The sequence below is a fragment of the Cricetulus griseus genome, chromosome 4 (assembly GCF_003668045.3).
Source record: "Cricetulus griseus strain 17A/GY chromosome 4, alternate assembly CriGri-PICRH-1.0, whole genome shotgun sequence".
Taxonomy (NCBI): domain Eukaryota; kingdom Metazoa; phylum Chordata; class Mammalia; order Rodentia; family Cricetidae; genus Cricetulus; species Cricetulus griseus.
In genome coordinates, this window is record NC_048597.1 from 51,683,786 (window position 1) to 51,820,917 (window position 137,132).

A 137,132-nucleotide genomic window follows, 5' to 3' on the forward strand; every position below is an offset into this window, starting at 1 on the left:
AGATCACCCTCACTGCATTTGCATCCTGTCTATCCTCAAAGAGTGTGCTCCCTGCAGTCACATCGGATGGTATGCTCCACTCACCACAGCTAGTGTAGCTCAATGAGCACTGTGAAAGAAAGCATCAAGGGATGGAGGGAAGAAGGCTCCAGTCTTCCCCACAGCTGCTATCTGAAGCCAGTTTGACACCTTGGGACCATGCATATGGAATTTAGGAGGAGCCATGGACAAGCAGTCAGCCATGCTAGACAGTGAATCTCTTTGTACTTATAGGCTCAAGCAGATCCTTGACTGAGCCTATAGTTTTTACAGTTGACTTCTGACCCACTTAGACCTCCTCATTGCCTTGACATGGAATACCCTTGGGAGTTCTGTACTCCAGCATGCAGACCCTTAATTGTGGGGAACTGGGTGTCTGTGGGTCTACCCTTGGCCAAAGGAGCCTAGAATAGTCAGGTAGCTGCTTCCCACTTTGTCTCGAGGTGGCAGTTCTTAAAGACCTTACAGGGCTCCCAGCAGGTCCCGGGGGATGGAGTAACCACTGTCTTTACTAGCCATCAATTTGGCAAGTCTTTTTGTAATAGATCTCATTTCTCTCTTTACTCTCTATCCACTCAACTTTCTTAATTTTCACTCAGGTCTTTGTCTCTAGCATTACTTCATAGAAAACCCAAAATAAGACAGCAGGAGTTAGAGTATGTTAGAGGCACACGGTTTTCCTTTTAAAGTAGGGGAAGTTTATAGAGGGGGAAAAAAGAAAATGATAGCAGCTATGGTGCATGAGTGTGGCTACATGGCTAAAATACTGAATTAATGTTGCTAAGAAACAAAAGTTTTTCTGACTAAAAAAAAGAAATCACAATTGAAGTTGCTATCTATCTATCCTCTTTTTCAGTGTTATTGAAGGTACTATAGTCAGTTTAACTAAAAGACTGATTGAGAAGTATGACAGGGGTCGGAGATCTACGGGCATTTCTAGGAAAGAAAGCAATGGAGATCATACAAAGGGAAGAGGTGAGAACTGGAAGAGTGTCAAAACTGCCCTTACTTTGTCAGGTCCAGGCTGTGCTTGCACTGGCAGGCTGAAGGGACCCGACAGGCCCATCTCCCAAGCATTGTTCCGTCTGGTACCCTGTAAGGCATACACCTTCTGGCCAGAAGACTTAGCAGGAGAAAAAGGGCAGGTTCTTCCAACTGGGGACGCAGTATCCCTGTGAGCATCCTTTTCTAAGAGCGTAGCCCTGGTAATTTTAAGAAAATCAACTTACAGATTTTTACTTCTTTGTATATTCTTTCTAAAAATTTACCTATGCTGAGAGGATTTGGGCCTTTCCACTATTTAAAAAGAAACAACATCTCACCCAATCTGAATCTTATTGGGGTGGGGATATTCTGGAGACTTCTTGCTGGGACCTCTTGCCAGCCCTAGAACCTGACTGGTCCCTGGCTGCAGGATTTCAGGCACCAAGAGTCACATCTGGCTGTAACACCCCATCCTCTGCCTGATGGAACACAGATGCACATGCCACTCTTTTGGCTTTCTGATTTCATTTTCTCTGAGAAGGTGACAATGATCAAAGAAGGTGTGTTTTGGGGACAGGACAGTGTGGTTACGGTGACTGTTGAGTTTAAATGGCTGGAGAGTGCAGCGCTTGTTAAAGACTTAGTAGGGTGCTTAGCTCAAGCTGGCTGTTTGCTCCTTCCTAAAATGAAGCAAGTGCCCACTCTCCCATTACCCTTTCCTTTCCTTTTCCCTTCTTGTGGATTTTTCCTGAAAACTGAACCAGACAGTTGCCTTTTATTTCATATTCAGGACACAATATCAACATAATATTATAAATATGATCTTGAACAAAAGGTCATGGTTTCCAGATTTCGATAAAAAGGGAAACTTAATTCTGTTCATAAAACTAAAGAGAAATTTCATGACTTAAGTGAAAAGTGGAATTTCCCTTGCACTACTACATGATTTTAAAATGTATGGGCATGATTATTTACTTTTAATAATTTGGTTGAGATATCATTAAAATATACTAAAAAGCAGCTAGACATGGTGGCATATGCTTTTAATCCCAGCACTTGGGAGGCAGAGGCAGGCAGATCTTTGAGCTTGAGGCTAGCCTGGTCTACGGAGTGAGTTCTGGGACAGCCAGGGCTACACAGAGAAAACCTGTCTTGAAAAACAAAAGCAAAAACAAACAAACAAAACCCAAACAACAATAGCAACACAGAGAGTAAAAAGCTACAAATATTTAAAATATACAGTTGGATATACACACAAGCCATCACCAATGGAGATAGTGAACACCTGTTATCACCCCTAGTGTCTCCATGGGTTCTGAAATTGCTCCCCCTCCCCCACTCCGTCTTCTTCCTTTGTTGAATTGTTTGCACATTTAGAACTGTGTATCAATATAATTACACAGAATGTTCTTTTTGTCTGCTGTCCTAGTACAGTATTTTAAGCATAGCTAATGAGGACAGATGTAGCCAGTTTGAGAGTAGGAAGGAATTTGCCCACCGGAAGGCTCTGAAGGAGGGTGGGGTTCATTCTGCTGACGACCCTCAGGTGGCATCTCTCCTGAACCTCCGCCTTATTTTCCTTGGGGATTAGTTGAGTGGCTCCTCAGATGCCCTGTTGGTTCTCTAAAGGTACCCCAACCTAAGCTGCAGGAGTTCCCTTCACAGAGCAGTTTTGGGATGGAGTGTGTCTTAGGAGTGAGGAACTGACACCTCTCAGGGTGGAGGGACCGATTGGAAAGACGGGGCAACTAAATGTCTCCTGCTAGAATTTCTTTACTGTGTCCAGGAAACAGCAATGGGAGCGGACTAACCGTGGTTAGTCCAGGCTGATCAGTGAAGGCAGTTGGGCACAAGGAGCTTGGAAGAAAAATCACTCTGACAAAGCACCCATTGTTCTAGTTCATTTTTGTTTGTATTTCCCCCTGAAAGCTGCATTTTCATCTACTGAGCCCGGTGGCCAGTGAAGTCCCTTACTGTGTGACTGTGGCTGGAGCATGGAAGACCTTTGAAAGTTCGGGAAATGGGTTTGGGGAGCCAGGCATGCTTCCCTTCCTGCGGGAAATCCAGCAAAAGTAGGAAGGCAGCAGTAGAGGCCACTTGCTGGAACTCACCAGAGAAGATTTCAAAATGTACTGTCAGGTCTCTACCAAAGGTTGGGAAGCCCTGGTCTGTGGAAACCTGCCGCTGCAGTCGGGGCAGCAACAAGGACTTCCCCAGTAGTGGTCTTTCTGTTCTGCTTGGAAGGGTGAAGCTTTCCCTAACATTCAAACACCAGTTCATCAAGCCTCCCTGCCTGTTTACTCCCAGGAATTACTGTCTGCTTCTTAAAATGATGGTGCATGGCTAAGATTATATATATGTTTTTTTTTAAAATACTACTTTTACATGGTCACAAAAGGGATGCTTAAGCTTAGTGGGGGGGAATGTAGAATATTTTTAACAATCAGGCTTTGTGCCTTTGATGTCATTGGTGTTTAGCTGCAAGCCATTTCACATCTTTTTTTTCTACGTGGCAGCATGGGAAATAGAAGGGCTAACCCTGCGTTCCAGGCCTGGTTCTTTTTGTGTAACTCTGAAGAACTCTCCTCTGCCCGGGTTTCCTCGTTGGAATATGTTGAGCAAACACTTCCGTGGAACTAACATCTGATGATTTAAACCATTCTCAGGGACATGTGCATTCTAGTTTTTGCCATGACTTGGAGGCAGAGCCTCCTGTGCCACAGGCTTGCTTTGCAGTATTGCTAGTATTGTACTTCTGTTCTGCCCACCTTAGCTTTTCAAATACTGGGATTAAAGGCACAAGCCACCACATCTCACTACATTCTGTTCTATTTATTTCCCAATTTTCATTTGAGACCATGTAGCCAAGCTGGCCTGGAACTCACTGTTTAGACCAGGCTGGCCTCACAGAGATCTGTCTGTCTCTGTCTCTAGAGTGCTGGGATTAAAGGCACCATCATATTTGGTGTATTTTTCTTTCTTTTTTTTTTTAACTTTTTATTGATTCGTTGTGAATTTTACATTCTGTATCCAGATCCCACTTATCTCCCCATCCTCTTGTGTCTGCCCTCTGCCCTTGAAACCTCTCCCCAAAACAAAGCAAAATTTTAAAAAACAGCCAAAACCCCAAAGCCAAAACCAAAACAAAACAAATTCTTAAGGGTTCCCCAGGGATGGTGTCCAGAGAACCTACTTTCTTCTACTCGTTCTCCTAATCTTCTTTAGGATTTGCAGTCTTACATATGGTGTGTTTAGAATGTCTCTGCAAATGAAGAAATGAGGAAGAAGGCTAATGCTATATATAGTCCCACAACTCAGGGCCTGGTTCAACTTAACTCTAGGCCCCGCAACTGTGCATCCTTCAGGGAGGAAATGCTAAACTAAACCTGTGACTTTGCTTTTATTTTATTTTTCTTTCTATTCTGAGGCATAGCCTCCTTATATAGCCCAGGCTGGCCTCAAACTCAAGATCTTCCTGGCTCAGCTTCCCCAATTCCCACAATTACAGGGTTGTTACCATGCCCAGTTGGTTTTGTCCTTTTCTTTTTGAATGGATTTCCCTGCACTCAAGCAACTGTCTCTCTCCCCTCTCTCTTTCTCTCCCACCCCCCTCTGTGTGTGTTTGTGTGTGTGTTTCTTTCTGTGCTTGTAGTAATTTTATTTGCTTACCTAATAGTCTTCAAATATCAGCTCAGGTCCAATTTTCTCCAGATACTTTCTCTGAATGTTTCTGTCTTACTTTCACCAACCTGAACCTCAAATGGTCTTCTTTATCATGTTCCTTGCAGCCTAATGCTATTCTAGTCCACTAGACACATCTTCTATTAGTCTGGTTATTATCTGACCACTCTACTTAGCAAAGTTTGGCACATTTAGATACTGTGTTAGTCATGGAACCAGAACACACACACACACACACACACACACACACACACACACACACACACACACGTACGTGCTCGGGGGAGGGGCACAGAGTGGGTGGGGGAGAGGAAAGAGATACCCACTTTAAGAAATGGATTTATTAACCACAGCACTTGGGCGGCAGAGGCAGGTAGATCTCTGTGAGTTTGAGGCCAACTTGGTCTACACAGTGAATTTTAGGCCAGCCAGGGATATCCTAAGTTTCTACATTATAAGGTTTGGTGAGCTCAAAGTCTACAAGGTAGGCTACCAGCCTGGCGGCCCTGAGAAGAAGCCAATGGTCTTAAGGCAGTCAGTAAGCAGAATCCTTTTTCCTACGGGAGGGGAGTCCTTCCTCTTAAGATCTTTAACTAGGCCTATCTTCAGTTATGCCCGTCCACATTATGGAGGATAATCCACTCAAGTGTTTGACGATATAAAGGCTAATCTCAGCTTTAAAATACTTTCCATCTGGAGAATGATTTGAATAACTAACTGTGTGCTGTGGTCCAGCCAAGATGTCATACCTAGCCTATGCTTTGCTGTCCTTTGACCCTTGTTGCTGCTTTGCTGTTAATTTCTGCTAAAGAGCCCAACCCATCTTTGCATATTAACTGCTTCCTGTTAGTACATATTTTCTAAACCTTTAGCTGTCACTGTACAAACAGGCACCGGTGAACCTAGCATCAAAGCTTTGTGTAACTGTTCTGTCTTCTGATCATCAGTGAATCTGTTCCTTAAAACAGTTGTAATCATAAAGTGGTGAGAGGGCCTCATACTTTCATTGTATCGAACTAGAAGGAAGCTTATCCTGGAAACATTAATGTATGTGAACATTTGGAGTCCTGTTCGTAGATAGATGATAAAGCCAATTTTTAAAGAAAGGATATAACATTCTATTTACAAAAGGACACTGTTATTGTTTTAAAAGCATGTGCATATCATAAAGACTGCAAGTATATATAACCAGAGTGGTAGCCTGTGGCTTCAATTTTTTTTTCCTAGAATCTCTTTATATGGAATGTAGAAAAATATTCTAAAAGATGTAAGTCAACATTTGGAGTCCTGTTCGTAGATAGATGATAAAGTCAATTTTAAAAGAAAGGATATAAAATTCTATTTACAAAAGGACACTTATTGTTTTAAAAGCATTTGCATAACATAAAGACTGCAAGTATATATAACCAGAGTGGTAGCCTGTGGCTTCTAATTTTTTTTTCCTAGAATCTCTTTATATATAATGTAGAAAAATATTCTAAAAGATGTAATTCAGGTGTGGTGTTGCAAAACTGAAATTCCAGCGTTCTAAAGGTGGAGACGGGAGGATCATGAGTTTGAGACCAGCCTGGGCTATAGTGAAACCCTGTCTCAAAACACGAAACAAAACCACCAAAATTCAAAATTTCTTTCATCTCTCTCCCTTCTCAGAAAACTCGTTGTTCTCCGTCTGAGAGGCACTTGTAATTATTTACAATTTGATGCTTGCCCTTCCAAGCAAATTCCACCCCATTGCTTTATTAACATATTCATCATCCTAAAACTTATTTTTGCTTAACAAAAATGTCCCCAAACTCTACACGAACGTCTCCTTTATTATTTTTTAAATTAACAGAAGATTTATTTGTGCAAGAACAGTCATTGCCAAAGTTAATAGAAAAGGTTAACTATTCGATCCAATTTTCCTTCCCACACTGTTTTGAAAACGTGTCAGAAGATAGGCCCAATTCCCAGCCCAGCTCCTAGAAATGAATTCCTGGAAGTGGGTCTGAAATTAGGAGAGACAGCTGTTGATCTTGCGTAGGTCCAACGAATCAAGGCAGGATTTAACATGTGCTATGGGGTCGTTGTACTGATGCAGATATTCGCGTTTAAGTCGGCCCTGATGTTCTAGCTCTCGACCTGAGCCTTTTGGACCTCGGGGTGAAAATCTGGGCTGGGTCGAGGGTGCTGGAGAGAGTGGACAGGCTTATACTTGGAACCCGGCATCTTGGCTCAACGCGTCCTTCGCTACCTTAGGGTATTAATAAATCCAGAGTCATAATTTAGGGGCCAGAAACTAATAATTTCCGTTAGAATCACTTGCGTGAAGAGCATGCAGAGCCGCGGCCGAACAGACTAGAGCTACAACGGACGAGCCCACGCTACCCTAGGCGATGGGTACCACCATCAGGCCGTCTTACAGCGAGGGGCCGAACCCTACAGGGCGCATGCCCGGCTCGCCCTTCCTACCCCCCCACCTCCACCCCGCATTGTTAGACACGCCGCGCAGAGAGGTTAGCAAGCCGCTCCTTCCGCCCGCACTTCCCAGCGGTCTGGGCTCGGTGACAGCCCCTCTTTCCGCCCGGTGCTGATGGTGGGGAGTGAGCGGCTCCGCCGGAAGCTGCTCTGCGTCAGCCACTCTCCAACCCCGGAGCCCCGCTTCCGGCTCCGCCCCTGTTCGTCCCGGGCTCGCACTGCGGACACGAGGCTTCAGCGTCTGCTACCCCTCCTCCTCGAGCCGCAGGGTCTCCACGGACCCCCAGTCCCAGCAGGTACAGCTAGATTTCCGGTACCAGTCTCCTCCTGTGGACCTGGTACCCGCTCAACCCGGGACTCTCACCTCCAGAGTGATGCTAGGCCCTCAAATTGACCACCAAGACTTTCCATAGTGCGTCGCCGCCGCCTCCCCTCCCCTCCCCCTTTTTTCCTATTCCTCCTTCCACCCAGACCAGGAAAACAAAGGCTAGCCCAGAAGTGGACTTCAGTTTTGATTGTATAGTTTGATTGCTATGGTACCTGCAGAAGTTTAGAGTGGGTTAAGGAATAATGACTTCTTAAGGCTAGGACCGGGGCAGTGTGGATGCATGTCCCCGGGTGAAAAGGAATTTCAAAGAGAAAAGATGCTGGGCTGCTCCCGCCATGGGCTCCTCACACACTGGGGTACAGCCATAGACAACTGCAGAAAGGGAGCCTTGAGCATGGGGAGGGAAAGGTGTGGGCGTTAGCCCTCACTTCTCAGAGGTTAACAAAGCTTGGGCTTCGAAAACCTGGGCCAAGACCGTATCTCGGAGAGCAGTTACAATCTGCATATTCCCCCCCCCCACCTCCGGAGATGGGAAATAGTTCCAGAGCGAATGCCTGTTTATTATGGCAACACAAAATTCCAGGGAGTACAGAGCTCTAGTTCCTAGGCTTTGTTTATACATGAGAAAATATTTAGATACGGTGATTAGGAGCTGGCTATTGCAATACTCAGTCTGTCTTTATCCCTTCCTGCTTCTCCAGGTCTTTGCCGGCCTGCACCCTAGTCCTGAGCAGTGTGACTTGATGGAGGACTGTGGAAGTACCTGGACTTGAACTAACCCTAAAATAGCATCTAGGTAAGTGAAGGGGAAGAAGGGTTGAAGATAGGGGTGAGCTAGTCCCTTTGTCCCTAAGATTATTTGCCCCTGTACGTGGCGTAGATGGATAGACGGAGTGGGCAGACATTGGAGCACTTTGAATCTGAGTATCACAGGGAATGGGTGCAGTGGGGAACTGGCCTAAGGCAGAGTAGGGTCTGAAGAAATGCATACACAAGGAAGCCAGTGCTTTAGCAAGGATTTAATTTATGGTGGGAGTATCATTTGTGATCCGGATAGAAGTTTTACCATATAGAAGACAAACAGGGGCTGGAGAGATGGCTCAGCAGTTAAGAGCACTGGCTGCTCTTCCAGAGGACTCAGGTTTAATTCCCAGCATCCACATGGCAGCTCACAGTCCTTTAAGTCCAGTTGTAGGGGATCCAACATGCTCACAGACACACATGCAGACAAAAAGCCAGAGCACATAAAATAAAAATACATCATTTAAAAAAATTTAAATATTGCTGGTAAAGAATATGGGCACAGTATTCTAGCTTAATTGCAGAACTGGTTGTTGATGAATAATAATCCCAAAGTTGTGCTCTCTATGCACTTTATGGAAACTCATTCATTCATTCCTCATAACACATCTGGGAGGTGGTTGCTTTTTTTTTTTTATTGTTATCATTTTACATGAGCCATCAAGAAGTTGCCCCAGGTCAATGCCAGGGATGAGGGCATGTAATGCAATATGAAGCATTCTGGCAGGGATCTGCATGTTTTGGTTGTGAGCTTCCGTTTCCTCATCTGTGAATAAGTGTCACTGTCTACATAAAGGAGAGATGCACTTCCAATTCACATGTTACCTAAGGGAGAAAACCACAGGCCTGGGTTGGCTTGTGGGACTTAATGGTATACCACTATCTGAGAGTCCAAGACACGGTTAGAGACAAGGCTTGGGAGTCAGTTGTGTGCTAGAGTCCCAGCCCTGCCGTTGTTAGCTCTGTGGCCTGATTCAGTTCTCTTAATATTTATGAGACGCTTGATTTACTCATGCTCAAAATGCACCTAGTAGCAAATCTCTCATAGAACAGTTAATGATGATTAAATGGGATGTACTTAATACAGTGCTCAGGGGAAAAATGCTCAGTAAAATACAGATTTTTGTTTGTTTGTTTTTTTCTGATTCATCCTTCTCTGTCCTCCTGCAGGTGTCTTAGTTGTCCCCCAAGACCGCCTGTAGCAAGCTCAGCATGGGTGGGGGGCTGATGGAGAGGTATGTGGCCGCCATGGTGCTGAGTGCGGCTGGAGATGCCTTGGGGTACTTCAATGGGAAGTGGGAGTTCCTTCGGGATGGGGAGAAGATACACCAACAGTTGGCCAAGATGGGAGACTTGGAAGCCGTAGACGTGGCACAGTGGCGAGTCAGTGATGACACGGTGATGCACCTGGCTACAGCAGAGGCACTCGTGGAAGCTGACAAATTCCAGAACTTGACTCAACTGTATTCCCTATTAGCTAAACATTACCAGAACTGCATGGGAGACATGGATGGCCGGGCCCCAGGTGAGTGCAGCTGGGGGGAGGACAGAGAAACAGGCCCAAGGAAGGCACTGAGAAGGTTGATGGGGACTGGGGGTGGTGATGAGCCTATCATCCACACTCAGGAGGACTTTAATTTCAGTCAGCCTAGGCTCCATAGTGAGATTCTGTTTCAGAGATCCAAACGGTAAAAACAGTTGTGGGGCATTTAAATAGCAAACAATAGTGTAGATTTGAATTCTTGTCACTTATTTGTGGTGACACATTCAGGGGTTTGTAAATTCTGCAGATGAATAGTTACTAATATGGAAAGGTTTTATCCATGAAATAGAAAAACAAGTAGGTTTCATGTTTTATGAAAATAACTTGGCTGAAGTATAAAAGTGCCAGGCGTGGTGGCGCATACCTGTCATCCCAGCACTTGGGAGGCGGAAGCAGGGAGGTCAGGAGTGTGGGGTGATGGTGGAAGTGCTGGAGATATGGCCCAGCAGGTAAGAACACTAGCTGAGCAAGCATGACCTGAGCACCCACATAAAAAAAAATCACATGTGTAACCCCTGTGCAAAAGGAGACAGACAGGAGGATCACTTGCTGGTCTAGCTCTAGACCCTGCACCAAGGGCCTTAGAAAGAGCTAGGACACTTGCACATGGACATGTGTGTGTTCCAACACCACAGACACAGAACAATCGCTTATCTCCACTGAGAGGTCTCGAAGCATAAGTATGTTCATAATTCTACCTAAGTTATAGAAGTAAACATCGTTTGTTATTTTCCTTCCATGTGTATTTTCTACATTTTGTTATGAACATTTACAAAGAAAACTTTTTCTTTTTTTGAAAATTGTCTTTCTAATTTAAAAAAAAAAAAAAAAAGGAGACTCTCTTTTGGTTCCAGTTCTGCTCACAGTGGCTCTCACCTACTTTGGGAACTTTGTGTGGCCCCCTAGGGACCACCAGGGTTAGGTCACTTTTTCCCTGACCAACCTCTTTTCCTGTAAGAGTCTGTCAAGGGAACTGTCATCACAAATGTTATAGACTAGGGATCTTAAAAAATAGACATACTATTTGATCCCAGCACTTAGGAGGCAGCGACAGGTGGATCTCTGTGATTTCGAGGCCAACCTCAAAATCCAGGACAGCTAGGATTGCTGTATAAGGAAGCTTTGTTTTGAAAAACCAAAACAACAACAACAAAAACCAAACATTTTGTGATTCTGGCTACTAGAAGCTTAAGCCACACAGCGTTAAGTTTGGTTTGTTTTTGAAGCTTCTTTTCTTGGCTTGCAGATGGACACCATCTCTGGTTCTCATGTGGTCTTTCTCTGTGCATTGCATTCCTTGTGTCTGTGTCTTTGTATGCTTCTTGTTAGATTGGATTATCTTCACTCTAACGGCTCTTTAGCTTAAAAACCTTTGAAAGACCCTATCTCCAAATTAAGCCACTGGGCATTACGGTTTCAACAAATGAACACAATTCCACTATAACTCCTGATTGAAGAATTTGGCACCATCAAATTCAGGACCCCTCTAATCCCAAGGACTATATTTAAAAGTCCATCTCTGTTCATCCTTCCTTAGCATCTGCTATTCACTCAGTTTGACACGTGGTTTTATTTGCCTACTCGTGTCAGCTGTGGATATTGTGTGTGAACTGCCCAGTAAGGCAGCAGTGATACTGCACTCCAGAGCATGCTGCTGCTGTGTCTCGGCTCCTGTAGCAATGCTTTCCACTCCAAAAGGTCAATGGGACAAGTCTCCTACCTCTGTCATGTAGGAGACAGCCATAGTCTGTTGTTCCTGATCTAAGCCCAGTGTTTCTTCTGGAACTTTGTCTTTCTGATAGTCAGGAACCCCAATAGGAACCCAAATAGGCTCTTATTATACTCACTTGATGGTCACTGACTAGCTGGTTCTGTGATCTTAAGTTCCCCAAGTTTCGAGTCTGATCTTATTCACACACACACACACACACACACACACACACACAACAAAAAACAATAATACATGGTAGTAGAGCATGCCTGTGGTTCTAGTACATGGGAGGTAGAAGCAGGGGAATTTCTGTGAGTTTACGGTCAGCCTAGGTTACATAGAGAGTTCCAGGCCAGCCTGGTTTATTTAGAAAGCCTAACTTTCAAAAATAAATAAAAGCAAGTATAGTATAGCTACCTTTTGAGGTGCTGTGAGTTCTCAATGACTGGAGAGGTCCTGAGGCTTACTCTGTGTGTATGCTGCTTATTAATTCATAATGTCACACTTAGGGTAATATATAAAGAAGGCCATCTCTTGGTCTGGAGGTTTGAAGTTGAGGGGCCATCCCCATCATATGTTCATGACTTTCCTTTGGTTTCAGAGAAACTTGGGAGTCTGTTTAGTTTTATTCTCACCGGGTCTTTTGTTTTGGTGGCTCTGACCCTTAACTCTACCTGACTCACCGTAGGTGGTGCTTGTATGCAGAATGCCATGAGGCTGGAGCCCAATAAGGCCGACGGCTGGAAGATTCCTTTCAACAGCCGCGAGGGTGGCTGCGGGGCCGCTATGCGAGCCATGTGCATCGGGTTGAGGTTCCCTCACCCCAGCCAGCTGGACACGCTGATCCAAGTGAGCATTGAGAGTGGCCGGATGACCCACCACCACCCCACAGGCTACCTTGGAAGCCTTGCGTCAGCTCTTTTTACAGCGTATGCTGTGAATGGCAAACCGCCACGGCAGTGGGGAAAAGGACTGATGGAGGTGCTACCAGAAGCCAAGAAGTACATTGTCCAGTCAGACTACTTTGTGAAGGAAAATCTTCAGCACTGGTGAGTGTCTATGTATGCACATGCACCATACATGTACCTCGGGTTCAGAGGTCACAGCTGCCATCACAGTTCTCACAACCCTGTCCCCTCCAGAGCACCTGCTAAGGATTCCAAGTTCCTACCCATCATGGTTGCCTGAAGCAGTATGGTATATAGGCACCTGTAGGCATTTCCTAAGTGTGGGTCCTATTCTGGATTCCAGCTTTCTATAATATTTTTATGACCAGCCTATGCAGAGATGCACTTTTCTTGGTAATTTCCTATTTCCCTGAGATTTGTTTTTCCAGTATTGCTTTGAAGCAATATTTCAGAACCCTTGGTTAGAATGCCCAAGAGATAGGCTTCTCCAGGAGCTAAGTGGCAAGGACACTTCTTCCCCCTTCGATGACTTACTTCACATTATCTTTCTTAGAAGAAAAAGGCTCAGGTGCTCTTATTGAAGTTGCCTATGGTCTTGATGCCCTAGTGTTTCCCCTTGAAAGACAATAAGATGTTGCTCTGGACACAGAAAGACAAATATTTATTTCTTGTCTTATATCCTGGCACGTATCTTCCTTATTGAGCAACTGCGTCCATACCTGGTTTCTGTGGGTGGTTAGTAAAAAAATGTATGAATGGCTTGTAGAGTTAGCTTTGTTTTTTTTTCCCTGTGAGTTTATGACACTAGTATGAGGAGTTGAAGTCATTCTGGACTTTTCTCTATTTAAGTATCTACTTGATATTTTTCCATATGGCTTTTGCCATTAGTTTTCTAAATTGATTTTCCCTCCACAGGTCCTTCTTCGAGAAAGAATGGGAAAAGTACCTGGAACTTCGAGGAATTTCGGATGGCAAGTCAGCTCCTGTCTTCCCGGAGTCCTTCGGTGTGAAGGAACGTGATCAGCTCTATATCTCCCTGAGCTACTCTGGCTGGGGTGGCAGTAGTGGACACGATGCCCCCATGATTGCCTATGATGCCCTCCTTGGTGCAGGGGATTCCTGGAAGGAACTTGCACACAGAGCCTTTTTCCACGGTGGAGACAGCGATTCCACAGCGGCCATTGCTGGCTGCTGGTGGGGAGTTCTGCACGGTTTTAAAGGAGTGAATCCTTCTAACTATGAGAAGCTGGAGTACAGACAGCGGCTGGAAGAGGCAGCACGGGCTCTGTATTCTCTTGGGTCAAAAGAAGACACTGTATTTGGCCCCTAGGGAGAGAGTGGGGTTTTTTTGTTTTGTTTTGTTTCTTTGTTTCTTCTGATGGTTCCTTTCTCCATAGCTGTGATTCTGCTCAGTCTATTCAACTTTTTCAGAGTCAAGAATCCTAATCTCGTGCTCAAAGAGTTTTGAAATGTCAAGTTCCTTGGGCGCGTTTAGCTCTGCCTTCCCACACTCTCTTCCTGTGTTCCCACACTAACCTGCGCTCTCCCTATGTTCATCTCTGTGTTTGAGAATCTTTTTATTTTAGTTGCTGGCATCAGCTCTTCCTGTTCCAGAAACATGTTGTATTTGAGCCTCTGTTTTTTATCATGGAATTGTTCCAGGTGCTTTGTCTGAGTTTTCTTTGATTGGGTCCCCCACCTACCCCAAGTAGACTGGCGAAAAGGTTTGAGTGCAAGGAGTTTATTTGGGAGGCAATTCCAGGAAGTAGAACAGGGAAGTGAGACCAGGGAGGGAGCCACACAGGGTGTATGAATGAGCTGGAATCCCCGTGGCCATTTGAGGTGCATTCTATCTGGGTCCTCTGCCCAAGACAGTCTTTAGCATTGTCCTGGTGAAAAGCCAGGCCAGTTTTGAATGTATATCCACTGACTTTCACCTGATTGGTTAAGGCCCATCCCTAAGCATGCTGTTAACTCCCTGGGACTTCTCAACTTGCTTGTAGTGGCAAGTTATAAGGCCTGAGAACAGAGGGGCACAGTGGGGATCTTAAGAGCATCACTGTCTTAGTGTCGTTGCTATGAAGAGACACCACCAAGATCACAGCAACTCTTAACAAAGGAAAGCATTTAATTGGGGCTCTATTACAGTTTCAGAGGTGTAGTCCAATACATTATGGCAGGAAGCCATGGTGCTAGAGAGGTTACTGAGAGTTCTACATCTGGATCTGCGGGCAGCAAGAAGAGAAATACTGGGCCTGGCTTGAGCTTTTGAAACCTCAAAGCACTCTCCACCCCACCCCAGGAATATGCTTCCTCCAACAAGGCCAAATCCTTTTAGTCTTTTCAAATAGTGCCATGCCCTGGCAACTAAGCATTCAAATACAAGAGCTTTTGGGGGCTGTTCTTATTTAAACCCTCTGCAATCTTCTGGCTGTTCTACACCCATATGCACTAAGGTACATTACCTCCTCCTTTGTCCATCTTTCCCTCTTTTTTGACAGGGTCTCTGTCTCTTACTCCTCAAGTGACTGAAGATGATTTACCTGCCTTAACCTCTTGTGTATTGGGATTACAAGCATTCAACATCATGCCCCGTTTATTTGGTGTTGGGGACCAAACCCAGACCTTTTGTGCACGCTTGGTAAACATTCTGTGAACTGAGCTACAACCCCAGCCCTGTACTTTTATCATCTGCTCCTCCTCCCACACTTCTCCCTCTTTTTGAGGCCTTAATATGTGTCCTGACTGGTCTCAAGCTCACAGAGATCTGCCTCCAGAGCAACATGTAAAAGGTGTGTGCCACCAAGTCCACTCCTAAATCTACCATTTTGACATTGTGGCACTGACTTTCTCAGCTGGATTCCTGCAGTCCTCAAGCTGTGCCAACTCAGTATGTGCTATGCTGCTGTTAGCTGTTCTCAGCACTTGCCTTACCATGATCCCTAACACATTGTGTTATCGTCTGTTTGCTTGTCCCCCTTTATCACACAGACAAAAAAACACAGTGCCCAGGTACAAAGCAGGCACTTAATCAGTATGGTGAACATTGCCAAGGGGTAGCCTCCCATCCCCCACAACTCTCCAAGTTACTTTTACAAATAGCAAGCTGCATTGAACTGCTAGTTATCTTCCAATGAGTCTGTTGCCTCCTTTTATCTTTTTTTGGGGGTGGGGGCAGTGGAGGCTGTCCTGGAACTAGCTCTTGCAGACCAGGCTGGTCTCGAACTCACAGACATCTGCCTGCCTCTGCCTCCTGAGTGCCGGGATTAAAGGTGTGCACCACCACCGCCATCTCCCTGTTTGATTTGACGCACAACCCTAATTCATAGCTCTGTTCATACATTGAATCTGTTGGGAGGTGGCTGGGCACAGGTCCAGCCACCACAAGGTCACTTCATTCTTCCAGGAGGCGACCTCACCTGGCTCACTGTCGAGAGTGAGAACAGCAATCTGTTTCCCTCCCTTCTCAGTACAACCACAAAATTCTGACTCCTGCAATTTCTGCTTCAGTTTCCTGATGTTAACTGGGTTTGTGCAAGAGAGGTCTCATCATACTGGTTTGTGGCTTTCCAAATGTAGGGGAGGGAGGAAATGCAGGAGATTTATGGGTGTCTTGCTGAGATCTGGGGTAGGGCTTTAACCACTGAGACAAGAGAAGACCCTTGACATCCTGTTCTCACTTCATCACAGGCACACTGGGAAATTCCAGAATTTCAGAGGCCTTTTCTCAAACCTCCTCTTCAAACACTACTCCGAACTGGTGACCTTGGAATGGAGGGAGAGGATGGATGAAAACAAAAGAAAAAGATGATCAATTAGATGCATAATGTCTGAGCACTTCAGTGAAAGTGTGGCCCCGGCAGGAGCCTGTCGTTTTTATCCATTGGGCATGTGTGCCGAAACCAGGACAGACCTGTGCAGCAGTCCAGGACAGATGGCTCTCTGGATGTGCTTCATTTGCTTTCTTTACTGCCTCAGGGTGCTAGGGGAATGGTTTCATCTATGACCTGTAAAATTTACATTTGTTCACCAGTCTCCAAGCACAGTCACCATCGCCCCTCATTCTCTGTCTCACTGGGACAAGAAAACAAGCACCTTTCCTTTGTTGGCAGCTATGGAGCTGCTGCTGCAGGGTAGGACCGGAGCCTATCAAACCAGTGCATCCAGATAAGGAGTAGTGGGCAGCCTTGCCATTATCACTATCATCATTTAATCTTTAGGGCTTAGGAGGGACTCTAAGGAATAGGTCAATTTTTCCATATGGGAAAGGGAAAGCAAGAGGAAGGACAACGTGTCGCTCTGTGTTAAAGGGTTCAGAGCAACCAAACAAGTGACACAGTGGGTTGGAAGATTGTTGTCTATGCAAGGTCACAGCTAGGATGAGAGCAAGCTGGGTCTTATGCCCAGATTTAACTACAAGAAATGGGTGAAATACTCAAGTATTTCCCTACTCCTTCACCACCTGACAGCTTTAACAGCAGATCTGAGGTAGTTGTTTCCCCATACCCTCAGCCAATCCCCAGAAGGCACCAGCTGCTTGCCCTCAAATCCTGTGCTGATGCCATCTACGTAGAGTTAGCATCAGATCCACAGGTTGAGGGCTCCAACCCACAAGATTTTCCACTGCAGATTCCCTTCACAAGCCCCGGACTGACCTGTGTGTCTCATGACTGTAAGTCAGACTCCCCACAACTTCCTTCTTCTTTCTGATTAAGTGCTGGGGCAGCTTGTACCACTCATACCTTGTTTCGCCAGTTCGTTATAAAGGCTACAAATGGACAGCAGATAGAGGAGATGCACAGGGCACGTGAGCAGAACCCTTTTATTTCTCCCATCAGTGAGGTTGTGGACTGACGTTTATTAAGAGAGAACACTGCTTCCACTCACAGCATTCCCCAGCACACCCTTCGCTTTGTTGGTCAATGCTAGCAGCCCACTACAGGGGCTGACTGTGTTGTCTTCATATAGGTATTCGAGCTGAAAGACATTTATTGAAGTTCAAGTTGGGCATGGTCCATGCCTGTAAGCCCAGCATTCTTGAGGCAGAGGCAAGAAGATGGCCATAATTTTGAGGCTAGCCTGGGCTACATAGTTAATATAAGATCAGCCTGGTCTACATAATGAGTTCCAGGCAAACCTTGGCTACACACTCTCAAAACACCTCTGCTCACCCCACAAGCACTATTTAACTAAAAAAATTCAAGCTCGTATTAGTACAATTGATGAGTGGAAGGAAGTGGCGTAGTCGAGAGGGTGAAACCAATAAAGGTGATTGTTAACATTCCTCGAGGAAAACAAAATCTCCAACAGGATGACTTCTGCCAGAGATAGCCCAGTGCAGGTGGCATTTGAGGTTAAGGTGGGCTTTCTGGGTCCCCTAGCCTTGAATACAGGAGACCTGAGAAGATGGCCCTTTTCTCTTGCTTCAGGGACATGGTACCTGCTGTGCAGTTGGAACTAAGAAGGCATACTTAGTACAGAAGACTGCCTTTGAGAGCCCACTCTGCTCCCAGGCATGTCCTCTGGGCCTCACATCACTAGGACTAACGGAAGGTAGAGTGATGCTCCCGCCTTGTGGGCTGCAGGGTGGTGATGTAATACCCATAATAGTAGCCATATTTAATGGATGAAAATGTAGTCACTGGTGTCAGCTTTTCAGCTTCAAACCTTTCCCGGCTACTTGGTGTGGACTTGGGAAAGTTATTTAACCTGATTCTGCCTTGATTTCCACGTACGTAGAGCGAGATAGTAACATCACCTGCCTTGCGGCTTGTATGTTTTGCAAGCACAAATATCTGGCATATGACAAGCATTCAAAGGAAGAGTAGCAATGTGAAACGATGTTATCCAAATGTTAGTGACATCTCAAGTGCATCTTGTGTCTTCTTTCTTCCAGCCCGAGATGAAATGGGAAATACAGGGAGATCCCTGAAAGTACCACTTCATACCAGTTTCTTCCACCACTTGGGAAACGTTTTCACTCTATCTAAGGAACCCACATGTCTTTGTTTCCTGAAGTGTCTCTTGGTTCTGCCTTGCAGTACTGCAGCCCCAAAGATAAGCCTGCCAAGACTCACAATTTTCAGCTTGAGAACAAGCATTAGCCATTTTAGCACCAAGCTTGCATTTCAAAGCTACAAATGGTTCTCTGCACAGTTGGAGCCTTGGAGTCACTTGTGTGCCCAGCATCTTTCTATTCTGAGAAACTCCTCCCCTCCCCTGTGACCTTTTGTCTGGACAAATGTAGTCTCCATCTGTTTGTTCTGGGAAAGTAGGAGTATTGCTTAAAAAATGAAAATTGTGAGTGGGAATGCAACTCAGCTTTACAGCCTTTGTCTAAGATAAGCAGGGCTAGGGTTCACTTGTCAACACTGCCCTGGCTAAAAATGAAACAAACAACCAGCCAGAAGAGGGTCTAAAACCATGTGTCATAGTACAAAAGGCATATGGTGCTCTCTTTCTCTATAAGACTTGAGATTGTGTGAAGCAGTTTCTCTGTGTCTTCACTGTGTTCCTGTTACTAACTTGCCTTAGACCAAGACCGAACTCCCTCTCCTCTTCCCAAGTTGTAGGAATCAGACTATAGACCCATAGAGCAGGGAAACCACAAGCCTCAGATGCAATTTTAGCCAGTTCCCCAAGACTCAGGAATGTTGTCCCAGTATGTGTCCCACTTGCACAACAGCTCAGGGACCCAGAGATCAGCTAGCCTTGAGTTTTATACCCAAGAAACACATGATTCCGTGGGCTAAAACACTGAAGATCTTCTGCTTCTGGGAAAGAGGAGGCAGAAAGGCTGGACCAGGGCCCAGATTCATCTGGCCAGTTCTCTACTTTTCCAGATGCTGTGTTCCCTGCATGGCCTGCAATTGCTCTTGAGAACCACCAGCAAGAAAGGCAAACTGGGTCAGTTGGAGATGGCTCAACTGTCTCTGGCTGTCTCACTTATTGTGCCTTGTTTGGAAGTGGGAGTGAGTGCATCTATACACATGCTCACATGTAGGACATACAGGGCATCAGGAGTGGAGACTCCAATGTCATACCCTCAGCTCAAATTGGAGAAGAACTTGGGGGGAGGGGGGAATTAGGCTCCTGAGAGTTGTAGGAGGGGTGCATTTGGGGTTGGGCCCCAAAATTGTATGACATGGTCTAAGCACCCTGGAAACAAGAATGAGGAATCTCTAAGATATATTTGTGAGCTTAAAAAGTGATGCTTGGAAGGTCTGTGGGCCTGGAGAGATGGCTTAGTGGGTACAGACACTTGTCGCCAAGCCCGATGGCATGAGTTTGATCCTTGGGTCTCACAAGGTGGATGGAGAGAATTGAGTCCTTCAAGGGGTCCTCTGATGACACACTTGTTCAGTGTCATTGCACACCACATGCACATCCATGCACTGTGTGTGTGCATGCACATTCGAGTAAGTGCTTGCATGTGTGCGCGCACACACGCGCACACACACACACATACTCGGTGTGTGTAATAGGTTAGAACTGTATTGCTCCAAAAGGCAGGGGTGAGAGTTGAGACAGAATGTCTCCAGAGGACTTCTAAAAAAAAAAATGTGGTGACCATGTGGTCTTCTGTGTACTCTGGGAACTGGAAGTAGGGGAATAACCATGGGTAGAGACTCAGTTTTCACCCTACATTTCCATACATTGCAAAATTTAAATTTTATTTACTGTATGTGCGTGTGTGTGTGTGTGTGTGTGTGTGTGTGTGTGTGTGTGTGTGTGTGTGAGTGTGTGTTTGTAGTAGAAGTCTAAGTCTTCTGATTTCCACTAGCTCTATCTTTTAAGACGGAGTCTCTCACTGAACCGGGTACTCACCAATTGACTAGGCTGCCCAGGATATTTCCAGGGCAGAGCCTGTGTTCTGGTACCCACCTACCTTGCCCCAAAACCTTATTCTGCATCACTCTGTATAAGTTTCTCAATGCTCCCTGACAGAGCTGTAAAGCACACTCGTCAACTACACTCCCCTCACAGAGCTACAGTTCAGGAAGGACAAAGCTTGCCTGCTGTTAGGTCTCTTCACAGGTGTGTGTGTGTGTGTGTGTGTGTGTGTGTGTACATGAAAGTCAGAAGACAACCTGCAGGAGTCCGTTCTCACAACACATAGGTCCCAGGTCTAACTCAGGTCAGGCTCGAGGCTGAGTGACTTTCCTCACTGCACTATCCCCCTGGCCCACTCTAACCATTTACTTTCTGTTTCCCATCTCTTAGTGTAAGTTGTTTGCTCCTCTGCCTTGTGACAGTGTGTTTCCATTGCAGGAATGCTGGCCTGTCAGGAGCCTTGCTCTGCCCTAGCCTGCAAAGAAATCACTCCCTGTGGTCTCCACTACCCCTTGAAGCAAGGGTGCCACACAATCTGACAGATTCCTGGCTCCAGGTGCTTCATTATCCTCCTTTCCTACTGTTGCTTCTTTACCCATGAACTCGGGCAGCAGGATGTCTTTTTAGAGGTTGGACTTTACATTCTAAGCCCTAGAGGCTATGGAAGGCAGCGCTCGGCACAGCCATATTGGCTCTCCTTTCACACTGTCCTCGCGCGCTGTTGACTGCACACAGGCTGAGGCCCTGGGAATCTAAAAGTGAAAGATGTTTCCAGCCTCCAACTGCTCAGTCTTCCCAGGGTCAAACATGTCCACAGAAATTCCATTACAGTGAGAGTTTTGTAACCACAGGGAGATGAAAGGCTGCCCTGGTCATCACTGACATTTCATAATGGGAAATGGGAGAGGCGTGGAGAGTCATTTCCTGATCTTGTTTGGCACAGAGAGGAAGAACAGTGTGTTTCAATGTCCCCTGGTTTTAAAAAAAAAAGTGTAGGAAGGGTGTTCATTTTCATTGAGAAGAAGAAACTGAAAACTCTAGAGGTTAAACAACTAGGAAGAGTTGTCTATCTATCTATTTATTTATTTTATAAGCCATGGAGCCAGTTATGATTACTAAGTTCCAAGTGGGTGTTGCATGTTTGGTGGGAGGCTGGACTATGTGATATTTAGGACTCTCCTTCAGACTGGCTCCAAGACTCCAGCCCAGCGATGCCTCCTGGTCTCTGGCAGAGATGCTTCTGGTGGTGGGGACTGCTTTTCTGGCTCAGCTTTGGAAGCTCAGGTAAGACAAGGGCTGGGGCCTTGGGTGGAATCTTATTTCTTAAACTGGTGTCTTACACAGCACTGACCTTGGAAGGTCCCCTAAAAGTTCTTCATCTCTCCAGGGGTGATTTTAAAAGAAGGGGAAAAAACCCTACTATCATAATGGGAATGGTGGTAAGATCAGTGCCTTCGCCGGTTACCAAAACTGAACTTCCCCTGATCTCCTGACTCATGCTTCTAGAACCCGAATTAGACCCCCCTTTCACCTTGTACAAGCCAAGGTGTTTGTAACAAAATAAACTTTGGTTTACTCTCAAACACATATTTTCATCCTACAAATAGCCACTGTTTCAAGATGCAGTTAATTTTAAATTTGCCAAACGAACCTTGGAAAACTTTAAGAACAATTTTGTCAGTGAGATTATTAGAGGTTCTAATCCTACCAACCCAACTCAGGCTTAGGTCAGTCATGTTCGTTGGTGAGATCATGATAGGTAGTCCCTGTTAACCACAGGTGCCTGGTAGAGTCACTTCCCTCAGATGCCATTTGCATCTTATCTTTCCCCTGGTGAGAATCAGAGCATGCTTCCCACTTTCTTAATATAGTAAACACCACACAGACACACACATGCACACATAGCGGCACACATATGCAAGCAATCACTCATGCACACACATACACTCACACTCAAGCACACACACATACCTGCACGCATTCACACGTGCACACATGCACACAAATACACACTCTCACGCATATACACACAACACACACCAACACACACACACACACACACACACACACACACACACACACACACACACACACACACGGGAGCAGCACTCTCAGAAGGGTCTCCTCCCTCCACCTCCCAACAACAGACTGTTTTTCTGTCCTCCCTTAAAGGTTTCTCATCTCTCAGCTTCTGAACTTTCACCTGGAGTTGCCCGGACTTTGGGACTGTTTGTTTCTAGCCTTCATCTCTTGCAAGGGATCATTCCCTTGCTCCCTCACAGCAATCTGCTGTCCTGCTTAGCACTCCTTTCCTGCTCCACGTACAACTCTATTCTCTCCTTGCAGCCTGGGTGCATTTTCACGGTGCAGCCGAGCTCGCTGCTGCTTGGGTTTTTTTTTTGTTTTTTTTTTTTTTCTCCCTCATTTGTTTGTTTCCACAAGGGGAGGGTTTGGGGCTCCAGTCTCTTGCATACTCTTAGCCCAGTGCTCTGTATACAGGGCATGCTCAGTGAGTGGTACTGCATTGCTGCCCACTGGACAGTAAGGCAAGGAACAGAGGGGGCAGGCGCTGAGTCAGCAGACAACGTTTTCGATTTCCCAGCTACTTCTCTACCTTTCCACCTTAACTAAGTTACTGCTGTCAGCAATGACAGTGTTTATTGGATTAGTGTTTCCTGTTTTTAAAGATCCAGCGGTTTGGTGGCTAAGTGGAGATAGAAAAGGAAAAAGAGCATAGTTGTTTGAAGACCACCCACAGGAAGGAGAGGAGAGGAAAAGGGGATCAAAGGAGACACAGAGGTCCATGCAAAGGAAAGGAAGAGAGAGGGGTACCAGCGTGTCTGTTGACCAAGGTGATCCCTCTGTCACTCACCTTGCTGTCTTGGCTGGGCACCTGCACAATTAATTCTTCATGGCTATCCAGGTCATGGCTTCAGGTGTTTTCTTCCAGCATTTTTACTAATTACATGAATTGATTGTGTATGTGTGTGTACACACGTGTGCTGTACATCACAGTGATCAAGTTGAAGTCAGAGGACAACTTGGACATCAGTGGACCTTGTTTCACTTCCCCAACCATATGGATACCTTGGATCCAGTGCAGGTCATCAGGCTGGGTGACAAGCAACCTTTAGCACTGAGCCATCATGGTCCCTGAGTGTTTTTTGAAGTCACCCTAACCGGAATCAGACAGCATTCCTGGTGTTCTCTCAGCTCCACATTTCCTAGTCACAGGCCTCATGATCCGGCTTCCCATACGGTTTCATGCTTATTTTTACTTTTCCGGCAACACATTTGAGTTTATTTTAGACCAGCTGTGGCTGGTATCTTCTCCATGAATCCCAGCCTGGAGTTTCAGTTGCTTAGGAGGAAGCAGCTGGGTGTGGGCCTCGTTTCCATTTCCTGACATTTATGTAGGCTGGCTAAATGATCCTAGCCCTGAAAGAGCACTTCATCCTCCCCACCCCCCTAAAGGGTCCCTAGGGTGGCCCACATTAGTTACTGCTGACAAAGTGACCCACAGACCAGTTAAGAGCACAGCTGTGTTCTCTGGGGAGGCTAGAGGCTTAGTTAGGGAGCCAGAAAACTCAGGGGCTATCAGTGTTGAGCCGGGGCAGAGGCAGCTAACGAGAAGCAGTCAGTATGGCCTGTGATACCCACCCCTCAATAGCCAGCTGAAAGTGATGTCCTCTCTTGCATGTCTGGCAGGAGCCCACCTTCCATTCAGCTATGGTGGGAATCTCCACCCTTCTCCAGTTCTGCAGTATCCTCAGAGCAATGTGATAGAGGGAGCTCACTACTTGGAACACGGGAGTCTTCTGCAAGCTCCATACTTGGACAGCCAATATTTAAGTCTATATCTTCCTTCCTATTGCTTACGAATCCCTCGCCAACTGGTATGTCACAAAAATGAAGACAACCAAATAAAATGAAAGCCACAATTTTTAAGATTTAAAATGTGATAAGGTATGAAATTATAGTCTAATTATAAATACATAGCCCTAAAGATATGGTGTGATCCTGTAACATTTTATGTGTGTAAAATATTTTTATTTATGTCAAATATATATTTATGTATGTGCAATCCTTCCTGTGGATATAGCTCATGGTAGAGCTCTTGCCTAGCATGTGAGAGATCCTTGGTTTAATCTAGGCCAAATTATTTATTCCCCTTAACCCAAAAGCAAGATTTGGTGATCTTGAGAAAATGGCCCTTTCATATCTTCTAAGGAGACAGGATGCTTTCATGTGTAGTAAGGGCATCTAAGATGATGATGAAAGATTTCCATTTTCAGTTTTGTCAACTATCAAATCCTCACTCCACATGCTGGCCTAGTTTGTCCAACCTTATCCAAGTCCTTGATTCCCACGGCTGAGGCCCTGAACCTCCATCTGCTGTCCTTGCCTTGACATGTACTTTAGCACCATCAATCTGCCAAGCTCTCCTCTTCTCTTGGGCAAGCGACTTTGAGCATCAGGCTCCCATTCTCTCACTGTCAGTCTTTATTCTGGGTCCACATCAATGCAGTGTCACACGAATGCGGACTTGGCCATTTCCCACCAGAGTGTACTCTCAATGAGGGCAAAACACGTCTTCCTTTTCACATCATTTCTTCATGGCATAGCGAGACAAACAGCAAGGTTCCCAGAGCCTTCTTGAGATCCACTAACCCTGAGAACTAGCTGGTGGTGAGCTTTGGATGAAAGGCATCTACCAATTGGAACTGAGTACAACTCCTTATGTTGGCTAAGGAGAAGCTCCAGGGGACTTTAGGGGACAATGACCGGAACAGTCATGAAGCACAGTTTTGACCTGAGACAATCCACTAACTAAAGTCAAGGGGGATGAAGTCTGTGTGTGTGTGTGTGTGTGTGTGTGTGTGTGTGTGTGGTGGACTATGTAGATGAAGGCGATTGGAACTCGGTTGGCAGGAGCTTCAATTCTGTGTGCCTGACCAAGAAGTTCTATGTAAACTTTCATAAACTTTCATCTATGAGGATGAAAGAGGTAGTGTGTCCTCCCCCCAGCCAAGGAGTTATTCCACTTGACTTCCATCCTTGTCACCTGCCAAATCTGTCATCTGTGAGTTTTCCAAGCTACCTTTAACAAGGCTTAGAACTCTTGTTTTCCCAAGAGTGAAGGTGACCAGCACAATACTATTCAAGAACCTCTCACAGCCTTGGAGGAATCCTGTTGACAGAGAATGGACCTGGGTATAGACATGTCCCCATCCCTCTGAATGAGAGGCTGCCACTGTCTCTGGCTGGATGGTTGGATGGTTGACTTCCAGGTCATTTTGCCTTCATAAAGCCCTTGGTGTGCCGGGAACTCCCGGGTCTGCTTAAAAGGGAATTTTTGGCCCCCAAAGCCTGACAGCATTGTCAGAGTTAATTGTCCCAGAGAAAAACTACCCCAGAACCAGAGAACTTAGAGGTCCAGTTCTCCATTCACAGGGAATTTGGGCTCCATTACCTGGAACATTCCTTACCACTGTCCATTTCTTTTTACAGAAGATTGTTCTGGAATGGCTTCTACTTTCCTCTTATCAGCCACTTCTCTTTTCCCCGAAGAGTCTTGTGTTCTGAGTTGCTTGACATATTCTCTGAGGCCTAGTGCTTTTAAGTTTGAAGACTAGATTCCCCCCACCTTTGGTTAAATTCTAGGTATTTTCCATCACAAAACCAACACTAAACAAATATATAAATGTATGCAATCTATTCCTGCTCATATTTAGTTTTTCTCTGAAGGTAGAAAAACGATAACAAAATGCGCACAGAAGTTACCTCTGGGGAGAGGGTGTATGGAGAGAAAGGTTTAAGATTTTAAATTTTGTTTTTTAGGGATGCATATGGATTTTCTATATTGATAGATCATATACTACCTCCAGCATCCCCTTTGCACTGTTTTGAGTCATTAATTTTTTAGGTAATAGGTGCTGCTGGAGGGATGGTTCAGTTGTTACAGGTACTTGCTGCTCTCTCAAAGGACCAGGTTTGAGTTCTCAGCACCTACATGGTGCCTCACAACTGCCTATAGCTCCAGTTCCAGAGAACCTAGCAATCTTTTCTAGACTCTTTGGGCTCCAGACATGTGTGTAAGAAATACATGTAAGTACTCCCACATACGCATAAAATAAAAAACAAATGAATCTTTTAAAAAAGTAATAGAGACTCAGAACAGAAAGTTAGAGAATACATAAAATTTATATAAAACTACAATTAAGTAGTTGGGAAAATACTGCCTATAGCCAACCACACAGACACAAGTATTTAATCTTTCTGATTTTCTGATGCTTCTTTCTGTTTACTTTTTCCTCTTTTAAATGCAAATGTAAGAAAATTATAAAATAGCAAGGATATAAGATTCATTTAAAAACATGACAGTCAGCCGGGCATTGGTGGCACACGCCTTTAATCCCAGCACTTGGGAGGCAGAGGCAGGTGGATCTCTGTGAGTTCGAGGCCAGCCTGGTCTCCAGAGAGAGTGCCAGGATAGGCTCCAAAGATACACAGAGAAACCCTGTCTCGAAAAACCAAAAAAAAAAAAAAAAAAAAAAAAGACAGTCTTTTACCAAATTTCTAACCATCCAAACAAATGAAGAAGTCTGAACTTTTTTATTTCAGCGCCTCCTTGATTTTACATTACAGGTTATTTTTTTTTGAAACATGCTTATGTTTATTAAAATCCTGTTTATACCAGGTGGAACTATATTGATACACAAAGCCATACATCAGAATTATTTTATGTACAGTTAAACTGATGTGCTCCTGGCACAATCTTTTTGATGATATGATCCAAAATCATTTAATTTCAAAAATGTAAACAAAGAAATAGTATTCATTGTCTTATGTTTTTTAAGCCTTGCTTTATATCCTTTTAGCATGGTACTGTGTTGTAGAAGGACATGATTTTCACACAAGTACATAGCATCACACATTACCCTAGACCTCTTTTTCCTTTTACTGTTAATGTCTTTTTTTTCCCTTTTTTTAATTTGAATTACAAACAAGATTGAATTACATGACAATCCCAGTTCCCTTCTCCCTCTCTTCCTCCCCTACCCCCCAACTAAAATCCTACCTATCACATATCCTTTCTTTAATCAACACCTGATTCAACCTTTCTGCTCCCTCATGACCTCTGCCTCCTTCCTTTTCTTCCCTTCTCATACACTACAGGTTATTAAATGACAACTAACACAGGATTTCTTCATTTGTCTCCCCTGAAGTGCAGCTGGGTCATCCCCAGACTTCTTTTTCTGTCATGTACATTGCTGCAATGTCAAATGTTTAAGACTGATCTCTGAAAATGGAACCACTGAGTCCCGATTCAGTGCCTCTGTCTTTACCACCAGCTTGTTCTCCAAAGGAGTTGATTCATGTTAAAGCTCCACCTGCACTAAGTCAAATCTCATTTCTTTTCTCACTAATATTCTGGATTATTGTATTATTTAGTTATTGTCAAATTGAGGCCTATTGTAGATTTCTTTAATTCTTGCACATCACTCTGAAAATTTTTGATTTGAGAAACCAACCTTTTTTAGTTCGAATAATTACCTTTATAAATATTTTTCTCTCGTTGTCTCACTGAGGTTTTTTTTTTGTGTGTGTGTTTTTTGAGACAGGGTTTCATTATGATCCCTGGTTGGCATGGAACTTGCTATGTATGTAGACTAGGCTAGCCTTGAACTTGCTTTGATTCTCCTGCTTTTGTCTCCTAAGTCTATGTGCCAACACTGGGGTGCCATCCCCTTCCTTCAAAGAACCATGACTAGGTAAGTATTAGAGCCTCTCCCTTTAGTTTCATGCTTATTTTCTGGTGCTGTTACATATTGAACCCAGGCTTTCACGTGTGTGTGTGTGTGTGTGTGTGTGTGTGTGTGTGTGTGTGTGTGTATGTGTGTGTGTGTGTATGTGTGTGTTCGCTGGCACATGCTAAACACACATTTTACCTCTAAACACACATAGCTCCTACACATTTGCATTTTAAAAGTTTCTAATACTTCTGTGCTAGATATGCAATATTGATTCCTTTTTTATTTTCATGATTACTGTTATTTTCAAATGAGATAAACTTAAAAAATCTTGCTAGATACGTTAAAATAAATATACTGCAAATACAAAGGGTAAAAAAAAATGAAGATAGAAATGTTACAAAATAAAAATAGGCCCAATGACAAGAATGGGTATAGAAAAAAACCTAATTGGAAAATTGAAACTGAAAATATAAAGGGAAAATAAAAATAGGCACAATGATAAGAATGTGTATAGAAAAAAACCAATTGGAAATTGAAACAAGAAAGGAACAAAGCTCACATCATGGCCAGATGGAGGTTAGTCCAAGGAATAAGGGATTTTTAAATTGTAATTGCGTTCTTCTTATTATTGTTACTGCATCTGTGATGTGTGGGGGGCTTTGTGTGTGGACAATCCATGGAACTGGCCTTCTCATTCTACTTTTAACTTTGGATTCAGAAATTGAACTCAGATCATCAGACTTATGCAGCAGATGCCTTTACCTGCTAAGTCATCTGACTAGCCCTAAAGAGACTGAGGTTTTAAACAATAGACAATGTAGTAATATAATTCACATGCAAGCAAACTAAAAGAAAAAAATATGCACACCTCAAAAAAAATGGAAAAGTCTGAACAATAAATAATGCACTTGGTGGAGAATGTCTACCAGACTCTGGCAGTCAGAACTGAGTCTTTTTCTCTTTCTTTCAATGTGGTCTGTCCTTGATGTTTCGTTTAAGAAATGACCAGGTGGGTGGGGAGCATTGAATCATGGGTCACTCACTGAGCCATGTCTTATACTCTTAAGTGACTGGCACTTTATAAGAATTAAAAAAAAAATTATGTGTGTGTGTATATGTGTGGGGGGGTATATGCACATGAGTTCAGGTGCCCACAGAGGCCAGGAGAGGGCATCAAACTTCATGGAGCTGGAAGTATAGATGTTGGTGAATCAGCCAATGTGGGTACTGGGAACCAAAAGCCAAGTTCTCCAGAAAGGCAATAAATTCTCTTAACCTCTGAGCTATCTCTCCAGTCCATGATCAACAGTTTTACCATTTTTAAACACTGTCAAATTCTATAATTTATTCCACTTTATTGTCTTGTTTCATTAGCAAGGCCTAGGACATCCAGTGTAATATTTAACAAAGGCGGTAGCATAGACGGCCTTCTATATTTTTTGGGAGGGGCAGGGTCTCTCTGTGTAATTCGAGCTGGTTTATAAGCTCGAATAAGAATTGAAGATTTTCCTGCCTCAGTCTCCTGAGTACCAGGACTATAGACACATGCCACCACACCTACAAGAACAGATTGGTTCTCAGTTTTAAGTGAATCCACATCTGTTGAGATGAGCATATTATGTTTACATTAATATTACCAATTTTATAAAAATATGTTACTATTACAAACCCTTTACTCCTTGAATTAAACCCTGGTTGGCCAAGGGGTGCGCATGCATGTGTATTTGTAGGTTTTGGGTGTTTTGCTTTGTTTGTTTGTTTGTTTGACAGGGTTTCTCTGTGTTATTGTCCTAGCTGTCCTGGAACTCACTTTGTAGATCAGACTAACCTTGAACTCACAGAGTCTGCCTGCCTTTGGTTCTCAAGTGCTTGATTAAAAATGTGCTCCACCACTGCCCAGCAAACATGGTATATTTTTGTGCCCTTTGTTCTTGTTATCCTTGATGCATTTTGATTTGCTGATATTTTATCTAGATTTGGTAATTTGATTATTCTCATAAAATGAGCTAGTATTCTATCTCCTGTTTTTTTGTTCTCTGGAATAATAGGTGAAATTGAGTATTTCAGGGATGGTAAAAGTCCTCTGTAAATCTGTCTGGCTTGTAGGGTTTTATGATGAATCATTTGAAAACTACCATTTCAATTCCTTTGTACTATAGTTTTAAAAGTGCTCTGTTTTTTTTTTTTTTCTTTCTTGACTAAGTTTTGGTTAGCTATACTTTTCTAAGAAAGTATCCATTTTTAGAAAAATCAATAGCTTCAGTTTCTGGCTGGGTATAAATATATTCTTTTATGTTTTGAAAAAAAATCAGTTGTGTGTGTACTGATTTTCCTTTTCTGTTCTTGGTATTGTTTACCTGTGACTTCCTCCTTTTTTATTCCTCCATCTTATCAAAAGTACATCTGGTTTATGTTCTTTTTAGAGAACCAGATCTTGGAGTGTATTGTGTGTGGAAGGTGCTAGCCTAAGCAGCAAGGTGAGCAGAAAGGATAACAAACCCTGCCTTTCTTGAAAATCTATTCTAGCCAGTGGTGGTCCACACACCTTTAATCCCAGCACTAGGGAGGCAGAGTGCTGGGATTCCAGAACTCAGGTGGATCTCTGAGTTCAAGACCAGCTTGGTTTATGGAGTGAGTTCCGGGATAGCCATGGATGCAGAGAAACCCTGTCTTGAAAAAAAGAAAACAAAGTGGAAAACCCCCAAATCTATTCTAATGCAAGGAGATAATCAATAAACAAGACCAACAAAAAGTTCAGAGTAGATTTGAAAATGATGGTTTCTGCACAAGAAAAAAGATCAGGGTAAGAAAGATTGAGGGGACTGAGGGAAGACACAGAGGAGGAGAGAAAATGGCATCTGACAGATAGGCTTGATGGGGCTGAGGGAATTAACCATGCACATGCTTAGCAGAACATTCCAGAAATAAAGGACAGTCAAATAATGACAAGGATTTTATCAAATCTTCACAGGATCTTTTTATATTAGCTTGTATATGTTTCCATTTGTCAACATCAATGGTTCCTTGTTCAGGACTAGAATGCACAGTCATTTGCTCAAAGTCACAGAGCAGTTGCTTTAAATACTTTTGCTTCCCTGGATGTTAACAGACATCTCAATAATTGTATAAAATGCTTTGCCTCTGACGATGGAGAAGAACCCGTGCTATTTCACTCTCTCACTTAGGGTCATGACTGCTTGGGTGAGAAGACCGAACTCCTATCCTCTGCTTCTATTTAAGGAAAAAAATTTCTTACCTTCTCCTAGGGTTGAGCCCCACACATTGGGTGCCAGTTGTAGGGATCTCTGTGACCTTCACTGGCAGCTGAGAGACAAGCCATGTGAGATAAGAAGACAGATCAGCACAACACTACTTTGTAGCCAGCGAGTCTGACCCCTGAGTGGCTTATTTTAGGCTTATTTAAACACAGTGCAATCTGGGAAAACTATTCTTGTGATGATTAACTGAATCCCACATGCACAACAAAGCACACTGAATCTCTTTGAGGAACAAAATGAGCTAAATACAGATCAGATGTGACTACTGAAACTCTTTATAAAGTCCATGCAACACTTTCCATAAAGATACATTCTATAGATTAACTAAGAAAAACAAGCTTATGAGAGTGGGCCTGGAGGAGGGTTTGGTACCAGAACACCTCTAGCCACACAGATAACACAAAGGTCACCAGGCTGGAAAGCATGTCTGCTCCAGTCTTTCGGGAGAAAAACAGGTTTTGCATTCATCCCCTTGAGGAACAACCCTGTGCAGCTAACATTGCACGTTCCCTTAGTGGAATGGCTCTCAACCTTCCCAATGTTGCAATCCTTTAACAGTTCCTCATGTTGTGGTGACCCGCAACCATAAAATTATTTTCACTGCTACTTCATAACTGTAATTTTGCTATTGTTATGAATCACAATGCAAATATCTGTGTTTTCTGATGGTCTTAGGTGATCCCTGTGAAAGGGTCATTAGATCCCACCAAAGGGGTTGTGACCCACAAGTTGAGAATCACTGCCTTAGTGAGTGTCCATGAACACAAAAACCTCTGTGCCGTCTACAGGGAAGGGCTCTTAAGAGGCTGGACAATATTCTTGAGAGTCCCATAGTCCATTCTGAGGACACCAGCTTCTATTAAGAATGAAATATCGAAGGCTTCTGCATAGAGGAGCTGTGCTATGATTAGACCAAAGGGACACACCGTGTAGACAGGAAAAACAGTGACAAGCTATGGCAGTAATCTTGAGAAACGGCCATGGCTCAGCCAAAAGTAGTAACTAGGTAGGGAGGGATGGTTGAATCCTGAATATGCAATTCTGATGATAAAGTCAACAGCATTTGTTTACCATCCATATGTGCGGAATGAAGTGAGTCCAAGCCATTTGTCCTCAGAAGCTGCAGTGACTGAGTTGCTGAGGGTGTTGCTCATACCTCATGCATTCTATTTCTTTAATTTCAACTGTTACCTTCCTGTTTCTTTTGCTATATCTGGGGTAACTGGTAGTATTTTTTTCCTAAAGGATTGACTTACTGAAACAAGCTTTGAATTCACAGAGGTCTGCCTGCCTCTACCTCCCAAATTCTGGGGCTAAAGATGTGTACCACCACGATTGCCTTAAAATAGAAGTTTTCAAAGATGAATAATGTGAAGAAGCTCTTTGATTGGTTAAAGTGGGCTTAAAGCCCCTCGTCAGAGGTGAGTGGGTTGCTTCTGGTTGGTCTGGCCTGAGTTTTGTTTCCAGCTCTCCACTTGCTGCACTGAGTTTCTATTTGCTAACTTGGGAACTCAAGCTGCCTTGGTATAATGGCCTCCCAGTATGTCACGCTGACACTGCAGGCGCTGCATTAACCACTATGCACAGATTTTAACATGTTTTGTTTCACCACCATTCAGTTTTTATAGTCTTCATTTTCTATTGTGATTATTCTTTAATGGGAGCATTACTTTAGTGTGTTTTTATATTCCCCATACATTTTAAAATAAACTGTGTCATTGATCTCCAATTTTGGTATTTATTTAGATAATGTTGTGAGTGATATTGATCCTTTGGCGATTTCAGGGCCTAGCTGCATTAGTCAGTTTTCGTATTTCTACAACAGAATACCTGATGCAGCTAACTTTAAAAGAAGTGAGCATTATTTAGCTCAAGCTTACTTAGTTTTGGAAGTGAAAGTCCAAGACCAAGCAGCCCCACTGGGTTGGCTTCTTCTTTGAATGGAATGCTATGATGGAAGCATATATGGGAGAAAAATGTTGGGCCAGGCATGTAAAGAGTTAAACAAAGAGTCTAAGGTCCTACCACCCCCTTTAAGGCATACCTCCGTGAGCCAAGGACCTCACTGGGCCTCACTTTATTCAGTGCCACAGAACAAACATAGGCCTTGCATAAGTGTTCCCCCACTAAGCTACCTTCCCAGTCTTTGCTTCTTGAGATAGGCTTTCATTATTTAGCCAGGTTGACTTGCATTTGCTATGCAGCACAGTCTGTCCCCAAGATCCAAATCCTTCTGCCTGCTTCCCAAGTGGCAGAATTACTATGTGTCACACACTTGGGTAGGCTCCACTTTTTTTTTTTTCCAACTTTTTTATTTGAATCAGAAACAGGATTGTTTTACATGACAATCCCATTTCTCTTCTCCCACCCATCCTCCCCTACCCCCCCCCAACTAAAACCTTATCTGTCACATATCTTTTCTGCTCCCCCTGGATGGTGAGGCCTTCCATAGGGTGTCATCAGAGTCTTTTGTTTCCTTTGGGGTAGGGCCTAGGCCCACCCCCCGTGTGTCTTGGCTCAGGGAGTATTCCTCTATATGGACTGGGCTCCCAAAGTCCACACCTATGCTAGGGATAAAAAAATATGGAACACTTCACAAATTTGCGTGTCATCCTTGTGCAGGGGCCATGCTAATCTTCTCTGTATCGTTCCAATTTTAGTATATGTGCTGCCGAAGCGAGCACAGGCTCCACTTCTTAAAGGGCCACTATACCTCTCAAGACCACCAACTTGGGGACACAAAAGGTTTTGTGGGGGGCCACAATTATACCCCGGCCATAACACCTACTAAAGAACATACTCTGTTTCTTTGGAAGGATTTAGCTCTTCCAAATGTGGTGACACACATCTCTAGTCCCAGTATTCAGGAAGCTGAGGCAAGAAGCTCAGGAATTTGAGGCCAATGTGGAATCCTGTACGAAGACCCTGTCTTAAAAAACTATTAGGGTTAGTGCTCTAACTCAGTGGTAGAGTACTTGCCTAACATTACCCTAGGATCAATCTCCAGTGCCGCTAAAAACGAAACGAGGAGGGGGAGGGAAAGCAAGTGCTCAAGAAAGAAAATTAATGCCAAAGGCTAGAAAAGGCAGGTGAAGTAGAATGGACAGACATTGTTCCCATCTGCTGTGGGAGCTGGAATTGTAGACTGAGGAGGTTGCTGCGCTTAGAAAGGGCTTGATCCCTGGAGCACCAAGGAATTGGCTACATCAGAGGCTGGGCTCATACTCAGCAATGTGGTGATGCTTGTGTGGGGATTCTCTATGGCTAGATTCCCAAGATCCACAAACAATAGTTCCACACCCCAGGGCTCCTAGATCCCACACTCATGCTGTGTGTGTGTGTGTGTGTGTGTGTGTGTGTGTGTGTGTGTGTGTGTCCCAGCTACTACTGATAGCATGTGACCATGGCAGAATCTAAGGGTGCTGTCATCATTAGGGAACAGGTCTCCATAAAAACAAGTCTGTGATTTTTGTTCCATAGCAGTCACTCTAGGGAGCTGTCGCAGTGCTGTGTGTTGGGTGAGAATGCATCTTGCTCTACTCCAGTCTGTTCCTGTGAGAAGTGCTGGGATCCAGGAACCACAACACCTCATCACAGAGGTAGACATGAGGACTGGCTGTTCAAACGATATGAGCCGTATGTTCCCCTCGGGAAAGGAAGAGTTTTATGTTACTTTTTTTTTTTTTTTTTTTTTTGGTTTGATGCTGTAAAAAATCCCTTTTGTGACTTTAGCTAAAAACATCCAGTACATTGAAGTATATTGTGTCTAAAGAGAATACTGTAAAGTTCCATAAATAGGTGTGGTTTGTGAAGGCTCTTTACAGTGTCAAACAGGGCAGGTTCCTTCTGGGGATCACAGGGACCCTGCTTTCCTTGGTTTCTTCGCATCATCTTTCCTCTGCTTCTGCCAAATTTTCTCCCTTCATAAGGCCACCAACCAAACTGTATTAAGGCCTCATTGTGATTTAATTATCATTGTAAAAGTCTCCTTGCTAAACATGGTCACATTCTGAGGCATGTGCTATTAGGACTTCAGTTTATGATTTGGAGGGAGGGATTTGTACCAGCTACTGTTCTCATCACTGTGAGAGCATAACTGACAGAGGCAAGTTAAGAGAAGAAGGGTTTGACTTTCTGAGGGTTTGAAAAGGATGCAGTGTTTTATGACGGGAAGGCACAGCAGTGGGGCATGAGGTACCGGCCACACTGTGGCTCTGGTCACACCTCGTCCACAGTCAGGAACACTGTGTTCATCGCCAGAGCGATGAACACTGGCGCTCATCTGACTTCCCCTGTATCTCCTCATTATTTGGTCTGGGATCCTGGTTTGTGGGATAGTGCTACCCACATCCAGGGTGGCGCTTCCCTCCTCGGCTGATCCCCTCTGAAGACACCTTAGAGTCGCAGCCAGAGCGTGTGCTTGCTAGGAAATTCTAAATCCAGTCAAGTTGACAAGATTAACCTCACGGACCACTTCACTCAGTCCCACAGCAGTCGTTTCACCATGGCCTTTATTGTGCTCTATTTCAACAACATTCATACTCTTCTCTGGTGTTTCACTCCAAGGCATGCAGCTTAGGCACAGATTTTTGCTTACAGAATTGGTGCAATTTTGACAAATAGGTGACTCATCATGGGGCTAGCTGACTCTCAGCACATCCTGTGCCCACAGATGCCATTTCTTTCTTCCTTCGAGGACATAGCCGTCCTTTTAAAAAGAGATGGCCACACTCTGAATGTTCTTTTGCTTTGTTGCTTCCAGGGAATGTACCTCCTACCACCCAGCCAAAGTGCACTGACTTCCAGAATGCCAGCTTCCTCCGAGGCACCAACCTCAGAGTCCAGTTTCTCTTCTTTACCCCTTCGGACCCTAGCTGTGGGCAGCTGGTAGAAGAGAGCAGTGACATCCAAAACTCTGAGTTCAACGTCAGTCTGGGAACTAAACTAATTATTCATGGATTCAGGTGAGAGCTAAGTAACCAATAAGACCTTCTCCACTAAGAAGGAAAGAGACCATAATGGCGTAATGGCGTGGGAAGGTTGTGCGGCACATGAGGAGGCATGAATTTACAGCCAGTCACATGTTCGTCATTCATGTCCTTGATGCTCTGTCATCTTTGCACACTTTGCACACATTGTGTTCCTCATCCTTGCTAGCACACCAGTAAGCCTCTGCCCGGTCTTTATGGCCCTGGAAAAGCCATTCCAGTTTCCATATCTGGATTAAAGAGGAAGGTGTAGGAATCATCTCCATGGTTCTTGGGCAAAAACCTGCGCTGTTCTCCCCAAAGTGTGGTTGTGCAGCATGATTCATCTTGGAAAATGAGGTCACAGGTTTTACGCAGTCACTTGAGGATAACAACATGGTACTTTTTGCCCACGGTTTTATTTCCTCTTTTTTCTTCTTCTTCTTCACTTTTTTCCATGATTTTATTACTGGAGAAACTTTTGTTTATGGTATTATTTCCATCATACCCAGGGGTTAGCTTTTCACAGGAGCTTGACAGTTTTGCAGTTTCTGGTACCCTACTGTCCAATTCAATCACAACCCTTCCTTCAAACATCTCCCTACCCCACCACAAAGCCCACTGACAAGACAAAAATCAGAGGAAGTTTCTGAGAAGAAATGGAAAAAGAGACTGCAGGGCATATAGAGTTGGGGTACCCATTGAACGGGTGCTCCCCACTTCTTCACATCGGCCTCTCTCTGCTCCAGGGGCCCAGCTACATCTACCCTTAATTGTCACTCTCCATTCTTTTTCTAAAGTCATTTCTTTAGCAAGTCTAATATTCAGCCACTATCCCAGGCAGAATATATCCCTCCAGCCCAGGGGTGGCTGATGGAACCAGAGCAGTCATCAGGCAGTTCTGCTCTTGCACCTCAGGGAACCTCACTTTCCAGAGCCCATGCCCCATCTGTACTCCTGTCTCCTTCTGAGCATGCTCGCAGTGTCCCACAACTGGAGCTGGGATGTCTTTCCACACTGTTAGGAGAGCTTTCTGAAAATTTCCTAACAGTATCTTTCTAGAAAAGTCTTAAACTATAGGTTCTAGACAGTCAGGGACTTGTCTTTATATCTTGGGAATCATCCAGCATACCCTTAGACCCACAGGTCTATAAGCGTGTTGTGAATGACCAGAAGGGTACATGGAGGAATGAAAGCCTCCCCATTTTAAAAGCCTATCATTTAAAATGAGAATTCGTTTATGTCTCTCTTGGGGTCCTCCTTGTTACCTAGCTTCTCAGAGGTTATGGATTGTAATCCTTTGCTTTATATCTAATATCCACTTATGAGTGAGTACATACCACATTTGTCTTTCTGGGTCTGGGTTACCTCACTCAGGATGGTTTTCTTTTTTTCCTAGTTCCATCCATTTGCCTGCAAATATCAAGATGTCATTTTTTTTAACCACTGAGTAATGCTCCATTGTGTAAATGTATCACATTTTCTCTACCCATTTTTCAGGTGAGGGGCATCTAGGTTGTTTCCAGGTTCTGCCTATTATGAATAATGCTGCCATGAACATAGTTGAGCAATTGTGCTTGTGTTATAAATGTGCAACCTCTGAGTATATATGCCTAGGAGTGGTATTATTGCTGGGTCTTGAGGTAGTTTGATTCCCAGTTTTCTGAGAAACCACCAGACTGATTTCCAAAGAGAGACACACATGGATCACCCTGGGACTGGGAAATAGACAAGATCTGAGTAAATTGGGAGTGTGGTGGAGAGTGGGGAGAGTATAAGGGAGGGGAGAAGGGGAGGAGAGGAGGGGCAGGAAAACATGAGGGAATAGGATGGCTGAGTTGGGGAAAGGACAGAGAAGGAGAGCAAGGAAAGGATATCTTGATAGAGGGAGCTGTTATGGGATTAGTGAGAAACCTGGCAATAGGGAAATTCCCAGTCATCCACAAGGATGACCCAGCTAAGACTCTAAGCAGTAGTGGAGAGGGTGCCTGAACTGGCCTTCCCCTGTAATCAGATTGATGACTACCTTAATTGTCATCATAGAATCTTTATCCAATAACTGATGGAAGCAGATGAAGAGATCCACAGCCAAGCACTGGGCTGAGCTCCTGGAGTCCAATGGAAGAGAGGGAGGAGCAATTATATGAGCAAAAGGGTCAAGACCATTTTGGGGAAACCTACAGAAACAGCTGACCTGAGCTAGTGGGAGCTCACTGACTCCAGACTGATAGCTGGGGAACCTGCATAGGACCAAACTAGGTCCCCTAAATGTGAGTGACAGTTGTGTGGCTTGGACAGTTTATGGGGCCACTGACAATGGGACCAGGATTTATTCCTAATGCATGAACTGGCTTTTTGGAGCCCACTCCCTATGGAGGGATACCTTGTGCAGACTAGATACAGGTGGGAGTGCCTTGATCTGTCTCAAGGGGATGTGACAGACTTTGTTGCCTCCCCATGGGAGGCCTGAACCTCTCTGAGGAGTGGATGGGAGGGTGGGGGAAAGGTCGAGGGGTGGGGGGAGGGGGAGATTGTTTTAAAATAAATAAAATAATTTATAAAAGAAGATTGTTTTAAAAAATAAAAGGAGAATTCAACTGCCAATTTTAACTTCAAGGTACAGAGCCATCTTTCAAATAGCACAGAGACAGAGCAGTGTAAGCAGTCTGCAGAGCTTTGCACAAAGGGGCAGACTGAAGATGGCTGGAATCTGTCCTGTCCCTACATTCTTCAAGGGACAAGAGGTGCTTTCAGATAATTTACACGAAGGTTCCACATATACTGGAGTGATGTTGCCCCTCTACTCAAGGCATTGTGTGGCTGGCTGTCCTTAGTCTTGACTTCTCTAGTCTGGGGACCAATTGGGGTTTTAACCAATGGCTATCAATCAATTTGGCAAGTAACATTCCTCTGCATTTTGACTCATGTCTAGGGCTTTAGGAACAAAGCCTTCTTGGATTGACAAGTTTATTAGAGCTCTCTTGCGGGCAACAGATGCCAATGTGATTGCAGTGGACTGGGTTTACGGCTCTACAGGCAACTACCTCTTTGCTGTGGAGAATGTGGTCAAGTTGAGCCTGGAGATCTCCCGATTCCTCAGCAAACTTTTGGTAGGTAGGGAAAGGTTCAGGTTAGTTTTGTACAGAGAAAGAAAGATTCCCCTTGAGATCAGGAGCAGAGCCATCCAGGGATCTAGTGGGTTTTCATGTTAAATCTGGGGCTGGATTCTCAGGGTTCCGACAGGCAGGGCACCTAACCTCCCCAAGTTCCCCGGGCTTCTGTAAAATATACCATTGCACAACAAATAGTGAATGCCAGCAGGGCAAAATTTAGTAGTTCTTCCCAAGAAATGACATACTTGGTCATTATATACTTAGAAGTGAGGAACTGGGGTGGGGTGCAGAGCCCCATAAAAGGGAACAGTAATTGATGGATGGGAGGCCTTCCCTTGTTCTGAAGCATGTGTGTAGGTGTGTGGTACCCAAGGCCTTTGGTTTTGGGAGCCTTGGGAAAGCCACTGCAACCCAAGTAGAACCCACTGTCTACCATTGCCCATTCCAGGAGCTGGGTGTGTCTGAATCCTCAATCCACATCATTGGTGTTAGTCTGGGGGCTCATGTTGGAGGCATGGTGGGACATTTCTACAAAGGCCAGTTGGGACGGATCACAGGTAAAAAGAAAAAATCCCCTCTACCTCTCCTTTCAGCCATTAGAGACAGAGAGAGATTGCTTCGGAGACTCTTCTGAAGTGAGCAGAGGGGATGTTGAGCCCATATTCTTATAATCAAGTCATTATTGCCACTAAAATGGATCTATTGTTTGCATAAAATAGTGTCATTATTTCATGATCTCCAATATCACTATAAGAGCACATGTATTTATTTCTGAACCTCAGTGCTTATACCTATAAAATGGGTTGTAATAAGCCATAATTGGGATTCTGTGTGGAAATCACCCTCAGACAGTGTTTACCTGCAAAGACAGAGGAGTTTATAATTCAGTCATCATTCTCAGTCAGTAAGGATGGGGGATGTTCAGTAAATACCCTACCTTCTTGGTCCTTCAATTGGACAACTTTGAATCAGGTGCCATAGACCTTCCAGAAAGGCCCTGTGGGATGGAACCAGTTGTCACTGGTTTTGCCAAATTGATGGTAGTGTTATGTTCATTTTAGAGCAGGGCCATTGAGAGGGGACCACAACAGACCACCACAGATAACAGGGTTTCCTGAGTAAAGTGGTCCTGGGCTGCTTCTTCCAACCCCAGAAGGACTGCTGCAGAAGGCAAAGTTGTGTTTCTGGGAGTTGAGAGAAAAAAGAATCATAAGAGTAGTCTGTCTTTATAGGTCTAGATCCTGCCGGACCAGAGTACACCAGAGCCAGCCTGGAGGAACGCTTGGATGCTGGCGATGCCCTCTTTGTGGAAGCCATCCACACAGACACTGACTGTGAGCTGGGGTGATGTGCCTGGGATGAGGGAGAGCACATGGGCAGGGACAAGAGTACTCACACCTAGTGGTGTGGCCCTGGCCGGAGAGCCCCTGCTCCTGGCAGAGCATCTGTTTAACGGCGAGGAATGTATCAGGATGATTTTAAAGGTCTCGTCCAGTTCTGACATCATTCTTTGGCTATCATTGTCATTGTCGTTGTAACCATAGAGATGAGTAGTTTTATTTTAAGCTACCAGTGGGCAGGAAGACGCTTACTCATGAACCAAAATTGTTTGTGTGGTTGAATTGATTCAAACTCACTGATTCAACACCAGACCCTGCTTTGATGGGCATCGCTGACTGGATGACATCTGGGAAAATCACGCTGCTTTTTTAGGCTCTATGTGTCTGGCCCCTAAGGACGGGGGCATTCCACTCCCCAGACAGGCCAGTCAGGATTTCCCTTTTCCCCAGAGGACAAGCCCAGTCTTAAGTCAAGAGGGAGAATCCCCCTTCCAATTTCAGACACACAGGAAAGCTCACCTCAATACTCAGTCCAACTTGTCTTTCTGACCGCCTGGGAAAGGAGGGAAACAACCATCCTCGTTTCTACTAGAAATAAAATATCCTCATGGGATGCACTGTGCTCAGAGTTATTGCCATGAACAAGAAAAGCAACTGCTATTCTAGACCAAAAGAGCTTATGACTCAAGGAAGAGAGATGTGTGTGTCTCATCCCCTTAGGTCAAAAGCCTGCTAGTGTTCAAACACACAAGGCATGAAGAAGCCCATAACAGTGATATTGTTCAACCCCTTCCCCTCACAGATCTATACCATGATCCCACAAACCTGGCTATGCTAGGCTAATTTATTTGCTCATGATGAAGGTAAGTCCTTTACTTAAGAGAAGTCACATTCTTGGTTAACAGAGGATGAGGGAGGAGAAATGAGGAGTTGGTGCTTAAAACATGGTTTCAGTTTGGGATAGTGACGTTTAGAATACATGTCAGTACCGGGAGGTGATGACTTCTCAATATAAATTTAAACAATCAGTAAAGGCACTGAGTTGTCTACTTAAAAAAAAATAAGATGCCAACATTTGCTATGTGTATCTTACCATAATAAAAAATAAACCACTGCTTTCATATAAAAAAACCAAAATTTAAAAATGAAGTAGCGGGCGGTATTGGTGGCACACGCCTTTAATCCCAGCACTTGGGAGGCAGAGGCAGGCAGATCTCTGTGAGTTTGAGGCCAGCCTGATCTCCAGAGCGAGTGCCAGGAAAGGCTCCAAAGCTACACAGAGAAACCCTGTCTCAAAAAACCACAAAACAAAACAACAACAACAACAAAAAGAATCCAGATGTCTTTTGGGGCTGGAGAGATGGCTCAGAGGTTAAGAGCACTGACTGCTCTTCCAGAGGTCCTGAGTTCAATTCCCAGCAACCACATGGTGGCTCACAACCATCTGTTATGAGATCTGGTGCCCTCTTCTGGTGTGCAGATATACATGGAAGCAGAATGTTGTATACATAATAAATAAATAAATAAATAAATAAATAAATAAAATTTAAAAAAGAAAATGAAGTAGAACTCTTCTATTCCCAAACTTACTAAATGTGTTTCATGTTAGATTCATAGTTCCCTGGCTTAGGCCTCTTTGGCCTTTTGAACATGAAGTCTCTTCTGTATGGAACTAAAAATAATAATTCTGCTTATTCAGTCAATATTTACTGATCTAAGTAGCCAACCCTGAGATTACAACAATGAGCAAGGACATGCAGTTAGGCATCTGTTCATTTATTCAGTCAATAACTATTTAATAGTCACTCTTTGTGAACCAGGTATTGTGGTAGGTGTCAAGGACTCAGAAGAAAAACACCAAAAAAAGGGCAGGAAAATACCTGAAAGCTTCATTCGAGGAAACAGATCAGATTACAGACTGTCCTATCACATGCATGTGGTCATTACTTGTAGTGTAGAAGAGGGTGTTGACAGAGGGTAACTTCTGAGAGGGTCTGCTTCAACAGCACGTTTGAGCAGCATCTGTACAGTAGGCAAGGCTCAGCGGGAGAGAATCAACCAGCCTTGGGAAGAGCTAGGAGAAGGTGGAAAGATGGAGGAAGTAAGGGTTGGATGTGGACTGGTGCTTGACTTGTTCTAGAAACAGAAAAGAGAATCACGGGGTTCAAATGTGATGGGAAGGGAAGGTTTATCCTATGATTTTATTGGGCATATTTGGGTACCCTATAAACCAACTATAGTGTGCTTCCTCTCAGCGTGGTTTGACTTGTGAAGTTACACAGCCCATTGGAGTGAGGAGGACACTGACTCCGAACTACCCTGATTCGGGACCAGGAAAGTATGCTCTGAAGCTTGAAGATAACAGGGTTCTGCTCCTTTCAGATTTGGGTATCCGGATTCCTGTGGGACATGTGGACTACTTTGTCAATGGAGGTCAAGACCAGCCTGGATGTCCTACGTTTTTTCACGCAGGTCAGCAAGCCAGGGAGAGTTAGTATTTAGAGGCTCCACAAACTGAAATCCACCATCCCTTCAACCTGATCAGCCAGTGCGGGCCACATGGGGTCTTTCTGATGGTGCCCTCTATGTCCTGCAGTGTCTTAGTACACACTGGTTATATTTGGAGCCCATGAATTCTGGAGAGTTGCCTCTGATACTAGAAGCTGGCCTCATGTTTGTGATGTCATCCCATTTTATGTTAGGCCCTGCCACGATCTAATATCAATCAGGCCAATAACCCCAATCCTCCCCTGATCTGTGGGAAGGCCCACAGGAGCTATGCTCTCCAGAATGGAGCTCCGGCAGAAGCAATCCATCAGACCAGAACTGCATGGCTGAAGGGTCACTTTGCCCAACACTGTACAGTTATTGCTCTTTCCTTTTTTTTCTTTTTTGTTCTTTGTTTTGTTACAGGGTCCTCTGAACTCACAAAGATTTACCTGCCTCTGCCTCCTTCGTGCTGGGATTAGAGGAGTGCACTGCTATACCCAGCCTCCAAAATTTTCTTAAAGATTAATTTTCTAACATATTCTCTCCTAAATATATTCTTCTGGAATTCTCTTTTTAAAAATATTTATCATGTATTTTATTTTAAATTATCAGTGTATTTAATTAACAAATATATTTAATATCTGTTTTAAATAATACTAAATCTGTCAAAAACACCAAAGATTGTTCAGCTTTATATTTTTCTTATCATTAAAATCAATAAATTGGCATTTTGTTGGGAAATATTAAATGCTGATTTCTGTATGTTTGTAATAGTCTCGTATTTCACCAAATTCTTAATATTTTAAGGGATTTTTTTGTTTGCTTTTTTAGGCAATATTTCATGCTATAGCCCAAGCTGACCTCAAATTCCCAGCTGTCCTCCTGCCTCAGCCTCCTACTCCATTATACCTGGCTCTATTTTAAGGACTCTTTTGACAGTTTTATCAAATAATTTTTTTTTTTACCAGATTCACTAGTTTTTCAAAAACATGCTTCTTGGAAAACTTTAATACATTTCAGCATTTCTGATCAAGAGGGGCGGTTTGGTTTCAGTGTTTTAGAAGCTCTTAGTGTCATTTTAGTTAGCTACTTTTCATTTCGTTATAACGCAGTTTGAGAAGGGGGCTGCTATGCTGTCTCAGTTCCCTGGTGGATGGATGCTAAAAGGAACTTGGCAGTAGAAAAACATCCAAACCATAGGAGAAAGGAATGTGAACCCAGTTTATCCTTAATTGTCAGTCCAAGAGAGAGTTCTGAGGTGTAGAGGGAGCCAAATGACCCCAGGATCCTATAGCTGTGGCTTATTCCTTACTTATTAGCTCCATCCTCATGTGGATTGTGGTACACTTGTGTGTGTGTTGCATGCATAAGTGTTGTTGCAACTTTTAAATAGTAAATAACCCGGGGCTGGAGAGATATCTCAGTGGTTAAGAGTTAAGTGGTTGCTCTTCCAGAGGATCAGGGTTTAATTCCCAGTACTCACAATGCAGCTCACAACTGTCTAACTCCAAGATCTGACACCTTCACACAGACATGCATGCAGGCAAAACACCAATGCATATAAAATAGAAATAAATAAATAATAGTAAACAATTACAATAAAATCAAGTTGGGGTAATTGGAATACTTGGAAAGTTCTTTAGATCAGTTACTGGGCCAGTTGAGTTACAGCACTATAATTCAAAAGACTGACTCTAGACCAGGGGTTCTTAACATGTGGGTTGTGACTCTCTTAGGAGTTGAACAACCCTTTCATGGGGGTGAATATGGTCAATATGAAGAAGCCGCACTATTTCATGGGGGTCATTTAAGACCACCAGAAATATCAGATGTTTACATTATGATTCATAGCAGTAGCAAAACTCAAGCTATGAAGTAAGCAACAAAAATAATTGTGTGGTTGGGGTCACCACAACATGAGGAACTGTATTAAAGGCTCACAGCATCAGGAAGGCTGGGAACCACTGCTCTAGACTATCTCTTCACTGGGTGGGAAAACTGTTTTGTGGGTGTTGATGAGGAAGATAGACAAGCAGAGACAACCATCTCAGCTGTAGAGGTGGTACCCCCAGCTCTATGCGCACCTACTTTTCTAGAGTTTTCCTGGTCACATAAGACTCAATCTCAGATCAAATCAATTGTCTTGGCAGACTAAGCTTCTCAAGACAATGAAAAGTGAAAGAGAGATTGAGGTAACCATGTTTGTTAATGTTTCTAAAGTGTGGCTCAGGGGACAGCCCATCTATTCATAGGCTTCTGTGCTATAAAATCCAGTAGAGTTATAGTAAGTGACAGTGAGGGAGTTTCCACTGGTCTGGACTGAAACCTTGATGTGGTTTTTCGTCTCCTCTCAGGTTACAGTTACCTGATCTGTGATCACATGAGGGCTGTGCATCTCTACATCAGTGCTCTGGAGAACACCTGCCCACTGATGGCCTTTCCCTGTGCCAGCTACAAGGCTTTCCTGGCTGGAGATTGTCTGGATTGCTTTAACCCATTCCTGCTCTCCTGTCCAAGGATTGGTGAGACCTCGTTCCCTTGCCTTCCCTTGGCAGTGTCTGGGAGTTCAAGGACTAACCATTTGCCACCTCTTTTGGTTTTTAAATAGTTTAAAAATAAAAAAAAAACTATTTAATTTTTTTCTTGCATTTCACATATGAGTACTGTATTGACATCATTTCCATCCATTCCTTTCCCCACTCCGATGCCTCCTGCTTCCTCTCCTTCTCAAGTTCAAACCCTCTTATTCTATAATTCTTCTTCTTCTCTCTCTCTCTCTCTCTCTCTCTCTCTCTCTCTCACACACACACACACACACACACACACACACACACACACACACACACACACATCCATCTAGTGCTACTCTTATGTATAACATGTTTAGGACTGACCACTCGGGATTGAATAACCTATCAAGTTCATCCTTGAAGAATAATTCAACCTTTCTCAGCCATTGATTTCCTGTAATTCTTTATCCAGGGTTGGGCCTTGTGAGATTTCCCCTATCATGTTGGCATGTTGACAGGTGCTGTGATTGTGCGCTCCCTGTTTAGATGACCACACTGTCAGAGCATTGCTGACCTATGGCCAAGAGTCTGTCCATCTGGGAAGAAAACTAACCCATGAGGTGCTCAGCCCACTCTCACCTGGAAGATGGCAATTGGTGTTTGCTGTCCCCCATTGTCTTGTATGTGCTCCCTGATGTCATGCTTGCCCTGTGTGTGTGCCTGGTAGGAATTCTCCAGAACTTCACACAGGTCGTCTTTAGAAGTGCGAGATTGTGGTGGTGGCCACACGACATCTGGAATGGGGGGCAGTGACTCATTGCTGGACAGCTCAAGTATGTTTCTGCATGATCAAGGCCAGTCTGGCGAAAAGACTCTAAGGAGGCGGAGGGATCAGGCCCCTACCCACCTGTGGAGACCACTGCATTTCATATCCTAGGGGGAAAACGCTAGGAAAAAAATAGCTCTTTCCTGTTTCCAGTTTCCCACTCCCCACCATCCCTGGCTGCCACTCATAACACAGCAGCTTGTCACTGCTCATATGGTGACATGGTACCAGCTTGGCAAAATGTGAAAGGCAGATAGTGCCCCATAACAACACACACCAGCACTGTCTTCCTCCACAGACAAATAAATGTATGGCCTCCCTTCTGAGGTGGGCAAGAGGTTTAACAGCTGCCTCCCACTGTCTGTCCAGATTTTCTCTCTGCTTTCCTTTATACTGAACCTCACAGATGCTGGCCACATACCCTTCAAGTGTGTTATCCAAGGTTCTTCACCCTGCGGGTCCTTGTCCTAACTTGACCTCATCTCTGAGAACATTCTATCCAACTGCTGTCTTCCAGTCTTCAAAGCAACAGGCTAGAGATGCTGTTAAAGCAACTATGGCATGAATCGGTTTGCAAGTTAGACATAAAACACTTCGTTTCTTACAATTATCCACCAAGAATGAGTTAAAAGAGGGCAGTGAGATGGCTCAGCAACCAGGCTCTTGCCCTCAAACCTGAAAGCCTGAATTCCGGCCCCAGGATCCACATGATGGAATGAGAGAATTGGCTGTTATCTCACCTCCACGTGTGTTTTGTGGCATACAAGTGTCCCCTGGGTCCCCCCTCGACACCCCCCAAAAACAAACAAACAAACAAGCAAGTAAATTTGAAAAGAAAACAAATGAGTGTGTGGAACAACCTGAAGAATGCACTTCCTGTTGACGTTGGTGTTTACAGCCCACTGGACTTCACGTGTCTCTTGGGACTTAACGTATGTACAGTTGAGTATCTACAGAAGACAGGATGCATAAGTGAATCCACACCTGACTGGAGACTCTGGGTCCTAGAAATGGCCCTCTCAGAACTATGTCACCTTTGCTTCTTTATTTCCAGGACTGGTAGAACAAGGTGGTGTCAAGATTGAGCCGCTCCCCAAGGAAGTGAGAGTGTATCTCCTGACTACAGCCAGGGCCCCGTACTGTGGTGAGTAGGGAGGGGAAGGTACAGCTGTGCTAGTAGGAGATTGAGGATGTCCAGGCTCCCACATGGGTTGCATCTGACCCAGTATTGGAGTCCAGAGAGGAGGTAATGGGTTTGGGAGGAGACAACCTGGGAGGCCATCTCAGGCAGAACCAGAACTGTGAGAATGAAGCCAAACAGTGTCATTACAGTGAGGACTCAAGAGCATCTCTCTGATTACATATTCCCCCTCCTTCCTCTCCCCATTGAAATTTGTGCCAAGCTAATTATGATAGTGCACACCTTTAGTCCTAGCACTCAGAAGGCAGCAGCAGGCAAACCTGAGTTTGAGGGCAGCCTGGTCAACTGAGTGAATTCAAGGACAGCCAGGGTTACACAGAGGAACCCCATCTCCAAATGAAAGAAAGGAAGGGATGGAGAAAGAAAGGAAGAAAGGAAGGAAGAGGTTTGGCTCCTACCTAGGGGTACCCCTGGTTTGGATACCTGACTCATCCATCCTATATGCTTCTTTCTCCCTCCTGGTACCCACACCACATACCTCTCACCCCAGCAGCACCCCCCTGGGTCAGAACCCCTGAGAAATTCATGCCCCCTGCCCCCTTCTAAACACAATCCATCTGTTCACAGATACTACTCACTGCGTTTCTTTGAAGCTAAGATGCCAATGATTATAAAAGATGCAAAATTAAAACAATAGTCTTGAAATCCATGAAATACATTAGACACTTAGCCAGTGCTCTTCCCCTGTTATCTATAGCTTCACTGGGGTGACTGGTTTGTGTTCAATGTCTTGGGGCCCTTCTGTCTGCTCCATGACATGCATGGGACAAAAAAAAAATGCTAGCTTGGATGATAAATTATACGGTCACCTTAATTTGAGCTGATTTTCTCATTAGCTTGTATGGCATTATTGGAGAGATCTTAGTGGCTGCAGCCTTCCATTTCCTGGAAAGGCCCCGTGCCTTGTGATTTGGGGCTCAAGGCTCAGACTCTGTACCCACACAGACGTGGCTTTGAATCTCAGCTTCTCTGCTCTCCAGTTGAGTAATTAGGAGCAAGTCACTTCACCTTTCTGAAACCCAATATCCTGCTGTGGGAAATGGAAACAATAATAGTCCTTATATGCAAGAATCAATTGTGAGGATAAAATAGGGTAGAGGAAGTCAGTGGCACGGTGACTCAGAGTGGGGTACCTAATCATTCCCTTCCCTTAGCCAGCGAGTTTAAGACCTAGCAGGGGATGTTTTTGAGCTTTGTGGATATAGCTGTGTCTGAGGAACTAAGTGGTCTCAGCCAGTGGTGAGATTTTCATGATGAGAGTTTCTGAGAGACAGAACCTGAAGCACACAACCAGGCAAGGAAATCAGGATTCAGCATCAGGTCTTCTGACCCTTTTCCATGTCACTTCACGCCACCATACTCGACAAGCCCCTTTCTCCCTCCAAACCCTGCTGCATCTCAGAAAGCCCGCCAAATGATGACCCCTCCCCCAGAGATGCTCAAGACCACTCCCACAGGGTATTTAAACTGTCCCCCAGAAACCAGACTCCTGGTTTTCTGGTCTCCCTTTCCCATCTCTTCTCTGGGGGGGGGGTGCTGAAAGGCCATCTGGAGCACTGTATCCATTAAACGTGGGCCTTTTCTAGTGGCCCGGGCAGTGCTTCTGAAGCCAGATGTCCTGGCTTCTCGTTCTAGTCAGGGCAAGCTGGCAGCAACTTAAACAGGCTCCTCTGCGTCTGTGTAGCTAAGAATACACTGGGTAGGGAAGCCCGGGGAAGCTTGGAGGTTCTGGGCTTTTTAAAAATACCTGCTGAGGCAGTCACAGAGCTGTGCATTTCTGGTTTCCTGTTTGTTACAAATCCCTCTCCCTTATACCCCCAGGAACACACTCCTATCCGTTCAAACACCACAGAGGGACATAGGAAACCAACACCTGCTTGCTCCCAAACGCTGCGCCTTTCTTTCTAAGGAAAGATGCAGATACCATCCTTTCTCTAGGCCAAGTCTGTCCTGTTTAACTAGGCTTCAATGGAGTCAGGGGCCAGCTCTATCTCCCTAGACACTTGCAGGGCATCATGGTGCTGGGCTCCCACACTCAGGTCTCCTCTTAGCCTGCTTCCGCCTCAGCAGTGCTTTTCAGGATGGTTGCCACCCCCTTCCCTTGATTTCTGCCAAGCATGTGCCAGCAAGGGCTAATTGTCTACCAGATAATGATTTTAAAAACTTCATCAAGTCTTCACCATTGTCAAGTAAAGTAACCGAGAGACAAAGAGGTCCAGTGATTTAGACAAGATGTCACAGCCAGTCAGCATCAGGGCCTGGCCTTAGGTTCCTGCAATCTGACCACCCACTCAGGGCTCAGCCTACCACTATCTGAGTCATCTTCCTGTGCCGTTTTTTTGTTTCACTGCCAGTTCCGATTCACCCAGCAACAGACCTGGCTCTCCTTGGATTTCTAGGGCAGCATAGAGAAAAGAGAAACAGAAGCTTTAGAAAATGTCCTGGCAAACATAGAAAGAGATGACAAGCACCATATGTTAAACTCAACCCCAGGAATTGCATTCCTGAAGTTTCCCTAAATCGGCTAACTTTTTCTATGTCACAGTCACCCACTCCTATTCAGAAACCTTACCCATCCCATAACAGTTCACACCCCACAGTAATCAACTGGCAGATAGAAGCCGTGTGACACTGAATGTTCTTCCCCTTGGAGGGGACAGGATTGCAGGTTCTTTTGTCTCAAGAGTTCTTAGTATGTTGGCACTTGTCAGTGAGTCTGTTACTAAGCCAGCTGGGCTCAGATGGACCACAGCTCTTCTCTAACTTAAGCCTCAGTAGCTGTACCCATTGGTTACTTGCCCAACAGTCAGATGAAAAAGTACAGGTAGGGGAAGGGTGAAGGATTCCATCTCTGACTATGTTCCCATTATGAAAGGAGCTAGGGCAAACAATGGAGACCAAAGTAACTGCAAAATGCTACCAGCTACTTCTACCCCTTAATAAAAAGAAAGAATGTGTTAGCAACATTGTAATCTCTTATCAGACAGCAGGTCTTTATTACTTTGTGTCACCATGAGCCAAGACATTCACCTAGTCTATGTTGATGATACCCACCTTGAGAATCCTAGCATCTGTACTGCTCAAAGGAGGGTCAAAGTAACAGCCACATTCACTGTATATGGAGAGCAGGAAGGGCACTGCTTTTTGATAAATGAGTTGTTTATTTACATACCCTTGTCTGTTTGTGCTGTTATAATAAAATACCCACGACTGGGAGATTTACAGAGAACAGAAAGTCTACTTTCTCAGTCTTCTGGAGACTAGGAAGGCCAAGGTCAAGATGTCGGCATCTGGTGTCGGAGGACTGTTCTCTTTGCTTTCGGGATGGCATCTTGTTGCTGTCACTGGGTCTTTGCATAATAGAGGGCAGAAGGGCCAAAAGGTCCCTAGCTATGTCCTTTTGTCCCTTTTATGATATATTCAGGAAGGCTCTGGGGCTCTCGTTGAACCTGATTGGCTAACAGCACATCAGCAAGATCTGGGATCTTGCTGTCCCACGCCCCATCCCCCACCCCACCCCCTCAGCAGTGGGGTTTCTGGCAAGGGCTGCCACACCCCATTTTTTGCATGGGTGCTGGGGGGCCGCAAATGAAGGCCCTTATGCTTTCACATCAAACACTTGGCCATCTCCCCAGGGATGAAGTTTAAATATGACTTTAGGAGGGGCTACAGACATTCAAACAATAGCTATATGTGATGATTCCTCTTTGCTAGCCTCAAGATTACGTTACTGCCATTAAGATGGGTTGGTGGGTAAATGTGGCTATTGCCCAGCTGGATGACCTAAGTTTATTCCCCAAGGTCCAGATGGAGGAAGAGGAGACACAATTACTGCAAGTTGTCACCTGATCTCAACTGTACCACTTGGCACGAGTGCGTGCGCGCGCATGCACGCGCGCGCACGCACACACACACACAGAGAAAGTAAATTCAAATGCAATTTCTATAAACATTGTGTCACTGCAAAAGGGTCACCAAAAGGGAGGAGTGAACCACTCTTGCATGACAAGCAAAAACTAACGCTTTCTGAATGTTCCCTAGGCAAGGACACTGTCCTCAGGACTTTGTATACACTGATCCACTCAGTTCTCACTCCAGCCTGTGGGATAACTACTTACACTTTAGGAAGTTTGCACTTGAGGAAGTGGAGGATCCAAGATAACTGTTATGACAAAAAGCTTTTCCCCAGTCTCTGGCGTCCATATACCTAAAGAGTCTGGGATGCTATGGTGGAGGTTCCATCCAAGCCCCTTTCTCCCTCCAAACCCTGCTGCATCTCAGAAAGCCCGCCAAATGATGACCCCTCCCCCAGAGATGCTCAAGACCACTCCCACAGGGTATTTAAACTGTCCCCCAGAAACCAGACTCCTGGTTTTCTGGTCTCCCTTTCCCATCTCTTCTCTGGGGGGGGGGTGCTGAAAGGCCATCTGGAGCACTGTATCCATTAAACGTGGGCCTTTTCTAATTCGGTTTGATTTCGTCTGATTTGTATTGCTACATTGATGGAGAGGCTTATTGGGCTCTAGAAACTTTTCAATAACTAGTAACCTGTGCCTCCCAAAATGCCTTGGAGGTAGAGCATCCCAGCCATGCCGCTGCTCTGTGGAGCTTTTCCCTCTGGCACCTGTGCTGTCTGCCAAACCTTTGCTGTACTTTGGTTTCCTAGTGCATCACAGCCTCGTGGAGTTTTATTTGAAGGAGAAGAGAAAAAAGGATACCAGCATCGAGGTCACCTTTCTTAGCAACAATATTACTTCCTCAGTCACGATCACCATGTACGTAAGTGTCCCATGTGGCTAAGTCGCTCTTTCATGTGTATATGCTCCAAGTCAGGCACAGTGTGATTGTTGAAGGCTGGGACTAGCCCACCAAGCTGGCTACAGTGCCCACTATAGACCACAGATACCAGCTGTAGGTTTGGGATCAGTACCACAGATTAGCACAGTGTATTCAGATGCTAACAAGCAAGACTAGTGGACAGCACCAAAGGTGATTAGAATGTAGTAATCCAGTTCTGGGTAGGAAACCATGCTCAGGGATCCAGGCAGAATTGTATTAGGGATATTAACAGGAAGTAGAGCCTCAGTCACAACCCCTGCAGGGGTGACCAGGGCCCAAGAAGTCACTCCATGGAGGAGGAGTTGGACTGGGTCAGTTGCCTGAAGGAACCCAAGGCAGAAGGCCAGTTAAAGTACAAGATTAGAGTCAGAGGGGGTGGTTCCAGTGAATGGAACCAAAGCCAATCATTTCCATTCCACTGGGGGCAGATTTGGCTCTGGGGAGCTGGTGGGACTAGAGATGAAAGAGCTATAAATTCAGGGTGCTACAAGCCTGGCGGTGGATGGGAAGTTGGAAACAAGGCTTTAAAAAGCAATCCGATTAAGTTACTCACAAGCCAGTAGCAAACTGTCTATCACATACCACTGGTTCTGTCAGGTTCCAGTCAGGAAACCAGAGCTGATGCAGAAGAGACCCCAAAAATGATGTGACAGAGTAAGCTAATTATAATTGCACTGGGAAAGCCGAGGGAGATGGAGGCAGGGAAAGCAGGGGAGAGATTGCCACAGTATGGGGCAAATCGGCAAAGTCAGAGGATTGACTCCAAAGAACCTGATCATAGTGGAGGCTGCTGGGCAGGAACCAGAACCTCACAGGAAGTGTCACCATTCCACAAACCCTGCCCAACCCAAAGGCCCTTGGAGGCCTGTGCCCGATTCCCTGGTCAGCCCCTGCCAGACTCTGCTGACAAAGTAGCTGCAAACAAAGGCTTGCAGAGTAAACCGAATGCAAGTGGGGAAAAGACCAGTGCACACTCCTTTAAACATTCCATGGTCCAGCTATGAGAGCACACAGACAGCGCCTAAGTGGGTCCCAGGGTGTGATAAGAGGAACAAAGGATTTGCAGGAGTGAGTTGGACAATGGGTTAGTGAGAAATGGTCACATAGGTGTGCCTGGAAGAGAAAGCCAAGGTGTGGGATGTGGAACAAGAGAAGGCTGGGGAGACAAATCAGGCTTGGCAGAACAAATCAGAGATAATGGTTTCTGCCCCGAGAGGAGAGCCCTCAGGGATTTTACACAGAAGAGTCACCGAGTTGGCATTGGGGAACATTGTCAGGCTGCCCTGCTCAGCTGTGCTATGAGAGAAGACAAGTTCCACCAGGAAGAGATCATTTCTCCTGAGCTCCCAGACACTCTGCCACTGGACACTGTTCTATCTGCAAATTCTGGCCCATGAATCTGCAGACACTCACAGCAGTTTGCAGATTGTGGTGAGATCAGCAAACTGAGGGCTTTCCACTGCATCTGTTGGAAGTTACATTGCTTCCAGGACTTTCCTTTGTCTCTAGCGGGATCATGTCACCAAAGACGCATGACTCTTGAAATGCACCGAATGCATTTGCTTTAACCTTCACTTACTTATTTTTTAATCAAAATCTCAGAAATTAGAAGGATGCATTCCTGGAAGAATCATGTTCTTTCCCTACTTTCTATCGCGTTGTAAAACCCCAAGATTTCCTTTTAATTGGAGAATTTACCCAGGCCAAGCCACCCACACAAAGCAGCTTTCCTATTCCTTATGATTTCTAAGGCCTTTGATAGAAGCACTTTCTTTCTTTCTTTCTTTCTTTCTTTCTTTCTTTCTTTCTTTCTTTCTTCCTTCCTTCCTTCCTTCCTTCCTTCCTTCCTTCCTTCCTTTCTTTTTATGCAAACAGCATGAGGCTTTTTTATAGTTGTTTAACGAGCTAACCCCATGTTAGCTCGGGCCTTCCATCCATCTACCATGGCGGATGGCTAGGAAAGACAGCTTGAAGCATCTGCATAGAGATCTTGTAGGGCAGCGTAAGGGGAGTGTCTAGGGGTACACACTGGCTCAGGATTGGTGTGCCTCCAGGCTTGGAGGGTTTGCCCTATGTTGATTGGTCAACTGGTTGTTATGGCCCATAGGCCCTCCCAGGGTGGTTGCTATGTTCTGTGCATCATTGCTGTGCACTTGTCCGTAAAGCAGACCCAGAGCCGTAAAGCATAGCGCCACCAGCTAACTTCTGATTGGTGATAGAAGCAGTTTCTTAAAGGGAGCAATCAGTCCTGTTTTCCTGACATATTATAAAATGCTCTGATCAGGGGTGGCTTTTACATACTTAAACAAAATCTTCCTGCAAAACAAGAACACAAACTGTCTGGTTCTGGATGTGAAAAGTACACCAAGAAAACAACATTGCTCAGTAAAACAGGAAAGAAAAAGGAAACTGGGCTAGTGAAGCAGGACCCAACTTACTATGACGTGGAGATGTCCCCTGACCCACCCCCTCTTTCTCAGAGTCCCCCACTGAGTAGGAGGCCAAGAGGGAAGGGCACACAGTCCACTGCCCAGGCCCCAGGCCCCCGGCAACCAGATCTTCCCACAGCACAACTGAATGCAGCACCTTTCTTTGAGAAGAGGCTGTTTCAGGAATCTTGAACTTGAGTGACCTCAATGGGCAGCAAAGGAATCACATGTGAAGTCCCTTAAATAAAAATCTATTGATTTTCCAATAAGAAAAAACAAAAAAAACCCCAAAAAACAAAAAAAAAAAACCCAAAAAACAAATAAGTATTTCCTGGGTCGTGCTCAAAATTGATAGTCTATCGGTAAAGGAGCCAGTGGGGTTACACAAAAAGCTGTGTCTCCATCTTCAAGGTGCCAGGTCTGCCAACAGAGCCCCTTGGATCAAAGGTGAAGTGAAGTGCAGAGGCATGGTGCCTCATCCCCTGTCCCCCTTCCCCTTTTCAGACCTAAACAGCAACTTGAAGGGCGAGGAGTCATTGGCCACCCTAACCCACCGTGCCAGATAAACCTAGTGAAGCTCAAGTTCCAAGTTCCTAGCCGGGTTTGGAAAAAAGACAGGACTACCATTATTGGGACTTTCTGTACTGCCCCTCTGCCGGTCAATGACAGGTGAGTCACAGATCCCTCAGCCAATCCCCCTCAGCCATCCCCACATCATCATCACCAAGTACAGTTCTGGACCTTAAGGGTGTTGTTTGAAGAAGCTCAACCTCACTCTAGTGGTAGCCATCTTAGAAGAGGGATTGACTGGGCAGTTTTCCTGAACCTTCTGTAGGGTCACATTGAGTTGAGAGTTTTAGGAAGGAAGCCAGAAAAGCTGATCTTTAATTCTCCTGCCTACTTTAATACATGAAACTTTTGCGTCTGTTTCATGCATTTGGTTTGGCTTAAGATTTTTATCATAGCACTAATCATGGTGTATTTCTCCTTCCTTAGCCTCTGCTTCAAATGTGTCATTGGCAACACTATTGGGTGTGGGATCTAGACTCCGAGAATAGGCATTTCAATGGTTAGCCCTTATGATTAGCATACAGAGGACAGAACTAGTCTTTATTGTAGGAAAGAAAGCCATGCAACTTCTAGCTTTTTCTTCTGATAACCAAGAACCTGCCTCCTGTTGCTCTTCACATACAGCAAGAAGACAGTCTGCATACCTGAGCCAGTGAGTCTGCAAGCAAGCATGCCTGTTTTTCAGGACCTGAAAATAGCCTGTGCATAGCCCAAGCCTACGCAGGAGGCAGTGGCCTGGATTTTTCTGAGGGCAGTGTGGCAAGAGATACGTTCATGGGCACTTTAGTCCACTCCATTCCTACTAAGGGGAAGGTCAAATTCTTGGTGGTTTTCCCCACAAGTAGTGACTGTTGAGGGGACAGATGACTCATTTTACAGAACTTGATCTCCATTACCAACTTACAAAGTTTTACATAGATACATTTCAGCTTCCCTGTTTCTAAACAACTGCCATTGTCTCATATCCTTAAGTATTTATACTTAGGATTTAATGGAAAACATATGCAGAAAAATAAACTATCATTGTGAATCATTGTGTTGAAATGTAATTCTACTACTACTATTACACACACACACAAACACACAATTATTTACAAGGCCGCCTGAGATACTTATTGATGTGTGCGTACACACACATACACATACATACATACATACACACACAATTATTTACAGGGTCACTGAGATACTCATTGGTATGCATACATACACACACACACACACACACACACACACACACTTATTTACAGGGTCACTGAGATACTCATTGGTGTACATGCAGTGTACATGCATACACACAGTTTAATTAAGCAAATAAATGCTTTTAAAAATTAAGAAATGAAAGCCGGGCGGTGGTGGCCCACGCCTTTAATCCCAGCACTCAGGAGGCAGAGGCAGGCAAATCTCCGTGAGTTCGAGACCAGCCTGGTCTACAAGAGCTAGTTCCAGGACAGCCTCCAAAGCCACAGAGAAACCCTTTCTCGAAAAACCAAAAAAAAAAAAAAAAAAATTAAGAAATGATTTACAGAGGATCTGTAGTTCATCTTGGGAGAAAAATGATCATTTTTGTAATGGACAGCCTATCACAGAGATGTATAACATGTCAAGCTCCTAGGGGAAAGTGACTGTTGCTGTAGCATTTGGACACAATACTTAGCCATAGGTGGAGGAAAATAGTTGAACATCTAGGCTCAGGGCACATCACAGAAGAAGGGGCAAAAAGAATGTAAGAGTTGGAGGAAGGGAGTGAATGCTGTGTGACAATTTCCTCTGAATTGAAAGTTTCCCTCTAGGAGGGAGGAAAGAGGTTCAAGAGAACCAGGAAGGAAACACGTACCACCAGCCCTGGAAAAGATGAAACTTAGAAGATTTACAAGACCCCTCTTCAAAATTATGTAACAAGGAAGGACATTGGCATAAAGAGACTATGACCTGTTGAGCTGTCTGCAGGTTCTGGGAGCTGCCGGATTGCAGCCTTTGTGCATCTTCATCTCTAGGTGATGCAGCTGCCTTTGAGTTGTTCATGCTACTGTGATTAACCTCCCACTCGTGGTCCTGTGACAGCCTCAGTGAACTCATTGGTTAGCCAGGTTAGACTTCTGTGGAATTGTTACTATGGTCAGTGGCTGTTTCCCAATCTGTGGTGAGTAGATGTTTGTATGGCTCCTCCCACGACACCAGAACACCCCACACAGCCTCTTTGTGACAAAGCCTTTAATATAGAGACCTTTTGAAGGAAGTTGTCCAAACCACACTACTATGAAATATTCCTCTTGTATCATCTTATGTGATGACATATTTTAATATTACTTGTCCAAGGCACCTTATAAAAGAAATCTTTTAAGTTGGATCTCACAGTTGCAGAGGGTTAGTCCACTGTCATAGCTGGGAGCATGGCAGCAGGTGGACAGGCAATGCACTGGAGCAGTAGCTCAGAGCTTACATCTTTATCTACAAGTAGGAGGCAGAGAGAGCTAACTTGGAATGGAGTGGGCTTTTGAAACCTCAAAGCCCATTGCTAGTGACGCACCTCCAACAAGGCCACACCTCCTAACCCTTCCCAAACAGTTCCACCAACTGTGGACCAAGTGCTCAAATATATGAGCCTATGGGGGCCATTCTCATTCAAACCACTACATTAGTATCTTGATTTTCTGTCACATTATGAAAATGTACTTCTAAAGCCATATTCTTTCGATAAGGAAATCTTTAGCAGTCTTGGGCAGAGTAGAAAATGAATTCTGGCAATAACCAGACTGAACTTGGAAGTGGAAACATTCCCAGTGGAGGAAGCAATTAAAAAAAAAATCATGGATCAGGCATGCTGGTATTCACCTTTTATCCTAACCCTTAGGAGGTTGAAGCGGTGGATCTCTGTGAGCTCCAGGCCATCCAGTGACACAAAGCAAGACCTTATCTCAAAAACAAAACAAAACATCATTCAACAGCTTCCAAGGTGGATGAAATATTCTAGAAAATATTTCTGCATGTTTTGGATCCTTTACCCATAAAAACTGAAAGACATAAATGTATTGTATAGGCTGCTATTTTTAATATCTGTTACATAACATATAAAGAAATACAGATTTGATACCTGAGAGTGTTTCTCTTTTAAGAAGCAATCTACAGATTCAATGCAATCCCCATAAAAATCCCAACACAATTCTTCACTGACCTTAAAATTCTCAACTTTATATGGAGAAACAAAAGACCCAGGATAGCCAAAACAGCCCTGTACAATAGAGGAACTTCTGGAGGCATCACCATTCCTGACTTCAAGCTCTATTACAGAGCTATAGTCCTGAAAACAGCTTGGTATTGGCACAAAAATAGAACAATGGAATAGAGTTGAAAACCCTGATATTAACCCACACACCTACGAACACCTGATTTTTGACAAACAATCCAAATATATACGCTGGAAAAAAAGAGAACATCTTCAACAAATGGTGCTGGCATAACTGGATGCCAACATGTAGAAGACTACAGATAGACCCAAGCCTATTGCCATGCACAAAACTTAAGTCAAAATGGATCAAAGACCTCAACATAAACCCAGCCACCTACTATAAGATAGAGTGGGAAATACCCTTGAATTAATTGGTACAGGAGACTGCTTCCTGAATATAACACCAGTAGCACAGACACTGAGATCAACAATTAATAAATGGGACCTCCTGAAACCGAGAAGCTTCTGTAAGGCAAAGGACATAGCAAGACAAAATGGCAGCCCACAGACTGGGAAAAGATATTTACCAACCCCACATCTGACAGAGGGCTGATCTCCAAAATACACAAAGAACTCAAGAGGCTAGTCTCCAAAACACCAAACAATCCAATTAAAAAGTGGGGTACAGAACTAAATAGACAATTCTCAATAGAGGAATCTAAAATGGCTGAAAGACACATAAGAAAGTGTTCAACATCCTTAGCCATCAGGGAAATGCAAATCAAAACAACTCTGAGATTCCATCTTACTCCTGTCAGAATGGCTAAAATCAAAACACCAATGACAATTTGTGCTGGAGAGGATGTGGAGAAAGGGGAACACTTCTCCACTGCTGGTGGGAGTGCCAACTTGTACAGCCACTTTGGAAATCAGTATGGCGACTCCTCAAGAAAATGGGAATCGGTCTACCACAAGATGCAGCAATTCTACTCTTAGGCATATACCCAAAAGAAGCACATTCATATAACAAAGACATCTGTTCAACGATGTTTATAGCAGCACTATTTGTAATAGCCAGAAACTGGAAGCAGCCTAGATGCCCCTCAACTGAAGAATGGAAGGAGAAAATGTGGTACATTTACACAATGGAGTACTACTCAGCAGAAAAAAACAATGGAATCTTGAAATTTGCAGGAAAATGGATGGAACTCGAAGAAACCATTCTGAGCGAGGTAACCCAATCACAAAAAGACAAACATGATATGTACTTCACTCATATGTGGATTTTAGACATAGAGTAAGGGATTACCAGCCTACAATCCACACTGCCAGAGAAGCTAGTAAACAAGGAGGACCCTAAAAGAGACAAACTTTGTCCCCTGGAGAAGGGGAAAGGGTCAAGATCTCCTGAGCAAATTGAGAGCATGGGAAGGGGGGGGGACTATGAGAATGAGAAGAGAAGAAGAGGAAAGATGCAGAGGGCATGAGGGAGCAGAAAGGTTGAGTCGGGGAAGAATAAAGAAAGGACATGTGATAGGTTTTAGTTGGGGGGATGGTAGGGGAGGAGGGGAGGGAGAAGGGAACTGGGATTGTCATGTAATTCAATCATGTTTGTAACTCAAATAAACAAAAAAGAAAAAAAGAAGGAAATCTATAGTCTATGGGAAAGGAGATAACAGATGTCAAATTCTCAGCCCTGCAATGGTTTCTTCCAGCTGACTAAGGCTTGGAAGATGAGACAGCTCTTGGGGAAAGAAGTGGGTTTTCATCGAGTCATTACCTCCCAAATTTTGACCCTCCCCACCAACTCCCTACCCCATCCCCCTCTGCTACCCAGGGAGGGTGAAGCCTACTGACATCCTCATTCAGGGGGTTCTGGATCAGTCCCATGCAGGCCTCCCAGACATTAGCCTGGGGTCCATGGATACTTCTCTTTTTAAACTTAGCTTTATAAAAAAACCTCAAATAAATACGCTTGGAAGACAATTGCTGACTTTTGGTTCATTGTGTAACAAAGGCAGGAAGAATGATGCAAACCATAGGGTGTGCTTACATCATCTGGGCCAGGTCATACAGGGTGCAGAAGGCAGGGCTTCAGCCTTCTGAGCTATGACAATGCAAGCCACAGGATAGTGAGTGACACAACATCCACGCATGAGCTTCATTCTCTGTCTGCCATAGCCTGTAGGAAAATGTCACATGGGAAGAACCCACACATTCTCCGATAAGCAAGTTTGCAGTTTCCTTCCTTTTTAAAGCCACCAAGCCACTCTTCTACACTCTTTTGTAACACCCAGCATCTTGTGGATCTCCCTGGAAGTGCCCTCAACTGGCTTGGGCTTCAACAAGCTGAGGTTCCTGTGGTTATGATTTGGAAAGGTTGGGCATCCTAGGAGACACTACTGAGCCATACATCTTCCTTAGTTTTGCCTTATGCTTGTTACTTTTCTTCCAAGTATGGATAAATCATATTTTACTTCTGTGATTAAAAAAATTATATCAGATGCTGCTGCGACTGCTATGGTTAAGCTTTCACTGTCTCTGGGGGGGGGGTGTCCTGTGATTCTTCACCAATGTCCTCTTGTTTTAGAATGTCGTTAAATGTACCCACGTGTTATTGTGTGCCTCATCAGAAATGTTAGATCATTGCCTTAAATGGGAAACTGGTTTTCCTTATCATAGACTAATCCTAGCAATAAATACAATGAGAACATAGTAATGTTTGAAATTCCAAGTAGATGCTGTGGCCTCCTGGCCCCTGAGCTGCAGGTCCTCTTTTTTCCTGACTAAAAACAAATGTGAGCAACTTATAAAAGAAGTTTTCCAAACTCATGCACAGGGCTAGCAAGATGGCTTGGTGGGTAAAGGCACTTGACACCAAGCCTAATGCCCCAAGTTCAAGCCCCAGGACCCACACAGTGGAAGGAAAGATTTGACTCCTCCAAGTTTTCCTCTGACCTTCACACATGTGCTGTGATGATTACACATGCACACACACACACACACACACACACACACACACACACACACACACACACACACACACAATCAGTGGACTGGAAGACATGTAAAGCTTCCTTATTATGAGATTTTTGCACCATTCAGTAGTAGATCTGGGTGCTTCCTAAAAGCATCCTGTTCAGGCACATAGCCTTCTCTTTAGGAAACCTGGCTTTATTTTAAGCTGGGATGTCTGTGGAGGTGGGAAGAGGGGCGCAGGCAGGGCTGGGAACCCCTCCATACCCACATTACTCACAAAGCTCTGTCTGAGATATTTATGATTGTGGCTTAATTCAACTCAAAAGTTAGATTCATCACTAAGCCAACACGCCTGACAGAAGATGAAAGCAACTTGATCCCAGAACAGGAACACAAAAGAACGAAGCACATTGCTTTATTGTGGTCCAGACATCATCTGAGTTTGTCTCGTGTCTTACTCTGTTCTGTCCTCTCATCACACCTGTGAGACACATGCAGTGATTACACCAGTTCTCACAATCAATGAAGAACATTCAAGATGGCAGAGATGGTATGCAGAGGAGCCAGGACTCAAATGCCAGCAGTCTGGTCCCAGCACAGGACATTAACCAGAACTGTGATTAGTCTCTATTTATAAAGCACTCTAAAGCCACAGCCTAGTAAATTCCTCTCAAAGGCCCACAGTGGAACCCCCAAGACTGACTAAAGAACTTTTGAAGTCTGGGTGAAATTAAAATATGGATTCATCATTTTAAAAAGTTATTAAAATTTCAAAATAGTAACAGGAAACAGAACCACAGGTCACAGTGTCCAGGTGAGCCACTCTCACATGGGAATCTCAGCCAAGCTGGTGTAGACAGCTGACGGAGAACACAGACAGATCTTCAGTTGATGAATCCTTTTTGGAGAATAAGGCTGGTCCATCAATACTGTGAGAATAGAGATGGGAGCAGGAAGACACAGGAGTGAGGAGTCATGAGCATGGCTGGGGATTATTGCAATCAGAGAGACCACTGGGCACACAGCCCTCGCTGGAGTCCTATGAGGAGATGTGCTTCAGTGACTTTCAGTGACTCACAGACTGTGCCTCTGCTATAAATCCCTCCTTGAAAAAAAAAAAGCAATGCTTTGCCTTATTGTAACATCAATAGCTAGCACACTAGGATAGTATAGTCACACTACTTATTAGAAAATGAAGAAATAGTCCCATGAAATATTTTCTCTTCTATGACTTAATTTAATATTAGCATTGGCTTTTCTTTGTAGTTTTTTTTCCTAACTAATTCAGTCTCTTCGATTGTTAGAGATCTGTTCTGATTTTCTTTTTCTCTTGAGTCAGTTTCTGCAGTTCAGACATTTCTAGGAATCTGTCCATTTGACCTGTAACCTAACTTGTTGATGTACAATTATTCATAATATTCTCTGATACATTTTATTTCTATGAGGTCAGTAGGAATGTCTTTTATTTTTTATTTTGGAAACTAAGTCTCACATTTTTGTTCGTAAGTCCTGCTAAAGATTATCAACTTTACTGATTTTTTTTTTAAAAAACAGCTGGTTTTCCATTCTCCATTTTGTTAATTATCACTAATTGTTATTTTCTCCCTTGACTGGACATTTTCCAATATTACTTAGTTTTTTTTTTTCAGTAGAAAAAGCCAAGCATGTGGCTTTGCTTTTGTGATTTTGCTTCTGCATTGCCAGTCTTTCTGAGATCACTGACTTTGTGTTGACTACCTCCCTCAAAACAGACAGGTTCATGGGGTTACACAGTTCCTGAAGAAACGTTGGATATTATAGTGAGGCATTGTTCTGCTACCCATGCTTTGGTTATCTTCATGCCTAACTGCACATTTCAGAAGACTAATATATTTCCCTAGCATTAAGTCCCCATAAAATCTGAAGTACAGAATATACTCACCTTCTCATTTAGATCAAAGACCTCAGAGGTTATTTTCTGGATACCCTGATTGTGAATTTCTAGGGGGACCTCTATAAAAATCATATTGCACAGATCAGAAGACATTTTCATGGGCCCTTTCTCTGAGAACTGACATGACAGACCCCATCCTTAGCCTCGATCGAATAGGCTAGCAGTAGACACCTGACTTAAACTGGACCAGATAGACTTTACTCTTGACCATTTGAAGTTGCAACTAAGAGACAGCCCATCCTTCTATGGATGGAATCTTATGCTCAATGAAAGCAGCCTATTTCCCCATGAGAATGGAGAAACAGGGAAGGCTAGTCTGTAAGGAAAGAGAAACACATTGCCTATCTCCTGAGAGAAACAGAAAAGGGAGATAGTAACTGTCTCCCTGATGACTTTCTGTTTCTCTGATTCAGTCCTATTTTGAAACCTAGCAGTAGTCTTGACATCAATTCCATAAGGTCACCCTGTACTCTTACAAATAAATTTCCCTTTGCCCCATCAATACCATTGTCAATGAAAATGAAACTCCCATTATACATATTAAGTGATGGGTAGGGCTCTAATCACACTACCTAGATTATCTTCCATAAACCTCCCAATAATTCCATGAGTTACCTTATTTTGCATGTGAAAACACTAAGGGAACCAGGGAAATAATATAATTCACCCACTCTAGTACATCCAGTTGTTGTGAAATATTATTTTAAAATGTGTTACATTCATTTATGCTATAGAATATTTGTTTGATGATGCAACGATGTGTTGCATTCTTTTATGCTGAATTTGTTTAACTCTGTGAAGCTCTGTTACTTTGCCTGCCTAAAACACCCAATTGGTCTAAAAAAGAGCTGCATGGGCAATAGCTGGGCAGGAGAAAGAAACAGATGGGTTTGGCGAGCAGAGAATAAATATGAGGAGAAATCTAGGGAGTGGGAGTGAGGGGTGGGAAAAAAGAGGAGAAGGGGACACCTGAGGCCAGCCACTGAATCACACAGCCAGCCATGGAGTAAAGAGGAAAGAAAGATATATAGAATAAAGGAAGGTAAAAAGTCCAAAGGCAAGAATGTAGTTAAAGTGAAACAGGATAATTTAAGTTACAAAAGCCAAGCTAAGGCCAGGCATTAATAAGAATAAATCTCCATGTGTTTATTAGGGGGAGCTGAGTGGTGTGTCTCCAAAAGTTAAAACAAAACAAAACAAAACAAAACCCTACATCTAGTGGTGGGTAAAGTCATGATTCATACCAGTGCCAGTTGACCTCAGAATCTTGGCTCTATTCACCAAGTTACATGGCTCCTGCTTAGTGGTTCTAGTATTTAAGACCAAAATGGCTATGTACATAGAGCTCTACTCAATTGAGTGCCATTCTGCCTGATCAAAAATTATCTGCCATATTCCCCAGTGTGCCAAAACTGACAGTCTCCTAAAATATCCTATGGTCAGTTTCAGCTCCATGCCTCTTAGCCTAAGCTTTCAGTCCTCTTTTGGGTTCCACCAGTCATTTGGAGTCCACCTCTAGTTCCATGTTGTCCGGGAAACCTGATGCCGCATGTCATTTGAGTCGGTGTCTACAGTACATTACAATGGTACTCAGTAACTATTGCATTAACTATTGCATTATGTCAGGCTTGTATGATAGCTAAGACTTAGTTTCTTGAAAGTGGGGGCTTTCCTTTCTCTTTCTTTATGCCCTCCACCCACAGTATAACTCATTGGATTATACAAGGAAAGCTCAATGGAATTAAAGACAGCAAGCCTAAAGGTTCAGAAAAGATGAGAGGAGTAGTTGCTATCTTTTCATAGGTGTCTAGAATGGTTTTCATTTATGGATCTTGTTTGAGGATTTGCCAGTGTTACAGTTTAACATTTCAAATCTCCAGAGGAAGAAATAAAATTATAAATCTTCCCTACCTACTGAATCCTCACCTAGCCCTAGATCTCCTTACTCTGGCTTTCTAAAAGTGACATACTGCTTACCCAGCTCATAATACTCCTGCTCTCACCCTTGGACATACTTCTGACCATGGGATGACCATTGCAGCCCCTTACCTCCACCTCAAGACAGACAGTCTTCTTTTGCTTTGTGAAGAGTTTGGGAGTGATAAGAAAACACAGTCCTTGCATTTGATGTCTCCTCTGATTCTCAGCATGCGTACACCCCCCCCACACACACACAGAGTTTATGAAGCATAACAGCTTGCCTCGTGTGTCCAGCTGGTACCCTGACAACAGTCCATTTCATGCAAAGCCAAATCAGCATCGTGGCCCAGCTGTTTGTCCTCTCCTATGATAACAGCCACCATGATAATTCAGCTGTTCAGTCATCTTTGACTCAGAACATAACAGCACTAAGATAAAAGCCATTTCTCTCCCTCTGCCCTGCCCCAGGACCTGATTCCCAGTCACACAATGGCTTTTGATTTCTTCAAGTCTGGAATCTGTTCCTTCCTGTCTTGGATCTCCTGGAGACCTGGATTTAGGTACCAACGTCTGTACTGATCTCTTTTCTTCCAGCCCTTCTAACAACAGTCCATTTTGTTTGATAACTGTGTCCAAAACCACTTGAAACCCATTCTTCTGCTCCACAAATTTCATGGAATTCTCCTGATATCTTTAGAGGGCCCTGGACTTCAGAACATTCCCTGGATAAGTCATTGTATCGTTTCTCTTGATTCTCATTCATCTTTTCCTGAAAGCAATTCTTAGTCCCTGCTATATTGAGAGGTGGAAGGAAAATTAGGTAAATCTCCTGGAAAGGGCAACCCAGTCTGTGAATTCCCTCACTCTGCAGCATCAGGGTCAAAGTGGCTCAGCTATGAATGCCCCCTCTTTCTTGTGATTCTAACTTGAAAACTCCCACAGAGTTCACTTCAGTCCCCTGGTTGAGAATCCGATGTCAAACCACCCCAAGCATGGGTTCACCCCCTTATTTGTCTGTTTTTTTGAAACAGAGACTTGTGTAGCTCAGGCTGGCTTGGAGCTCCTGAACTTCCTGCCTCCTCTCCTGATGATCATTCTCTGTGACTCTCAAAGTTCAACAGAGAACCTGCCAGCTGCCATGTTTCTTATCTGGAAAGTACAGAGAAATGGCTAAAAGCAGAGATGAGTGATCACAAACCCAGAAGGTTTATTCACTCATCTAGCAAGTCCTTATTGTGTCCCTACTGTGTATTTGTTAATCCTCTTGATAAAAACTGTAGTGTATTGGGTTTGAATGCTCACAATGTGTCAGGTACAGTTTTAAATGCTTTCAGCTCTAGGCATAGATCTATTAAATTCTCACAATTATTTAGTGCAAAACATGTTTTGTTTTTGTTTTGACAGTTGTAGCTATTTTGCTTGTTCTGTTATTCTTCTACATTTTAGCAAGCTGAGATGTCCCTCAGCAAGATAACTAGATAACAATATAGAGCCTGGTGAGAGCTAATATCTGGGCCTATATTCTTAACCACACTTCCCTGTTGATAGAGCATCCTAACTCAATGCTTGCTCGTTTTACCCCATATATATTTGGGGGAGGCATACCATGGAATATATGCAGAAGCCAAAGGACAGCTTCACGCAGTTGGTTTTCTTCTTCTATCATGTGTGTTCCAGGAGCTGAACTCAGGGTCTGCCAGGTTTGGCAGCAAATGTAACACTGAGTCATATCATAGGCCCTTCTTGTTTTTGACAAGCTTGACTTAATAGACATTTTGCTGGTAATATCAAGTGTCATCTCCCATATGGTGAGAATGTAAGTATCTATAACACAGGAAGGCCTCTTCCCTCTGAAACAGTGGTTCTCCACCATCCTAATGCTGAGATCCTTTAATATAGTCCCTCATGCTGTGGTGACCCCCCCAACATAAAATTATTCCGTTGCTACTTCATAACTGTAATTTTGTTACTGTTATGACTCATAATGTAAACATCTGGTATGCAGGACACTGTGATAGGCAAGTGCTATGGGAGGGGGCGGTCACAACCCTCAGGTTGAGAACCACTGCTCTGGAAGCTCACACACTGGTAGCAGAGCACGAGCCAGAGCTACCCATACCAGTGCTGGTGGTTTATAATTTATGTCAGCTGTTTCAGCACAGATTGTGGGAGAGGTGCTCAGATCGCCATAGGAGGGCTGCTTTAGTGGAACAGCCCTCTGGCATTGCATCAGAAGTCTACAGTCCCAAGTCCAGTGCAGCAGTGGCTCCTGGCCATAGTCCCAGGAAGCTGAGAGAGGATTGCTAAGAGGTTGAGTCCAGCCTGGGCTACAGAATGAGACTGTGTGTCAAAGGACTAAATAGAAGATAAAGAGGAAGAGGAGGAGGAGGAGGAGGAGGAGGAGGAGGAGGAGGAGGAGGACGCCATTACTGCCAGTTCACTTATCTTTCTGTCCTCACAGGCCCATCTCAAGCCTAAGAATCCCCAGGTACCTTTATAGATTCCAGGCCCAGTAACCCCCATCAAGAATTCTGTCTTTACCGGTCTCCTACAGGGCCTATTATCAGTAATTTTTTAGCATATACATACAAGTACATTTATAAAAATATTTTTATATACTCATCTTAAGAACCAACTATATACACAAAAAGTCAGGTATAAAACTCACATACCACCAGCCTGCCTTAACAATAGAGCCCCACAGTGCTCTTTTTCTGTCTCTCAGTTTACTTTAACATGTGGTCAGAGTGAAGACCCTGGATCTAAGTGATTCCTGCAAAGATTGAAATATTGTGGGTGGGGGAGTGGGGAACACAATAAACTCTGACCACAGAGGTTTCCATGACCCCGTCCTGAATCCTGAAGTCTCCATGGTTAACAGCATCCCTGATATCTGGACCCCAAACAGAGACCCAGGCCAAAGACCTTATCAAACATGTATGCTAAGTTACACTGAAGTTGTGCTTACTAGGTTAGATAAAATGACACCCTGTAAATGTGAGTTTTTAAGTGCATTTTTTGCAGCCAAGACAAATGTTAAAATAATTGAGGAACTGTGTTGGGGGAACAGGAAAAATATAAGTGGTTAAGTGAAGAGAAATTGGATTGTGAGGAAGGAAATTCATGGAAAGGGGAAGAAACTGAAAAGGGTAAAGGTTAAAAGCAACTAATATTTTTCTCTTCGGCACTTGACAGAAGATATGTAAAGATGAAGCCTCACTGGGCAGGAGGTGGGGAAAATCAGGCCTGATTGATTCATCAAGCCTTCAAGAAACCACAAAGAAAAAGCTCCTTCCTCACTGCTCTTAAAGAGCCAGAGAAAGAATTGGGCATGGTGGCACATGCCTTTAATCCCAGCACTCAGGAGGCAGAGGCAGGTTGATCCCTGTGAGTTCGAGACAGAGTGAGTGCCAAGAAAACTAGATCTACATAGTGAGACCCTGACCCAAAAAAAAGAAAGAAAGAAAGAAAGAAAGAAAGAAAGAAAGAAAGAAAGAAAGGAAAAGAAAACTCAAAAAACCAACTTAAAAAAAAAATGAGCAAGAGAAAGGGCCCTAACTTGGATAGAAGAGAGAAGCTGAGAAAACTGGAAATGGAATGAGAAATTCAGAAATACCAAGTGTTCACCTTACCCCCTTGAAAGGGATGTGTAAGCCATTCCAATAACAGCAACAGAGTTGAATAAACACCTAACATTTGCCAACCAAGCACCAAGCCTGAGACCTGGGATAGGCCCCAACCACAGCAATGATGAGAAACCTCCTAGCTTTCAAGGGCCTGAGAGGAAACCTGGAGAGAAATGAGCTGAGAGAGGTGGTCCAGGGGCCCCACAGAGAATGATGCCATAGTAGGTGGGTGGCAGGGTTAGGGTTCGAAAGGAGAGATATTGAGTGGTAAATAGGATTCAGGCAGTGAGTCAGTACACAGCTGCTTGCTTCAGGCCTTGGAGCAAAGCTTCAGTTTCTAGGCTGTGTAAATCAGATTTGGGGAGTGAATATGTCCTGGGCTTCCCCGTCCGAAGTGCTCATGTGACAATAGCAAGGGTACACTGTGTAGAAGAGGCGCTTTGGGGGAAGGATCACGTTGGAGGAGTATACCAGAAGTGAAGTAAAGTCTCATGGTCTCTAGGTAACTTCCTGCGGGGGAAGACAGCTCTCTCTGGATACAGTGACACCTGGAAGAGAAACTGCCAACATCCTCGCTCACCCTGCTCGCCCTGGGGTTTTGTATCAGCATCTGCAAGCCAGTGTCAAGAACACAGAGATGATAATAACTTCTTAAGATGAGCTAGGGCCTTTTATTTTTTTTATCATCAAATGTACATGAAAGAGAAAGAGACATAATACATATACAATCTTATCTCAGAAAAACAATCCTATCTCAGAAAAAAAAAATTAGAAACAACACCAGAACTGTATGGGACACCTAAGTTCTATTAAGTATAAGACTGAAACCCCAAAGAGGGAGGGGAGAGAAAACAGAACTCCTAATGTCTAATAGGGCAAGAGAGGACACAGGATGGTGTTGAGGTGAGATGGAACTCTTTGCTGGGCTGGTGACATCAGCTGTGAGACTCAGATGACAAGTCGCTAGCAGAGAGAAGGCAAGAGTGAAGGCATTTAGACAAGAGCACAACTACAAAGGCCCTAAATACAGGTTAGTGTGGCTGGAACACCAGGAATGGGGATAGACATGTCCTGGAGTGTGGATGCGGGGACAGACAGGGAAGACTAAAGAGTAGAAATTGCCTGGAGAGCCATTTGTTTCCCCATAGTCTCGGCCTGCTCTTGATCAACAAAAGTGTGGTGGTTCGAATAGGTATGGCCCCCATAGACTCATATATTTGAATGTTTGGCCCATAGAGAGTGACACTATTAGGAGGCATGGCCTTATTGGAGTATTTGTAGCCTTGTTGGAGAAAGTGTGTCACTGTGGGGGTAGGCTTTTAGGTCTCATATGCTCAAGCCATGCACACTGTCTCCTTGGGCTGCCTGGATCAAGATGTAGAACTCTTAGCTCCTCCAGCACCATGTCTGCTTGCATGCTACCATGTCCCACCATGATGACAATGGACTGAACATCTGAAACTGTAAGCCACCCCAATTAAATGTTGTCCTTTATAAGAGTTGCAGTGGTCATGGTGTCTCCTCATAGCAGTAGAAACCGTTACTATGACAAAAGCCGAAGCTGATTATTAACTGGGTCAGTGTGACAAGGTCTAATCACTGAATGGCAGTGAATGCTCCCAGTTCAGAGCAAAGGAAAGAAAACAGGATGTTTCTTCCTGAAGATGACAGCACCCAGTGATCAAAATCAAACTGAATCACTGAACTGCAGCTAGACAGACAGAGGCCCTTGTGAGTCACAGGGCCCCTCAGTGACTAAACCTTATGCCAATGTCATTCAGTAAGAGGTTCAGATTTTATTCAAGTGGAACAGAGAATCATTTGAAATTTTGAGCTGGAGAATGATGAGCTCTTACACATATTTATTTATTTTCCTTATGGTTGTTAGTTCCAAATCGGGTCCCCAAAATGGCAGTGCTGGTGACAATGTCCTAAACAGAAGGATTTTGGCTGGGTAAACAGAGGATTGTTACTGGGTAAACAGAGCCTAAAATTTGGTTTCTGTTTACCAGAAAATTGGATCTCACAAGGCATGTTTTGTTTACCAGGAATCTCCTTTAGTGCCTCAATCCGCCCTCAAAGGCCAACTACCTTTAATAAGATCAACAGTCATTCATGTTTTAAAGAATTAGGAATATAGAGAACTTTCATCCAAAAGAAAAAAGCATTATAAAAAGCTACTAATAGCCAGATACTTTGGTGTGTGCCTGTGATAGCCACACTCAGGGCAGAGACAGGAAGGCTGCTTGTTGAAAACACTGTGACACCCTATTTTTGTTTTTTTTACCTGCTTAAGTTAAAAAAAAAGCAGCACCCCTTAGACTAGTGTTGAAATATCAAAAATATTTTCCTTTAGATAAGTGTAAAAGGAAGATTCCTCTGCCATCCACTCTTTCCCTGTACTGAAGGTCCTACCAAACACACAGGTCTACCATCCATGCTGTCCCTGTAACGAAGGTCCTATCTAACACACAGGTCTACTTCCATCCATGCTGTCCCTGTAATGAAGATCCTACCCAACACACAGGTCTACCATCCATGCTGTACCTGTACTGAAGGTCCTACCTAACACACAGATCTACCATCCACACTGTCCCTGTAATGAAGGTCCTACCTAACCCACAGGTACCAGAAAGGGAAGAGAGAGAAGAAGGAGAGGTATGGGTCAGGAATGAAGAAATAAAACTGTCACTATTTTATCTTTGAAAAATGCTGCAGAACATATAGACTAATGATGAGAATTAATATATGTATTTATCATAATCAATGGGTGGAAGTTGAAGTTACAAAAATTAGTTGTAGTATGTAAGCAGCAATGGACAATCAGAAAGTAAAAATATTTAATGATGGTATTTTATAATCAGTCAAATTCACCAAATAACTATAAAATTATGCAAGGACATCTACTTCAAAAAAATATGGTTGTGAAAAAACAAAGGAGACTAACATAAATGAAATGCTAATCCATGTTCACAAGTTTAAAAATCCAGGTTGTAAAGATAGTGTCTTTTACAGGACTACCAGCCTACAAGCCACACCTCCAGAGAAACTAGGAAACAAGGAGGAGCCTAAGAGAGAAATACATGGTCCCCCAAAGAAGGGGAAAGGGACAAGAACTCCTGAGCAAATTGAGAGCATGTGGGGAGAAGGGAGGGAGGTAGGAAAAAGAAAAGGGGAGAAGAGGAGGGGGGAGGAGAACAAGACGGATCAGGAAGACTGAATCACAGGAGAAATAGAGGAGAGCAAGAAAAGAGATACCTTAATAGAGGGAGCCAGTATAAGTTTAAAGAGAAATCTGGCACTAGGGAAATGTTCAGAGATCCACAAAGATGACCCCAACTAAGAATCTAGGCAGGAGTGGAGAGGCTGCCTTTGATGCCCTTCTCCAATAATGAGACTGATGACTACCTATTTGCCATCCTAGAGCCTTCACCCAGTAGCTGATCTAGAAGGAGAAGCAGACACTCACAGCTAAGCACTGAGCCATACTCCTGGAATCCAGTTGTTGAGAGGGAGGGGGGATGAGCAAAGCAGTCAAAACCATGCTGGAGAAACCTACAGAAACAGCTGACCTCACCTAGAAGAGCACATGGACTCCAGTCATAAAGCTGGGGAACCAGCATTGGACTGAACCAAGCCCTAGGAATATGGGTGCTAGTTAGGAGACCAGGTCAGTCTATGGGACCTCTAACAGTGGAGCCAGTGTTTATCTCTAGTGCACAAATGGATTTTGGGAGCCCATTCCCTATGGAGGGATACTATTGCAGCCCAGATACACGGAGGAGGGCCTAGGCCCTTCTCCAAATGATGTGACAGACTTTAATGATCCCCCATGGAAGACCTCACTATCCTTGGAGGTGGGTGGGGGGTGAGTTGGGGGGCCAGTGGGGGGCATGGGCAGATGGGAGGGAGAGGGAAGGGGGGTTGATATGTAAAGTAAGATTGTTTCTAAAAAAATATTTAAAAAGGAAAAAATAAAACTTTCACTTTACAATAAAAAAGAGAAAAAGATAATTCTTTTTCACACTTGATTTGTTTGTGCTTCAAAATTGACATGCTGGTTGTAAAGTTTATGTAGATGTGTAAAAGGAAAGATGTATAATAACCAAGACTTGAGGAACAAGTCTAGATTGTCAGAGAGCAAAAACACTGCAATAATGACAACAAGGTGGCATTATTAATGGATACAAATACAGAACAAAGAGAGCCAGGATGGAGTACAGGGCTAGAACAAAAAACAAATAGAGCAATGACACAGTCAAGAAGAGCCTCGGGTACAGGGACACTTGACTATGACAAAGGTTGTGATGAATGCCAACCATTCAGTAACTAATGCCTAGGCAATTCGACACCCAAATGGACCCTTGCTTCATGCCATACTCCAAAACCAAATACAGGCTGTCCTTGGCCTCATCATAAACAGTAAAACATCTAGGAGGCTGAGATGGAGACCATCTTCAGGGGAACACAAGATCATTAACTGTGACACAGAAAGCTCTAGTCCCAGGAAAAGGGCAAAACTGATACTACAGTGAACTCAAACCTCTGTCCATCAAAAGACATCATTTAGAGGAAAAAGATTGTACTGGGGGAAATGTGTAAAAGCCAGCATGGTATTTGAACCTCATTATTTAAAATATTTCTATAAATCAGTAAGAAAAAGAGAAACAAGCAAACAGAGAAATAGCCAAGAGACTAGATAGACTAGCCACTTCATAACAGAAAACACCCACACAGGGATGGGGTAGGGTGGGGCTGGAGAGATGACTCTGTGGTTAAGAGCACCTGGTACACAAACATGAAAAATGGAGTTTGGATCCCAGCAGCCATGTAATGAGCCAAGTGTCCTGGCACTTTAGCCCCAGATTTGAGGAAGATGGTGGTGGGGAGATAGTTGGAGTTTGCTAGCCTCCAGTCTAGCCAAGTAAAGGGGGGATAGAAAAGGTATTCAACCTTAGTATTCATCAGGAAAATGGAAACTGTAACCATAATGAAATGATGCTATTATTCATACCCCAAAGGCAAAGATTAGAAAAAAAATCATGACAACTACTGGAGAGGGACTCTCAAACATTGCTGAAAGGAATGCAAGTTGGTGCAACCACTTAAGAAAAGGATTTGGATAATCCACTGTAGTTGAACATGGATATGCTGGAAGCTTTGTTCTTTGAGGTAGGTACCACTCCTAGGTATACGAAATGCAAACGTATCCATACTGAAGCATCTGTTCAAGGATGTCAACAGGAAAACTATTTTAATCACTCCAAGCTGGAAACCATCTAAGTGCATACCAACAGAAGAATGCATGAGTGCATCATGGTATATTCCCACACTAGAGAGCTACATGTCAATCAGAGTCAACCACTGGAGATAGGGCGAACTTCCCCAGCTGATTAGTCCTCAGCTGTTTGAGTTTTCTAGTCTCGCCCCAGACAGTTGACTGAGTAGGCCTATGTGATGAGTCCTGCTCCAAGTCCGTGCTGAAAGCAGTAACACGTGAGACAGCATGGAGCTGTGTGAGCATAACCATCTCAGCTCATCCCCACTGCGTGAGCAAAACAAATGACTGTAACAATTTTAAACCACTGTATTAAAGATAGGTTTTACACAGCATTAAGTAACCAGAACATACATTGAACTTTTGAAGGAAAAACAACGTAGAATATACTCAGCAAAGCATAGTGCTATACACCCGTAATTCTAGCATTCAGGAAGGGGTGGCAGGAGGATTGCCAATTCAAGGCTAGCCTCAGGTACAGCAGTAAGCTATTGTCTCAATCAAAATAAATAACCAGATAAAAAGAGAACAGAATAGATTCAACTTGTAAGTCACTTTTAAATGATTAAGGAAGGAAAACAAATTGGTTAAGCTTATAAAACTTCTTCTAAGAGCTATCATTTAATACTGGATTCCTAAATAGGACATAATTGTTTGTATTTTAAACTTAAAAATTGAAAATATTATGATTTAAAATTTTCTTTGTCTTTCTTTTCTTTCTTCTTCTTCTTTTTGTTTTTGTTTTTGTTTTTCAAGACAGGGTTTCTCTGTGGCTTTGGAGGCTGTCCTGGAACTCTCTCTTGTAGGCCAGGCTGGTCTCGAACTCACAGAGATCTGCCTGCCTCTGTCTCCCAAGTGCTGGGACTAAAGGCATGTGCCACCACTGCCCGGCAGGATTTAAAATTTTCTATGTCAATAGAAACTTATTTGGGGACAAAAAATAATCATTGGATCATTTCAGACAATTGAAAGCCACAACATCGGGAAAGGCGTGGAGTGATTTAGTGAATGCACCCTCAAGGCCGTGCCACGTCATAGGTGCTCTATCCAGTCAGCTCACTGGATCCTCACAACAACGCAGTGAGGTGAGTTCATAGCCCCACTTGACAGACCAGGCTCAGAGGCCATGTAACTAGTCAAGGTCCCACAACCCATAAAAGATGGAGTCAGGCCTGATGCCTCTGGACCCTCCTCCTGGGAGGAAGGTTTATGAAGGTACGTTTCTCCATGTCATCCTTGGGGCAGTTGTGGTGCTGGCATGGCATGCCCATGCCCCATCTTGCCCTAGATCTTTCTGATGGATGAGAGGAGGGGTGTGAGTCTAAGGGGCCATCCAGGGTGCATGGAAGAGAGCCATCTAGCCACAGAGACAATGGCTCTGTAATCCTCAAAGCTCAGGGGTGTGGGTTGGAGCCAAAGGGGCCTGTGCTCTGGACATAACCCGAGACGAGTTCTGGAGAGGAGTTCTGGAAGCTGTGGGGAGAAACAGAAGAAGAAGGAAATTAGCACCTAACTCCAGAGGGCTTGCCCAGTATCACAGGATCTTTGCTGGGTTTTCTATTTCCCCTGTGGATCATGCCCAATGCCTAGCCATTGGCAGTTGTGCCTTTCAGTTCTTTTGCTCTGGAATATGGGGCAGGGTCCACTTCTGAAGTTATCTAGCACTCTGCTTCCCACTCTGCTCATGGATGATAAGAAAGACAACCCCAGCCCTGCACTGAAATTCAACAAGCCTTCTAAGACCCTGCCTTTCACTTCTGCAAAGGGGTGGGAAGGTGAGGCCTGTAGCACAGCACTGGAAGAAAGACCTGAGAACTGTGCAGGGAGGGACTGCTGCCCTGGACCGGACCCACACAGGGGCCCTCTGCCAGCAGATCAGCCATGTGCAGACTCCAGAGTCTGACAACCTAAGAGCAAAATGTCTACCCAGGAGCTGTTTACTTGACTGGCAGCCATTGGCTTTCCCTCTGAGGGAAGAGTCTGAAGGCAATGTGACAGCTCTGTCTCTGTCAGAACACACACTCACACTTACGCTCACACAGATATACATACATACATACATACATACATACATACACACACACACACACACTCTCTCTCTCTCTCTCTCTCTCTCTCTCTCTCTCACACACACACACACACACACACACATGCTCACACACAGGCTCACACAGATACTCTCTCTCACACACACACACAGTAGTGGGTGGGAGAGTAGGCAGCATGAGGTAGAGCACACTCAGTTCTGAAGCTCGGGCTAGACATGGTTTCTCTCAGCCTCCTCCCAGGCTGCTCCTCGGTTGGGAGAGGATTCTGCCAGCTGTTAGAAACCAAACCCCTTCCACTGGGTCCTGCTTGTTGTTGAGTTGGGACTGCTGTCCCCACCAACCCTTTCCCATGGGGTGGGAAGACAAAGGGTAGGTTTCAGGGAGGGAAGGGACACCGTCAGTCACATGGATGCTGTCTAAAATATGACCAATTATTACTGCGTGCTCACCTCCACTCCATGGTTTGAAAGTAAAAGCCACCTGTTGTTTCCTTCCTCTCTGCTATTTAAATAACAGAGGGATAAACACAGGAGGCTCTGGGGAAACAGTGGTTCTGGGGAAGATCTTATGGGAATTTGGAATCTTACAGGGGAGAAATGAACCCAAGGCTGGAAGTTAGCAGGATTTCAGCTTGGTATGAGCAATGGATTGCTCCTGCCTTGTGAATTACATACACACTGTGTATGAAGAGCTCGTGCAAGGACCCCCAGACTTCTTGCAATTTTACAAAGTGAGTCAGGCCTCAGATTATTCCTGCTGAGGTGATTTCTAATACTGACATGTAGTATATACTGTCCTCACTGCTGAGGAGCCAGGCACAAAAAAGTTCTAGTCTCCTTTTTATTTACCATGCTGCCTGTCCTCTGATGTTTTCGAAACATCCTTCAAGCTGGGGCTTTGGGACCTCTATTTGAATGGTTTTCTTTATCCTCAGAGAAATGAGTACTGACCTTGGAGGAGTTAGCATTCAAAATTAGCAAAATGGAGACACAAAGTTGGTGGCTTAGGGAAGAGAAGGGAGAGCAAAGCCAGAGCCTGGGCAAAGGGGGTGGAGCATGGAGCAACAGAGCTAAAACAAGAACAGGAGAAGTCAGGGCGGGGGGGGGGGGGGGGGGGGGACACGGGACACGACGACACACGACACTTAGAGATACAAAACTGAGATTACAGCGAATCAGGAACAGAAAAGAGCCAGAAGTCAGAGCTCTGTGAGCCAAAGAGGTGGTGAGTCAGGCTGGACAACAGGAAGCACCCACAGGTCACACTGGTCAGCAAGGAAGGGGATGGAGCAGGAGGTGTGGAAAGACAGAGGGGGACCAGTGAGCAGGAAGGTAAACTAAGTGATCGTGGGTCTCACAGCCTTGCAATTACTCTAAGGGAGAAAACAACTTCTGCATCTCTAAAGCCAAGGTCTGTCTTCATGGCGTTTATCTCTCTCCTGCCTCTCTCATCGGCTATGTGGACTGTTTTGGAAATACACATCCACTCATTCACTCCGTGCACCTGGGAGCCTTCTGCACTGGGCTAGTTCCTCAAATTTGTCGGTGCTTCCCAGGTAGGTCCCTGCGGTGGCTCCCCTGTCACATAAAATGCCTTCCAGACTGTGGACAGTGGGGTTTTCCTCAGGAAAAGCCAAGCCTCCACCACTGTTGGGTAGAGCCCGGAGGAAAATGTCACAGTATTGTAAGATCTGTCAGGGGAATGTGAAAGCCACTTCCCAGAACTAGGGTCACAGCCTTCCTGGAAATCCTGCCTGCACCGGGAGGCCACCTGGGTCCGGGTCCAGGCCACTGTCCACACACATGGGCTGCTGGGGAAAGCCAGGCTGCCCTACAGCTGTCACAGCCATGTTTAAATCAAAGCAGTGTCCTGGCCTCTGCCTGAGTGGCCAGCACATCTACCGCTGGGCAGGAGGAAAGCATGACAGGGTCATTTGCTTCCCAGGACTATGTGCCTGCCATCACCAGTCTCTTTGATTTTAACAGTCCTTTCTAGTCAAGTCTTAATGTCAGCTGCTTCCCAGAACTTATCTGCACACAAGGGAGATCATCAGTAGAGCCATGCCAGCATTCTCTTCCCTTCGAAATACATACTGCAGACAAAACCTCATTAGTCCCAGCAGTGCTTTTAGCTGTTAGCAAAACCTAGCCCCTCCCACCCTCAAAAGATTAGCCTCCCACTGGCCTGCATGAAATGTCAATCAGCGCATTCTCTGAAATGCAACCACAGCCATGAGTAGGTTTAGAAAATCCTTCATGCAAGCAAGTGCCTGCTGCGAGCGCGCAGTTGGGTTCTAGCCAGAGAGTCTTCTGAGGGACTCTGAAGCAGCGCTCCAGCCCTAAGAAGCCGATAGGACCTGCACTGGCAGGAAGGGACACATTCACGTCGGCATACTTACACAGGATCCTTAGCTGGTGACTGTGCCCGTGTTAGTTCCGCCCTCACCTCATGTACTCCCCATCACTCCTATAATCCATAAACGACTCTGATCCTGAAACCTCCTCAAAATCCTCCAGCACCAGACTGGTGGAGTCCTCACCCAGGGTGCCACTGTCAGGTCTGGACATCCTGGCCCGGGGCAGAGGCGCAGGGAAGTTGGTGGTAGCTGGAGTTGGGGAGCAGGGGGGCATTGGCAGGATACAGATGGGCCTGGCCTGGGCAGAGGACACAGCTGCCTCAAAGACTTCTTCATCATCCTTCTCAGACTCGGGTCCTCCATCTGAGGCGGAGGACCCCAGCACGTGATAGAGGCTGGGGAGACGGATGTCGAAACGCAGCCCAAACTTAGCAAATAGTTTGTCATTGAGAGTGTACAGCTTCTCGGAGATGTCATAGCCCAGCAGGGCTGAGAAGAGGCGGGAGATGTATCGCTCTCTGCTCAGAAGAAGGTGGAGATTTTTCCGGGGCCAGGAAATGTAGCTGCATTCAGTCTCAGCAGTCAGTGTGACCTGAGGGGTTAAGAGCAGAGAGGTTTAAAGTGCAGGGAAGCCCGGCTATTTTGATTTTCGTAGCTCTCCCTGGCCTAGCCGGGAGGAAGTCCAGAGACAGGAATCTTGTGTGCACTGTGGATGTTCATGCCTTGTGTCAGGAGGTGGGGAAGGTCCCATGCTCACTTGCCTATTACCTGGAGCCTCAGTCTGCTCATCCCCTCTCCTTGGTTCTTACATTCTGTGTTTCCACTGCTGATGACAACAATAGTTGCTTAAGATTCTTAGTAGAATGATAAGGAAGGGAGGTAGGCTTCCTAGGGCACTGAAAAGAGGTCAAACTGAAGACTGTTCGTTTCTTTAAGAAAAAAGAAGTAAGAACCAGGCTTGGTGACCTATGCCTGTAATCCCAGCTACTTGGGAGGCTGAGATGGGAGGATGACAAGTTCAAGGCCAGTTTGGGCACCTTAGAGGAGAAACTCAAGATCTGGGAAGGAGATAACTTAGTGGTAGAGCATTTGCCTAGCACAGGTGTGTAAGACCCAAGGTTGAATTTCTAGTATTGGGGGAGGGGAACCAAGCACTGTGGCATAGTCACCAAAAGAGCTGAGGGAAAAAGTTTATTGAGAGAAAAGGCTACAGATTAAGCATACCAAGATGTGGTAGATAGACAGAGCACTAGGGGTTCGGGTCCCCGAATCTGCTCTTGTCTTGCTTGCAAGCCCAAGAGATCTCATGACTCCAGGAGGAATAAAGGCAGAGAAGAAGAAACCCATGGGCAGAGTGGAACAAGTCCCCTTCTTCAGTTATTTTTTTAAGGGCCTAGGAATTTCTGCAGAGTCACTGTGCCCGGGATGCAAACTAGATTATGCCAGCAGGAGAAGTGAGCAACGATGCATGTTTGGCGCACAGTAGGCCTCCATAATCCTTGCTAAAATGATGAGCTAGGCATGGTGGCTCATGGCTTGTAAACCCAGCACTCAGAAGGTGGAGGCAGTGGATCAGGAACTGGAAGCCACCTTTGGCTACACAGTGAGTTCTAGGGTAGCCTGAGCTACAGAGTGAGTCCCTGTCTCAAAACCAAAACCAAAGATGAGGAGCAAAGCTTAAGATTAGAATGGAACCATTCCAAGGATAGCTTAGAAACAGGGATAAACTTAGACAGTTTGTAATGATCTGGTTGACACAGCCCTTTGGCTGGCAGGGTCAGGGTGTGTTTGTGAGTGGAGAAGGAGGGGGTGGCGAAGATGGACATTGAGGCTAACCTTTACTGAGTGGTGACTATGTGCCAGGCACTGCGTTGGGTGTTTTATACTGATTGTGAAATACGGCGCTGTCTTTTGAAGCATTCTGTGTTAGGGATTATATACAACTGCTCCAATCCTTGCTTTTCAGGGCCAGAAAGACGGCTGAGTGGGTTAAGTGCATTCGATGTTCTCGTAGAGGAACTGAGTTTGATTCCCAGCACCCACATTGGGCAACTCACAACTGCCTATAACTTCAGCTCCAATAAATCTAAAGCCTTTGGCCTCTACAGTTACCTGCACTCATGTGTGCATATCCCCCCCACACAATTAAAAATAAAATAAATCTTTTAAAAAGACACAAGTTAAAAAATCTGACCTCGGCTACTTGACCTCCCATCACTCCCGGCTCCTCCTCAGTGCCCACTGAACCATCCTCTACTTCCTATTTCCCCACAGCTCCCTGCCTTGTCTAGAGGTTAGACCAGGGCCCTAAATTAGTCATCAGGCCAGGGTCTGGTTTCTGGTTTCAGCTCTACCCCTTCGACAGCTGTGTAACATCCGTTAAGTTACTATGTCCGGGATGTCGCCTCTGAGAGAATTCTGAAGAGAACACTCACAATCCGTCTGTTACCAATGACTGAATGTGTCACACTCAATCATAGCATCTGCCTTATATGTCCTTGCCAGAAAGTCCCAGACAAGAAACTGGTGCCAACAACAGAGCAGTTGTGCCTGACGATGCTCTGTCCTGTGTCTCACAGATGACCAGAGTGCACACTGTCTACTCTCAAGCCTTTCCTCAGCTGTCACCTGTTTAACAAGGGCACCCATGAGCAACCTTGCACTGTTTTCTGCTGTTCTTTTAATTAGCAGTTATTATTTTCCAACATATTCATCTATTTGTTATATTTTTGTCTCTCCTGATAGAATGTAAACTGAGTAAGGGCAGGATCTGTGCGGTTCAATGATGCATTCTAAACTCTTTCAGAAGTGCCTGATACATATACCAAGTTCTCCATAAGCACCTCTGAAGGGAATAGATGATGCAAGTGAAGGCTAACAGTCTTGTATGTTGTCAAACAGCCTAGTGTCACTTTCTCATGTCTTATAAAGTCCTTCCTTAGAGTCTGGAGAGATGGCTCAGTGGTTAAGACCACTTCCTGCTCTTCCAGAGGACCAGAGTTCAGTTCCCAGCACCCATGTCAGGCCACTTACTACAACCTGTAATTTCAGCCAATGCCCTCTTCTGGCTTCCCAGGGCACTGCACCCATGTGCACATACCATCACCATCACACACACATATACACATACACACATAATTAAGAACAAATCTTTATAAAAGTCCTTCCCTAAAGGTGCTCTAGAAATCTACTTTCTTTTATTTGTGTGTGTGTGTGTGTGTGTGTGTGTGTGTGTGTGTGTGTGTGTGTAGGGGGTATGTGTGTATGGTTGTGTACATGTATATTAGGGGGTATATATATATCTCCACACACACCCATATATATAAATATGGGTGTGTGTTGGCCTGTGCATGTGGAGGCAGAAGTTGACTTCAAGTACTTTTCTCTATGGCTTTACATCTTTTTTTTTTTTTTTTTAAGATTTAACCTAGTATTTGATTCAACTAGAGTGGCTGGCCAGCAAGCCCCCAGATCTGTCTGTCTCTGTCTAGCCCAGTGCTGGCATTACAGGCACATGTCACCGTGCCCTGCCTTTTGTTGGGTGCCAGTGATCTTAATTCAGCCCCTCATGCTTGCACAGCAAGCATTGACCTACTGCACCATGCCCTAACTGCCAGAAATCTGCTTTTTATTGGTTCCCACATGCATACAGGACTGTCTGTGATAAAGTTTCGATAAGTGTCAAGCTTTTCTTTATGAAAACATATGTAAATAGGACAGGAGTCTAGTAGAACAGGACACTGATTGGAGGCTAATGATAAATTCTGTGGGATGTGCCTTGACGACTAATGAAAGTGTCACAGTGCCACCAGTCAGCAGATCTAGGGTAACTGGGTTGTTGGAGGTGTGATGGGAGGCTGAGATTTGTGTTAAATGTGTTGTGAATTGTGATTTAGGTGGTCACTAGAATTGCTCTTCCAGTCAACAAAGCTACGTAGGAGGCAAGATGAAGGTGAACTATAACCCAACAACATTTGATATCTGCCAAGAGGAAATGGGACTTAACACAGCCAACAGCAAGGGAGTGGATCTCATTGCTTCTAAATGAAGCACACACAGAAGACATAAAAGGGAGGAATATGAGCATGCTTACAATCCAGGCCAAGAGGCCATCTGGGGTAACAGCCTTTCCTTTGCCACATCACCACCTGCTCCTCCGTGTCAGTACCCTAGCCTGGTGTGGCTGGCTCCGGCCACTCAGCTCTTCTGGTCATTCTCCTGGCCTGAGGGAGTTCCCGGAGAATGCCTCTGGGTGAGGCAGAGATGGCGGGGATGAGACAAAGGTTGTGTGATTGGAGGGGGTCAGTGGCTAGTGGCCCTGGCAATCGCAGCAAGACTTTGTCACTGACAATCTCACCCTAGAGCTAAGAGCTAGGATTAGGACGGAAGCTGGCCCAGACAGTGGCATTGCCTGGCATATGTCTGTTCCGGGGTTAGCTCATATGCTGGCTAGAGGACTCTCTGGTAGACGTCACAGAAGACACACAGACCCTGGGACAAGCAAACTGTCTGGCAGAGTCCCTAAGAGGGTTGAGTGAACCATTTTTATGATGCCTCTTTCATTTTTTAAAGAAAAAGAAAACAGACAGTAGATCCAGGCTCCTTCTTGGCTTTGCCACTTTTTGGCTGAGTGCATGATGCTTTGGAACCTGAGATGCTTTGTCTGTTAAACAGAGTAACAGTAATATCCAATAGCAAGTTGTGTGAATCAGCAATATAATGCAATATGCAGCATGGGCCACATTCTAGCCATCAGCACTCCAGAACCACAAATGTGAAGGGCTGCAGAGAGGTCAGCAGGGCCTGAGTGGCCAGGATCTCTGGGGCCTCATGGGTGTGAGTGACCCATACAGTCTTCTGAGACACTAGATGCTCATGGACAACCAGTTCAATAAAAAAAAAAATGTGTTCTTGGGACTTAGAATAGACAGCAGCATGCACACAGCCAGCACACACAAAGGGAAGAGCTCAAGCAGGCAGATGGCTGCAGTAAGCCGTGAGGCATAGAGGTGGGAAGCTTAGCCTGAGCAGCCCTCATAGAACAGTGCTGGGGAGCATGGTGGCTTGTTCAGAAGGGAAAACACATTTCAGACAGAGGGGCAGCAGCAGGGTTAAGGTATGCAGGTGCCGGTGTTTGGCAGAGCTAGAATGAGCAGCATGAACCAGGAGGGCCGGAGCTGCAGCCAGGGACTGCTAAGAGTTCCAGTTACTCTATGTAGGATGGGCTATTTTATCCTTTAGGCATTAGTCTTTTGTAGGCACACAAGTGATGTGACTGCCTGTCAGGGACCAACACCACCCACCCTTCCGTGTTCCCCAGACCCGGGAGCCCGGGCACTCTTCTCCCACAGCAGGCAGAGATCATGACCTCCCCCACTCTTAGCATCACATCTGGTGGTGGTCAAAGGGCAGATGTGAGAGGGGGAGGCAGCGAGGTTGGGGGCTTACAGTGACAGGTGAGCAGTGCTGCCATGGGGCTCCTTATTACCTGGAAGGTCCCCTCCTCAGAAGGCGGCAGTGATTCCCACTCGGGAGAGTCCATGAACTGGTAGGGAAAGATGTAGTGTAGAAACTGCCCATCCTGGCTCACTCGAACCCTGACAAGAGGAGAGAAGACACTGAATGGGGGAAGGGTAATGACTGCTCATGTGCCCTCTGTTGAAGTCATTGCTGATCAGCTCAAATCCTCCAGCAGAAACACCAACTAAAGTGTGGAGAGGCCAAAGTGGATGTGACCCGATTAAACATGGAGACTAAGCTCTAGTGACCCTCCTCCTTCTCATACACCCTTTTCTACTCCAGACTGCAGAACTAGAGCCCTGGGGGAGGGGGTGGGCATTAAACTCTTAGGAGCCTAGAATAGTGGCTTATGTGTATATGAGCCTAGCATAGTGGATCATGTGTGTGTGAGTCCATGAATGGCCACTCGACACTGGGGAGGCTGCGGCAGGGGGATTGCCATGAGTGTGAAGCCAGCCTGGCCTACATAATAAGTGCCAAGCCAGAAAGGACTAGAGGAAGACCCTGTATCACCTCTACCACCAACACGACCGTTGTCACCAACACACACAAACACACACACACACACACACACACACACACACACACACACACACCAAAGAAGGAGGAGGAGAAAAGGAAGGGGTAAAAAGGGAGGGAGGGAGGGAGAGAGGAAAACAGGGAGGGAGGAAGGAAGGAAGGAAACCCTCCTGAAAACTGCCTTAGACACAGGCCTTTATCCCAAAGCAATAAATAAGAAACATCTCTGAAGGTGAGGTCTGGACACTATTAATTCAAGAATCTCCCCAGTCAGCTAGGAAATTGATTGTTTGTATTTTTTAAATTTCAGAGGGACTGAGAAATGAGTGGGATTGGGGTTCATGATGTGAAACTCCCAAAGAAGCAATAAAAAGTTATGTTTAAAAAAAAAAAGAATCTCTCCAGTGATTCCACTATGTGTCCTGCATGCAAACCACTGTGCTGGGCCTCTGCTGTCCATTGACCATGGGTGGCTGTTTCAATTAAGAGTGACGTTCATTAGGGTTAAGTATAATTAACAGTCTGGTTCCTCAGTCACACCAATCACACCCCGAGTGCTTCTCTCTATAGCTGTGTGCAGTCTGTGGCTGCTGTATTGTACAGCGTGGCTGTAGCATGTCACCATTGCCGTGGAAGGTGCCGCCCTGCTGTTTATCTTCTGGACAGACTACATGAGCAGCAGTAGCACATGTGTGCAAAGGAAAGAAGACAGAGTGTGAGAAAGACGGGCGGATACTCCACATCTGCCTACCCATCAGTCATCACGGCAGTACCAGGTAGACCACCCCCTCAGTTTTACAGTCACGAAAACAGATGGTCAGGAAAACTTAAGGTCAAATGGCTACCAGGAAACAAAACTGAGCTCCTGTGTTCTTACCGTGATGTCATGTTACTAGAGTTTTGGGTGGGTGGTGGAGGACACTTTTGATATCACCCCTTCTCGATCCTCAGCAATCAAAAGGATGGTCTTTGGATACACACCTAGCCCAGCGCCATTCCAACCTCAGCTGTTTGAGTCTGGAACTGCAGTGGTCACTGTTACTTGTGCTTCCAACAGAGACAACTAACTACCAGACATTGCTTAAACTAACATGCTCCTGTGGTCAGGGACTAAAACCTCATCTCTCGTATATGGAATTCAGTCTTTATAAAAGGATGTGTCCCAACTGTCCACAGGGAAGGAAAATATAAATTCACACAGAATACCCATTAGACATGATTTTGTGTTATTCCAGCCTGAAGCCAGGCTGCATGCCTTTCTTTTAAGTTTGAAAAGAAATTATTTTCTTTTCCTGAAGGTCTCCACCCCACATCAACTAGACAGAGTGGGTTTCTGTGGCTGCAGCCAAGAACTCTAATTCATTTTTTTTAATCTTGTGGATATAATTATTCCACATTACCAACAAGTTAAGCAACTGCTCTGGCCTTTCTTATGACCTCAGGCTTGTTTTTCAGCTCGGCGGCATTAGCAACCCCACGAATGCAGTTTGCTGTCTCTCTAGCCTTATGGTCAGCAGCTACCCTGGTGCTTTGTCCTTGCAGAGAAAGGACCTGGTTGTCAGCAGTATGCCTGGATAAAATGAGTGGTTTGGGATGCAGGATCTAGACATAGATCAAGATCCAGTAAAGGCCTTTTCCTGCATTCCCCAGAAAACCCAGGCTTTCACACTTGCCTTCTCTTTTAAAGTGAGTTACATCTGGCAAAGAAGGAAAGAGACAATCACATCTCAGTGGCACACACAAACACTCGGAAGGAGCTGGCCTTCCCTCAGTTCTGGAGCTTTTCTAACTAAACCAATATTCACAGAACCTTACATGTTCCTGAATACCAGGATCTACTGAGGTAGGACTAATCTGGTCTAAACCTTTGAGAGGTTTACAGCTGAGTGGAAACCTCGAACACACAAATAACTGACTGCAAATCAGTGTGTTGAGCAGGCTCACAGAAGGGGGAGAGGGCAGAGCCTGGTTCTGTGCAGTGAGCAGACTTCTCAAAGGTGGCATTGCATGTGAGTTTTGAAGGACAGGGAGGTCTGCATAAGAGGCCTGTACTTCCTGGCACAGAAGGAGTCTTTCTGTAACCAGGAGGCACTAAGGATCATACTATGCCAGATGCAGTGATTCCCTCTTAAATCCAGAGCCCAGTCTTTGACTAGAAGCCTTCCCCTCTAAGTTCATTCAGCAAAGCTGAGACAGGAAGACAATGGAGAATGACAAGCCAAAAGGAACAGTAACAAAACCCTCTCTCCAAACCTTGAGAATCCAGAGAAAAGTCAAAACGGCATGGTTTCTAACTGTTGATGAGAGCTGACGCGAAGTGTACTAGGAAAAGCTGTGCAGAAAGCTAAGCTTTGTCCCTGCTTCTCAGGGGCACAGGCCCATACAAGCTCACAGTAAACTTGTCATACACAAGATATCAGAGCCATCTGATAACTGTATGTTTCTGCTAAATGAACACCAGGCAGTGGAGAGACTGTCCTTTACCAGCCCCAGTCCCCTCCACTGAACAGAGGAGCCATGAGGAGCAAACAACATGGAACCCATGAATGAGCAAGTTTCCTACATTCATTGTTTGTCTTATAAGCATGGAGCTAGGTGGTGAACACCCAGGAAATAATCACAGTGCATACTTGTCAAAGGTCATAGCATTTGTTCATACTGTAAGCGAGTGTCTCCCCATAAAGAAGCTCTCCCTTCATAACTCAATCAACTCATGTTTTCTGAGTTCAAAAAAAACAAACAAACAGAAAACCAGAGTCTACATAACAATTTGGATTCTATAAATTCAGACATAAATGCATGCTATAACTTGGACAGCAGTTGTCTCACCATCGTCAGACACCTCTCTTTCCCCATTGTGTAGTTGGCCATCTTTGTTTGTCTGTCTTCCTCCCCTCCCTCCGTCTCTCCTTCCTCCCTTTCCCCTTCCTTCCTTTCTTCTCATTCTCCCCCTTCCTTTCCCCTTACCCTTCTTTCCCCTCATCCTTCCATTTCCCCCTTCCCTTTTCTTTCCAGAGTGCTCGATGATCATCTCTTTTAGCCACACGTGGTCTCCAGCAAGATGATGGAAGGGACTGTCTGTGGTCAAGTGCTACCAGGGCAGCATTTCAAAGAATGAACAGATGTTTATGAAGCGTGACACACAGAGCCCATGGTGTTTTCTCATTAAACATCAATGGTCACTGTTGTCATGGAAGCTAAGACTCACCCTGATCAGAAAGCCAGCCAATGTCCAGCTGTCATTCTTCCTCTGAGGCACAAGTCTCCACTAAATCCCCAGTGGGACATCTGTGGGCATCACACTCCTCTGTCACCATCAGTCCTCAAATTACAGACCCTCAATTGCAGATTAGAGACCCTCAATAGAGCAACTGGACTGGGAATAAGACAGAGCTATTTCCTCTCAGTAACTGTCGGTACATGGGCCACACTCCAAAGCATACAACAGGGCGCTTCCTTGATGTCCTGGCAGGAAACGGGGTCACTGCAAACCTCCTGTTTCTGGGTTTACTTCCTGTACATAGTTGGTGCTCAGCAACTATGCGTGTGGAATGAACAAATCAATCTTATAGAAATGGTCAGTTTTCTAAAGCTCATAGGGAGGCTGCTGTTACATTGGGGCATGTGAATGTTGTATGTGTGCGGGCGGGTGGGTGTGTGCATTTCAGTCCTAGCCTTACAGGCCTTTGCAGCAGCCAGTGAACACAGTCACCCTTGACAGCCTGGAAGATGCCCCATGATCTAGTTTCCTCTTGGAAAGTGCCAAGAAAGAGGAAGCAAAGTCACTCCTAGAAAAATCTATTTGGGTTTGTTTGACTTGCCACATCCTTCCCTCGATGAAAGGGGACACGAAATGGAAAGGGACACTAGGACATGGGAAGTGTCTGCTGGGGGGAATTCCAGGCATTGACAACAAAGAAGAGCTTACCGGCCAGAGAGGAGCAGGGACAAGCGGTTGATGGGTGTCTCACCCTCCACGGCATAGGTCTGCTCTGTGGCTAGTGTCAAGACCTGCTCTTGGCAGCAGTGGACAATTTCCTTGTAGACCTGCAGGGGCACCTGCAGGGGCAGGCACAGAGTCTTGTAGAGGAGATTGAACTCCTCCGGGAGGGTATTCACCCGAAGGCGATAGACTAGATGTGCCAGCTGAAGCAGGCAAGCCGCGGTCAGCAGGACGTTCCAGAGGACGATGTCTAGCCCGCAGGCATCAAACCAGCCCCACAGCACATAGCAGAGGTAGCCTGGACCCAGGATGCCGAAAAGATAGAAGCATCCATACACTCCACTGCCTGCCATAAAGCCCATGAGCAAGAAGCAGTTAGCCAGGTGGTAGACAGAACCTTCCATACTCTGCTTCCAGCTACTGCACACAGGACCCCGCCAGAGGAGCTGACCCAGTGTGCTGCTGTTGACACTCATCTTTGGGGCTCTCAGGGCCTTTCCAGGCCTCTCCACACAAGAAAAAAAAAATCAATTAATCAGTACTCCCCGGTGGCTTCTCACCACCAACTCTACCTTTGCTGGCAGGAATGCTTCTGGCGGCTCTTGAAAAGAATGCAGTGAGAGAAAACATACTACACTTCGTTGAAGATGGAAATCCTAGGTTTGTTGTTTGGGTGGATTTTTCCTTCTCTCTCTCTCTCTCTCTCTCTCTCTCTCTCTCTCTCTCTCTCTCTCTCACTCTCTTTCTGTCAGCACCACTCTTGTCCTCTCTGCAGCATTCTGCTAAACTTCTTTGGCTCCGGCTTTCTTAGGATATTCTTCATATTTAGTTCTCAGCAAAAAGTATGCATTGTCCTCAGAGAAAGTAGGGTCCCAACACCAGAAACTTCAGCAGCACAGGCAACCAAGCCACATCCTGCTCTCTGTTGTTCCCAAGCAGAATGAGGCATGAGAGCCAGCAGGAGAGACACACTTGTGTTCCATTTGGAATGCGTGTTCTCTTGGCACCGGAAGAAAGGGTGACCCCAGAGGGATACCATGTTTGGAATTGGAATCCAAGAGGTACTGGCAGTGAGAGAAAACAGGCCAGGCTAACAGGCAGGCTGGTACAGCACTTAGCATACCTCCAATGGACAAGATAAGACCCTGGGTCAACAGAGGCAGGCAGAGCAGGTCAAAGGAAAAGCAGGCAGAGAATTTAGGTCCGCAGAGCCCGCGGGACACACTGCAGATGCCCTGTCAGGAGGATTTGGGGATTGGCAAGGGGTAGGAGGACAGTTCAAAGTGGGAATGCCTGGGACTATTAACAGAAACAGCACTGGCAGCGAAAACCGGAAAGCCCCATAAAAGGTTTAAGACACTCTGCAAACATCAGCACGTACTGTTTTGACATTCATTCAACAAAAGCAGCTGTGAGAAGCGGCTCCTTTAACTCTAAGTTGACACTCCTCTGCAAGTACCTCCACCTAGTAATAGTTAATAAACGGCAACACATCACCCCCAAGTCACCACCCCATCTATACCAATAACCTCAAATCAGAATGACAACCTAGGAAATACTCATTTGGTGCTCAACCAAAGGACATTTTATATATGTATTACTCACTCATCACCATTCTCCCAGAGCTGAGGGAAATGGAGCCTCTGAGCGGTAACATTTACCAACACCGAGAAGGCAGCAAAGCTGGGATTTGAACCCGAGACTGTCATACTTAATGCTAAATGACAAACATGCCGAACTAGATCCATTGAATCCCAGCTCCACATTCCCAAGACATCTGAAGACTTCTCAGAAACTTCTAAACAAACCCAGGGGATCCACTTTGGACTGCTGAGAAGTAAATATGGGCTATGCAAACATTAAACCAAGAAACTTGATACCCTGGCTCCTGGGGCAGTAGTGGGGGTCTTGGGGCTTACTGGGTCTCCATCCTGGCTGCTGGGGTTGGTAGTACCTTTGCCCTATTATTCCCAAAGTTTAAGTGAGTGCTCACTAGCCTGGAACCATCCAAAAGCTAACTCCACAGGGACCCACTGTACTGAACAACCTAACGCTGAGGAAAAATTAGACATTGTTAAATGTGCTGTTGAAGTTTCCATCTCAACAAACACTCACTAAGCACACACTAAGGACCTGCATGCCGCTTTTCAAGGGAGAACCTATAAACAACAAATGGCAACTGGATGCCTTAAACAAATTACCAAATTAAGTTTAAAGAACAGTGTGACCCAGGAAGAAGGGTGGTATGGAGAGGGCAGGGCTGAGGGGGGGGAGGGAAAGCAGATTTTGTCGTTGAGACTGAGATGGCAGAAGTTACTGAGCCGGGCGTTGGTGGCGCACGCCTTTAATCCCAGCACTCGGGAGGCAAAGTCAGGTGGATCTCTGTGAGTTCGAGACCAGCCTGGTCTACAAGAGCTAGTTCCAGGATAGTCTCCAAAGCCACAGAGAAACCCTGTCTCGAAAAACCAAAAAAAAAAAAAAAAAGTTACTGAAGTGTCTGAAGTGTGAAAGTTCTTGGCATGCTTGGAAGGCATTTTAAATTTTTAATTGGAATCAATTGATCTGCAAATGGCTTCATATTTCAGCCTCTCTGGAGAGAGGTAGAAAAAAGGGCTGGAGCATTTGGAGAACAAAGACCAAGCGTGCTTTAGACCTGTGATGCCTTTTTGGTGTTTTTCTCCATTTTATTTTTTGAGCCTGGGTGTCACTTCAGCCCAGGCTGACCTGGAACTCACTAGATGACCCAGGCTGGCCTAGAATTCTTGGCAATCTTCCTGCCTGGCCTCCCACATGCTAGGATTTCAGGTGTGGCTGTGATGTTTTCTGTGTCGTGGAGGGTGGGAATTTCCATACGCTGCTTTGGTCATTTGCCTGCTTCCCAGTCAACCTGCCTACTTTAGCAAGCAGCAGCTATTTGTGCATCATGCAAGGGGCTCCCTGGATTGGAGTCCCTGCCAGCTGAGGGTAGGAAAGTCAGGGCAGGCAGGCAGAGAAACAACCAAGGCTCTACCCAAGATAGAATTTCAAAGCAGGACAGCAAGACTACCCAAGGTCTTGGCCCTAACTCTTTAAAGAGACAGGCAGGTCAAGTAATAATCACTGCTGGTTTGTCTAGGAGCCCTACCAGTCACCTGTGATTAACTGAGCCTAGGGCACTAACATTTATCAAGCTGCTATCATTTTCTAGTGTTAAATAAGATACCTATAGTTTTATTATCTAATTTTTTGACAGGGTCTCACTACATAAGTCCCTCCTCTTCCGCCTTTAATGGAAAAAACAGGCTTAAAGTAGCTAAGAAACTTGCCTAAGATCAAAGAGTTAATATGTGAACAATGAATAAAGCCTAGGTCAGTGTTAGTCTAAATTGTAATTTTCCACTACACCATTCTACAAAGGTATGTGAGGGAGTTGATAACACCTATATACATGTATTATAACAGAGGATCTGACTATGTTTGAGTGGTGAGATTAATGCCCATAGACCAGCAGAATACAATAACAGGAAATTGGGTCTTTTTTAAAAAGTCAGTTTGATAAAGATAAAAGAGAAAATATATTGTGTCTGTTAAGGTAGTATGGCCTGAGGAAACCCACAGACCTGAAAACACACACACACACAGTGGAAAGAAACAGAAGTAACGTTATTTGACAATTTAAGTCAGTAACCTTATTCAGACAAGCTGTGAGGTAAATGGAAAAGGGAGGGGTTTTTCTGTTTTGTTTTGCTTTGCTTTGTTTTCTAATCTAGAGGGAAAACCTGGGAAAGAAACTGCAATTTTAATAAAGATGACCTCAAGGTCAAAGGCAAATCTCTGATGGGAGCACAAAGAATAAGGGGAAACAATTTCAGGGAGGTGATTTAGGGGGGTCTGGAATCTGGGCAGGTGCTCTCCAGCCGGGGTGGGCATTTGGGGAATAGGGAACAGATGTGTCTGGCAAGCCTAGTTTTCTAGGTATGCATCATGATGGGAATGTGGCCTGAGACCTCTCATCCAGCTGTGCAACCAACACTTGTAGGTAACATGGTGAGGAGACGGCATGCCTAAGCATGAGGACAGATAAACAGGAACAGCCTAGGTTGCTCAAGGTCTGACTTTGCCATGGTCACAGACATGACACCTCCTGTGTCCTGACTTCTGACTAGTGAGGGCCACATCCTCCGTGTTGCTTATGGCTTCTTGGAGGTGAATGTGTCCTGGCTCAGATCCCCCACCACACGCTCTTCTTCAGGGAATAGCTTCCTGAACACTTGATGGCTGTTGGATTCTACAAAACTGGACACTGATCTCTCATGCTTCACCAAGATTTCTCCTTGACATTTGAGTCAACTCTTAGAGGAACTGATCTTGTACATGCAATCTGACCATCCAGGATGACCTCGTGGTTAGGTGGGTGAGATGGAAAACTAGTTTCTGACTCAATAGCCATTGACCCTTTCCTCCTGTGAAACAGAACTTCAGTTTTTTTCCCAGAGATCTGACAAGATATGGAAGAGGCGGGCCCTGTTTAAATCACTTAGCCTTAGGTGTGCCACTGACTATTGTTTCATAAAAATACATGTAACAATATTGCTCAAGAAGACTGAGAAGTGGATTTAGAGATTCCATGCTTGGGGACAGGTTTCTGCCTCTTTGGTCTGTCTTGAATAAGAACGAGCACACCTGGTTTCATTGGTCTTGGAAGAGAGAACTTTGAGATGAAATAGGCCCTGGTGCTGGGTGGCACCAGTAACTACCATACACAATTGCATGAAGAGTTGTCCCATCTCTGGACTCATATACTGGTGCTCATTTTTCTTGATGGGAATTTTCTATACATGCTATTGAACTCACTAGACTTGACAAAAGGTGACATGTCTAAGTTCTACCTTTTTTATTTTTATTTTTATTTTTTTATAAGACGGGGTCTTGTAGCCCTGGCTGGCCAGGAATTCACTATGTAGAAGAGGCTAGACTTGAATTCAGAGAGATTCCCCACTTGCCTCCACCTCCTGAGTGCTGGGATTTAAGGCATGTGCCTTCTTGGTTAGGGGTGGGACTTGGTGCTGATTTCTTTCTCCTGTGCTGGAGTTTTGTCTGGCTTGAACCTTCGAAGGTCTTCTACATGCTGTCACAAGTCTCTTTGAGTTTATATGTGTGCATTGGCCCTGCTGTGTCTGGAAAATGCAATTGGTTCTTCTAGGAGAGGGGAAATCAGTTTTCTTCAATGGAGTGGCACTGGGTATGTCAACCACACACCGAGGTAGGCAGGCCTCATAGTCAGGATTAGTTGGCCAATACAAATCAGACTCCATGGTGTGTGTGTGTGTGTGTGTGTGTGTGTGTGTGTGTGTGTGTGTGTGTGTGTGTGTGTGTGTCTGTGGTATGAGCATATATATGTTCATGTGGGTACATATGCACGTACAGGCTAGAAGTCAAGGTCAATAGCATATTGATTCTCCCCACTCCTAGCCCCCCCCCCTTTTTAGAGACTTGTCTTCTCTGTGAACCAGGAGCTCATACTGGCTAGACTGGGTGGCCAGTAAGCTAGGAACTCTGGAGAGCTGCCTGTTTGACAGCTCACACACACACACACACACACACACACACACACACAGTGTTGGGGTTACAGATGCACACTTCTGCACCTGGCTTTTATATGGGGCTGAAGATTGGAACTCAAGTCTTCACGCTTGTGAGGCAGGCACTTAATCAACTGAGCCATCTTCCAGCCCTTAAGTTTTTAATAGCTAAATAAAGAATCGGTGGGCAGTTATACATGAACTCCTGTGGGAAGCACCTTGAATACCCATCATAGTAAAAAAAAAAAAAATTCAGATTTTCATTCCTGACTTTTTATTTATTTACTCATCAGATTAGAAGCTCCTTATGAGCAGAGTGTACATATTATGAATCTTTGTACTCTGAGAACACCAAAAGATGAAACAGTGTGCCCTTATTCAACGTCTCTGTGCCTGGAGGACAGTCTGTATATGTAATGTTTATTGTCATGTGTTGTTTGAGTTCATTGAGAAGCTGGCTCTGGAAATGGTGTTGCCCCTTGACCCCCACCCTATCCTACCCCACCCTCCTGCCATGCACACACTTTAGAGCAGTGGTTCTTAACCTTCCTAATGCTGCAACTCTTTAATACAGCTCCTCATGTTGGGGTAACCTACAACCCTATTATTTTCATTGCTACTTAAAGCTGTAATTTTGCTAGTGCTATGAATATAAATGTTTGTGTTTTCTAATGATCTTAGGCAATGGGCATGAAAAGGTCATTCAACCCACAAAGGGGTCATGAGCCATAGGTTGAGAACCACTGCTTTAGACCCAAGCAGTTGGTTTATGTCAAGTGTCCTTCAACATCCATCCTGGGTCAGGACCCCTGGGCACAGAAACAGGGAGAGGGAAAAAGCAAGCAGGCAAGGGCATTTAAGGCATAACGCCCCTGAGAACTGCTAGAAAGTGAACTATTTCCATCAGAGTCTATTTATCCCATAATACAAAATGCCTGCAGTGGGAAGGGGAAGCTGGGAGGATCCTCTCAGTGAGGAATTCCAGCTGCCTCGGCTTCCCAGTTGGTTTCTGCTGGATAATTGTAAGCAGCTGATTTGGGGATGTTACCTTTCTGTTGTAAAGTGTGCTCCTTTACAAGAGATGCCCTGCCCCACCCCGACTCTGAAACAGGAACTCCAGCTGGCTGCCTCCACAGGGATTTCCTGTTAGTTTCTGCTAGCTGCTTTGAGCACCTGCTTTGATGGGCTTTTGCTTTTTGTTCTCTGACTTTGCTTACTTTGTACTTAATAAATTCACTTGTTCACAGCTGTCATTCCCCATTCCAACAGAGGAAACAGTAAGTCAGATCACATAGTCAATATTTAGGGCTGTTCTGACACACCATCAGCCTTCACTAAATATGTACTGGATAAATACATATCCGAGTGTGAATTTTTATCAGGTACCTCGTACAGTAAGCACTGGGCTCAGATGCCAACGATCTTAGACGTACAGGCCAGGCTGTCAGCTATTTGTCTCTGAACACCTATACTCACCTCACCTGGGAAGTAGGGATTACAGTTTCTCCAGAAGTATCACCGCAGACCCAGGGAGCAGAGTAGTAATTCTAAGATTGGCCCTGCCTGGGGACATGGCCTGTTTTCAATAACTTTGAAGTTGATCATTTCAACATTAGACAAAGGCAACTGTTAGAGTGTAAAAGTGTCTATACTGAGTTTAGGAATTACTGAGCCTAAGAAAGACATAGTAAAGAGGTGTGTCAGAATTCGGTGGTCACCTACGAGATCAAATTCTTTACTCTTCTGTCACTGTGTTAATATCTGAGTATTGGTCCTGAAAGGCTGCATACTGTCTCTGGGATGGTTGTGCACCAGGGAAGGATAGGCAGAGGGCCTTCTGGGATGTACTGTCAATGATTGCTTTAGTTCCTTACAAATCAGGTGACAATACCAAACTGGAAAAGGTCAAAATATCAATGCATCGCCTCCAAGCTGAGGGAAATGGCCCCCTCAGACACTACGAAACATGTGGATATTGCCTTTCTAAATATGAACTGGACAGTACCCATCAGCAGCCTTGAAAACATGCATAATCTCTAGTTACCCTTCACTGCGTGATAGGCTGGTGGGTTTCTGGTGATTTCTTCTTCACATGACCACAAACCAACCAACAACATCTCTCTCTCTCTCCTCTCTCACACACCAGAATTTATGCATCTGACACCCCCTGCCTTGGTTTAAGATGCAATTGCTGGAGGTGGTGTCTGACACATACATACTGAGTGCACAGACAATGTACTGGTTAAGTTACAGTACGACACAGAATGAATTCATGCCGCTAATGATGCAGAATTCTACTAACTGGGAGTAAAATATTACCGGGAAGAGAGAATACAATCTCATTAGTAAATAAGAGTACATTTAGAAAATATTTTTTAAAAGTCTCATTTCCACTTTAAAATATGTGTAACTAGGACTGGAGAGATGACTCGGTGGTTAAGTGTTTGCTGCTCTTGCAAAGGGGGTCTGTAACTCCAGTCCCAGGGTCTCTGACATTTTCTGGCCTCTGATTGCACTAGTACACACAGGGTACAGACACACACACACAGGAAAACAATCAGACACATAGAATAAAATCTTTTTTTATAATTTAGAGTATGATTGCACATACTTGTAACTGTAACTACAGTATGCAGGATGCAGAGGCAAGAGCTCAAGTTCAAGGCTACCTGAGCTACAAGGAAAGACCCTGTCTCAACTTTCCCCAAATGTAAACACAGAGGGTGTCTGCAACAGTTTATTGAAAACTTAGCATTGGCTACTAGGGTTGTTGATCTGTCTTCCCCTTTGTAGTCTAGGACATACGTAAGCAGTCTGAGTAACAAACTGCCAAGGGCACACGGATCTCTGGGAGTTCGAGGCCAGCCTGGTCTACAAAGCTACACAAAGAAACTGTCTCAAAAAACAAAACAAATAAACCAATCAATCTACCAAGGGACTGTCCTGGATGGGAAGTTGGTCTTCTCTGTAAACTGTATAGCACTTATTAAAAATATTATATCCAAAAGCATGTTAAGTAAAACTATGACTAATGAATCAAAGAATTGAGAATTCTAATAACACTACATACTAGTGCCCAGGTGATTTATAAATGACATTAGTGCTCACAAAACCTTAGATTGTTTCTGTTCAGATGAGAAAAGAGATCAAAGACACTGTGACAAGTCTGTGGTCCTTCAAAGCCATCAACTTGCTGGGGCTGTAATCCTAGCTACTGGGGAGGTTAAAGCAGCAGGATTCCAAGTTGAAGGCCTCAGAGCATGTTCAGTTCCTGCCTAGGCAACTTAGTGAGACCCTCTCTCCATCACAATATAAACAGTGAACACAGGGCCAGGGACAAAGCTTATTGGCAGAATACTTCCCTTATTTGCCTAAGACCCTAGGTCCAATCCCAGCACAATGACTACTACCAGAACAAAAGGCGGAAAAGAGAAAAAAAGCACACACTTAACCAATTAATTAGGTCAGAGTCTTAAAGGCTCTGAGCTTTTATTCTGTAAAGGAATCAACCTTGCCACCCCACCACACATGAAGATGAAATATTCCTCTAGTGACATTCCTCAGCATTTTTTATCTTGAGGTTTGTATTTGTTTGAGGTTAGAACTCAAGGCTTTCTGTATACCAGGCAAGTTCTCAAGTCACTGAGCTGAATCTCCAGCCTGTATTTGAGATTTTCAACTCAATTCACTAAAATATGGTCAACTGTGAGTCTTGACAGAGATGATATGGCTGTGGCGTCATTCTGAACAGTGAAAGATGTCCATTCCTACTTCCATATACCTAATTTTGGAGGTTTTACTGGTTAGAGAAAAATCTGTTTTACTTAACAATAACTGTCCAATCCCATGATGCCACAATAACAAGCAACAGAAACTCATAGCACAAGAGTTGCTACTATACGCTGTAAGAGAAAAAGGAAACTGAACAAAAAGTTATATGGGTATGTGAGGGACAGAAAAAGAACCACAACGAAGACTGTTCACCACATTTTCTTTCCTTTTGTTTTTTAATAAATTATAAATACTTTATCCATTTATCAAAGTTCACCAAAGAACTTCCAAAATATTTACTCTTCTTCATTCTTCAGGGATCATTCACTCACAAAGTAGGCCACCTACAGGAGAGATTTTATTTTAGAAAGTCAGAGTTAAAACATCAAAGCAGACCTAGGGACTTAGGGGCTTAAGATTATCAGAAAGAAATGTTTCTCTGAAATATTCAGTAACTGCACAATTCTTCTAGACCAGACATGAAACAAAGATTGCTTTTCACAATTCTAGTTTAGCTTAATTAACAACACCCCTGAAACTGTTCATTACAATTACTAATCTTTGGAAGCTTTTGGTGAGGTGAAAACACGATTTTCTTAGAAGTACCTTTAAAAACACACCAAGGCACTGTGCTTTTAGACATTAAATAGGAGAGACCTGCAAGTCTCGGCCGATTCAAGAACTTCCGGCAACACTCCACGATAAAGGTGGAAGGAAGGTCAGTTCAGTACAATGTCGCTGTGGGAAGCTCCTCCTTGACCCAAGGGCAAACAAAGGCAAGCAGAGGACAGTGCTGCTGGCCTGGTCTCCACAGCACTAGGCTTTTTGCCTTGACCTCTTATCTGCCCCCACCCTTGTCCCTAGGCAAGATGGAGTACCATTGAAAAGATGGTTACTCGGGCAGTCAACTCTAACGCAAGAACTTCTAAACCTGTTCCCTTTGTTTGATTTAGAAAGGACAGACAGACACCTAAATTCCCTTTTTCCTAAAATGCTTGAAGGAAGAACTATTGTTCTTAAGCAAAGGTGTGAGCAGGAAAAGGAACCAGAAATGGAGTTGTGTACCATTTCAACAGCCTGCCACACCCTGACTTCATGGTACTGGCTACACAAATCAGAAGGGGCTGGCTGTGAAAGAGCCAGCCCTGATTAACACCTATTTAGGTTTTGAATCAAGGAACTTTTGTGATCACTGCTGGAACAACCCAGTTTGTAAAGTATTTTTCCTCTGAAGAGGTTCTCAGAAAATATGGTCTATCAGTCTAAGAGACACACCAATTTGATCAAGCTCATCTCAGAGCAGGGCGGGTAGTTGTGCTGGAGTTTACTACAGCCAGGGGCTTGGCTCTAAGGTATATGCTCCCATGCATTCCAGCAAGAGCTCTTTTTCATTAGCATTCATTATAAGTCTTAGTATTGAAGATTAAGGTAATGTACGATCCCAAAACTGGGCATGCTGGCCGTAAGAGCTCACAAAGTGTTAGGAGGAAAACACACAGTGCCTCTGTTCAGAGAATGTAATCCCACCACTGCCCTTCACTGTGGCTCCAAAATTCCCCCATGATGCTCTAGGCAAAGCTTAACCTAACAGTGGAGAAAGAGCTAGAACAAAAAGGCCATGTACATACAGGTGTTGGGGCCTGTGTGTTTAAACACTCTTCTTCTCCTGTTACACTTCTTATGGGTAAGTGGCACTCATCTCCTTTCTATACTTCAAAGACCATGAGGAGTCATGTGTGACATTCCAAAGAGAGGTGAAAGAGAAAGAAACCAGCTCTCCACTATTATCAAGCTGGCATGTGGCTTTGCTATCTTTCTGATGTTGCTAAATTAGGAGTGGCAGTGAGGTGTGACCTGAGAGAGGCACAAATAGAATGTTTGCCTGGAGGTGGAGGTTCCCTCCTTCTGATCCTGCTAAGCCCACCTCAGGAATCCTGCTACACTGAACCACCACTAATTCCCTATTCATTCACACATTCACTTAATGAACAGTACCCTATCCAGCACCTGCTATGCGCCAGGCAGTGTTCTAAGTGCTCGGGGACAGGCTGGGAGTGAAACCGGACGCTTCCCAGAGCATACATCCTAGCTGGAGGGAAGCAGGGTGATCATTGTAAGAAGATGCTCAGAGTACAGGTGGTGACCATAAAGACAAGAGTAGCTGCTAGCCACCTACAACTGTTAACCTTTTTCTAAATTGAGAACTCAGTTCCCCGACCTCATTAGGCCCAATTTAACTGCTAGCGTTTACCATTGGAGAATGTAGCTACAGGACGCCTCTACCACCGTAGGAAGATATGGCTGGAACAGTGGCAGGGAAACATGCTCCTACTTCACATGGGGCATGGGAGGGAAAAGCCTCACTAACAAGACCTTAATGCAGACTGTGATGTAACTCCAAAGGCTGTTGTCAAACCAGTTCTCAAAAGCTTAACACTCGTGTCTCAGACTTCCTGGTTGCTCTCAAACTGTTGCCATCATTCACCACCCCATACTAGGAACAGAAAAGCTACCTTTAAGTGCTATTGAAACACGCTAGATTAATGGGGGGGGGGGGCGCTACCTTCTCGGAAGAATGCTGCCTGGCAGCTAACTCTGTAGAGTAATACACAGACTTGAAGCAATGCGGTTAACTCACCACGTCATATCTTAAACCCCAGAGCTCTCATGCACTCCTTGTGGGCCTCAATGAGATGTCCACAGTGTTCTTCTCCTTTCTCAATGATGCTGTAAAATAAAGTGCATTGGTTACCTAATAAACTGACATTAAGCACATTGGTGGGGAATATGACAGCGCAGGCCAGTGAGTCAGTGAAGTACACAGAATGTGGCTGAAGTCAGAAACAAAACTCTACTATACCAAACAGCTTGGCTCCTTTGCTCCCTGTATTTGTTCTTATGATGGTTCCACAGAAATAAGGTTCTGAGGTTTGTTTTTGTTGTTGTTTGGGGAAGGTTCTAACTAGGTGAAACAATTATGCATAGCAAATGGTATCTTTAGTCTATACTCAAGGAATAATAAACATTTCTTTAGAGTGAAATAAACTGAGTAAAATATTTATATTAAATGAAGGGACGAGGTTAACTTGTGGGCCCATTATTGTACAGAAACTAACTTCCTGTTTCTCCTTACATTCAAACACACTTAAACCTACTTTTAATCATTAAACACCCAACAACATAAACATCAAAAAAGATCTGGTAGCTACAAGCCACAAGATGAATCCTTCGTTGAAAGATTAAGGGACATTTTACTGATAAAATCTACCAAGTAACTGTAAGAGCTAGAATGTACTGACTCAACGCCTAAAATCACATCTGGAAAGCTAGGGCTGAAAAAATCCTGCATAAGAGGCCAGCTTGGGCTACATGTCAAGATCCTGTCTCAAAGGAGTTGGGAAATGGGAGTCTACTATTAAAATCCTTACCAGCCAATGAGAGACTGGGTGGGATGGACAACCTTACAGAAATGCTGGACTCATTCAACACACATGGGTAGCAGACATGTGTTAAGTACCTTGTACAAAGTCACCAAGTCAGAGGATCGGTCTTCAAGGTCTGTCTGTATTTCTAAGCTCCTAATCTTGACATCACATTTCCTAAAGTTTCCATAAGCAGGTATTACTATTGCAGGACCCTCAGTATCAGACAGATCTTTAAATTCTCCACTTACAGTATGGCTTGCAAAGTAGTGATGATAATAGAGTGTACTAAGGTACACTCTTACTATCTTACTACATAGCCAAATAATTTCTCTTTTGTGTATGGCTTTTTTTTTTTTTTTAAGACTTGGTCTCACTGTTGCTCAGGCTAGACTTAAGCAGTGGCAATCCTCCTGCTACAGTCCCCCCAGTAATGAGATTACAGGCATGAGCACCGTATCTGTTTCTACTATCACTTTTCTACTTTGATGGGACAGATGGAGACATATAGTCACATTAACGGAGGACTCCTAATGAGATCTTCGCCAGAATCTGCGACATCATAAAAGTGAGATCAAACAAAACCTTTCGTGACTTGGTAAGGTAAACATTAATGTACCTATATTGTAGACAGGTTTTAAAATGTATGTTTTTATGTGTATGGTTGTTTGGCCTACACGTTTTTTTGGTACACCATGAATATGCAGTGCTCGTAAAAGCCAGAAGAAGGCGTCGGACTCCTCGGGGACTGGAGCTAAAGAGTCTTGTTAGCGACCAGGTGGGTGTTGGGAATCGAAGCCAGGTCCTCTAGATGGGTAACCAGTTCTCTTAAAACACACAGCCATCTCTCCAGCCCCAGACAGGCTGCCTTTTAACCTTCGGCCCGTTAAAAGTGGAAAGGGGAGCCATACAAAAATGTATCCTGTGTCCTACTACACGCGCACGTTTTGGAAAAATTCTTAGAAATTACCTGACTGTTTTACACTTTGGCCTTGCTAAGTGGTATAATGATGGCTGTTCCTTTAAGCCAAAGCATACGCACTTCTATACATCCGGACCTAATACCCAGGAAGGGTCAAGGGCATGGTAGCAAGGAATAAAGGAGAACCTTGGGGCCAACCTGACCTCTTGCCCTCTCCCGTTACCCTAACAGACGGAGGTGCGCGTTCAGGGAACAGAGGCGGCTGCGAAGCTATGGGTTCCGGTCACTCCGGAGTGCCGGAGAGCAGAGCGGAGCGGAGCTGAGCTGAGCCTACGGAAGCCCGGCCGTCCCTCCCCGGCTGCGCACTGACCACGCATCGCGCGCCTTCTTGGTCTCCGGGCAGGCGCAGCACGGCTTCAGCGGCTTCTTCTCCTGAGCCTCAGGCGGGGCAGGGCTGGCGGCGGCCAGACCCGGCATCTTTCCAGCCGAAAGCAGCGGCGAGCGCACACGCCCAAAGATCCCAAGCAGTGGCCAACCTGAGTTGTCTGCATCCACTTCCGCAGTCACGCTAAAGAGGGCAGGAAGTCCCGCCTCTCAGAACCGCAGAGAGCCTCAGATGCGCGTGTGCAAAATAAGCGGGAGGAGGGAATTGACCTCAGGGCGTGGCTTCGGGCGCAGGCGCAAAGGTGAAAAGGTCGCCAGAATGTTTTCTATTTTGGAGACTGTTAATTTAATTGCAACATTTTTCCCTTTCCCTTTCCTCCCTACAAACACATATGCATACCCCTTCCCCGCTGTCCTTCAAATTCCTGGCCTCTTTTTTTTTAAAACTGTTATTGTACATATATATTCCTAAATATAACATATTCAGTTCAGTACCTGTATGCATGTTTTCAGGATTGACCTTTCGTCACTAAACAACCAATTTTGTGTGCTCTTCCCTGGGGAAGGCCTCCTTTCCATTCCCAGCTTTCCTCTGTTGCTTCACATAGAGTTGAGGCATCATCGACTTCTCCTTCGGATTTGACTTGCTCATTTCACCCAGAGTGTTAAAGTGTATTTGGGCAGGTCTTGCAAAGGTGGAGGGTAGGGAAACAGCTGAGAGCTAAAACCCTAGCATGGATATTGAAATGAGAGCCGAAGAAAACAAAATGACTTCTCTGAGAGCCATAAGAGAGACCATTAGTGAAAGCCAGTTCCTTTGAGTACCAGATCCTGGGGCATCTCATGATCGCCTTCATTCCCCTCCCCCTTCACGTTGTTCAATCTATAGATGTTGGGGGCAAAGGTCTCCTACCTCCTATTCCTCTCAGGCATATACGCTAAATCTTCAGCTAACACCCCATGAAATAGTTGTTATGAAAGAAGAGCTGAAGGGTTTTATTTTTTGTCTAGTTTCAACTGTCATGCTCTGTCTCTCTCTCTCTCTCTCTCTCTCTCTCTCTCTCTCTCTCTCTCTCTCTGTGTGTGTGTGTGTGTGTGTGTGTGTGTGTGTGTGTGTGTGTGTGTTGGATAAGTGAATAAAAAGGTAACTGATTCTGAAAGTGTAAAACCCTCCATTGCTTCAAACCGGCCATTCTAACTCTATAGAAGTTCACTAAGATGGGACTGGGCACATGCTTGTGTGACTTCCTTACACTAGCTTTGAGCTAATGGGAGGGAGGGTTGTTATTTTTAAAAATACAAATATTTTAGACAGGGTCTCTACCCTAAGCTCGATGACCCTGAACTGATCATTAAGTGTGAGCCATCCAGGCCTGGATTAGAAGGGCTTCCCGAATGCTAGGCTCTATCAACTGAGTTATGTATCTTCAGTTCCCAAATGGTTTTAGTATAAATTGTCCAATCATATATTTGTCACTATGCCAATTAATAAAATTAAAAATATGTTTTCCTGACATTTCTTAAATCTGAGTAGGAACAGTATAATCTCCAGCACAGTAGCTTCCATGTAGTGCTGAGTTTGTGAGTCATTTAATCTTCATAACAAACTGAAGTTCTGGGATGGATGTCATTTGTTCAGAGTTAAGTAGCTCCCGAGGTTCTACCTCTCCTGGTGTGGCATTTACTATCTCATGCAATGTATCTAAATGCAAAGTAACTTTTATTTTAGAACCGCTAACCTGTATTTTCTTGTGCTACTGCATCTTGTAAGTATATTAAATGAGCAAGAAAGAAAAAGAGAGAACTGAAAAATTTAGGGAATTACGAGGATTGAGTTTGATACAAATTGTAGGCCAAAAGAGGGAAAAAAGAAAAACTAAAACTTTTTGTAACTGATGTTTTTTTTTTTCATCCCATTTTTCCCTTTGTGAAGGAAAGTTCCTGAAATGAATCCCACCTCACTCTGAACTTCCTGCAAGGCTGATCAATTGATTAGAACTTCAATGATGTAGGGAGGGTGGAATATTAGTCTACAGTCAAGTTGTCTTGGAGCAGCTTTAGTTAGCCCCCTTAGTTGGCTTTTATTGCCCCTTCGGTACATGACCTCATATCTTTGTGAGCATTAGGTAAATCCTTTGGAATATACAAACAGACCCTCTAGTTCCCACCAACCTAAAGGCTAAGACTACTATCTGAGAGTGACTATGGCTGAGATTTCCTCACCTTCTTGTGACTGTCTACCTAATGTTTTTACCACTATATTTGGGGAGTATTTTGATTTATGATTTTTTTGATCTTTTACTTAAAACTACATGAAACTGTTGCCATATTGGAATGTGGAATTTGGAGTAATGTGAAACTGTGTTCCCATGGCCATGGCCATTCATATCTGTCTCCAGAATAAACTACCTCTTGTCCTCTTTGATGTGAGAGTTGTATTTTTGTGTTGAACCCCCTTTTTTTCTTAACAGAATTGGTATTGACTGGCCACAATAGTTCTCTGTCTGACACCGTTAGTGAGTAGCTGACCACAACAGTTCTCTGTCTGACACCGTTAGTGAGTAGCTGACCACAACAGTTCCCTGTCTGACACCCTTAATTAGTAGCTGACCACAACAGTTCTCTGTGTGACATCCTTAGTTAGTAGCAGCAGACCCCAAGCAGAGCAAGCTTCTGTCCTTGCTTTCTTTTGATTGCTCTATCTGAAACTGAAATAAACCCTTGGCTGTCTCTTGAGCACCCATGACCTACAAAAGCTGCTTCTGTGATGTAGAGTAGTCTCCTGCTCATGAAGAAAGTAAAAAGCAAACTGGGAATGGTGGAACAAACTTAATCCCAGCCTTCTGGAGGTTGAAGCAGGAAGTTACAGAGTTTGAGGCCAGCCTGAGTTGTGTTCTGGGTTCAAGTCCAGCCAAGATCTCAGAGTATGATCACGTCTAGAAAACAAACAAAAGGTCTCATTTCAGAAGGGAAACATTTACTAATTTGTACTTGGCAACTTAACTCCCATTTTAGGATGATCTGACTAGCCTATATATGTGGGTTACTTTTTCCTTTTCCCTTTGGCATTAAGCTTCACTTTTCTTTCTCAGCCTACATGTTTGTAGGCTAAGGTGGTTTATTTTATATTAAGTGGAAACTAAGAATATATAACATACCAAATTACTGTTTTCCTACTTAAATAAAAAAAATCAATTGCCTAATTCACCCAAGAGGAACTATAATTAGACTATTGAATTGAAGGGCTCAGTGGGTAAAGATACTAGCCACCAAGCCTGACAATCTGATTTCAATTCCAAGGACTCATGGTAGCATGAGATCAACAACTCCATATAATACACTGTGATGTACACACACACACACACACACACACACACACACACACACACACACACACACGACCCTCACAAGTTTAAAACCTGAAAATAGGTTGACATAAGGAGACTAATAAAAGGTAAGATTAGTAAGAAGTTTAGTACTTAGAACTTAGTAGTATTATTGCTTCTCCATTTTTAACTAGCAAATTTTCCCCATTTTAGCTCTTGGACTGTTGTCGCTAAAATTACTAAATTAATAGCAACAAGTTTGAAATGGTGACTTGAGTACAGTTAGATGGCAGCAAACAGCAGTGAGTGGGATGACAGAACCCACGGACACAACAAACAACTAAGAAGTTACTTAATTGCTTTTTATTCTTTTTTCCTTTTCGAGACAGGGTTTCTCTTGAGTAGCCCTGGCTGTTCTGGAACTCACTCTGTAGACCAAGCTGGCCTTGAACTCAGAGATTCACCTGCCTCTGCCTCCTGAGCACTGGGATTAAAGGTGTGCACCACCACCACCAACCGGCACAAATTCCTTTTTAAAATTCTTCAGTGATTAAGATATGTAGTAGCCCTGTTCCATGCCCACCGAGTCTAAGTTTGATGACTTCACCAAAGAAGGGTGGGTAGCTGCTGCTAGTAGAGTAGGAGTGACACCGTATGTTGAGAGAGGAGAATTACAAGGCTTAAATTCTCATCAGTCTATTTAGTAGCTAGCCTCTGTGATGCTTACAGAACTAAGTAATTTTACGTAATATTTGCTCGTCTGCCTCTGAAGAAAGCAGAAGCTTCCCAATCTCCCTGGGGAAATACGCACTACACAACGTTCTCTGCTTTCAGACTTCCCTGAAAAGGTTGAGTTTTTACCTCATTTGCAGGCCAGTTCATAAGTGATGGTAGAAGCCATCAAACTACTGAGTCACAGATAAAGGACAGTTTATCAGTAGCAGCAGCAACAACAGAGCATTAGCATCTTTATAATGGTTTTCAGAATCCCATTTCCCACAGGTGATGGGAAAAAGACAAACGATAGCCACACGTGTGTTGGGTTGCTTCATAGGAACACAGAATTCTTCCCCTCTCCCCTTTTTAAAATTTAAATTAGAAACAAGCTTGCTTTACATGCCAACCCAGTTCCCTCTCCCTCCCCTCCTCCCCAACACGACCCCCCCCCCCCCGCAACCCTCTATCCCATTTCCTTTCTGCTACCCAGAGAGGGTGAGGCCTTCCTCGGGGGATCTTCAAAGTCTGTCATATCATTTGGAGCAGGGTCTAGGCCCTTCCCCGTGTGTCTAGGCTGAGAGAATATCCCTCTATGAATATTTGGAGGCTCCCAAAGTCCATTCCTATGCTAGGGATGAATACAGATCCACACCAGAGGCCCCATAGATTTCACAGGCCTAACAGACACCCATGTTCAAGGGGTCTAGGTTGGTCCTATGCTGATTTCCCAGCTATCAGTCTGGGGTCCATAAGCTCCCCCTTGTTCAGGTCAGCTGTTTCTATGGGTTTCTCCAGCCTGATCTTGACATTTTGCTCATCACTCTTCCCTCTCTGAAACTGGATTCTATTTAGTTCTGTACCCCACTTTTTAATTGGATTATTTGGTGTTTTGCTTCTTGAGTCCTTTGTATATTTTGGAAATCAGCCCTCTGTCATATGTGGGGTTGGTGAATATCTTTTCCCATTCTATGGGCTGCTGTTTTGTCTTGTTAACTGTGACCTATGCCTTACAGAAGCTTCTCAGTTTCAGGAGGTTCCATTTATTAATTGTCAAACTCAGTGTCTGTGCTACTGGTTTTATGTTCAGGAAGCGGTCTCCTGTACCAATTTGTTCAAGGGTACTTCTCACTTTCTCTTCTAAAAGGTTCAGTGTGGCTGGATTTATGTTGACGTCTTTGGTCCATTTGGACTTAAGTTTTGTGCATGTTGATAGATATTGATCTATCTGCAATATTCTACATGCCAGCATCCAGTTATGCCAGCACCATTTGTTGAAGATGCTTTCTTTTTTCCATTGTATAATTTTAGCTTCTTTGTCAAAAACCAGGTGTTCATAGGTGTGTGGGTTAATATCATGGTTTTCAATTTGATTCCATTGGTCCACATGTCTATTTTTGTGCCAATACCAAGCTGTTTTCAGGACTGTAGCTCTATAGTAGAGTTTGAAGCAGGGATGGTGATGCCTCCGGAAGTTCCTTTATTGTACAGGGTTGTTTTGGCTATCCTGGGTCTTTTGTTTTTCCATATAAAGTTGAGTATTGTTCTTTCAAGGTCTGCGAAGAATTATGCCAGTATTTTGATGGGGATCTCATTGAATCTGTAGATTACTTTTGGCAAGATTGCCATTTTTACTGTTGATCCTACCTATCCAAGGGTATGGGAGATCTTTCCATTTTCTGGTATTTTCTCTAATTTCTTTCTTTTTTATTTTTTTTAAAGATTTTATTTATTTATTATGTATACAGTCTTCTGCCTGCATGCCAGCAGAGGGCAGCAGATCTCATTAAGGGTGGTTGTGAGCCACCATGTGGTTGCTGGGAATTGAACTCAGGACCTCTGGAAGAACAATCAGTGCTCTTAACCTCTGAGCCATCTCTCCAGCCCCCCTAATTTCTTTCTTTAAAGACTCAAAGTTCTTGCTATACAGATCTTTCACTTGTTTGGTTAGCATTACCCCAAGATATTTTATGTTGTTTGTGGATATTGTGAAGGGTGATGTTTCTCTGATTTCTTTCTTAGCCCATTTATTGTCTGTATATAGTAGGAATACTAATTTTTTTTAAGTTAATCTTGTATCCTGCCACTTCTGAAGGTGTTTATCAGCTGTAGAAGTTCCCTGGTAGAGTTTTTCAGGTCACTTATGAAAACTATCATATCATCTGCAAATAGAGAAAGTTTGACTTCTTCCTTTCATTTGTATCCCTTGATCTCCTTTTGTTGTCTTATTGCTCTAGCTAGAACTTCAAGTACATTGAAGAGATATGGATAGAGTGGACAGCCTTGTCTTGATCCTGGTTTTAGAGGAATCAAGTTGAGTTTCTCTCCATTTAGTTTGATGTTGGCTGTTGGTTTACTGTATATTGCTTTTATTATGTTTAGAAATGTTCCTGTTATCCCTGATCTCTCCAAGACCTTTATCATGAAGGGTGTTGGATTTTGTCAAAGGCTTTTTCAGCATCTAGTGAGATGATTATGTGGTTTTTTTTAGTTTGTTTATATGGTGGATTACATTGATAGATTTTCATATGTTGAACCATCCCTGCATTCCTGGGATGAAGCTTACTTGATCATGGTGGATGATTTCTCTGATGTGTTCTTGGATTTGATTTGCCAGTATTTTATTGCATATTTTTGCATCAATGTTCATGAGATTCCGTTTCTTGCTACTGTAGGGGTGAGTGCTTTGGCTTCTTTCTTGGTATCAATTGGAGGCCACATCATCTCCTGGAGACCATTTGCAAGTGACCAACACGGTCACTTATTTCCTCAAAATCACTTATGAAGGTAGAGCATAATGAATATTAAAGTCTCTGTAAAGGAATCAATCACATGACCACATATTTTCCACCATGCTTTGCAGAGTCTTTTGGTTAAAACAAGTCCTAATTCTAAAGGAGTAGTTATCACACAGGAATCTGAGGCATGTTCAACTCAAACCCATGGGCACCAGCCCAGGACAGTTATGAAGCCATTCTAATTGGAACTTGTTTAAACCATTGAATCTTAAAAATTATTTTATTAGGCTGGGCGTTGGTGGTGCACACCTTTAATCTCAGCACTCGAGAGGCAGAGGCAGGTGGATCTCTGTGAGTTCAAGGCCAGCCTGGTCTCCAGAGTGAGTGCCAGGATAGGCTCCAAAGGTATACAGAGAAACCCTGTCTCAAAAAAACAAAAAACAAAAAAAACAAAAAACAAAAAGCAAATTATTTTATTAGTATTGTGTGTGTGACTGGGGAGGGGGGAGGCACTGGCTGTAGCCAGTGTGTGAAGGTCATAGAACAACTTTGTGGGGTTTGTTCTTCTACCTTTACATGAATTCTGGGGATCAAACTCAGATTGTCAGGCTTGCATTGTCTCAGGTGGCAGTACCTTTAATTGCAGAGGACCCAACATTAAGACTTTTTTGTGCTTTAAAAAAAAGCTCAATTGTGAGTTGCTAGAGTGTGATCTTTATAGAAAGAAATGACAACACCATGTGCAATGTCACAAGGCTGGACATGCCTACCAGAGCACAAACACTAAGGGACTAGAGTCCTGGGGGTTACTTTAGGAGTTTACTACAGGTTGGTTAATTATCTGAAGATAAACTTAAGACACAGACTGTGTGGAATAGCTTCAAAAATGGAGAGAAGGGTTGAATTATTACCTTAAGTTCTTGGTCTGGGAAAAGCCCCTCATTTCTATAGTTGTGAGTCCATGAACCAAAATTCAGGAAAAAAAGAACAAGTTTCCAAGATATGATCTAAAATAAGATATTATTTTAAAAAGCTATAAAGTTCAAGCTAATCAGAACATCAGATATGTTGAAATGCATTGCAACCATAGCAGCAACACTAAAAACAATAAAGCGCTATGATTCCAAACTCATGGAGATACACCTGTCTCGGGTGGGATTAAAGGCATGCACTAGAATGCCCTGCTCATTTCTCTGATTTTGATGCATAAGAAAAATAACCTAGCATTTATCTTATCTTTATGATTTATATTTCAGGATAGCCAAGTGGTTTAAGAGGTTTTTTTTAATTACAAAATACTAGAAACTCATTGTTATAGAATAAAAGAGGGCTTTTAAAAAATCTTAATGGAACCAACCAATAAGTGGCACCTTTGAGTCAACCATGTAAATTTGAATGTGTACTACATAAGTTTGAACAATGACTATTTTGAAGAATGACTATTAACTGTGTTAGCTATGATAATAGTAATTTTTTTAAATCCATTACTTGGGCTAGAATGTATTTCAGTAGGAGAGCGTTTGAAGCTTATGTGAGACTCTAAATTCAATTTGTAACACCACGAAAATAATGAACAATATTTTTAATTTGAGATGCTGGTTACTTTTAAGGCAAAGTGATAAATGAATTTCTTTTAAAAAGAAGAATGGACCAGGGACAAAATGTTCTGAACATTCTCAAAAGCTGACCCATTTTTTTTGCCTCTCTAGTTTCTCCCTCTCCCACTCCCCGCACGGTTTTTCAGAAGCAGAGCCCACTACGCATGCGCCAAAGTGTCTGCATCAGCTCTAACCCCGAGAGCAGCTGCTTGGAGACAGATTTCCAATTACTGATAGCCTAGCTCACTCTGAAGCTTGTATGCTCTTGGTTACTGCACCAAGGCTCAGCATTTAGGAGCTTGGATTCCTCGATCCTGTGGAAAGGGGCTTTCAGAAATGAAAGTACCCGATTCTTCTAGAAGGTTACGAGACCTCCCAGGCATCTCCAAAAGACTGGTGGCGAGGGCTGTCACTAGCAAATTGCTCTTGGTTTTCTAGGGTAGCCCTTTCCCCAGCATTTGACGTGGTCCCTAGTAGGGCGGAAGCGAGGCCATCCTCCCCCAGCCTCCTTTCCTAGCCCTACTTCTTTGCACGCCAGCCTTTCCCTTTTCTCTCGCCTCCTTCCTTCCAGTTCCCAGCTCCTCGGGGCGCCTGGCATCCCACCTCTTCATCTTGCCACGTTTGCCCACCTTGCACCACCACATCCACTCTGCCTTTCGGCCCTGCCTCTGCAAACTGCCCTTCTAGGCTCTGCCCCGCCCCCTCCCTGCCCTGCCGCCCCGCCTCTTGAAACTCGCCCCGCCCCTTATCCTCGCGAGTACATCTGAGGTTGCCATAGCTACGGTGCAACCAGCTACCAAGCCTCCCATAGCTGGTGTTCTGGTGGCAGGAGGAAAGAGGCAGCACCATGAGCCACATAGCGACTATCCAGGACCCCAAGACCAGACTTCAGCGGTTCCCGTACAGATGCGAGAAGTTGAGAACCAAAGGCACCGTCACCAATCGACCTTACGATTTCCTGTACGGTAAGGGCTGTCTCCCTGGGGCTAAGGTGACCTAGTAGGGGAGCGGCGTACTAAACAAACAAACAAACAAACAAACAAACAAACAAACAAACAAACTTCAGAACAAACTCTCTGTCCCGGGACTGAGAAGTTGGGAGCAGCCGGTCCCTGCACTCAGGTGGCCGCGTGCTCCCCAGCGCTTCGGAAGCCACAAGTGCGCTCAGCTTCTCCAAGCAACAGGAGTGGGCCACCTTTGGTTATCCTGATAAGTTATCTTCCTGTAACCCAGTCTGAGGTTTTGGGTGCTCATTCAGAAAAGTGTGAAATGACTTTCAGAGCTAGAAAGTCACGCAACGTGCCCACATTCCAACTGTGTAAAACGTTCAGTGAAAATGATCTTTCTGCCCCCAGGCTCTGGACAACTCCAGATTCCGTGCTCTGGGTAAAGAGGTGCCCGTTTCTCTTGTTTGTTTTCAGAAGCTTTTGTTTTCTTTCAGCCTTTTTTGTCTATCAAAACATTGTTAATAGACTTAATGCACTGATTCCCTCGGGGCCAATTAAACTCCAGTTTATGTAAATGCCCCAATTTTTCATTTGTGCTCTATTTCTCTGGACCTTAAGTTCTGGTCCATTCATGATTGTAGCCTTCTTGAACCTATTCCAGTGTGGGTATACAATGTTAGGTGTGTGAAGTGTTTGCTAAATTGTTGGATTTACTGCTACTATTGCAATCGTTAGTTTTTTGTTTTTTTGTTTTGTTTTGGTTTTTTGGTTTTTCGAGGCCGGGTTTCTCTGCAGCTTTGGAGGCTGTCCTGGAACTAGCTCTTGTACACCAGGCTGGTCTCGAACTCACAGAGATCCGTCTGCCTCTTCCTCCCGAGTGCTGGGATTAAAGGAATGCGCCACCACAGCCTGGCTTTTTTTCTTTTCTTCTTTTTTCTTTTTCTTTTCTTTTTCTTTCTTTCTTTCTTTTCTTTTTTTTTTTTTGATTGCAATTGTTTAAGCATGATGAATCCTTTTTTGGATTTTGCCCACTGAAAAACCAGGCTGTCACCTGAACCCAATATTATTTTCAACTGTGTCCCTGTGGATTCCAATAAGACACCCATACGATCCAATTTCCTTGGCTTGGGCTGTGTAATGTCTGCTCACATGACCTGTTCAGTGGTCTACTTTGCTACTCTTGGTCTCATCTTTAGAAATAAATCTAATGAATGTTTGGCCAGGGCATTTGTTTCCTGAGAGAAAAGTCTACTTGGGAAATCAAATGTCTCTCCAAATGCATTTAGTGTCATGTTGGTTGTTTTTTAAAAATATTTTTATTTTTATTTTATTTTATGTATATACGAGTTTGCCTGCATGTATGTATGTGTACCACGTGTGTGCCTGGTACTCTTGCATGTCAGAAAAGGGCAACAGATCCTCTGGAACTGGAGTTACAGATGATTGTAAGCCACCCTCAGGTGCTGGAATAGAACCCAAGCCTTCTGCTAGACTCCAGACAGGCAGCTAGACTAACAACAAGTGCTCTTAACAGCTGAGCGGTCTCTCAGGTTTCACATGGCTTCATTTTAATCGATAGTCCACTCAGTCACCTGGACCCTTCATCATTAAAGATATACCCAGTGAGCAGATACTTACAGTCGCAGGTTAATTAGTTGTTGACATTTGGAGAGATAACGTGGGTCCATCATCAACACAGAGTCTTTATAAATCTAAGGGATAAATTCTAAAATAGCTGATATTATTTATTTCTTATTAGAGAACAATATTTTCTTACCAAGTCTATAATTCTCAAGATGTTATGCTATTTGCATACTTCCAGTGCACCGAACATGGAAAATGATGTCTAAATTTACCCACCTTCTCTCTCTCTCTCTCTCTCTCTCTCTCTCTCTCTCTCTCTCTCTCTCTCTCTCTCTCTCTCTGTGTGTGTGTGTGGTGAGAGAGGGGCAGAAATCAATATCGGATGCCCTCCACTATTGCTCTCCACCTTATTTTTTTAAGACAAGGTCTCATTGGTCCAAGAGCTCACTGATTCTGCTGGGCTGCCACGGGATCCTCCTGGCCCCATCTCCCCATTTCTAGGAGTACAAGTATACAGGCTGCTAGGCAGGCTTTTTATTACGTACTGGGACTTTGAACTCACATCTTCATACTTGTGCCATAAGCCCTTTGCTGAGTGAGCATCTTCCCTGCACTGCTAAATTTGTTCTTTTGACTGGAAATGGGAATAGTATTTATATACAAAATTCATAGAAATGAAGAACATTCAAGAACAGTGAAGGACACTGTACTTGAAATATGATAGGCTTTTTTTTTTTTTTCAAGATAGGGTTTCTCTGTAGCTTTGGAACTTGTCCTGGAACTCACTATGTAGACCAGGCTGGCCTTGAACTCACAGAGATCTGTCTGCCTCTGCCTCCTAAGTGCTGGGATTAGAGGCATGTGCCACTACAGGCCAGCTAAATATGATAGGCTTTTGTTTGCATCCCAGTTCCATAAGCTGACTTGCAATTCACAGGAAAGAAACACATCTAACAGATTCCCTGGTAGATGGAAGAAGGTAACAGGACCTTCTACAGTTAGGCAATATCTAAACTCTCTAATTTGCTTTCCAGTTAAGAAATTGCAAGCCAAGCATACTGTCACATGCCTCCAGCCCTTCCTTAATGCTCAAAAAGCAGAGACAGAAAGATCTTCTGCATTCAGGAGTTTAAGCCTATCCTGGACAACATAGCAAGACTCAGTGTTAAGATGAGAGAGGGCCAGTAAGATAGCTCAATATGTAAGGGCCTGGTGACCTGGATTTCCTTCCTAGGACCTACATGGTTGGAGGAGAGAACTGGTATCTACAAGTTGTCCTTTGGTATCTGCACATAAGCAGTGGCAAATAAACAAATATAAAACAAGTAATTTTCAAAATGTGCATCAGTGTTACAAAGCTTGTGGGAGTGATCAACCAATATCTTACTGGATTGAGGCTCACTCCATGAGCTGGAACCTATCCCCAACCCTGCTCAGGAGGCCAAGAACCTGAGATTAGACAGGTCATGAACCTAGGGAAAAATAATGTTCGGCTAAAGGAATGAATCGATAAAATGACTCTTAATGACGTTCTTCTATACTCATATGTCAGTGTTTTGCCAACCATCATTAGAAAAGCTTCCTTCTGTGATAGACAAGAATAAACACAGAGACCCACAACTGGACAGTATGCAGAGAGCAAGACAACTTGGAACACTCAGTTAAATCCCTCTCCTCAGGGTTCAGGGAACTCTGCAGAAGTGGAAGCGGAAAGATGGAGGACACCAAGAAAAAAAGGGCTTCTCAACATAGCAGGACTGATACTCATATGAACACACAGAGACTGTGGCAGCATGCACAGGGCCTGCATGGGTCCTGTTGAGCCAGATGGGGTCCCAGTGCTGAGTGGGGAAGTGGACACAGCACCCATCCCTAACCCAGAAGCTGTCTCCAACTGATAACTGCTCACAAAGAAAACATTAGTTCTCTCCAACAGAGTCTTCCTGGGTATACAAATCACTCTACAAGCCAAGCCCTGTGCCCAGCAGTAGATGGCCAACACAAAATGAAGGCATTTTTTGAAGGTTCTTTGTCCCATAATGCTTTGTTAGGGCTTTTTGTTTTTACCTTACAGATCTTTTACATATATATCATGGTTTCCATTTTTGTGTTTTTATGGGATTTCTGTGTAAGCAAACGTGTGTGTGTGTGTGTGTGTGTGTGTGTGTGTCTGCCTCTATGTGTGTCTATTGTGCTTTTTTCTTTGGGTTTCTTTTTCTTCTGTTTGTTTTATCTTATTTCAATTTGTTTGCTTTTATTTTTATCTTACCTTATTTTATAATTATTTTTAGATGTCCATTTTTTTTCTAAATCGAGGGAGAAAGATGGGGCATGGATTTGGATGGGGGGGAGGCTTTAGAGGAGTTTGGAGAGGGAAAAATCATAATCAGAATATTTCATATGAAAAAAAAGTATTTTCAATTAAAACTAGAAAAAAATGAGTAAAACCCAGAGAGACAAAAGGGAGAAAATTGCATTCTGTACCCAGTATTCTCACTGGAGATGTAAACATACTTTATTCTTTATGTGGCTCTCCTGCTTTACAGACCCGTTATTTATCGTGTCGAGTGAGCGAGACCATGAACAGGCAAATATCCAAGCCACCCTGGTTCGAAGCCGACTGGTGAGTTTAATTGATCTGTCACAACCTAATCAATCTGAACCATCTGGCTTGGCTACTGCACTAGTCAGATTGATTAATCAGGACATTGGATACTACAGGCATTACTGCACTATGATTTCAGGGACCAGGCATGTTAATGCATGTAGCTCATTGCAAAGGTTAAGTAATAGCAAACAAAGAACACATAAACTGGACTGGAGAGATGGCTCAGAGGTTAATGGTGTTTGCTGCTCTTGCAGGAGGATGGGAGTTCAAGACCCAACAACCAGGTGTGGTGACTCACAACACTTGTAACTGAGTTGTCTATAACTCCCTTTCTTTTCTGCCCTTGCGGGCACCTGGATTCATGTACATACACACACACACACACACACACACACACACACACAGAGAGAGAGAGAGAGAGAGAGAGAGAGAGAGACAGAGACAGAGACAGAGAGAGACATAGAGAGAGACACAGAGAGAGAGACAGAGAGAAAGACAGAGAGACCCATAAACTAAGTCAATAGAAATGATGTATTACCCCAGTGGCGGCAAAGACTATACAGTACAGAATAATGTAGTCCTAGCACCTGTCACATAAATATTGTCACCAGCCTTTTGAGTGTCCTCTTAAAGACAGTCTGTGCAAGTCCAAGTAACTCCTCCTCTGGCGCTAGATACATTGCTTTGTACTTTTGAAAAAGCTTACAACACAATTAAGTTGTATTTGAAAATCTGACCATGTAATTTTGACCTTCTCTCTGCTTCACTTTCTGAACCTTAGAAAAAAGTTCCCAACTTTAGGTCCATGTTCAGTAACCTGTTCCATCATCCAAGATATTCTATGTATTGGAACAAGTCAGATCCTGTCCCATCGTGTGTCAATCGAGAATGGAGAGGAGAAGAAGCCAAACACAAAGAAGCCCTTCGACTCCGTGCTGCGTAAGTACCAGGGGACCATGCTCCAAAACATAGTCATGTTTTTAGTAGATCCACTGATACTTTTAAAAATTGCAATTATTCTGCATGATTTGAAAACTTATAGCTGTGATGTAAATCCCTCTTTCTAAAACAGGGCTGATTAAGAAGCAAAAGCCATACATTTTATATGTGTTATATGTTATTAATATAAATATATGTTATATTTATTAATTATATATTATTATATATTAATTTACAATTATTTATAAAACATATAAATAAATAACATATTAAATAAATTCTAAAACACATATGTTTATATATGATAAATATAATACTTAATATATATTTTAGCCATATATTGTTACATTCTTTTATCTATTTATTTACAAATATTTTATACTTACATAAGTATATATGTAAATATATATTTATAATTAAACCATATTTATATATGGTTAAAAGTCTTCCAAAGGTTGGCATGTGTATTTATGTGTATGTTATAGGGCAGCTCACCACCTAAGACAGGAATGATCCAGTCTGTTGTCCTTTGGAATTACAAGTAGTCTCTTCAGCTGAACCTAAACTAATGGTTGTTTTTTGTTTGTTTGTTTGTTTTTTGTTTCTGAGACTTACAAGTAAAGCACCTTCAAAAATACATCTGTTGAAATCTTGATTGTTTAAATGACTTAGAAGTAAGTCATGGTAAGTTAATAAATAGTAATGTGTCCCAGATAGGGCATAAAATTTGTCTTTGAAACTCTTGCTATTTTCATTAAATGTGACTGTTTTCACATTTTGGATTTTATAAACCTATTCATTTCCCAACTCTGACTTTCTCTCTTACCAGATCCAGTCCTTCTATCTGGTCTGAGACGTAGGACAGCTAAGTGCGCTCTCTGTCCCTACACACAGAAACAGGGCGTGCAGAGATGATGACTTGAATATACTTCTCTGCTTCATTTTAGAACAGATGCTTCTTTCCTGATGCCCAAGGAAGAGTACGAAGATCCAGAGGTTTCTGGAAGGAATCGCTATAAATTCTTTGACAGGTAGAAAGTAAAGAGCAATAATTGTTAGAACCGTGCAGCTACTAGGAGACATTCTTATGGTGGTGGCAGCAGTTGTCGTTCTTAGGTGGGTGCAGCATGCATTCTTTACTTAGATGTCACCTAATCTTCACAATAGTCACACAAGAGAGGGTATATGAGGTACCCATGGCAACAAAGGATGTATAGTTGATAAGACGCAGTCATCAAATGAAGTCAAATATGTCTTGAAATCATCATGTAGGAGAAATTGTCCAAATGGACAATACTTGTGAATGTTGCTCAAACCCAATCAAAAGCTAATAATATACTCAAGGCAGACCAATCTGAAATGAGAATATCCTTGCCAATCTTGGGTTGGAAAATAATCTTGATACCACATCTTTGAAAGGAAGTTTATTCCTTTCAAAGACAAATTTCTGTTCTACATTATCATATATAAACATTTCCTAATGGAGATGTTCTGAGGCTGACTTTTTATGAATTTAATTTTTTTCTTTCTTTTTCTTTTCTTTTCCTTTCTTTTTTTTTTTTTTTTTTTTTTTTTTTTTTTTTTTTTTTGGTTTTTCGAGACAGGGTTTCTCTGTGTAGCTTTGGAGCCTATCCTGGCACTCGCACTGGAGACCAGGCTGGCCTCGAACTCACAGAAATCTGCCTGACTCTGCCTCCCCAGTGCTGGGATTAAAGGCGTGCACCACCAACGCCCGGCGAATTTAATTTCTTAACTCAAATAGATACAAATTCTTAGGCTCTTGGCAGGAGGGGGAGCTTGGTCATGTCAGAAGGTCTTGAGAACTTGAGGAGTGGCTGGAGACTGACAGGTACCTGAAGCCCAAGTGCAGACATGCTTCTGAAGTTATGGCAGCTGAGGAGACACCAGCATGCACTCTGAGGATGTAGGGTCCCCAGCTGTACCCAATATTGGCTGGATCTCCTGGGCCAGATCTGGGAATTTTCATTTTAAATAAGAACATTTCCGGTCGTTTTATATACACAAAACTTTGAATACTACTAATTTCATTTTAGTTTATTCAAACTCATTGATTTTTTTTGTGTGGGGAGGTAGGGGGTGGGAGGAAGAAATAGTAAAGAAGAAAGCTTGAGTCAATACGAAAATCTCACACATTTTCCTTTTCCTCCCAGGCCCTTCCTTCCATTTCTTCAACATATGCCACTCAATGTTGTTTTAGCAACATCAAAGTAAGTAACTTTATTTCAAAACTCTCTTATCTCACCATCCACTACAGGAAGGCAGTTCTCTAGGTCAAAACTTTGTAACCTATGAACCATAGACCACCATAGCCAGGACCCTTCCTGGCCCCCTCCAGTGATTTTCTGTGTGCCAAAGTCTGATTGATATTGTCACATGGACTACCAAAGCTCACTGATTTTTCCAGTGGGTCATGAGTAACACTGAAAAAAAAAAATAGAAATCACCAAAAGCATCAGACATATGTTGCTGTTTTATATTCTCTTTGTTTAATAAAGATGAATGGCCATTTCCATGTGGATATAATGGTTTTGACAGAAGATATATTTCTGATAATGAGTTACCTGTGCTGCTATAACAAATTGTCATAGACTGAATGATTTATAAGTTACAGAAATTAATTTCTCATGTTTCTGGAGGCTAGGAAATCTAAGACTAAAGCACCAACACTGAGTATCTGGTGAGGGCTCTCTTGCTATGTCCTCATATGGTGAAAAGGGAAAGGCAATGCTCACACATACTGAGAAGTGAGAAGGCAAAGGGGCCCTAAGTTGTTACCTCTAGCACCTTTAGAAGGTTCCAATCCACCCATGAAGGCTTATCACTTCCCAAGAGACTCCTCCCTTGAGTACCATCAAAAAAGGAATTTTTCATCTATAACACACACACACACACACACACACACACACACACACACACACACACACACACACACACTTCACGTATCTTCTTTTGCTTCCCTGAAATACACACTTGCAGGGTGGCAATGCCTCAGTATTTTATCAGTAATGAATGGCTTTTGGGGGGATGTTAGGGTTTTAAATTTGATGACCATTTAACCTACACAAGGCAATGGGCCACACGAAGGTTTATTCCATGCAAAGGAGTTGACACAGTGCAAGGACACATTGCTTTAGCTTCGGGGCAAAACTGTGGCTAAAAACACTGTCCCCCTTTCCTGTGCTGGGTGCTGCAGTGTCGGGTCTTATTGTCGGGAATGTTGTACCAGAGGTGTGCAGGACAGAGGAGACAGCCACAGTGGCTACTGTAAGATTCCAACATCAGAGCATCCAACCCCAAGGACCAGCCAGGACACAGCAAGGGTCACTTGGGGGAGCCATGAGGAGTTTTCGGAGTGGGGTGGGGGAGTCTGAGTCCTGGTCAAGGCTGAGGAAGAGATAGGGAGAAATTGTTCTTACTGTGCTTTCTCCTAAAGCCAACTGAAATGGTGGGAGACCATAGTTTGGAGAAAATGAGCAAGGAAATTGCACACGAAGTTATTACAGGTGCTCTGTCGGAGTAGAATTCCTCTTTTTCATCCCTTTCCTGGACTTTCCTAAAAAACAGCTTAGGCATCAAAAACCTTCCTCAGAACAACTGAGGCGGGTTCTTCTAACCACATTTGATCAGATCGTTCATGTGGTTGTAACTTTCATGTGATCTGTGATAATATAAAGACATTTGGCCATGTTAGGGAAACACTCTGACCTATATCCCTAACCCCATTTTCCACATTTAAGATAGTTCTGACACATAGCTCTGGGTGTCCTTGAACTCATGAATCTCCTGCCTCAGCCTTCTGAGTGCCGGGGTTACAAATACATACTACTACATTTAAAACATTTTTTTTGAAAAAAATCAAAAAGTAATCTTACTATTCAAGGCATTTAGTAGTGGGAGTGCCTTTTCATTTTCAATGAATCTTGACATTTTGGTTTGCTTTGTATAAGCTTTCATATGGGATGATATAAAGCTGGTGTCCAGTTATTTTTTGAAGTAAAGTTTTTAGTAGAATAATTTTGATGAAAACAGAAGCTATAACTAGTATTAGATTATTATTTGAATAGCTGCACAAATTCCATTTATATTTTAGGGAGATTTTTTTAAAGACAGGCTGTCCCAGAGATCTCTATGAACCCCAGCCCAGAACTAAGGCTACCTTCAAACTCATGTTAATCATTATCAATCTGGAGGTTGAGGCAGAAAGATTGCCATTAAGTTCAAGTCCAACCTAGGCTATATGAGACCTTGTCTCCAAAAAACTAGATAAAACAAGACAAAACCCACTAAAACAAATAAGCCAACCATTTTGTTGGATGTCTGTTTCCCTATAACTTGTCAAGCTGGGTTCTCTCTATCCTTTAACCCTTTATTATGAGGAAGTTACATTAAAAAGTATCTGCTTTACCTTCCTTTACTTTCTGTTGTGTGTATTACCTTTTCATACATCTGTTAAAAGTTCCACTTTCTGATTTGTGGTCATCCTTTACTTATTTTTCTGTGGAACTCCATTAGGAGTTTTGGGGTTACAGACACATGCCCCTGCAGTGGGCTCCAGGCATCAAATCAAGTCATCAGGCTTGCTCGGCAAACACTTTTACCCTCTAGGCCACCTCCCTGGCCCCAATATAAATATTTTTACTTGTGCATTGTTTTGAGACAGCTTCTTGCTATTTGGCCAGATCTGGCCTCCAACTCACTATGGCCCTGGTCCTGGATTACAGATATGTGCTGCCATACCTGGCTGCATTTGCTAACAAAAGAAAAACACTTTTACTTATATTTTTTTTGAGGGTCTGTTTGTATGCAGGTGTGGGAACACATGTGTGACAGTGGACAACATGTAGGAATCAGTTCTGTCCTTCCATCATGTGAGTTCCAGGGACCAAGCTCAGGTCATCAAGCTTGTGGGCAAGCGCCTTTACCCACTGAGTTATCTCACTGACCCTACTTACCCTTTCTGTTGATGCTTTTACGGTCTCTCTGGAGTTGGTTTCCTGGGAAGGTATTTTCTAACTGTTGCACATGCTCGCTGTGTTACACCAGCCTTGATTAAAGAGTTATCATCCACAAAAACTAGTGTGTTCTAGTGGTTGCTTCCTTCTGCCAGCTTTCTCTCTGCATTTCTACAAAGAAGTGGCTAAGTTGGGATATGACTAAGAGCAGAGGAGAAGCAAGGAATGTAGCAATGCCGAATAGGTCCAAACGTGTGGACACAACACCCCCATCTCTAGCTGTGCACCACACAGCTGCTTTCATGAGGAGATCCAGCTGTCTATGCCCACTCACTGTCCGATACAAGTGAGAGCAACAAGGTTATTCTCTAAGAACTGTAGGGCACAAGGGCACACATTTAGTCATACTGGACTCTTTGTGCCTGTAAGCATTTAAAGGGGGGATGGGCTGGATGAAACTCAAAAGATTTGCTTTTACCTGGTTCTATAGTATTTGAAATGTTTGCATTGAGTTCCAGCCTTTAATTTTGCCCTCCTAGGTTAGAAATATTTGCTTTTCCTCCCGAAACTTCCAAGTATGCAGTCATCCCATTGAAGTGTACTGTGGGCACTCAGACGGATTACCGGGACGCAGATGTGCAAACAGATCCGTACTCTCCAGAATATGTCGTGTGTCAAGACACTATTCCTGAGCTCTTGACCCTGGCTACCCTGACGTGGGGTGAGTTGGTAATTGTCCCTGAATATTGCAGAAAGTGATACAGGCTGCTGAGTTCCTGGGAATGCTGGATATTCCGGCAGTTTATACAGTGGTTTATAGAGTAAAGTGATAACCCACATACTGGGAGAAAATATGTGTATATAAAATATTAGGGAGGGGCTAGTCTCCATCTTCAGACTCTACAAGGACTGAAAACTATTCAACAGCAAGAAAACATAGCCTTATTTTAAAACGGGCAATGAACCTGAAAAGACATTTCTTAGAAGAAGACAGAGATTTATTAAAAAATGAAGATGGGTTCCTGAATGCAACAGAGAGGAAAGATAAAGTGAGAGCACAATAAGGGAGAAGAAAAGATGGGATAAGGGTCAGCCAGCAGCAAAACTATTTTTATTTGCTGACAATTTTCATTGAAAACCTTAATAAGAGTCTGGGATGATGGCTGAGTGGTAAAGAACACTGGCTGATCTTCCAGAGGACCTGGGTTCAACTCCCAGGATCTACAAGGTAGTTCACAATCATGTGTGCTTTCAATTTCAGGACATCCGACACCCTCTTCTGACCTCTGCAGGAGCCAGGCACACAAGTGGTGTATAATCATACATGCAGGCAAAACAACAGCCAGGCACATAAAATAAAACGTGATATATTAACAAAAAAATACCCACACCCCCAAACCCCTCCCCCCAAAAAAAACAGAAGAAGGCCATTGAGGCCCTGCACTCAGAAAGCAGAGACAAGTAGATCTCTATGAATTTCATTCTACCCAGTGTTATATAGTTAGACCCTATCTCAAAACAACACATTAAGTATCAGAAGTAAAAAGAAAGATCCGTAAGAGAGCTGATCATGAAACCAACATGAAAAAAAAACCAACTAAAAAACAAAAAAACAAAAAATCAAAACAACAACAACAAAAAACTAGTGACGTTACTGCATAGGCTGCATGTAATTAGAAAAGAAGTTATTGGGAATGGTGGCAGTATAATGTGGTTTGTCACTTAATGACTAGACATGCCAAGACTTTATAGAGAAAATTAAAAATGTTTTGAGGTGTGATTAAGGCAGAAGTAGGCCACTCTTGTGAGTGGGAAACTCATGCTCAAATGGGTATAATTTCCTTCCTTAATGAGTTATACCTTCAAGTAATTCCTAGTCTTACTCCAACTGTCCCTGTGTAAGTTAGTTAAGTTTCTCAAACTTTCTTCAGTGAAAGCAAAACTTCCATAGAATCTGTGAGCTACTCCGTGTTTGCAAAGCCTGCAGCGGGGTGGGAGGGTAGGGGGTTGGGGGTGTAGCTGAGATTAAGTACAAACTGTTTGGGAGTGAGTGAGCAAGGATGGACCCAGCAGTAATACCCCTGGAGGGTACATTTAGCAGTTTCCAGGATTAAAGCAATCCTATCTTATGTTCTAGCTTCCAGACTAGAACCTTTCTTCTAAGAATCCCAAAGAAGCTCACACTGGGCAGAGAGACACCAGAGCAGGGGTGAGCTCACACTGAGTACAGAGAAACCAGAGCAGGGGTGAGCTCACACTGAGTACAGAGAAACCAGAGCAGGGGTGAGCTCACACTGGACACAGGGAGACCTCCGAAGGGGTGTCTGTGAACCCAGGTGTTCGTCAGAGATGTGAGTTTAAGCCGAATGAAGTCCTAGAACTCTGTGAGTGCAGTCAAGTGCCCCCAGCCATGGAGTTGAATGAAGACAAGTTTCAGAATAAAACATGAACTGGCTTTTCAGTCTTTGGCTAAAGCGAGCATAGACTAACACATCTATCATGCTTTGTATGTGATGATTTTAAAAATCAGTTCATTTGTTTTTAATGTAGTTCTGCTTGTTTCATCTTTGAATCAAATCTGGTTCCTTCCTTGTTAGGGGAGTAAACGCAGTGCCTGGGGAGGCCAGAGAGAGCATTGGACCCCTTGGAGCTGGAGTTATAGGCTGTTGTGAGCCACCTGATAGAGGTGTTGGAACCCAAACTCTGGTCTTCTACAAGAACAGCATGCACTCTTGACTGTTGAGCCTTTATTCCAGGCCCTAATCATTTCTTTAAACTTACATATTTCTTCATACATTAAATGAATTCAAAGTATTTCCATTGATGAGTGAACAAGGGACTTGGAACCAATAGATTAGAAAATTAAAAACAAAACAAAACAAAACAGCTCATCGTATGTGGTAGAATTTTTTTCCTTAGACTTCTGAATAATTATTTTTTAATGAAAAAATTAACATATTAAAGTCAGGCGTTGGTGGCGCACGCCTTTAATCCCAGCACTCGGGAGGCAGAGGCAGAGGCAGAGGATCTCTGTGAGTTAGAGACCAGCCTGGTCTACAAGAGCTAGTTCCAGAACAGCCTCCAAAGCCACAGAGAAACCCTGTCTCGAAAAACCAAAAAAAAAAAAAAAAAAAAAAAAAAATTAACATATTAAACAGGAAACTCACTTGACACCTATTTCCTTTAGTAGTTTTTGGTCCTGTGAAGATATGCACCAAGTCAAAGCTGCATTTAGATCCACTAGCCACCAAATGTGTGACCGAGTTCCCAACACCTGTGCCAGAGAAGCCTAAGTTGAGCCGGGTGTTGGCTTGTGATTCTGAGCTGGTCAGGAGCCATAGCCACGACTCCATAAGTACTTGAACTCTTAAATGTGGAGGTGAGGCATAGTCCTAGATGGTATATTTACTATAAATGCAAGGAAGATTACCAGCTAATGGCGATTTCTTTCATCTGTTCTTTTTTTTAAGTATGTTTCTTTTTAAGAACAAATCCCTAATCTCTGATATATTTCCCCTCTCTGTATTTAACGTTTTTGGAAATTTCATTTCCAAGTGTGTGGGTGATTTGCATATATATGTCTGTGTACCACATGTGTATAGTGCCCACAAAGCCAGAAGAGGGCGCCAGATCCTGAAACTGGAGTTAACAAATGGCTTTGAGGCAATATGTGGGTTCTGAGAACTGAACCTGTGTCCTTTGGAAGATCAGCCAGTACTCTTCACCACTGAGCTATCTCTCCAGCCCCCTCTTTGTCTTTTAAAAGATGGACCTGTCTTGTACAGGACATTTGAAGGTATGATCATTCAGTGGTCATCGACCGTTTCCCCAGTGCTTTCCTTGAACATGTATGCAACCAGAACAGCTTCTGCTTCAGTAAGTGGAGGCATGAGGGATACAGTTTTGAGGCATCCAGGGAGCTTTTCCCGGCGACATCCATGTTGTAGCCTAACCCTTGCATTTAGAGCAGGGCAGGAGGTTTGTGGGTACACCCTGCGTTCCTGAGCTGTGACATCCCCTGCAGGCCGAGGTCTCCCAGCAGGACAAGCCGAGGTGGAGATGATAGAACGGGCCCGGGAGAAGCGTGCCTGGGAAGCCTCTCTGCCCCCACTGAGTGACATCTTCCACTTTGAGAAGAGGAGGGAGATGATGAATGCCATGGAGCGGAAGGAATGGGCCTTCAGAGAGGGAGAGATTGAAAAGTAGGTTCTCTGGCTCTTGGGTTGGTAAGAGCAATGTTCATTTATTATTATTATTATTATTATTATTATTATTATTATTATTATTATTATTTTGTATTTTTTTGAGACAAGGTTTCTCTGTGTAGCTCTGGCTGTCCTAGAATTCACTTGGTAGGCCAGGCTGTCCTTGAACCTAGAGATCCATCCACCTGCCTCTGCCTCCTGAGTGATGGGTGGCCACTTTATTATTTTTTTTTTAAGCTGGAAGCATTTCCCCCAAAGATCTGTGTTTAAAAACAATCATCACCCTGTGCAGATAGGAAATTGGGCTTCTAGCTCCTTCGGGAGCAGCCACCCATTCCAGTGTGGTACTAGGGCTCTGTGTAATTTTCATCCTGCTCATGGAAAGGTATACTGCCCTTGGTCTGTGAAATTCAACGTGAAACCCAGGAGCTGAACAATGAATGGCTCCAGGACTTTTCCTGACTGTTGTGGAGCCCCAGTGATTTCTGCAAAGCATCTTAGAGATGCCCCTTGGTTCATTCCCAGAACCAGCACACCTAGGCAGCAGGCCCCTCTATGTCTGTCTCATAAAACAGCCCCCTCATTCCCACCAGCCACAGCTCATAGAACACCTGGGTTCTAGCTAGACTAATGTAGCGCTTCCCACAAGAATGGCAGATTGTGGAGACTTTGTCCACGAAGAGATGAGCTTGCATAGCAACATGCATAACTGACACTGTCTGGGAACTTCTTCCATTTTCAATCATTTTAGCTGATGGTGGTGCTGACGAGGACAGTGATTGTTATTATATTGTATCACATAAGGCCATTTCAGCATGTGCATAATGCGCTTCGAGCACATTCTCCTGGTGTGTTTTTTGGTAATGAGGTTGTTGTTGTTGAAATGATGAGGAATTATTAAGGAAGAAAGGCTCCTTACCAAGCATGCAGGGAAGGTGTTTGCTGAGACTGGCATTTGTTCCGGTTTGTGCTGAGCCTATACTGCTCCTCTGTGCTATCAAAGCCCTTAAGGAACAAGGGAAGGGCCAGGAGAGGACTCAGTCTGTTGCTGAATTTAATTTTTTTCTTCAATTCCTTTTTGATCAAGCCTGAATCCAGACTATGTGAAGTTTCGGTAAAAAGCCAACAATTCATTGGAAAACCATGTGTGTGGCAGGCACACTCAATGCGTTCTGTGGTCTGTAGACATTTAAACTGGTTGCTGTTCTTTGGAGAGGAATGTGTCTTGTAAGAAGGCATTAAGGTATTTAGAGTGCTTCTGGCCAGAGGGATGGACTCAGAAGGGGATTGATAACCGAGGCCAATTTTAATCAGCACGCTTCAAGTCTCCCCTGTTTGGGACTCTGCACTATGAGACAGATGGTGAAGCCAGGTGAATGCATGGTTTCTGTCTCTCAGCAGAGCTGCTTGTGGCCTATTGGGGCCGAGGGTGAGAGGGACCGGAGGAAAAGGCACGAGCCTGTTCCCCTCCTTGAGGCAGCCACCAGGCAATGTGCTGGGCTGTGTGTTAATGCTAGGAAGAGCTCTTTGAGATGGGAGACTTGGGAGAGAAGGCTTCATGCTGCAGGGAGAGCAGGAAGCCATTAGTAACAGTGATAATGAAGGGGAAAGGTGTAACAAACTTTTGTTGGACTACCTTTTGTGGGACCCCTGCTCCCCAGTAATGACTCAGAGACTTAATATTATTATGAGAACTTTGCCGAAGCCTAGGCTTTTTTTTTTTTTTCTCCAATTAGCTCTTATAGCTTAAATTAACCTGTCTCTTTTAATCGACATTCTGCCCTGTGGCTCAGTTACCTCTGTTCTGTACTGTATGTCCAACTTCTTCAGAGTCTCTGGTGAAATCCACGTGCCTAGATCCCTCCTCTTCTTCCCTGGCCTAGCTATTTTGGCCATTCATCTCTTTACTAAATCAATCCGAAGCTGCCTTAGGCAGAGACATACCTTTACACCGTGCACTAATATTCTGCCACAGAAAGGTAGAGAGCACATCGCTCAGAATACTCGCTCTGCACACACAGTGTTCTGAGAACTTTCTAGAAACCCATGGTCTTGGGCTCATCCAAAGCCTACCGAATCAGAAGGTTAGAATCATCAGTCCATGTCAGAGCAAACCTTCCAGACAGTTCCGTTTCACAGTTAAGTTGGAGAAGTTTGTGTGCATTTTCTCATTTAATGCCCACAACAACAACTTGAGGGAGATATTATCACCTCCATTTTTGCAATGGAAGAAACTGAAGTAAAAGCAGAATGGAGAAGTGACCCTGGTACCACCCAGTACAGTCACTGCCTGCTTAGCAGTGGGATGATGTGTTCTGAGAAATGTGTTGCTGACTGAGCCCATCCATTGCTGGGTGAATCTCAGAGTGCACCTACTCAACCTGGACAGTTAGAGGTCACTCAGTGTGGCCCTCCGATGTGACTGAATATGTGGTAAATATGTGGTGTACGAGGCTGCCACCAGCATTAACATGGCAGTAAATTCTTACAATAAACTTTAAAAAATAACACAGTAGAAAAATAACAACAAAAGCCTGGCCTGGAGGTATAGGCCTGTAATGTCAGCACTCAGCAGGCTGAGGCAGGAGGATCAGGAGTTCAAGACCACCTATGATGGTATATTGCGTTTGAGGTCATCCTGGTCTACATGAGGCCCTGTCTCTAAATAAATAAATAAAACAACAATAAGCAAGATGAGTAAATCTGTCAGCCTACATAATGGGTTGTTACCATTATCAAGTGTCATACATTATTGTATTTGCTGTGAACTCACATGGCTGGCTGCCCAGAAGGTCTGTTTACAACATCACCATAAACAGGAATAATGTTTTTGCGCTATGGCGGCTCAAGTAGCTGTGCCATCAGTACATGACATGAATTGTTCAGCCTCCTAACAATGTTATGGGATCATCATAGTATGGAAGACCCATTGTTAGCCTCAATTCATTGTGTAGCATGTAACCATATCTTTCACTCTGGGAATCAGGGGCACTATTGCTGTGTGGCCTTAATGTTAAAAGCATCTGCCTCTCCAGAAACAGTTATTGCCTGGCTCCCCTCCCACCCCGCTGTTGGCACTTAGAGAAGGTCTGAGACATGCCTGTCCTCTCTCTGGTCCCCTACTCTCACCCCAACTTCCCCTTGATCTTTTCTGAGCCAGAATTTCCCTATGTAGTCCAGGCTGGCTTTGAACTTGTGTTCACTTGTCTCGGTCTTCCATGTGCTGGTGTGCACACCACACTAGGCTTCCCAGGGCCCTTTGAACCATTTCAGCTCCCTGGCTGAGGCTGGACTTCCCCTTTGGAAATGTAGTAAACCCTACCCCTGTCTTCCTCCCTCTTAGTCTCCCCTGCCTGTACCTCCGAGCTCCTTTCTTCCTCCTGGCCTGAAACTGATCTTGTGTTGTAGGGTTGGCTTGTGAGCCCGGCTGCCAGCAGTGTGTCTTGTTTGTCATTGCCCTGCCTGGCATACAGCAGGCACTTCATAAACGTCTGACAGATGTGTGCTCAAACTAGTGAATGGATTTCCAAGCGGGAGTGGGACATGTACAGAGCTGGGTTGTGACAAGGAAAAGCCTGACGGCTTTTGTGGAACAGAGACTGGAAGGGAGGGAGACTCTCAGCTGCGAGGACAGGGTAGGAGAGAGCTGAGGAGAGGAACAAGAAGCATCTAGAAGAGGAAAGGCCTGCAGAGGGGAAACAGGGATAGACCAGAATGAGTAGGATTTGTGCTTGTTTTCTTTTGAGATCAGCAGGAGACAGCAGGGGTCCAAGCAGGCGGAAACACTGGTTCCGAAGCAGCTGGGGGCATAGACTTCACTTGGTGGCTGGATGTGTAAGCCAGGACACACGAGCAGGGGTCGCGGATGTCTGAAGGAAGGTGAAGGTTAACAGAGTTCCTACTATGTGTGGGAGCCAGCCCTGTGTCAAGATCGCTTACCACCCCAGCTTTCTTCACTTTCTTCTTAACTCTTCAGTTAGCCTAGAACTGCCCACACATCTCTTGTTCTTTCCGTCCAGATGCTTAGAGAGCCAGTCTCTTACCCCCATCTGCCTGCTTTGCCGTCTGCTCTTCGTCTTCAGGACTGTGTGCATGCACGCGCCCCCTTCCCCACCCTCCTACTGTATGGAGATCTGCTGCCGGAGTGTCCTCCCCTGGATTTCAACTCCCTTGTCCCATTTTTTGCCACAGTGGTCTTCGTAAAGCACATGACTATCTATGATGCTCACCAGAAGGGCCTGCTGTGGCTCTCTTAAACAGAACTTCCCGGCTTGACATGGTAATACTCTGTAACCCACCCCAAGACTGCAGGACCTGCGACTGGAGGTTCTGAAACAGCTGCTGAGGAGGCGCGAGGAGAACCAGAACGAGCTGGACACCAGGCACCTGAACGACCAGTGGTGTAGACTGCAGGAGGCGAAGGAGGCAAAAATGGTGCAGATCCAGCACACACACGTGTCAAGTAATATATGGCATGAGCTGGTCAGGGAGGGGGCGGAGCTTTGGGTTTTTGACCAGGCCCTACTGAGCTATGATTTGGTCCTAGTGTATCACTTAGGGAAGGGAGAGAGAGGAGTTACTTTTGGAAGGTGGGCATTTGAGGAAAACCAATAAGAAAGTCAAGTGGCCATCTCTATCAGGCAGTCATGTTATTGACACACGCACACATGCCCGTGTTGGTATTAGGTTCTCCACATTCCTAGCCCCAGGCTCTGCTTAGAAAGTCTATTGATTGACTGGGTTTTTTTTTGTTTGTTTGTTTGTTTGTTTTGTTTTGTTTTCATTCTTGCCCCTTAAGATATTTTAGTCTTCCTTTTTCCTAATTGCTTTTCTCCAAGTTTTTAATGTCACAGATATATTCATGCTTATATATCCCATGATTATAGATTTTCACTTTATGTATAAAAACAAGAAACATTCACTTTACTATTTATTCAGGGCAGGAGTAACAATAACTACGTCAGAGGCTGAGGAGCTGGCTTAGTGACTAAGCACACTTGCTGTGCAAGCACAGACATGAGTTCAGATCCCCAGCACCCCTGTGAAAAATCAGGTGCGGCCCTGGGTGCCTGTCACCCAATACAAAGGAGGCGGGAGGGGAGTGATGAACAGCCAGTGTGTCTGAAATAGCGAACTCCAAGTTCAGTGAGAGAGCCTGTTTCAAAGCGCTGGAACAGAGCACACAGCGTCCTCCTCTGGCCTCCTCCTCTGATCTCCGCACCTGCTAGCACAGGCATTCACCCTCCCACACACGTGTGCATCCACCACAAGAACATGCAACACACACAAAGAAGAACTAAACTAAGAATTCAAGTTAAAATTTTCATTAGAAACTCGAATCATTGGCATTTAATTTTGTAGATTTTTTTTCTCCTGAGAAAACGTTTGAAATTGCCTATAAAGTTGTATTATCGAGGCCATTGAGATTGTGGGTAAATGTTTGCTCCTTAGGACCTACACCGTGGAAGAGGAGAACTGACTCCCCCAAAAGTTGTTCTCGACCTTCACACATGTACCATGGCACTTGGCAGCCTCCAACACACATACAGTCACACACACACACAATAGGAGGCAATCAACTTTTTAAACACTGCATTACCTTTTCAGAGTGTTGACCCTGAAAAGTTGCCACACCCCATTGGAAAGCTACACACCCAAGAATATATGAACAACACAATTTAGACTTGATGCATGAAACAAACAAATAAACAGAAAATAGGACACTAAATTGGGTGCATAGGAAAAGGGAGGAGTGAATCTGGGAGGACTGAGGAAGGGAAAATATAATCAAACCACACTATACAAAATTCTCAAAGAACTAATTTAAAAAACAAATTTAAAAACAGTTGTGAAAGCTTTCCAATTGTCCCAAATTCATGAAAAAAATGAAGAATTTTATGACCAGTGCAGCCAAATTAGCAGTTTATATAGCAAACTCAATCACATTTTAAAATAAATAGATGAAAAATGTCTTTTTTTCCGAAATTAAATCTTACTTAATTTTTTTTTTTGTAAACTCAGCTTCTGTTTTTATTTTCTTAATCTAACCTCGATCTAGCTGTTGGCTGTGTATTTAGAAGTTGTTGACATTTTTCTTTTCAGTACATGACATAGCTAGTGATGGATTTGGCTAACTTCTATAGATAGTTGAATGCAAATTCCAACATACCAAGTCACATAAAAAGCCCGGCAGATGAACCATGAACAACGGGTTCAAGGCAGCAGTGGCTCTGGGCCTCCTGCCGTATGACTCCTCACTCTTTTGTGACAGGGTTTCACACCTGTTCGCAGTGGCCCGGGGAGAGCTGTGACAAGGGGTGGCTCTGTGGGTAGAATTGAAGGAAGAGCGAATGGAAGTGAATGCATGACTGCCCAGATGAGCGTTTGGACGTGCACAAATGCACCTTCTCCCTCTACCCAGTAAGCCAGGCTGAAGGCTATGAGCCAGGACATGCTCTGAAATCCCCGTGTTAGCGGGCATGAACCTGCAGTGCCCTCTTTACAAGAGTGGGTTCATCTAGCATCCCACACAACATATATTTTTCATTTACTTTGAGTTGCTTCCAGCTACTTCACAAACTTCTAGTGACTTCTTAGCCCAGAGCTTGCGGTTATCAAAAGAGATGTGTGTGTGTGGGGTGGATGCGTGTGTGCGTGTGTGACTCCACATTGAGGACACTAGCCGATCCATGGTACCCCTGCCTGTCATGGTACTCAGAGCCACACAGGTGGCAGACCTGTTTTTAGCACCTCATTCTGGTTCTTGTGGGCCATCGCAGAATTCACTCAGCTCCGTATCTTCCTGTGGAACCAAACTAGAGTTGCGTTGCTATTCTGCATTTGCAATTCAGAGACCTATCTGGGAGAGAGTCGTGGCAGTGCTTCTCCTTTCAGACATCAGAAAGCTTATGAGAAGAGGGAAGAATGTAGAAGGGAAGCTGCAGAGAAGAGACATCATCAAGGAATACGCCGATTTTGCATCTCAGGTCTATGGACCTCTGTCCCGTCTTGGCCGTTTCCCAGACAACAACTCAGAGGACTTCGTGGTCAGAAACCACTATCTCAATACCTACGAAGGTAAACCATAGAATAGTTGAAAAAGCACCAGCAAGCAGGGTTTATATGCTGGCCCATACAGCTCCATATGAAGTAATAAAAACTCAGGATCAGAAAGAAGAACAGCCCGTAGAGTAATTTAACAAAGAGCAAATTCAGTTAGCTACTAAACTTGGTAGCTAGGTGTAGTAGCAAATGTCTGATTCCAAACCCTCAGAGCTGGTGACAAACAGCTCACCAGAGTCCCGAAGTTTAGGGCTAGCCTGGGCAACTTTCTTAGCAAGATTTCTACTTAAGAGCAAATGCCCACAATCAAGTTTTGAAATATATTCTCATTAAAAAAAACTCTTTATGCTAGGTTTATGAAACAAATAAGATATTTATAATGAAATCAAATGCATCAGAAATCTAGAAGGCAGAGCAGTCACCAGGTAGTCAATTCATGAAGAGTTCTGTGCCTCTCATGAAGCCCAAGAGACGTGTTTAAAATTTTCAAAGCTCAGCTCACAAGCTGACACATCCTTTGGCCAAGATGATGAGTTAGTTAGTGGTCAGACTCCTGAACCCAGAGCCCTGGCTGGTGTTTCCCGAGCAAAATGCCATGAGTTGGTGAGCACCCACTTTAGAATAGGGGCACCATCTGTCATAAAGCTGTGTGGACTTGCTGCTGGCTTCTGGCTCTCCTTTCTGTAGGACACATCTTCATTTTAGAGCAGTTTCTCACTGTGCCACACAGGTCACCAAGCAGACGCTAACTCCTCATACTTTACACTTTAGAAACACTTTATCCTTTTAAGAGATGGCACCTTCCAAAGCTCAAAGACCTATCAGTACACCTAACAGTCGGCAAGTTAAATGTAAGCGCTGGACTCTAAAAACCGCACGCTTCCTCCCACAGGGTTGGTGGAACTTGAAGCATGTCTCCCTGACTTTGTGACACAGCCAAGGATCATACCTCCAAAGCCCAGAGTCATCACCACCAAGGCCGGTTTTCTGAAGAGGACGGCAAGGATGGATTACGAGCTGGCAGAGGTTCACAAGGTACAGTTGGGCTCTGAAGACTAGACGTTTCTACTCCTCCGACTTCTACAGAAGAATACTGCACCTTGAATTGCATGTCGTCATGGGCAGCAGTGACTGCACACCTGAAACACAAGCTACATTCTCTGACCTCTCTAGACTTCCTCTCTCTGTGGTCCCACGTGGTGTCCTGGTCTAATGCCTAAGTCCACCTTCATTTCAAACTATGACAGGCCTTTCTAGGGGTCCCTTCCCCTATACAGAAGTTACTACTTTTCTGAAAATGCTCCCACTCGGGGCTCTGTTTAGGATAAAATCTGAAACTATGAAGATCAGCAAATTCTAGTATTAGGGATTACTTTGTTAAGAGTTGTAACAGGTTCTGTTTTCTTCCTTTTATGTTTGCTGTGAGGGCACTGTGAGGAAGAGATATGACTGGCTGCTTTTCCATCTAGTTTAAAAGTCAGATAAGGAGGAGAATTTGATGGCCATCAGATGCCGAGGCATCAGAATCCCATGGAGGGTGTGTTAAAATGCGCTGCTAGGCTCCACCCCCAGGGTTTCTGCTCAGCAGATCTGGGTGAGGCTGTGGAGATGGGCAATCTTCACAAGTCTCCAGGTGATGCTGTTGCTGTAGGCCCAGGAGCTGCACTTTGGAATCTCTGGTTTATGACATCCTCTTGTCTACAGATATTTGCTTGTCCACTGATTCCTGTAACACATAAGAATCTATGGGAACTCAAACTCAACATGAAAAAAAATAGGGCTTTGGGGACTGGGGGGGATGACTCTGTCTGTAAAGAACTTGCTGGGCAAGCATTTGAAGACCTAAATTCAACCCCCAGCACCCAGGTAAGAAAGCCAGGTGTGGTAACGCAATTATAATCCCAGAACTGAGAAAACAGATACAGCATCCCTGGGGCTCATTGGCCAGCTAGCCTGGCATAACCAGCAAGCCCCAGGTCCCACTGAGAGATCATGAAAAATCCCAGGGCTGGATCTGGTTGGAACAACACGTGAGCTTGACTTCTGGTTTCCACACACATGGGCATGCACATATATGTACACATACACATGTGAACACAAACACACATGCACTTTGAAAAAGCTTAGCACCTTGATAATGATCTCATAAATCTTTTCCCCCTACTGCGTCCCCATCACCAGTCTTGTTCTCTGTAAGATTTTTCCCCCTATACTTTGTATTGTGCTATGGAGACTCTTTTCCTCCTGATTTGCTAAAGCTTTTGACTGTGTGCTTATGTTACTTTATCCAATGCTCAGCTGTGTTTCCAGAGTTTTTACAAATACTGATCTGTCCTGCATCAGTGGGTGGGTGACCTTGCTCATTTGAATACATCGTCAGATCTAGTTTAACATTTCGATTCCCTGCCCATAGGTGAGATGACACTCTTATTTTTCCTTCTAATTTGTCCGTGTGTGCTACCGGAGTTGAGCGGAGTTGACCTGGGAGCATCCCTTCTTTCTTCTCCTCTGAGAAGAGTTTAAACAAGACCACGATGATCTGTCTCTTTGGTGTGGAAGGGTACGAACAAAGCCATGTGGGACTGGTATCATCATGGAAAAGGATTTAACCTGTGCTTCAGCTTCTTCACAGCATATGTGGCTTCTTTTCATTCATTTTGCTAAATTATATTGTGTAGAATCTCATTCCATCTTTGACATGATTGCAGATCATACTGTTTTCATAATACTTTATTTTATATATAATTGTGTCCATCTTTTTCATTTATAACATTGTTTATATCTTAACTCTCTTTCCTCAATGCATTTTACTTGAAGGTTACACAATGAATTTTCAGGTTTAGATATATATTCATACTACTTTCTTCTCTTGTATTTATTTTATCTCTTTTTCTTTGAATTGTTCTGTATTTTTCTACACCAGGAGAATTGAATGTGTATATTATCAATTTCAGTCATTCATCAACTTTATATTAAGTATTTTAAACTAAACATTTCCCTTCAATACGCAGATTTTGGCTGTAATCTCATTAGTTTTGATATGTGAGTGCTGCCATTCTTAATTTCTAATATCCAAAAAGTATCCACTGTTGCCTTGATCCTATATTTAATGTGTTATAAAATTTCCCAATATGTAGGAATTTTAACTCAGTTTCTGGCCAGCTTGTACCTTAAGGGTGCTGTGATTGGAGACCAGAGTCACTTCCATACCAACACTGTGAAGTTAGTGAGGCTTTGGGGTTGAAGGCATGAGTTGGAGCACATAAAGTCCAGCGTGTACAAGGCCCTGCTCTAATTCCTCAGCAGTGCTGAAAGGGTGAGAGAGAGAGAGGACAGGGGCAGGGAGAGGAGGGAGAGAGACTAGAATGTGACTACTTATAAACTGATAAACACCCATCTTCAGATAACACACATTTTATACTATGCCTCTCTGGTGTGTGGGACGGATTATTTCCAAGGTCCCCTACATCCTTGGGACATTA

At 44.1% G+C, this 137,132-nt stretch overlaps 5 protein-coding genes and 1 non-coding gene across 7 annotated transcripts in view; 3 read left to right on the forward strand and 3 right to left on the reverse strand.

Moving 5' to 3' along the window:
- The first annotated feature begins 7,300 nt into the window (after positions 1-7,300).
- Positions 7,301-14,117, forward strand: Adprh (ADP-ribosylarginine hydrolase). The gene is made up of 5 exons (XM_027412690.2): positions 7,301-7,457; positions 8,191-8,285; positions 9,461-9,815; positions 12,233-12,593; positions 13,368-14,117. Exons 3-5 carry the CDS (start codon positions 9,503-9,505, stop codon positions 13,780-13,782), a joined length of 1,089 nt encoding a protein of 362 aa, XP_027268491.1. The 5' UTR covers positions 7,301-7,457; positions 8,191-8,285; positions 9,461-9,502; the 3' UTR covers positions 13,783-14,117.
- Positions 14,118-21,157: 7,040 nt separating this feature from the next.
- On the forward strand, positions 21,158-56,635 carry Pla1a (phospholipase A1 member A). 2 transcript variants are annotated; one of them, XM_027412692.2, is made up of 11 exons: positions 21,161-21,569; positions 36,083-36,284; positions 39,220-39,397; positions 39,849-39,957; positions 40,633-40,734; positions 43,123-43,212; positions 45,585-45,752; positions 47,621-47,710; positions 52,434-52,542; positions 55,540-55,704; positions 56,230-56,635. In XM_027412692.2, exons 1-11 carry the CDS (start codon positions 21,497-21,499, stop codon positions 56,312-56,314), a joined length of 1,371 nt encoding a protein of 456 aa, XP_027268493.1. In that variant the 5' UTR covers positions 21,161-21,496; the 3' UTR covers positions 56,315-56,635. The 2 variants fall into 2 exon arrangements, with proteins under 2 accessions (XP_035300451.1, XP_027268493.1); XM_035444560.1 differs by lacking the exon at positions 56,230-56,635 and having other exon boundaries at positions 21,158-21,569; positions 52,434-52,546; positions 55,540-55,675.
- On the reverse strand, positions 33,898-34,004 carry LOC113835427. Its single transcript, XR_003484972.1, has one exon. It is a non-coding gene; the product is annotated as a U6 spliceosomal RNA (small nuclear RNA).
- An 18,820-nt stretch (positions 56,636-75,455) lies between the features above and the next one.
- Popdc2 (popeye domain containing 2) lies at positions 75,456-89,372 on the reverse strand. Its single transcript, XM_027412694.2, has 4 exons — positions 88,882-89,372; positions 84,403-84,511; positions 79,098-79,506; positions 75,456-75,983 (listed from the first exon to the last, which is right to left on the reverse strand). The coding sequence occupies exons 1-4, from the start codon at positions 89,370-89,372 to the stop codon at positions 75,898-75,900; spliced, it is 1,095 nt and encodes a 364-aa protein (XP_027268495.1). The 3' UTR covers positions 75,456-75,897.
- Positions 89,373-98,434: 9,062 nt separating this feature from the next.
- LOC100758878 (cytochrome c oxidase copper chaperone) lies at positions 98,435-103,142 on the reverse strand. Its single transcript, XM_027412695.2, has 3 exons — positions 102,943-103,142; positions 100,867-100,955; positions 98,435-98,572 (listed from the first exon to the last, which is right to left on the reverse strand). Exons 1-2 carry the CDS (start codon positions 103,047-103,049, stop codon positions 100,871-100,873), a joined length of 192 nt encoding a protein of 63 aa, XP_027268496.1. The 5' UTR covers positions 103,050-103,142; the 3' UTR covers positions 98,435-98,572; positions 100,867-100,870.
- A 15,215-nt stretch (positions 103,143-118,357) lies between these two features.
- Positions 118,358-137,132, forward strand: part of Cfap91 (cilia and flagella associated protein 91) — a 39,532-nt gene continuing 20,757 nt past the window's right edge. The window contains exons 1-7 of the mRNA XM_035444120.1: positions 118,358-118,441; positions 119,582-119,638; positions 122,923-123,104; positions 126,408-126,585; positions 130,893-131,050; positions 133,483-133,665; positions 134,543-134,685. Coding sequence (XP_035300011.1) covers positions 118,377-118,441; positions 119,582-119,638; positions 122,923-123,104; positions 126,408-126,585; positions 130,893-131,050; positions 133,483-133,665; positions 134,543-134,685 — 966 coding nt within the window. The 5' untranslated portion in view covers positions 118,358-118,376. The remainder of the gene's footprint in view (positions 118,442-119,581; positions 119,639-122,922; positions 123,105-126,407; positions 126,586-130,892; positions 131,051-133,482; positions 133,666-134,542; positions 134,686-137,132) is intronic.

What these genes read in the sequence shown, in the direction of transcription:
- Adprh (XM_027412690.2), top strand. Translation starts at nt 9,503, where the DNA reads ATGGGTGGGGGGCTGATGGAGAGGTATGTGGCCGCCATGGTGCTGAGT. An exon ending in CATGGATGGCCGGGCCCCAG is followed by an intron (nt 9,816 to 12,232) that starts GTGAGTGCAGCT and finishes GACTCACCGTAG; the next exon opens with GTGGTGCTTGTATGCAGAAT. An exon ending in AAGGAAAATCTTCAGCACTG is followed by an intron (nt 12,594 to 13,367) that starts GTGAGTGTCTAT and finishes TTCCCTCCACAG; the next exon opens with GTCCTTCTTCGAGAAAGAAT.
- Pla1a (XM_027412692.2), top strand. Translation starts at nt 21,497, where the DNA reads ATGCCTCCTGGTCTCTGGCAGAGATGCTTCTGGTGGTGGGGACTGCTT. An exon ending in CCAGTTGGGACGGATCACAG is followed by an intron (nt 39,958 to 40,632) that starts GTAAAAAGAAAA and finishes CTGTCTTTATAG; the next exon opens with GTCTAGATCCTGCCGGACCA. An exon ending in CCTCTGCCGGTCAATGACAG is followed by an intron (nt 55,705 to 56,229) that starts GTGAGTCACAGA and finishes CTTCACATACAG; the next exon opens with CAAGAAGACAGTCTGCATAC.
- Popdc2 (XM_027412694.2), bottom strand. Translation starts at nt 89,372, where the DNA reads ATGAGTGTCAACAGCAGCACACTGGGTCAGCTCCTCTGGCGGGGTCCT. An exon ending in TCCCTGCTCCTCTCTGGCCG is followed by an intron (nt 84,512 to 88,881) that starts GTAAGCTCTTCT and finishes TCCTCTTGTCAG; the next exon opens with GGTTCGAGTGAGCCAGGATG. An exon ending in ACCTGACAGTGGCACCCTGG is followed by an intron (nt 75,984 to 79,097) that starts GTGAGGACTCCA and finishes TTCTCCCCACAG; the next exon opens with CTTCCAGAACTCCTCTCCAG.
- LOC100758878 (XM_027412695.2), bottom strand. Translation starts at nt 103,049, where the DNA reads ATGCCGGGTCTGGCCGCCGCCAGCCCTGCCCCGCCTGAGGCTCAGGAG. An exon ending in AAGAAGGCGCGCGATGCGTG is followed by an intron (nt 100,956 to 102,942) that starts GTCAGTGCGCAG and finishes TTTATTTTACAG; the next exon opens with CATCATTGAGAAAGGAGAAG.